Source organism: Triturus cristatus, chromosome 2_2 (genome assembly GCF_964204655.1).
Source record: "Triturus cristatus chromosome 2_2, aTriCri1.1, whole genome shotgun sequence".
NCBI lineage: Eukaryota > Metazoa > Chordata > Amphibia > Caudata > Salamandridae > Triturus > Triturus cristatus.
The window spans coordinates 1,244,337,098-1,244,481,276 of record NC_140582.1 but is presented as its reverse complement, the minus strand read 5'-3'; the positions used below and the strand labels follow the sequence as shown (position 1 = coordinate 1,244,481,276).

The 144,179-nt window shown below is 50.7% G+C and overlaps 2 protein-coding genes across 2 annotated transcripts; both read left to right on the top strand.

Annotated features, from left to right (window-relative positions):
- Nucleotides 1-34,657: 34,657 nt before the first annotated feature.
- On the top strand, nucleotides 34,658-100,596 carry LOC146863501 (uncharacterized). Its single transcript, XM_085642933.1, has 4 exons — nucleotides 34,658-35,011; nucleotides 79,776-79,885; nucleotides 81,870-82,618; nucleotides 100,332-100,596. The coding sequence occupies exons 2-3, from the start codon at nucleotides 79,813-79,815 to the stop codon at nucleotides 82,589-82,591; spliced, it is 795 nt and encodes a 264-aa protein (XP_085499059.1). The 5' UTR covers nucleotides 34,658-35,011; nucleotides 79,776-79,812; the 3' UTR covers nucleotides 82,592-82,618; nucleotides 100,332-100,596.
- On the top strand, nucleotides 41,594-46,626 carry LOC146863502 (uncharacterized). The gene is made up of 4 exons (XM_085643181.1): nucleotides 41,594-41,957; nucleotides 42,814-42,900; nucleotides 44,343-44,465; nucleotides 46,250-46,626. Exons 1-4 carry the CDS (start codon nucleotides 41,594-41,596, stop codon nucleotides 46,624-46,626), a joined length of 951 nt encoding a protein of 316 aa, XP_085499307.1.
- Nucleotides 100,597-144,179: the final 43,583 nt, after the last annotated feature.

Below are 144,179 nucleotides of genomic sequence, written 5' to 3'. Positions count from 1 at the left end.
CCAGCAAAGCTGAGACCCGTTGCTGTCGTGGGTAACGTGGAACTGGAACCCCTGGACGCCGTTCACATTTGTAAGTGCATCACCTTCCGGACGACTCTCGAAGCTGTGCTTTGGGTTACTTGTAGCCCAGACCTCGAGCAGAAAATCCACCGAAGATTGCTGGCCTACCCACTTCGAGTGACCCGTGGGCCACCATTTTGTGATACAGCTCGAGGTACCTTCGCGATCCCTTGTCCTTCAACTTGTGGGTCCCCAAGAAGGCAACTCTGATTTTCCTTGGGCTTTCCTGGTTGCTCCAGATGTGCCCTCACTTGCCCTCGTTGGGTGAGTTCCTCGGACCTTGCTGGTCCTCACCGAAGCCATTGTTCTCTTTCTGCGTGGGCTGCTGTTGCCGAGCCTTGGTGTGTCCAATCTGGACCCCGACACTGCAGCACTCGACATCCTTTGTGGGACATCTCAAATCCAGCTCCTGGTTGTCCTCAACGCCTCCTGGTTCTCGTGGCTGAAGAGTCAAGCTTCCCATCAACTCACCTGAAGCACCTGACATCGGTGGGCATTCGACTATCGTGCCCCTGGTCACTGGCAAGTGACCCAGACTCTGTCCCCACTGCTTTCAGGTTCTTCTCATCTTTGACCCAGGCTTGGGTCACTTCGGACACTGCGCATCTTCCTGGCAGCAGCACTTCTTCGCCAGCTTCCATTGAAAACGACGACGCGACCCGACACCATTTGACACCTATGCACCCGGCTCCCCTGGGTTAGGTAACTCAAGTACTCCGGTGCTCCCATGGGTGTTGGCCCTAGACACCTCTAAGTCCAAAAGGGTTTGCTTCTAGTCATCTCCTAAGTGTCCTTAAACTTTAAAATTCCAACCGTGACTTTCCCCATAGAAGCTAACGGCGCTCGCGGCTGTCTTCCCACACTGCACGCGTCCCCGTGGGTCCCCTGTGTCACTTTCTTGGTTGGTTCTGAAGGGGCCCAGCGATTCTACAGGCTCTAGACCTTGTATCTAGTCAAGTCGTGGTTCTTACACCACTATTTTAGTATATGGTTTGGTACGCCCCTAGGGCTAACTATATATTGTGCTAGTTACTGTTGATATTTGTAACTTGTGTAGATCGACTTCTAGCCTCATAAAGAGACTAGAGGGGTGTGTTTTAGAATAAATACATAGATTTTATATATACCTGGTGTGGTTCTCCTTTCATTTGGTCATTCAAGAGATTATAGACTGGTAAAAAAAGCTGCTTTACATTTCTTCGAGACTCAGCCTGAAGGCTGCTCTCCATAGCTACCACTAGGATACCTTTCAATAAAGGTTGTCTTTAACCTATCATCAATAAGGAGTTGTTTGGACTGGTACAAGGTGCCAACTAGAACTAGTGGACAGCATATACCAGGCCAACTTCTCACAGATGCTCAGAATAAAGAGCTGTCAGTGGCGGGTGCTGCTCAATGTCTCATGGTGTTGGCAAATTACGCCAGGCCAAAATCAGCACACTTTTTTGTAATTACCTGTGCCCTGATGAAGGTGTAGCCCCCTGTGGGCCCAACACCGAAACGTGCGTTGGCTTGCATTATCTCGTGCCTATCTGGAGACCTTGTCTATTCTATACGACCGGGAGAGCACGAGTCCACTGGAACTGATTATCCTCTGGAATGGATTTTCCCAAATATTGTTGGTTTTAACCCCTGTATGAATTGATTTGTCCTTGAATTATGTGTTTGTTGAATAAATGAGTATGTTGTGGGAATGAATGTGTGTATGATTGACTACTGTGGAACCTATATAATTCTGTCTATGTTAATTGTTATTTATTCTGTTTTATATTGATAAATATCCTGATCATTTATATTTAAATAAATTAATTCTGAAAATTATTTTTTTTTAAATCCCTGTTCCCTGTGTCAGTCGCGGTAATTGGTTGCTTACTTTATCAAAGACCCAAAATTGGGCTTAGTTATATCCTTTTGTAAACAGGCAGTAGGTAACTTCTTATTGTATTTTGGTTTCATTTTCCCCTGCTCCTTCTGCCTACCTATCGTTTTTTCCAGGGGTCCCCCTTATTTTGGACAAAATCAGCATTACCTCATGGAGGGCACCCTGGATCCTGGACCATGCTTAATAACAGCCCCGGGATCTGGCAGGGGCACCCTCATGTTCTGCACTGTACTGAGCACATGTATTACCCCACATGAGGTCATTCTCAATATACTGTAAAGGTGTGTGGTAAATCACCCGTTTTAAAGTGCACCAATCTCTGAAGGGCGTGGGTTTACCTCAAATAAATAACGCTCACAAGCAAGTGGTAAATGCTTTCCACCCTCTATTAACAATGTGTGCCAGGACAGGTTGCCCAACAAATACGCAATTACACAAACAGTTACATTAGTTCGGTCTGGTTCTTATGCCGAGGGTGTAAGAGGAAACAGCACCTTACAGGCCTAATTCTGAGGTGGGTGGAGAGAACAAAGGCAAATGGTTATATTTTTTGTTCTTACTCCTGTTATGAGCTGATCGTACATGCCGTTTGCTCCTGTGTTCGCTCATGCAATTGTTAAAGGGTCCTACCTGGAGGATGTTTGATGTACAAATCTATACGCTAGGAGTAATAACATTCAAAACTTGCCACAGGAAACGTTTACTCATGTTATTCCTTATTTCAGGGCACATATAATTGGGTGCAAATACACACCCCATTGCTGGCACCCAAAACATAATGCTTTATCAGGTGCAAATGAGAGTTTGTGCCTGAATTGTTATCGCCAGCAAAGCTGCCATCGGAGACTAAACTACCAACAAACACATTCACAGATTTTAGCACCAAGAGTGTAAGTCAGGCGCGCAATGCACCTTTGCGCTTTAAGGGCTTCAGCAGCCCCTGTCCCCCCCCCCCCCCCCCCCCCCCCCCCAACGTGTGTGTCAGCCCGGGCTGAGACAGCTTCCCGGGCACACACACAGCCTCACGCGAGCACTTCACACAAGTCTTTAAAAGACCATTTACTTGTTAATGAGGCTTTGTTGTGTTTTCACGCCTTCTTAAAGCCCCTGCATCTCCACTCTGCATATGGCTGGATGAATTAGCCCCCCTCCACCTCCCCGAAATGTGACTCTAGTTGCGCCTCTGTTTAAAGTCGAGGTAGGAGAGAGATGAGTTGGCGTGAGGTCTAAAAGAGGGGTGAACGAGGGATTGAAGACGCCGCCTGGTGATGGTCATGGGCATCTGCAGGGAGGGCAAGGAGGGGCGCTTCAGGGGGGGCAAGCACCCCTCCTTGCCTCCCCCCCGCCCCTGCGGACGCCCATGACCACAAACATGCACATTAACGGAAGTGGACAATCCCACACCAACGAGTGTCCTTAGACATGTTAGGACTGGGGTTCGACCAGTAGATTCAACCTGCGCTTTGTACAGAGCGGCAAACAAGTAGTTAAGTGGTTTTCACAACAACGCTCACAGGTGGGTTCTGACAGCCATATATCAAGGGTGCACTGACCTCAACGTAGTTCAATTATTTTGTACTGAGGGGCATTCATTGTGTTGCCGAGGGCTCGGGGGCGGGGCCGGATCTCAACCAGGAACTCCGGGAGAGCCAGTGTTGCAAGGCCGGCTGGGAACAGACTCCCTGGCGCCTAGAAACCTTTCTTCTGTCTGCCTAGGAGCAGGGAATCCGTGGTCTGCATCTAAGGTAATCAGGAGAGAACACAGGCCGTGCGACTACAAGCAGTCAATGTAGGGTAACCCACGGCTGCTCCTCGGCCAACCAATGCACCTCAATCCAGACTCAAGCACGCCTTCTATTCCAGTATTGAGAGCTTCCTATAGGATCTGCCGATGCACCTCGATCCAGACTCAAACACGCCTTCTATTCCAGTATTGAGAGCTTCCTATAGGATCTGCCGATGCACCTCGATCCAGACTCAAGCACGCCTTCTATTCCAGTATTGAGACCTTTCTATAGGATCTGCCGATGCACCTCGATCCAGACTCAAGCACGCCTTCTATTCCAGTATTGAGACCTCCCTATAGGATCTGCTGATGCACCTCGATCCAGACTCAAGCACGCCTTCTATTCCAGTATTGAGACCTCCCTATAGGATCTGCCGATGCACCTCGATCCAGACTCAAGCATGCCTTCTATTCCAGTATTGAGACCTCCCTATAGGATCTGCCGATGCACCTCGATCCAGACTCAAGCATGCCTTCTATTCCAGTATTGAGACCTCCCTATAGGATCTGCCGATGCACCTCGATCCAGACTCAAGCACGCCTTCTATTCCAGGATTGAGACCCCCCTATAGTATCTGCTGATGCACCTCGATCCACACTCCAGCACACCCTCTATTCCAGTATTGAGACCTCCCTATAGTATCTGCCGAAGCACCTCGATCCAGACTAAAGCACGCCTTCTATTCCAGTATTGAAACCTCCCTATAGGATCTGCAGATGCACCTCGATCCAGACTCAAGCACGCCTTCTATTCCAGTATTGAGACCTCCCTATAGGATCTGCCGATGCACCTCGATCCAGACTCAAGCACGCCTTCTATTCCAGTATTGAGACCGCCCTATAGGATCTGCCGATGCACCTCGATCCAGACTCAAGCATGCCTTCTATTCCAGTATTGAGACCTCCCTATAGGATCTGCCGATGCACCTCGATCCAGACTCAAGCATGCCTTCTATTCCAGTATTGAGACCTCCCTATAGGATCTGCTGATACACCTCGATCCAGACTCAAGCATGCCTTCTATTCCAGTATTGAAACCTCCCTATAGGATCTGCCGATGCACCTCGATCCAGACTCAAGCACGCCTTCTATTCCAGTATTGAGAGCTTCCTATAGGATCTGCCGATGCACCTCGATCCAGACTCAAGCACGCCTTCTATTCCAGTATTGAGACCTCCCTATAGGATCTGCCGATGCACCTCGATCCAGACTCAAGCACGCCTTCTATTCCAGTATTGAGACCGCCCTATAGGATCTGCCGATGCACCTCGATCCAGACTCAAGCATGCCTTCTATTCCAGTATTGAGACCTCCCTATAGGATCTGCCGATGCACCTCGATCCAGACTCAAGCATGCCTTCTATTCCAGTATTGAGACCTCCCTATAGGATCTGCCGATGCACCTCGATCCAGACTCAAGCACGCCTTCTATTCCAGGATTGAGACCCCCCTATAGTATCTGCTGATGCACCTCGATCCACACTCCAGCACACCCTCTATTCCAGTATTGAGACCTCCCTATAGTATCTGCCGAAGCACCTCGATCCAGACTAAAGCACGCCTTCTATTCCAGTATTGAAACCTCCCTATAGGATCTGCCGATGCACCTCGATCCAGACTCAAGCACGCCTTCTATTCCAGTATTGAGACCTTTCTATAGGATCTGCCGATGCACCTCGATCCAGACTCAAGCACGCCTTCTATTCCAGTATTGAGACCGCCCTATAGGATCTGCCGATGCACCTCGATCCAGACTCAAGCATGCCTTCTATTCCAGTATTGAGACCTCCCTATAGGATCTGCCGATGCACCTCGATCCAGACTCAAGCATGCCTTCTATTCCAGTATTGAGACCTCCCTATAGGATCTGCTGATACACCTCGATCCAGACTCAAGCATGCCTTCTATTCCAGTATTGAAACCTCCCTATAGGATCTGCCGATGCACCTCGATCCAGACTCAAGCACGCCTTCTATTCCAGTATTGAGAGCTTCCTATAGGATCTGCCGATGCACCTCGATCCAGACTCAAGCACGCCTTCTATTCCAGTATTGAGACCTCCCTATAGGATCTGCCGATGCACCTCGATCCAGACTCAAGCACGCCTTCTATTCCAGTATTGAGACCGCCCTATAGGATCTGCCGATGCACCTCGATCCAGACTCAAGCATGCCTTCTATTCCAGTATTGAGACCTCCCTATAGGATCTGCCGATGCACCTCGATCCAGACTCAAGCATGCCTTCTATTCCAGTATTGAGACCTCCCTATAGGATCTGCTGATACACCTCGATCCAGACTCAAGCATGCCTTCTATTCCAGTATTGAGAGCTTTCTATAGGATCTGCTGATGTACTTCGATCCAGACTCAAGCACGCCTTCTATTCCAGTATTGAGAGCTTCCTATAGGATCTGCCGATGCACCTCGATCCAGACTCAAGCACGCCTTCTATTCCAGTATTGAGACCTCCCTATAGGATCTGCTGATGCACCTCGATCCAGACTGAAGAACGCCTTCTATTCCTGTATTGAGACCTCCTTATAGTATCTACCGATGCACCTCGATCCAGACTCAAGCACACCTTCTATTCCAGTATTGAGACCTCCCTATAGGATCTGCCAATGCACCTCAATCCAGACTCAAGCATGCCTTCTACTCCAGTATTGAGACCTCCCTATAGGATCTCCTGATGCACCTCGATCTATACTCAAGAGCACACCTTGCTACTCCAGTATTGAGACCTCCCTGTAGTATCTGCAGATGCACCTCGATCCAGACTCAAGCCCGCCTTCAATTCCAATATTGTGACCTCCCTATAGGATCTGTCGAAACACCTCGATCCAGACTCAAGCACACCTTCTATTCCAGTATTTTGACCTCCCTATAGTACGGTGAGTTGGTTGAGGATTGCTAGTCCGAGGTTCTTTGAGTGAGTTCCCTGGAGTCTGAGTTCAGCAGCCCACCAGGCGGGGCCCAAGAGTAAGGGGTCTTTGCCAAATATTATTACTTCCATCTTGTCTGTTCTGAGGCTGAGGCAGTTGGTTTTCATCTATCGGACGACTTTGGTCATGTGAGAAGAGAAGTTTGACCAGTGTTTGGTGTCTTCAAGGAGAGGAAGAGGAGGAGCTGGGTGTCACGAGCGTAGGATATGATGTTGATTCTGAGGGCTGGGATGATGCTGGCAGGTGGGGTCATGTATGCATTGAACAAAGTGGGGCAGAGTGAAGATCCTTATGGAACTCGGCAGATGAGGTTGACTATGTCTGAGGTGACAGGGGCCAGACTGAGTGTGGCCTGTGAGGAAGGGAACACCCAGCGAAATGCAAATGCTTCATGTAGACATTGGATAAGGATCAGGTGGACGACCGTGTCAAGGGCTGTGGAAAGGCCCAGTCGGATGAGGTGTCACCTCTGTCCATGATCCTCTGGATGTCATCTGTGGCAGCGTTGATGATGGTCTCTGCGCCATGGCTGTGCTTGATTCAGATTGTGTGGTGATAAGGGGTGGTTGTCATTGGGGTATGTGTCTATCATCTGTTCCATGACTTTTGAAAGGTAGGGTAGCAGGGAGATCGGTTATGATAGTACTGAAATTGAGCTGGAAGGCATACCAACAGAGAAGGTTGGGGGCCACCACTCAGTGCTTGTATGCCTTCCCTTCTGGAACCCAGTGCCAAGGCTGGGGGTGTCTCCCTTTGTCAAAGGAAGTAAGCCAAAAAAAGCGAACAATGAAACAAACTGTTGGCTTCTCTGGAACAAAGCTGCCCTCTGTGTCGCCAAACCATCAGGGAAGTGTATAGGGCCTCTTACTGGCAATCTGACACTGGTCTATTTCCGGTGGGATCCAGACCCCTCCTGAAACGGATCACTCAAGGCTGACCTAAAAATGTCATATTCCAGGGTGAACTCCAGATTGGATGTTCTGAGTTCCTCGCTGACTCCGTGGTCTGATTAGGGAACAGCGGCCCTAGGACGCTTCTTACTCATTGCAAATAGAAGTGTGTAATCTGGCATGACAGTTGTGGTCAAAGTGTTGCTGTCGCTGCCTCAATTCAGGAAGGACCTCAAGACCTGGCTCTTCGACTGAACCACAAATACCACCCCCCACCACTCCAGCGCCTTGAGACCCTGACGGGTGAGTAGGCCCTATTTACAAGAAACTTGATTGAATGTGTAGATCGCTTTCGCACCTGTCCTTGTAATTGCTGCTTTCTCGCAATTGATGGCTGTGTTTCCTCAGCGTTGTAAATGTCACAAGATGTACTCTGTGAAGTAGATGGATCTGTTGAAAGCGGTGTATCACCAGGGCGCTGTGGAAATGCATCATAAAATCTGTGCAACACCACAGCAGGGTTACTGAATGCTTAACTGCACTTCTTCGCACCGCCCTCGTGCTAATGTAACAGAGACGCAGTGTTACTCCACCTACTGGTGTAGGTACGGTATTACAACACTACTCTCCACATAACACCAGACTCCGACGCCTACAACATGCTGCACGGTGTAGGCCTACAACCAGGGCTGGGCAAGGCATGGGCAGTGTGGGCAGGTGTCCAGTGCCTCGTGCTCAGCTACAGGGGCCCGCCACACTCTCACAGTTAGCCCACCTGCCCCTCCAGGGCCCCCTGCCCCACACAAGCACATTACAAATGTGAGATGTCTTGACCTTGCTGGTCAGGGCGTGGTGGCATTCCTGGGGGTGCAGGGGTGGGGGGAAGGGACACACAGAATGGGGTTGGCTCACAGTGTCAGGGGTGGGGCAGCGCCTCTGTTAAGTACCGGCCATACCAGGCGCCCTTTCTGAATTTTGTTTCTTGGCGACAGAAGGCCCCATTGTTTCCAGGACCAGCCAGACACAGGTAAGAAGAGGTGGGTGAGGGGAGGAGGGAGCAGCCAGATCAACTGTCTATTGTTAACCTTTGCATCACCCATAACAAAGTTTTTTGTTATGTGAATGTGCATTTAAAATGTATGTAGAAGTGTTTTGCTAAATGCCTCCTTAGTGCTTCGAGGCCCAGGGGAGGGGGCCCCTTCCCTGGGCCTCGAAGCACTGGATCAAGCTGCAGGGTCCAGGTGAAGGGGGCCCCTTCCCTGGCCCTTGTAGCCATTGCCCCCTCTTTCCTCTCCTTTCGTTTATTTGTTCCTCCGTGAAATGGATCTAAAAAAAAACACTTTTGCGGGTATTGTCTTTTTTGAAACTTTTTCTTTTCCAAAGTGCATCCTCGGGACAGAGACAAATAAAAGGTTCAAAATGTGAAAAATAACTAAATAAAGCAAGACAGAGTGGGTCGCAAAGTGGCCAGATTGGTTTTATTCACACCCAAAACACATTAGCGCCACTTTACAGAGTTTGCCAGTGAAGCGCTACTTTTGTTTTCTCGTCTTTCTCTGAACAACATTGTTTTCCCCGGGTGGGAAAGTGCACCATTCCTGGAGGTACCGCAATACCTGGTTGATGTATGGATTGGAAAATAAAATGTGTACCGCGGCTCTGTGTTCATGACGTGGTCTTTTTAAATCGTACTGCTTACGTCTTGTAAGGATATAAGTAATGGACATTAAAACGAGTCCCTTCAAGTACTTAACTTTTCAGGTGAAAGCACTCACTAATTTCTTAATAATAAGTGTAAAAGCGTTAAGGTACCATGTTGTTCCTGCTTACATTTCACCTGCGTTACTTCATCTTGCATTCCCTTGAGTGTCTGCTTTTTCCGGAACTTTGTTACTTTTTTTTTTCAGGCAGCATATTACACTTGTCTAGAGCGTAATTTGAACTGAGCCACATTAAGGGGTTTATAGCGGGCACAATTGGGTTGTAGTTGAAGGCAGTGCGAGTTTCTCTCAGTAGGATGTGGCACTATCGTCAGAGCTGACGAATTTGGGACTGGGGAGCCAGGTTCAGCCTTCATGACCAGTCCACCAGACCACTGTCCTAAGGGGGCACATTCCTGTGCTAGACCTTAGAAGCCCTGGTGTCTTGGCACCAGCAGGTGAACCCTAGTGGTGGCAAGTGTGGGTTAACCTTGAAGGCCTGTCCACCACAATCCATACCATACTGAAGTTCACCTCCAGTCTTGCGGGCAGACCTATGAAGCAGCAGACCCTAGAGTGAGGTCTCAGGACCCTTGAGCAGGGCGGCTCTAGGGCGGTGCGATCGCACTGGGCGCTGACTTCGGGTGGGAGCGTCACGTTTGCAAGTATGTTATGTTTTTAAAAGCACTTGCTGCCTCCTTCCTGGCCTCCAGCAATTTTCGGAAACAATAAAAATGCCACGATAACTCCGGTGATTAATGTTCTCCCTAGAGAGAGATAGAGTTTTGTCAAGTGAAAGTTTTGACTCGTGAAAAGGTACCAGATGGTTAATGTGCCTGCTGCAAAGAACACATACCATGCAGGTCACAAAGTGCACATTCTGTAAATAGATCGGTGAGTTACTGCTTTTGTCAGTGGATCCTTTTGTTACTTGCAGTTTATAAATCAAAATCCCAAACTACAACAGTGAGCGATTAACTGTCATTCTAGAGCTGATGCGAACTGCAAGATATAAATTACAGCGTTATGGTTTTTTCCCCAGTCTCCGATTATCCTAATGTTGCACAAAGGGTTCATTTGGACATAAATCAATTCTGGTTATTAAAGAGAACCCCCTACCGTGGTATTACGCTCTAATTTCTAAATTTGTGTTTCTCTAGACCAATCACTCTTAAACTATATTGCCTACCATTATCGATGATATGTCACTCCTACACATTGTAGTCCTTTGTCTTATGTAACATTTCCTATACGCTGAGTTACACACATATTGATTGTCTCTGTGTAATCTGTGTGATATAAAGTGCTCTGACACCCTACACTGGTATCAGTGGCGCTTTTAAATCAAATTAAATGCATTTGAGCCGGGGGGCACTGTTAAAGGGTGGTAGTGAGGGAGTCCGTGGCAGAGGGAGTCATTGTGGGGCACCAAAAAACATTGTTGCACAGGGCGCCACCAGCGCTAAATCCAGCCAAACCACTTCCTACAGTTCTAACACCAAATCAAAAACGTTGATTTGAAAACCCCTTGAATCTGCAGCATCCCTTCAAGTCAATGTATGATTTAGCAGTGGTCTAAGTCTTTTTTTAATTAAGTAAAATCTTTATTTGTTTGCAATGGTGTCTTGTATTTTTGTATTATATGTTTTGTATTTTTGTACTTAACATAATTCTGGCGAGTAAAGAGCTGGTGCGAGGATTTACGTTAAAACAAATTACTAGGTATTAATTTCATTCTAAGATGGCACAATAATGGCACGGAAAGATAAGGGAGCCTTTTGAAATTTGCGGTTATATCAATGGTGTGAGGGGGTCTCTCTTGTTTAATTTTATATTTTGAATGATCCCGCCCCTCATTACCTCAACAGGATCTCCCCCCTGTATGAGACAACTGGAATCTTTATCCTGCACTCAACTGGAAACAATCAGTTAACATGGAGTAAAACATATGCATCTTTGTGAGACCTGCACCCAGATTTTCCATCCAATGCGACCAATGTAGTCCATTTAATACAGTTTTAAAATATATGGACTTATTTCATTTGTATAGTCATCTTTTTGTCCCTGTTACTGATATCCACGTTAGGTCTCTTCAGTGATGCCAAATAAGATCAACAGCCCTTGATGTCACTTTCTGTGATGTCACTTCTTGTGATGTTACATGCAAATTAGAGGGGCCTCACAGCTTCCCATTCGTCTGGGGCCCCAGAATTCTAGGATCGGCCCTCCCTGCAACATGGGAGTCTGCATCTTGTGTAGCGCACACTGCGGTGCTTTAAATGGGCCGGTACTGAGTACCGGCACTTATTTCCATTATAGGCACAAGACCCCACCCACACCACAACAGAGTATGCATGCATAAATAAATACACAGCACAACTTTTGTTTGGAGAAAATATTGCTGCAGGTTTATTCCATACAAAAGTATGCAAATATGGTGGGTTATCTTACAGGCGATCCAAGGGCGGGCAGCGGTAACTGACCTATGCTGCCCCGCCCGCCTGATGAGCCACGCACTGTGGAAACCCCAATCAGCGCTACCCTTATAGAGGTGATCCCCTTACTGGATCACGTGACACATTGGTCCCTTATTACTCACGCCCCTTTCAGGGCGGAGCGTAGCAAGGCACGCCCCCGGTTGTTCAGGCCCACAACCGCCCGATGGACTAATGGGGCGCCGACGTTATTGTTCCAGGACCCTCCCATGAGGCTCCTGGGATTTGGCTCTGGCACCCCTGTTGGGCTCTTGCAGAGGTATCCTTCTGTACCCAAGCTGCTTCCAGATTGCCCTGTAACTCCGCCACAGCTCTGGAGGTGGCCCCTGTCGCCTAAAGAGCCCCCCACCAACACAGCTGTATTCTCACTTGCCACCTGCAATTTCCTGGGCCTCATTCATGTCCAGTAAGAAAAGATTCATGCCCACCTGTGCCAGGTGCCAGGTGCACCCCAACTTTGTCAAATAACCTTTGGTGTTCGCCCAGCATAGTCTATGCCTGCTGAAGCCAAAGCCCCTTGCTCAGCGAACTTGCGCATGGAGCGGGTTATCCTTCCCTGGGAATGTACCAGTGCCTCACATGACCTGCAAGACGGTGATGGCTTCCCAGGAGGGAGCTCTCTCTTAAACACCGCTATATTACCCTGCAAGCTGATGTGGCTCCCACCGCCTGCAACCTGTAGTTGCAGCCCTGATAGCATTTTGTGCTCCCTAACGCATGTTTCCCCAATTTATGGAACAGCAGCGCACTTGCAAAGAAGACCGCTTCCACAACCAGCCTATACACTCTGGCTATGCAGACGAGGCATGTCGTGCATCACTGAAGCAGCCCGTAACCTGCCCTGGGAGCAGAGGGCACCTACTTTGTTGGGGTTGACCAGACATGTGCACAAACCTTTGCGCTTAATAAACCATGGCGAGCAAGACTGTTCGCATAGCGCACACTATAGCAGTCACAGCAACCATATGGAGTGACAACTTATGCCAACTACCAGGCTTGCTTAACTAAAGCTCGATCACAGATACCCACATACCTGCTAACCAGCTGTGACCCTTAATGCTCTATAGGTCTTGCCCCCACTCTACCTTTACCCTTCTGCCCCTGTATGGGCGGGAAAATACCTGTAACATTGCAAATCCCACTGCACTCACATTCTCAGGCAGTCTAGTGGGGGAGGAGGGGTCCTTAGCATTGGTTCTGCTACATTGCCTGGCCTCCTAGCCCGCAAGCACCCTCGTCTGACAGCAGACTATCTGCTGTGTCGCCCGTGCATTGACCGCAGCCTGGCGCAAGACGTCCCGTTCTACACCTCTGCTAACAGACTACCTTCCGTGAGGCTGGAGTGAAGGGTTGTATGTTGTGCATCCGACCCTGAGAATTCCCAGTGTCAATTGGTGAGTATCCCGCCGTGGAATATGTGACTCAAGCAAGGGAGTCTTTGTGCACTTGCCATTATCCCCCCTGTCGTACGGTAAATTTGCCTTTACAGTTTAATCTGAGGTATTCGCCCTCAGACCTCCCAGGCTGCGTACTGCTGGTCACGTGCGCAGTTGCTGCCATAATAAGGGAAACTCCTGTTGCAACTTGCAATAAAACAACGCCAGCTTGAATGTGCTATGTTATATGCAATTAAGTGCCTAACATATATCTTTCCCTCGAAAAGATACCACAAACCGCACTGTTCACTAGAACCTTAAGCAGCTCACAATTTTCCCTGGGCATACCTCTAACTGAGAATGGCTCTACACCGCCGTAAGTCCAGAAACACCCATCTTTTACGTATTTTCTGGGTTTGCCACTTGGCACCCTTCTGGTTGGTGATACTGAACCTCCTACCCAGCATACGCTGACATCCTCCTGTGCAATAGTCATACTGCTAAGTGGGCACTCGATTCAACATCCCTCCTTTCCTGCCAAGCTGTTGCCTGTTCAGTTTAATCTGTGGTGACGGCACCCAGACCTCCCGGGCAGCTTCATTGCTGACAACGTGACCAGTTGCTGAACTTGAGGGAATCTCACGCTTACCACTTGCAACTAAAGCGATTATTTAAATTAATATGATATGGTGTATCTGTGAGAACTATGCACAGGTAACTGAGTCTCCCACGTGCAGTTGCTGTGAAACCTTTTGGACTAGTCCATGAAATTCAGCCAGCCACCCCCCTAGGTGGAGTTTTGCACTCCCAAGCTTCTGCTAGTGTAAACCACGGTCACACCTCTTGTTCAGTTGAATTTAGTAATTCACGACGTTGACAAACCCAGGGGCCTAATACTGGGCTGTGTATCATGAGGCCCAAGCTGACCTTAAAGAATCTGCTTGGAGTGGCTGGGTGTTAACATTGCCTGGCTGAAGTGCAATACCTTTGACTCCTGACAAGATGTGCCAATGCAGGGAGGAGTATAAATCATCCAGCCGCCTTACTTCCTTCCCCAGCTATCTGTGCTTGTTGGAGCATGACGCTTGTGTATGTTTGAAGTGCAAGTGTTCCCGCAGGCATGTTGCCGCTGGATCAGAGATCTTTCTTACGCCGCTACTGATATTCATTTTAACAACCACAGAAGGAAGGAAGGTTGATTGAAACCCGAAAGTGGCCAATGGGATGACACCCCAGCGGGACCTGGCAGTCGTATTAAACTTTATATCCTTATGGCATGGCAACACTCACCACTGCAAGATGCCTTGGCGCGTGAACGCACTACTCAATCAGTGATTATTTAAATTAATAATACTGTGCATATGAATAAAACTATGCACAGGCAGCTGAAAACTTTCACACGTTAGTAAATGTGAAACATTTGGATTTGTCCATTGAATTTAACCAGTCACCCCCCTAGTGAAGTCTTGCCCTCCAAAACTTCGTCTCGTACACCAGGGAGCAGACAAGACAGTGGGTACAGGAGGGGAACAACATGTATCGATACCTGCCCTTTCTTGAATACTGGGAATGCCAAATGTTCTTCAATACATTGTGGCCTATTTGTGTCTTAACTGATTGCTTCCACACAGTTTGACCACAAAACATTGGAACTACTTTAGTAGCAACATGCCCTTAATGGTGACAGACTACAAGCACTGCGCAGACATCCCCCTTTGACCTGCTCGAACCTTTGGCCATTCTGCTGAAAGCCCTGTGGGCCTGGGGGAGGGGAGTGCTACTAACCCTCAAGTCCTAGGAAATCAGGACACATCCCTCCTGCTGCAGGTGCCCCAAAGCATTTATTATAAAAACATTTAATAGGCAACAACCTGGTTTGTGCCCACCTGTGCCAGGCTGTGAGCAATGAAATACCCCACATATCTCTTCCCTACGAAGAGATGAAACAAACCGGCCAAAGCACGATGCACAGGCCGTGAGTGTGCCCAATGAGACACCACCAGCTCTGTGTGATACAAACCCTAACGCACCGTGTGCCAGTTTGTGCATATCCTTTTGTGGTGACCAAACCCTATTGTGCCCCCTTACCTGGATGATCCCCAGTACGAGGGTACAGACTCATGACCAAGTGCTGCGCCAGTCACTAAAATGTAGACATGGAGTGAATTTACGCTATCTCATGCCCTACAAGGCCGCTCGGTGGCCACCTCACCTAAACCAGACAAGGTTGGATCACCATGTCCATATTGCCTGCAAACCCCTCCCTCATCTTCATGAAGTTGCTGTGTCGCCATGCTAGCGTCCCTTGCCCAGCATATGTGTTAGAAAGGATAGACGGACCGGGAGGGTCGGCCGGGGTCAGGAGGAGAGGTCTCCGGGGAGAGCCGTCTCCAGCGATCGTACAGACAAGTAACTTCCCCCCCACAGACAGATACCACACACGGATAAGGTTCAGTGTTCTTTATAAGCACTTCTTAAGGTACGGTTGAATGGTACAAGGAGGTCTGGACTCAGGGGTCCCCTCGATTCAAGTCTCTCAAAGCAGGGTAAGGGGTAGCGGGACAGTCTGTCTACCAGTCAGGTAGGTTGGATGAGATGATGATTAGCTCACAATCCTCGAGCTTAGTTGGTACGGGCCGCGGCAGCGCCAGCAGGTCCCGGAAAGATGGTCGATGTACGGTCCGCGGCAGCGCCAGCAGGTCCTGGTGAGGATGGTTGTTACAATGGGCCGCGGCAGCGCCAGCAGGTCCCGACGAGGATGGAGGTTGTAGAGGGCCGCGGCAGCGCCAGCAGGCAGGACGATGGTTCACAAGAGCGGGCTACGGCAGCGCCAGTAGTCCGTCAAGGCTGAGTTCTCTCGGTGTCTCTCGACTCCAGGATACAACTGCCTTCCTGCTCCGGAGTTGCCCCAGTTATAGGGCAGACGCCCTTTGATGTCCGGACCCTCGCACTTGGAGGTCGGAGGGCCCGGGATGAAGGTGTCCAGACACCCAGCAGGGGGTGGAGCCAGCGCCTGGGGGGGGCTGGAGGCGATCGGCACCTGGCGGGGGAAGAGCTCTTGACACTTCGTCCTCCTATTGACCTGCCAAGTGGTCCGCTCACCTCCCGGGTGGATGGTGGTGCCGGGATGTCGGGGCCGGCCAGGCCCGGGGTTAGGGTCGGGGCGAGGCCACGCGGCCTCGTGGTGCAGGGCCCAAGATGGCGGCTTGAACCGGCCGGGGGAGCCGGTGGGGCTGGGCCCCGTGATGAGTAGAGGTCCGAGGGCAGAAGATCCGTCGGGAGACGGGGTACAGGTGCTTCTCGTGGATTATGCCTGGTGGACCGGAGCTCGGGCCCTGTCGTGTGGGGAGGGAGCAAGCCCTTCGTGTGGCCTGTCCAACATGCGTCCCCCCCAGCTGAAGGCGGGGAGAGTCACCCATCTCCTTGGGGACTCTCTTCGTCGAGGCGGAAAAAGCGGGACAGGCCATCCGCGTTGGCGTGGTCTTGGCCTGGTCGGTGCTCTACAGTGAAGTCCATTCCCTGCAGGGAAATGGACCAGCGCAAGAGTTTTGGGTTCTCCCCCCGCATCTGCATCAGCCACTGCAGGGGTCGATGGTCGGTCTGTACCCGGAAGTGGGTGCCGAAGAGATAGGGCCGGAGCTTTTTGAGGGCCCACACCACTGCGAAGGCCTCCCTCTCGATGGTGCTCCAGCGCTGTTCTCGGGCCAGGAGACGTCGACTGATGAAGGCCACCGGCTGGTCATGACCTTCGGGGTTTAACTGAGAAAGGACGGCTCCGATGCCGTGGTCGGAGGCATCGGTCTGTACCACGAATTCCCGACCATAATCGGGGGCCTGGAGCACAGGGGCGGTGCACAGGGCGGCCTTCAGCTTCTCGAAGGCCGCTTGACAATCGGGGGTCCAGTTAATCCGCTTCGGTTGGTTCTTGGACGTGAGACCCGTGAGGGGCCCCACGATGCTGCCGTAGTCCTTCACGAACCGCCGGTAGTAGCCGGTGAGCCCCAAGAAGGCTCGGACCTCGGTCTGGGTGACGGGGGGCTGCCAGGACTGGATGGCAGCAATCTTAAGTTGTAGCAGGGCCACCAGCCCGCTTCCCACTTGGTGTCCCAGGTAGGTCACAGACCCTTGGCCAATTTGGCACTTGCCGGCCTTAATTGTGAGGCCGGCCCGCTGGAGGGCCTGCAGGACCTCTTGGAGGTGACGGAGGTGGTCGGGCCAGTGGCGGCTGTATACAGCGATATCGTCCAGGTAGGCAGCGCTGAACTCTTCGAGCCCCGCCAAGACCTGGTTCACGAGGCGTTGAAACGTGGCGGGGGCATTCTTCATGCCGAAGGGCATGACCTTGAATTGGTAGTGGCCATCGGGGGTAGAGAAGGCTGACCGTTCCTGAGCCCTGGGTGTGAGGCCGATCTGCCAGTAGCCCGCTGTTAGGTCGAAGATACTGAGGTAGCGGGCGGCCCCCAGCCGGTCGATCAGCTCGTCTGCTCGGGGGATCGGATGAGCGTCGGTCCGGGTGACAGCGTTCAAGCCCCGGTAGTCGACGCAGAATCTTAGTTCAGGTGCGGTGCCGGGGGCAGCGGCTTTGGGGACCAATACAACCGGACTGGCCCAGGGACTGTCCGAGGGCTCGATGACCCCGATTGTGAGCATCTTGGCCACCTCCTCCTGTATGCAGGCCCGTACCCGATCTGGTACGCGGTAGGCCCGGTGTCGGACAGGGGGACTGTCCCCGGTGTCCACGTCGTGCACACACCAAGGGGTGACCCCGGGGGTGAGGGAGAACAGGGTAGCGAACTGCAGCAGGAGGTTCCGGCAGCCCTGGCGTTGCTCCGAAGTGAGGGCGTCAGAGAGCCGGACCCCGTCCACGGAGCCGTCAATCTCCCGAGTCTTCAGAAGATCCGGGAGGGGTTCGGAGTCTTCCTCTGCCCCACTGTCCGTAGCCATCAGGAGGCTGAGTTCTGAGCGCACAAAGTGTGGTTTGAGTCGGTTGGTGTGGAGGACCCGAAGGGGGTTCCGGGAGGTCCCCAGGTCGATGAGGTAAGTGACGGGGCTTTTGCGCTCGACCACTTTGAAGGGCCCCGTCCACTTATCTTGCAAGGCACATGGTTCGGTGGGGGACATCACCCATACTTGTTGTCCAGGCTCGAACTCAACGGAGGAGGCATTGTGATCATACCACTTCTTCATGTCCTCCTGGCTGGCCTCGAGGTTCGCCTTGGCCATCTCTCTGAAGCGCCGGGTCTGATTGCGTAGGGCCAGGAGGTATTTGAAGACGTCTGGAGGGGTCTTTAGGGGGGCCATCTCCCAACCTTCTTTTACTAGGCTGAGGGGCCCTCGCACAGGGTGCCCGTACAGGAGTTCGAAAGGGCTAAAACCGAGGGACTTCTGGGGAACTTCGCGGTAGGCGAAGAGGAGGCACGGGAGTAGTACATCCCACTGGCGACGGAGGGGCTCTTCCAATCCCCCAATCATCCCCTTGAGGGTGCGGTTAAAACGCTCCACTAGTCCGTTCCCTTGGGGGTGATAGGGGGTCGTGAATCTGTAGGTGACCCCGCATTGTTGCCAGAGGGACTTCATGTATTTGGATATAAAGTTTGTGCCTCGGTCGCTGACGACTTCTCGGGGGAAGCCTACCCGGGAGAAGATCCCCATTAGGGCCCGGCCAACCACCGGAGCTGTCACGGTCCGTAGGGGCACCGCCTCGGGGTAGCGGGTGGCATGGTCCACCAGTACTAAGATGAACCTGTGTCCTTGTGCCGTGCGGGGGTCCAGAGGCCCCACGATGTCTATCCCCACCCTCTCGAACGGGGTGGTGACCACCGGGAAGGGTTGCAGAGGGGCTTTCAGCTTCCGACCACTCTTCCCGCTGGCTTGGCATGTGGGGCACGATCGGCAGTGGTTCAGGACGTCGTTCCTCATCTTCGGCCAGAAAAAGTGGGTCACTAGGCGGCTGTACGTTTTATCTTGGCCCAGGTGTCCAGCCAGGGGGACATCGTGGGCCAGGTTGAGCAGAAAGTCTCTGAAGCGGAGAGGTACCACCAGTACTCGACCGGCCCCCAGCTCGGCGATTCTTTGCTCGCTGTATAGCAGGTCGTTATCCCAGTAGACCCAGTGAGTTCCGGTGGAGTCCCCTGCGTTCTGGGCGCTGGCTTGTTGGCGGAGTCCCTCGAGGGAGGGACAGGTCTTTTGTTCCTGGCGGAACTGTGCTTGGGTGGGCCCCCCCTCTTGACGCCACTGAGCCAGGTCCGGAAGGTCCTGGGGTTGCGCGTCCCCTTCGGCCGTCGGGTCTGGGAGGCTGGCCTCGTCGTTGTCGTCTACTGGGGCGACTGGGGGCGGAGGTGCTGGCCACTCTGGTTCTTCTGATCGAGGGACGGCACGGGCGGCCATGGACCGGGTGGTTATGCAGGCCCAGTCCGGGAGGCCCAGCATCCCCAGGTGCTCTCTTCTCTCAACGGTGGCCCACGGGGAACTCTCGAGGTCATTCCCCAGGAGGCAGTCCACGGGGGCATCGTCCCGGACCGTCACCTTCAACAGGCCGGAGACCCCTCCCCATTCGAATGGAACGCAGGCCATTTGACACATACTTTCAGAGTTGTCTGCCGAGCGGACGGGGCAGAGAATGTTCGGCAGGATCTGCTCGGGCTTCACCAGGTGACAGCGGACGGCCGTCACACTGGCGCCTGTGTCACGCAAGGCCTCGGCTCGCTGTCCATTAATGGTCACCCACTGACCGTATTTCCTGGTGTTAGCGGGTAGGGGAGCCCGCGGAACCATGTCTCTTCCCCCTAAGCACGCCAGGACCATGGCGGCCGGTTCCCACTCTTGCTGGGCCGGCTCATACTCCTCTGGTTCCTCCAATGATCGCTCTTCCCCCAGGGCGGCGGCAGCTACCTGGCGGGGCTTGGGTGTTTGGTTCTGCGGGCAGCCCGGGTCATTGGCGTAGTGGCCGACTCGTTGGCATCGGTGGCACGTGACGTTGGCTCGGACCCGCGGACGCCACGGGGGGTTGCCCCGACCGGCCGGAGCCGGGGTGCTGGCCACGGGTGTTGCGGGCAAGGCGTCTCTCCCTCGCCCCTGGCCCCCTCCTCCTCCCCGAGGACGGTGCTGGCCTTGGTTGTTTCTGTTCTGTTCGTGTGGCCCCCTCCGGCCCACTCGGGTGCTTTCCCATCGGTCAGCTTCGGCGGCGAGCTGCCGGGGGTCAGTCAGCTTACTGTCGAGGAGGTGCTGCCTGAGCTCGACGAAGCAGTTATTCGACAGGTGCTCCCATACCATCAGGTTAAAGAGTTGTTCGTAGGTGGTGACCTGGCTCCCCTTTATCCACCCCTCGAAGGCACGGCTGAAATAGTTCACGTATTCTACCCAAGTTGTACCTGGGATCCGGGTGCAATCTCTGAACCTCTGGCGGTACATCTCGGGTGTGAGGCCGTAGCGGGTGAGGAGGGCAGCCTTCATGTGGTCGTAGGACGACATTTGGTGATCTGGGAGCTGCAGTAGGGCATCGCGCCCCTCGTTGATAAACCTCCCCCAGAGTCCGGCTCCCCAATCACTCCGGTCGATCCGGTGGGAGGTCATGGCGATCTCGTAGGCTTTAAACCACTGTTGTATGTCGTCTTCTCGGACATACTCGCGGACAACATCCTTGGGGATGTGGACTTTTTTCTCGATCGGCCCCGGGGTGTGTGGTCGCTCGGGCACCCCCAGTTCTTTATTCTGTTTCCGAAGTTCTATTTCCGCCAGTTTGCGCTCGTGCTCGAGCGTTATTTTTTTTTCCTCCAGCTCTCTCTGTCTCTGCTTCTCTTCTCGTTCATCTCGGAGCCGCATGTGCTCGAGGTTGAGTTTCTGTTCAGCTAACTTGAGTTCCCCATCCATCTTGAGTCGTGCCATTTCCAACTCGTGCAATCTGGTTCTTTCTCTTTCTCGGATCTCCTCCTGCGAGAGGCCCGTTCCCCGCTCCTCGGGAGCCGTGGCGTTCCCCTCTGGTGTGATGCTGCTTTGGTCGGAGGGTCCGGCGACCCCAGTTTCTGTCCACGACTCTAGGGCGTGCGTTAGATCCTCTTTGGTACTCAGGCCGGTGGTAGCAATGCCAAGTTCTATGCAGAATTGTCTCAGTTCGCGGTGGTTGTATTCTTCTAATTTATCCATTTGGAATTTCTCGGTGGAGTTGCTATCTTTGGCTGACATCGTGTTGTTGTCGTGGGGTGAGCTACTTTCTGTACGATTACGCGTTGATTCGGATCGCGCCGCTGGCCACCAATGTTAGAAAGGATAGACGGACCGGGAGGGTCGGCCGGGGTCAGGAGGAGAGGTCTCCGGGGAGAGCCGTCTCCAGCGATCGTACAGACAAGTAACTTCCCCCCCACAGACAGATACCACACACGGATAAGGTTCAGTGTTCTTTATAAGCACTTCTTAAGGTACGGTTGAATGGTACAAGGAGGTCTGGACTCAGGGGTCCCCTCGATTCAAGTCTCTCAAAGCAGGGTAAGGGGTAGCGGGACAGTCTGTCTACCAGTCAGGTAGGTTGGATGAGATGATGATTAGCTCACAATCCTCGAGCTTAGTTGGTACGGGCCGCGGCAGCGCCAGCAGGTCCCAGAAAGATGGTCTATGTACGGTCCGCGGCAGCGCCAGCAGGTCCCGGTGAGGATGGTCGTTACAACGGGCCGCGGCAGCGCCAGCAGGTCCCGACGAGGATGGAGGTTGTAGAGGGCCGCGGCAGCGCCAGCAGGCAGGACGATGGTTCACAAGAGCGGGCTACGGCAGCGCCAGTAGTCCGTCAAGGCTGAGTTCTCTCGGTGTCTCTCGACTCCAGGATACAACTGCCTTCCTGCTCCGGAGTTGCCCCAGTTATAGGGCAGACGCCCTTTGATGTCCGGACCCTCGCACTTGGAGGTCGGAGGGCCCGGGATGAAGGTGTCCAGACACCCAGCAGGGGGTGGAGCCAGCGCCTGGGGGGGGCTGGAGGCGATCGGCACCTGGCGGGGGAAGAGCTCTTGACACTTCGTCCTCCTATTGACCTGCCAAGTGGTCCGCTCACCTCCCGGGTGGATGGTGGTGCCGGGATGTCGGGGCCGGCCAGGCCCGGGGTTAGGGTCGGGGCGAGGCCACGCGGCCTCGTGGTGCAGGGCCCAAGATGGCGGCTTGAACCGGCCGGGGGAGCCGGTGGGGCTGGGCCCCGTGATGAGTAGAGGTCCGAGGGCAGAAGATCCGTCGGGAGACGGGGTACAGGTGCTTCTCGTGGATTATGCCTGGTGGACCGGAGCTCGGGCCCTGTCGTGCGGGGAGGGAGCAAGCCCTTCGTGTGGCCTGTCCAACAATATGTATCCCATGACAACTTTTGCTAAGGTATCCCAGCGTGCTAAAATGTTAGCCAATGTATTTGCATATGAGGACAGGGAGTAAAACATAAGCAACGATACCTGCCCCTTCTGAAATAAAATGCCACTGTCCGGGTAATTGTCGGCAATTGTGCTCCGACCACATCTTCCCAGACTGCGGAAAGACGGCACCCTTCCATAAAGCTCCTGGGATGGTGAGAACAAAACCTTTCAACTTTCCATTTCGGACTAATTGTGAATACCTTCACCCCATGGTATCTTGGCGCTGAATAACATGGTTATTGTTACCACTCACTGGTACTTGTTTTATCGACTTCTGAAGGATGAAATGCTAAGCGGACCTACCAGGCTCTGAACCTGTGACCAGATGGTTGAACACCAGCCCATTTACGTTCTTCCGCTCCCCAGACCTGTGAAATTGTATCCAAGTGCTGACGTCTGGCACTTGAACCCTTACTTGGACAGGCCCGAGCTAGAAATCTTCATCTAGACGGCCTGCCGGCTGTCCGACCACTTCCCACACCAGAGTGTCACTCAGCCACCCCTTAGCCTGGATATTCAACCAGGTATCGCCACTAATTCCGCTGCATGTCCTAGTCTGTTAAAACCAGGAGCAGGGTAGCCTGCAAAGCTAAGCCCCTGAAGAAACCGCACGCCCCTGCGAGCAAGCCCAGCATCCCCGGCCGATGAAACTTACATGCCACATATAGCAGCTAGGCCCTTGCCCCACTCTGCTTGAACTGGACATGGCCCAATCTCCAATCACAGAATAGTCGGCAATGGCATGATCGCACTGGGCCCTTCCTAATAAGAGATTCAATATCGTATCCTTAAATTAAATTGCGGGAAGCTCTAATTCCAGTGCCAGGATGCAACTGAGGATCGCTGTGGACCCCATCTCCGGACATAAGGCCGTTTTCTTCCAGAAATCCCGGTCATAGTTACATCACCCAATTGTTATGCGGGCACCACCTGACAAACTTGTTTAGCTTAATATCTGACCTTTTAAGAGCATTTTAAGCCGGGTTATGCAGGGATAGTTTGATTGCATTGCTAGGAGCGTTCTATCACTAATGCAAACACATCTGACCGGGGAGGGCACTATGGTTTGCGGTGCTTGGGTAAGGGCCCTGACTGATTTACCATGTCAATTCTCTAGACCCAATCGCCCAAGCAAGGCTCGACAAGGAGGGATCCTTGTCCCGCCATTCTCCTTGCAGTACCGCCCCTGTGTCACCAGCCCGCAAGCTGCGAGTGTGTGTGTGCGTACCTAAGCTCTCCCTCACTGAGCGCACGTGTCCACGATCCGAGATGGAGTCCTGCTCATGTTTTGAGCTCTCACCTCCGGGAGTCCAGCCTCAACCAGTCCCCTTGCCTAACTGCTGGCCTTCGACAAGCCACTACTATGGGTTTGTTGTAAAATGCTGAAAACGCTTCCATTCCTGAGATGATAGGGTTGTGCCTGATCTATGATGAGTCCCTTTGACGTTAGATAACAGTTCCAACCCTCCCACTTTCACGCCCCCCAAGGGGCCGGCTCCCTAGCTTGCATTGGAGACCAGCAGCGGCAGGGGATACCCCACTAGGGAAGTCTGACCTGGGCATCCACATAACATGATCACCCCAATGCGCTTTTGCATCTGTGCGCTGTAGGATGCGACAATGAGGCGTTCCCCATGCACCGTTACAATTGGACGATGCTTCAGAAGCATTTTAAAGAGATCTTTCTTGATGTCCGCGCAAGAGAGCCTTTTAACCTGGAGTTATGTATCGATAGCATGATTTATATTACCTGCTATTTTAAATGATACACATGAACATTTGTAAATGTTCCACTAGCACCCGCGCTGAAGGATAAACCCTCTTGCTTGCTGCATCTTTGCCGCTGACCGCGGCCCCCGCAGGGGGCCACTCGGCGGTCGGCGCCTTAGTGGCCCCGGGGCCCCGGTCACCCCTCCCCACTCCCTCCTTCGGGGGGGGGGCAGGGACACAGACTGGTGCCCCCCTCCCCCTCCGTGTCAGGGCCGGAAGTGACGCGCAATGCGCGTCACTTCCGGGCCCAGGTGTGAGGGGGAGGCTATTTAGCCTTCCCCCACCCTCACTGGCGACCTCTTTTGTCGCCCACCTCGCCTTTTCCTTACCTCGTATCGGTCCGTCGTCCGCGCCGTCCACGTGCTCCTCCGGCTCCCACGGCACCTGAACTTCGTCTTTAGCACGCTTTGTTCTGGTAAGTCTTGCAGCACCAACTCCGCCCCGGCCCTGTCCCTGGGCAGTACCAGGTCGACGGGGCCCTGTGGCGAGGATCGCCACGGGCGGAGGGGAGGCAAGATGGGGGCTTGGGGGTTTTGGGGAGGTGGGGTTTCTTTGGGCCTAAGAGCGCGCGGTTGGTTTTCGCCGTCGGTGGATGTGGCTAATTATCTGTGCACTCGCGTTCGGCCTGGGAGACCAGGTTTCGAACATCGGCGCAGGCGGGAAAAAACAAATATTAAATTGAATTGGCTGAAGTAGGTCAATAGGGAGAGCGTTGGCCTAACGAACTTAAGTCCCTTGTTCGATCCCCGGTTTCGGACCAACTTGAAAAACAAAATACATATTTATCAATGTTCATTTTGCATAATGGTTGTGCGGTATTTTGCGGGCGAGTAGAACGCTGTGGTCCAGCGCTCCACATGGCGCATTCTTATTAACTGTGTCGGGGGCGAGGTCGCAAGTGTGCGGGCTCAGTTGCCGGGTTTGTCGTAGATGGTACAACCCCCCCCACCCCCCCCCCCCGTCAACCTAACCACGACCAGTAGCGAAAGTGGGCGGTTGCGATGCGTTTGAGGTTATCCGCTCTGCCTCTTTCACAAAAGCACCTTTTTGCAGCGTCATATCGGACACAGCGCGTAGACGCACTGCGACCACGGTACAAGGCCACTGTCTTAACATTTGCCCCAAGTGCCCTGGAATCAATTAATTGTGAAGCTAACGTCGGGGAGTATTGTCGGCCTTGGTTTTCAATCGCAATGTACACGCGGTGCCTATGTAAAGCGCTCCAATGCCTCGATGTGGGGGGGGGGAGCATGGTGCTCAAGATGTGGGACATTCAAGAGGGTAAGTGGCTACTGAGCTCCCCGTGCCGGGCGTAATACTAATACGGGCTCATGTAGCGCGCCCGAGGTCGGTTGCGCGATATAGTACCCGGAGCAAGCCAATTAATCTTTCTGTGCCCTGAAAGGGGTTTTAGAACTAACTTTCAGCCGTGCAAACACTTTCCTGCGACATAAAACAACATGTCACAGGATGCAAGGTGTTAGCGGCTTAAAAAGAATGACGCGCATGGTGCATAGCGACGGCAACCGGCAGCTATGCCGCTGACCGCGGCCCCCGTAGGGGCCCACTCGGCGGGGTGAATCATGTGACGGGGTGAATCGTGTAGTTGGGTTACGGGCTCAGGCGGTCATTATAGAATGGGGGGACCCGGTTGCAAGCGTCGGCAATGGCGCTGTACAACCCAGTGATCCTGGGCAAATTACTTAATCTCCCTGTGCCGGATATAAAAGGAATGGTGTCCGCAACTGGGCTCCGCCTCGCTATGATACCCGATGTTCCTCCAAGCGCCTGAGCATATAGGTACAATCGGGGCTCATGCACAGTGCCCTAATACCTTCGGGTGAGTTCGTGCGGTGTTTCGGGCAAAGCACTTTGCTTCCCCGCGCCCGGAATTAAGGTTTTAACGGTAACGGGCTGCGGGCCGAGGCCGGAACATATACGTAGATACTGTGCCCAGGCCCGGGCCAAAGTACTTTTCGGGCGAGATCGCGCTGGGATCCTGGGGTTGAAGAGTTGCATCTTACTGCGGCTTGAGGTGTATTAAAACAGGGGCACGCGTAGCGGCCGATTAGTTTCGGGTCGCACCACGCAGCGACGCCGAGAAGCACTCACGCCCCGTGCCTGGACAGTTACGTCAAGACGGTGCAATGTAGTCGAAGAGCGCGGTGTCTAAGGGCATACAAGTTAACCCCAAGTTCGCAATGTGTCCCTGCGCACGTCACAAATCTGCAATGAAGGGATAAGGCACCCGACGTGCGTGTAAAGCGCCGCCATAAATTAATAAAATCATAGCAACGCTTAGAGCAGCGCTCGCGGCAAGCGCTCCCATTACTTTTGGGTTAGCCCAACGCTACTTAGGGAGGCGCCTCTACGGCGGGGGCAGCATGTTAGATGTGTAAATTTAGACGGTGATTATGACATTCGAGCACCTGTGTGGCCCTGTGATCAAAGGCATATCATTTGGTTTGAATTACGCGCCTAGTGCCTGGTTGTGTAATGTAATTAGGGCACTCAGGTAAAGCGCTCAAATACCTTCGGGGCGATGGCGCGCTGCATAAATATGCAACAGGTTGCTCCTGACACTCGCTCACGCAAGATGGTACTTGGGAGCGAAGCGCCCAGTGCTTAGATTTAGAAGTTTAAATACGGCACTCATGTGAAGCGCAGCACCACCTTCGGTCGAGCGCGCGCATCGAGATTGGTGACGGGGCGGCCGGGGTCCAACAGGAATTGGGGGCAGCCTAGAGTGCATAATCACAGAGTTTTGGTCTTGTCATGTAAGCGCTCCAATACACTTTGTGCTATGCAGCCGGCGCTCTTGCAAGCGCTTCGATGCGTTCGTGTGGAGCTCGCGTGATCTGGGGCATTAAAGCATGTTAATATTGTACTGCGAGACTTGAATAAGGTGCCACAATACCTCGTGTCGATTTTGCGTTCGAACGCGATTGAGGTACTGAGTTACCAGTGAATGAATGGGGGTTCGGCGGCAAAGAAGCCGCACACCCTGTGCCGGGGGAGCCTTTTACGAGATTAGCGTCGGTTCACGGCCCTGATACACCAGCACTGCAAGGCTGGGAGCTGCCTGGGTCCCCGCTGATCGCGGGCGGTGCAACACCTGTGGCGCTCCCTGGTTAAGGTTATCTCCCCCCCCTCTCGCTGCAGTTGGGGGTGGGGGGGGCATGCAGTGGGCTGCGGCAGGCGCAATGGACCTGGCGCGGGGATCGTTTAGTATGGTACGAATCTTGTAAGCTCCCCGTCCTTGAATGTGTAATGTAATAAGGTTCTCAGGTTAAGCGCTCCAACACCTTCAGGCCGCGTTCGCGCTATATAATTATGCAACATGTATTGCTGGCTTCCTATGAGGCAGATAAATGATACAAGTGCATGCATTGTTCACATACGCGATTTCGGGCATTATTAAACCCCCCGCACTTCAATGGATAATCTGGTGCGGTACTCGCATGATCTGGTTCGGGGAGCTGGTAATATGGTATGAATGTCTTAAGCACCCCCTGCGTGAAGATGTGATGTAAATACGGTGTTCATGTTAAGTGCTCCAATGCCTTCCGGTCGAGTTCGCGCTATATAAATATTCATCATGTAATTGCAGGCTTCCTATAAGGCAGATACATGATACCAGTACAGGCACTGTCCACATCACGCGATTACGGGTATTACGAATCCCCCCCCCCCCCACCTCAAGGGTTAATCTGGTGCGGTGCTCGCGTGACCTGCCACGGGGGTCGTGCTATGGGTACTAATCTCCTTCGCTCCCCGTGCCGGTTTGTGTAATGTAGATACGGTGCTCATATAAAGCGCTCCAATACCTTTGGCGTCGATTTCGCGCTATACAAATATGCAACATGTATGTGCTGGCTTCCTATAAGGCAGATACTTGATACAAGTGCAGGCATTGTTCACAAGATTTTGCTCCAATACCTTCCGGTCGAGTTCACGCTAGATAAATATGCAACATGTAGTGGCTGGCTTCCTATAATGCAGACACATGTTTCAAGTGCATGTATTACTCACAAGAATTTGCTCGTGCCCACATTCGCGCGCATTAGGTGATTCCGGGCATTATGACGACTCCTGCACATGAATGGTATTTGGTCGGTGCTTGTGTCCAGCGCTCTAATAATTTTGCGCGCATTACGGTTTGAGCTAATCACTAATCGCTAATCGACCGTGCCCTAATAGGTATGTAAATACGGGGCTCATGCATGTGGCGGTCCGCGTGGTCCTGGGCAATGGATGCGCTGCCACCGAATGCGTGAATATTTGTTAATATAAACACTGTATCGATCGTGTGTCCGTCGGCCTTTCGCCCACGGGGTATACTTCTCAATGGCGGCGGCCCTCACGAGCAAAGCAAATGAATGGGGGTGTGACGGCAAAGAAGCTGCACACCCTACGCCGGGGGAGCCGTTAGGAGATTAGCGTCGGTTCACGGCCCCAATACACCAGCACTGCAAGGCTGGGAGCGGCCGGGGTCCCCGCGGATCGCGGGCGGTGCAACCCCCGTGGCGCTCCCTGGATGAGGTTATCGCCCCCCCTCCCGTCGGCTATGCTGCCGTTGAGGGCAGGGAGGGGGCATGCAGTGGGCTGCGTGCGGTAGGCGTGTTGTCCTACAGATGTGGGGTGGTCCGACGACTGCGAGCTGGACACTGGTTTAGGGAAGTGAGGTTCCGCCCCTTGAGGTCGCGTCCGCATTATGCGTTTGCGGGCATTACTGAACCCCGCACATCAGTGGATAATTGGTACGAATCTTGTAAGCTCCCCGTGCTTAAATGTGTAATGTAAATAAGGTGCTCATGTAAAGCGCTCCAATACCTTCGGGTCGAGTTCGCGCCATATATTTATGCAACATGTATTGCTGGCTTCCTATAAGGCGGATACATGATAGAAGTGCATGCATTGTTCACATTACGCGATTGCGGGCATTACTAAACCCCCGCACCTCAATGGATAATCTGGTGCGGTGCTCGCGTGATCCAGTACGGGGAGCGTGTAATATGGTACGATTCTCTTAAGCACCCCCTGCTTGAAGGTGTAATGTAATTACGGTGCTCAGTTAAAGGCATCCAATACCTTCGGGTCGAGTTCGCGCATATAAAGTGCTATTCACAGCTAGGGTCGCGCTGTCCAATCCTGACCACACGTGACCACGTGTCCCTCGTCTCCAACCTTTTGCTGAAGGGGGGCTTGGTTCGGGTGTCGTTGTTGTCAGCAACAGAGAAAGTATCAGCGTGTGGGTAACAGGCTTCTGCTCTCCAGCAGCTCCGTGCCCTGGGAGCCCGCGCGTTGCCCCAAATTCTGAGGCCTACCCATAAAGGGGCCGAGTAGCAAAACAAGTAAATAGGCTCCTTAGGCGGGCCTCTGGCCTTACAGCTGGGTGAAACCACCATCATTTGGAGATAGGCCCAGGTAAAATTAGGGCCTTTTCTGGATGTCTAGAGAACCATTGCGGTTGGAGGGTATCCCCCACCGGACTCACTGGTCGCGTACTGCAGCTGTGGGAGACTGGGATCGGGGGTTACGGCCACGTTTACTGCGTTAGGGGCGCTGCCAGCCATACATAGGGTGCTGCTGTCCCAATAACTGGGGTGCCAGCGGGGCAAACACAAGGGGACATTATGTCAATAGTACATTTGTCACGCCCAGGGTGCACTAAATCTCTACTTCAATGGAGCAGGAATTTGGTTCCGCTGGGGATGCTCTGGGTTGGTGGGGGGGGTACCCCCGCCACCCTCCTACTGGGAAGCATGTTGGGAGGGGCGTAGTAGGACTTACTCAATCCTCAAGGCTTGAACTTTACCGACAGCGCGCAATGCTTAAAGCCAGACAGATTCCCGTAGCTGGTATACCTAAGGGGTTTCATCACTGAGGGATCTGTAGAGGCATAATTCCCATAAGGAATAAGGGATGGTGGGCAAGGGCAAGAGTCGCCCCTTGCCCATGGTCACGCGCTGGCAGCCAGGAGCACTCCTGTGCTCCAGGTTGAGCAATCAGAGGGGACTGGCCAAAGGTTAAGTAAAACCCTCCCCGCCTTCATAGCCAAAGAGGGCAGGCCCAGAATTGTGAAGAGGGTAACCTGCCCGCATGGGGCGCGTATAGTTCTTGACGCACCTCCCCAGGCCCACCGGGTCCCTCTTGCAGCGGACCCTATCCGGTTAGGATAGCGACTGGGGCCTTGGGGACCTAGATGGGGCCATCTACAACACCAGGAGCTATAGCTCACTGGTAAGTCTTGGGCCTGTGGACATAAGGGATCCCACAGGGTTTGAGTCCCGCTAGCGCTGTCACTCTGTCTATGAGGTGGCAGAATTTCAAACTCTTCTTTCTGCTAGGATGGTTCCCTTCCAGCTAGTTGCAGGAAGCAAAAAAAAAACAACAAAAAAAAAACAATAAGTCTTGTGCCTACGGTTGTAATGGTCTCACAGGACAAGGGTTTGAGTCCTGCGAGCACTGTCAAACTGTCATGAGGTGGCAGAATGTCAAACTCTTCTGTCTGCAGGGATGGTTCCCTTCCAGCTAGTTGCAGGAAGCCCTAGATAGGAGAGGTGCAGGTAAGACTATAGCGGGTTGGTGGGGGGCCCTGGCTGCGACGGTTAGCCGCCTCCAGGGCTGTGGCGGAGTTACAGGGCGATCTGGAAGCAGGCCGGTACAAAGGGTACCTCTGCGCGGCACCACGTGGTGCCTGAGCCAAAACGAGGAGCCTCCAGAGAGGTCCCGGAAGCCGGTCGGCGCCCCGCTAGGCCTGCGGGCGGTTGTGGGCCTGAACAACCGGGGGCTTGCTATGCGACGCTCCGCCCCGAGAGGGGGGGTGTGAGTAGAATTTCAACGGCACGTGATCGTAAAAAAGAATCACTTGGGGGGCAGCACTTGCGGGTCGTTCCCGTGCTGCCCGGCTCATCAGGCGGGCAGGTGAAGTAGATGGCCGCCTGCCCTTGGATCGCCCGTAAGATAACCCACCTATTACATATACTGGAATTATGTAATAAACCTGCAGCATTTGTTACCCACTTACAACTGTTTCTTGTGTTTTCATTGGGTAACCTAATTTGGGGGAGGGGGGAAAGCGGGGTGCCCCTGGGGGTACTATGCCGCTGACCGCGGCCCCCGCAGGGGGCCACTCGGCGGTCGGCGCCTTAGTGGCCCCGGGGCCCCGGTCACCCCTCCCCACTCCCTCCTTCGGGGGGGGCAGGGACACAGACTGGTGCCCCCCTCCCCCTCCGTGTCAGGGCCGGAAGTGACGCGCAATGCGCGTCACTTCCGGGCCCAGGTGTGAGGGGGAGGCTATTTAGCCTTCCCCCACCCTCACTGGCGACCTCTTTTGTCGCCCACCTCGCCTTTTCCCTCCCTACCGCTTACCCGGCGTAGGTGTGGTTGGGGGGGGGTTTTCTGAGCGTTGTAATGTTTTCCTTTTCGTTGCAGGCGGAGTTACAGGGCGATCTGGAAGCAGGCCGGTACAAAGGGTACCTCTGCGCGGCACCACGTGGTGCCTGAGCCAAAACGAGGAGCCTCCAGAGAGGTCCCGGAAGCCGGTCGGCGCCCCGCTAGGCCTGCGGGCGGTTGTGGGCCTGAACAACCGGGGGCTTGCTATGCGACGCTCCGCCCCGAGAGGGGGGGTGTGAGTAGAATTTCAACGGCATGTGATCGTAAAAAAGAATCACTTGGGGGGCAGCACTTGCGGGTCGTTCCCGTGCTGCCCGGCTCATCAGGCGGGCAGGTGAAGTAGATGGCCGCCTGCCCTTGGATCGCCCGTAAGATAACCCACCTATTACATATACTGGAATTATGTAATAAACCTGCAGCATTTGTTACCCACTTACAACTGTTTCTTGTGTTTTCATTGGGTAACCTAATTTGGGGGAGGGGGGAAAGCGGGGTGCCCCTGGGGGTACTATACCTTCTGCATGGGGACCCTTGGGCACTGTTAGTCCAATGCGCACCCTGATTATACATTTATACATTTTTTATTCTTTTTTAAATATAAAGTGCATATTTTATTGTCCACCCGACCGAGCTTAAACACGTTCTTGCCATGCCCAAAGCACACACGCCGCGATGTGCCCTCTAGGAGAGCGCGCAATGAAGGTCAAACCCGGAAACAAGTCCATGGTTACCCCACGGGAGTCCCCACCGTCCTCACATTCAATAAACTATTGTGGAACATGTAGTGCCTGGCAAAACACTTTGAACCAAAACCAGAAAGCCTCACTCCATGCCGCGTTTGGGCCCCGAGAGACAGACTCATATATTGGTTGACCCCGATCCTGGGTAGTCAGGACCGCCAAGTCTGGGGTGCCTCTGTTCCTCGAGTATTCTATAAAACACCTGGCAAGACGGGACACGGGGTTCAGAATGATCAGGTGTGATGCGTTGCAACCCTGTTGAGGTCCTAGGGGGACCGCACCTGGCCCTATGCCCCCTTAGGCCCACCTGCATGTCGAGAGCACTGCCTTCCCCTCCCAGAGGACAGGGGTTCCGAATCCGCCCCTCTCGAGCGCAGGACACCGACCAGTTAAACTGAGGCACAACCTATAGTGCATAGCCCCCCACCAAAACAGGCTGCACCCATCGCTCCCCCCTTGATGGTGCCGGGCCGCGAAACCTTGCATTCTAGATAAAACCAAGTGTTTCTGGGCTCTAACCTGTGACCGTATTTTGCATCCTGCCAATCCAAAATAAAATGTATATACCCTCCCTTCGACAAGTACAAGCATGGTACTAAGGGCGAGGCACTTCCAATACTCTAGCTAGGAAGGAGAAACTACAACAGCGGGACAGTGCCACCCAATGGCATACACACCTCATTACACTCTGGAAATACATGAACAAACCACTGGTCCCTGCGCCTCCCGATGTTCCCTGATCGTTCAAGGGCTGTGAGGTTCAGTTAGTAAACCCTGTAATGGTCACCTTTTCGTGCCTGCCTTTTGTTTTAAACAGTCGCCAGTTATGCCATCCAGCACAAACAACGTTTACCATAGGCATGGCACAATCAAATGCAAGGAAAACCTTTAAGGCACGGGCCCTCGCCCAAGACAGCATCTGGGGGCCACATGGGAGGAGTCTGGCGAAGGTACCTCACATGGTGGGACAGGAGGGGCCATCTTGTCGGAGTGAGACATGATCTTGGTGCCCTCGTCCCGCTCAGACCGAGCTTCACTACCATCAGCTGCTGTATCCCGCCTGATGCGCATGACCTCCCGGAGGGGTAAATTACCCTATCACATGCTTCACAAAGCTGAGCGATCAAGTTTGTGTGTCAGCCTAGATGCTTTATTTACACGGTGATCACACATAACCTCACCTTTTGGTACCTCTGTGTAAGCGACAGTTGCTTGAGGTTAGGGGAACGATGTAGCATGAGGGTTTTTGGAGCCTGCCGAGTCAGGGGTGGGAATACCGGCGGGATCCCGACACTCCTGTTAGGCCGCCGCTCTCTGACTGAGACCGCAACTCTGGCCGTCAGGCCACAATCTCTCCAACGAGCCCATATCCCCCGGACAGTGCAATCGTCTGGCGACTATAGCCACCGGCATGGCACCAACTCCGTGTGTCGCCCGCGGCACAACCCACGCTGCAAACACACCGACCCCACTCACAGAGCACCCCGGACAGCCTCAGGCTCCCAGACCGGCAACGATTGGCAGCGCAGCCCCAATGCCCACCTAAGGACACTGGGCACCGTAGGGTCAAGGCAGCCATGGCTCAAACCTCCACCTCGCTGTGCACCCCCCAATGCCCACCTAAGGACACTGGGCACTGTAGGGTCAAGGCACCCATGGCTCAAACCTCCACCTCGCTGTGCACCCCCTATGCCCACCTAAGGACACTGGGCACCATAGGGGCAAGGCACCCATGGCTCAAACCTCCACCTCGCTGTGCACCCCCTATGCCCACCTAAGGACACTGGGCACCGTAGGGTCAAGGCACCCATGGCTCAAACCTCCACCTCGCTGTGCACCCCCTATGCCCACCTAAGGACACTAGGCACCATAGGGGCAAGGCACCCATGGCTCAAACCTCGATCCTCGCTGTGCACCCCCAATGCCCACCTAAGGACACTGGGCACCGTAAAATCACCACCACAGCTCCCTGACAAACGGCGCGGCAAGGCACAGCGAGGGGGGGCACCCATGGCTGCAAAGAGAACCCAAAATGGAGGGGGGAAGCCTAAGTACCCTCCCCAACCCACAGCGTGCCGGACATGACTTGTCTGGTGCGCCCTGAGTCCCGCAGTAGTGAGTGGGGGTGAAGAGGTGTCCAAATGGATCTAGGGGGGACGCCCTCTGAGGTGGCCCCCTGCGGGGGCAGTGGGCAGCTGCATTTCCGTTACCAATGAGAGTTCTAGCAGTACTCCTTCCATCAGGTCTACGAACCCGCTCTTGCGAGCATGCGTCACATTTTTAGACTGTGCCACGGACACGTGCTCACATGATGGCGATTTCACACCGGATTCACACTGGGGGTGAGGAGGCACAGCCGAGCAACGTCTGACGTCACCCCAAGTAGCTGCTCGGACGTCTGACGTCGCCCCCAGGTAGCTGCTCGGACGTCTGACGTCACCCCAGGTAGCTGCGGGGCGGTAAAGGACAGAAGCCCTTTAAAAGGGCCCCTTTGGACTGGTTTCTCCATCTTTTTTCCCAGCTCAGAAGGATCACGAGGGTGAAGCACAGAAGGGCACTGTCGCCAGAGAGGGGCCTTCTGCATCAACTCAGGTATGTGCCCTGCGCCCCCCCCCCCCCAATCCACCCATGCTGGAAACAAATGAGTGTGCTTGGGTCACGCAGGGGCGGCGGCAGCGCTTCACCCCGGTGCCCTGCTTGGCATCTCTCCAAGAGGCTCTCACCCCTCCTGGGTCCCTGCAGAGGCGGGAACACGACGAAAGGAGTCCACTGAATACAATCCGTTCCTGCTCTCCCGGCCTCAGCGGCTGCGTTTCCCTCTGGTGCTCGCTGCTGGCCCGGCTCCTGTCCCCAGGGGCGCATCTTCAGGGGGGATCGTATAGGGTTTTCCTTTTTGAAGGCCCCTGGAGTGTTCTACACTTTTTGGCGGAGATCAGTCTTTAGTATTTGCAGTTTTGAGGGTCTTCTGTGTAGTTTATGCAACTCTCAAATTTACACCAGAAGGGTTTCGATTTTTGTGGACTCAATTGTGCTTTGTGTGCTCTACCCCCCCCCCCCCCCCCCTTTTATCGCGAGGCGCGCGCGCTGTTTTTCAAGTGCTGGCGTTTCTGGTAGGAGGCTTAATTTGTGGCCGTCCGAGGCGGGTTTCTTTCCTTTGTCTGCCTTGTTTGGTGGCCGCTGCTGTGATCTGATCAGGGCGTCTATTGTTTGCACAAGGCGGCCCCCCCGGCTCTTTGGGGGAGATTGGTCGAGTGGGTGCAAGTATGAGGATTCAAGTTCTGGCCTGGTTTTGGTATCTACTTTGGGGGGGGGGGGCGGAGGGGGGACCCTTAAGCATGGCGAGTGGTCTTGCTAGTTTACTTTTCAGTCTGCGGCTCCCTCGCCAGTCTGGGTGGAAGCAGCGCGACCGACCTGACTCTCGCGGCGGCGGCAGCTTCGTAACTCTTCATGGCTTTGCTTTATTTGTAAGAGTGGAGCCGGGACGCTTTGCATTTGCTGCGGAGGAATGTTTTATGTGCATCACAGCACACTCCTGCAGCGGGCACCGGGCTCATTCCTGGTGGGCCGGAAGGGCAGGGGTCGGTTTTGTTACTGGGGGCCAACGGTGCTGCAATATGGGCCCCGGGCCCCTGTACCAAAGCGGCAGCGGCGCTTGACACTAGTATTCATTCCTCCCATCCTTCACGGCCGCAGCTTCCCAGTATCCATCCCGGGGGTCTCTTCCCAGTATCCGTCCCGGGGGACTCTTCCCAGTATCCATCTCGGGGGTCTCTTCCCAGTATCCATCTCGGGGGTCTCTTCCCAGTATCCGTCCCGGGGGTCTCTTCCCAGTATCCATCTCGGGGCGGTCTCTTCCCAGTATCCATCCCTGGGCGGTCTCTTCCCAGTCCGGTGGGAGTGTTTCTATAGCGCCCTTATGGTATTGTATAGGTTGTCGGGGCCTTTTCTAGTGTTGTAAAAAAAGATACATATATCTATAGATATCTCTGTCCTCGTTGTGTAGTCTTAAGTTTGCGTAAATCCGTTTTAAACCGCAGGGTGTTTTTCATTCCTTGCCCGCAGTTCGTTGCTCCTGTATTTCATTGGCTCCGCTTCCTGCACTTCTTACATTGCTGCCTTTTAAATGCGGTGTGAGCAGTGTCTCTGGTTGTGTTTGCAGTTATGGAACCGTGTTTTCCTGTCTTAACATCTTCATACAAGATGCCAACACAACTTCATTATACCCCCCGAAAATGTTACCTGTCTCCAACCACCAGGTGTTTTTTGGGGGCACCTGATTTTATTCTCTCCACCCCCTTTCCTATAAAATGCCACCCCTGACGAAACGAGGCCCCGTTTCTTTTTCTCCCCTCCAACGGGCTGTAGAAAGCCAGAGCGGCGCGTGCATGTCCAGAGTCCCTGGAAACCTCTGAGTGCTCTGAGAGTTTTCACAAACACCACATCTTTTACGCCAAGATGGATCCCGCCTGAGGGGTGGGAGAGAGGGTCAGCTTCACTGACCAAAAGGCTGGCCTTTGGAGCCGGGGTCTGTTGTGTCTGTGAAACGTGGGCGACAATTTCCGTTCCGCTCGCGGAAATTGCGAACTTTCGGCATTTTCGCGGTCTGCGCGGAACGCGAGAATGTCGAAACTTTCGCGATCCACGGCGGGACGGAAATATGCAGGGCAGGATTCATTCTGGCACCATGCTCCTGTCATTAAACCAGAAATGCTTACAGATATAAATAAAGCAGGTGCCCGAGTTGAGGCTCAAATTCAGTAACGCATTAATCAGCACAAAAGATTCGTGAGCACGGTGGAGGCTAGGCAGGTGTGCTTTCTCCCCATATCTACCGTCAACAATTTGCTGTAGTCCTTGATGGAGCTCTGTGCATCCATGAGTTTCTCGAGCGCAATCCCCGTGTAGTTCCTGACACTAGGAGGTTCTGTCTCCTCATCTGCTGCTCTGATTGGTCTCTGGCCCTTTATAAACAGGAGGCATGTGCCCCGCCCGTTTGACCCCAGCCCACACATCAGCGGTGTGCAACGTCTTCCCGCCCTTTCTCCCACTTTGATGGACAGCTCACTCGAGGGACCCCGACGCCCGTCGGCGTGGTGGCAACGTTACAGACACATAAGGTCACGGGAGACAACTCTTCTGGCCCTTTACGCAGCTGTAGTGTAGGAAAAGCACTTTACATTTACCCACCGAGGTAGCACTTACTGATTAGCCAGTAGAAAGTACTCCATTTGTAGAGATATTGCACAAAACGGTGGCATCTTCTTGGATAAATATGCAGGGCAGGAGTCATTCTGGCACGATGCTCCTGTCATTAAACCAGAAGCACTTACAGATATAAATAAAGCAGGTGCACGAGTTGAAGGTCAAATTCAGTAACGCATTAATCAGCCCAAAATCTCCGCGAGCACGCGAAAGTTCGCGTGTTCGCGGAGATTTTTGCCGTTTCGCGATATTTTGCGAAAGGCAATTTCGCAAATTCCGCCCACCCTTTGTCGGCATTGGCACCTTTGAAGAAGGGGAGGAATTGGTATGTTTAAGGAAGGGATTGCCCCACCTCCTCCCCCTTCTCGTGCCTGTTCATGCTGGAATGTCTGCTGGGCACCAACCCGGTCTGTGGAAGAGTTTTGAGAACAGTGTCGTCGATGGCTCTTGGCTGGGAGAAGGGAATATTTACTTTTTGGGCTACCTCGGAATTCAAATACTGTCACTCCGCTTGTGTGATTCTGATGAGAAGTGATTCACAACTTTATCGTCTGCTTTCCACAAATGTAAGCACTTGCTGCCATGTTTGACGAGAGTAGCCTGAACTTGGCGCATATGTCCATTACATCCTTGTGATCCGAGGCAGCAAACTCTCTGTAATTTAAATTATACTACCGGGATCTGGAGTTATTGAAAGACGGCGGTATAATTATTCAGTGTTTTTGCCTTTTACCTTACAATACATTAAGACCGAAATCAGTACTCAAACACACGCACCTTAAATGCAATAACAGGCTGATAAGGCAACCAGCAGTATATAGCACATGCGTGTATGTGCCGGAAAAAGAGCCCCTGTACAACCGATGGGATGGTAAGCACTTTGGCACAGCTCTTGCCATCGTCCGGAAAAACCTAACTTGAAACTGGCAAACACGGACTTCTTCCTGCCACAAAACGGAGTCGCGCTCTGCAGTGGCGTAACAACTCGGGGGCGCTGTAAAGTGCCTGGAGGGGGGCTCCCCGTCCTGGCCACCCTCTTTGCTGAGGGGGTGCCCTTGAAGCTCGCCCCCCGGGGCTTAGGTTACGTCACTGGGGCCCCGGTCTGCGTTGGAGACGTGTACTGCACCACCACAAGACCCACGCGGCTGTAACCTACTAATTAATGAAACTGCACAAACGTACTAACCAAGAACAAATGTTCCACAATTAACACATATTTCTTAGTCTCTCGGAGGCAGTAGAAGACGGGAGAAGGTGGAGGAGACAGCAGTGTAGGGGTGTGTAGGAGGTGTGTGCAAGAGTATATTTTGGCTTGCTGCCATACCCTTTTGCATTGGGTTTGTTTCTTCTTGTGGTGAGCCCTTGTACCCCTATGAATTTCTTTCTTGGTGTCAGTTACCCATTGTTTTGAAAAGCACTTCATTTGAGTTCCCTTTACCAACTTTCAATCAAATGTTATTTGTAGAGCGCCACTGATCACCCGGGAGGCATCCAGGCGCTGTGCTGAGTGGTCATTCAAAGACCCAGGTGTTGAGGTGTGTTATGTTTTTGTTTTAGCACTTGCTCGTCACCTCCTTGGTGTCTCAGAGCAGCATCTCTCCTCAACCAGTCACGTGCAAGTGCACATTTGACACTGCTGCGGACTGGGTTACATAGCCATTACAGGGGCGTAACACAGCCCCCGCAGCCCCTCCAGTGCGGGGGCCCCCTCGGCACTGCACTCTGACCAGAGCACTCCTGATTGAGCCTGGAGGGAGCCCCTCTTCATACCGTGCAGGGAGGCCCCCTCACTTTTCGTTCCGCCAGTGAGCCTTTAAGGTGTTTTTACGAGTGTTTCTTCACCTGTAGAGCAATTTCTCAAGGCTTTGGGTCGGGCGCGTTCTTGTGGTGGGTGAATCAGAAGGGTATTTTGAGCCAAACACTGATTTACTGTTGTTGTGTAGGGGTGAAATTCAGTTGGTAGGGAATTGTGGTATGGAGTCTGGTGTCTGCTCCGTATCAATGCTTAATTTGTAAAAAAAAAAAAAAAAAAGAAATCTCATGGCAGTCCTCATGCCCTAGGTACTCGGGAACCATTTTGGGGAAGTTTTAGGGAAAGAACACTAGTACTGGGAACGTGGACAACAGGGACACAGTACTCTACAGTGAAAATTGCAGAAAAAAATCCAGGCAAGGAGTGTGTGTGGGGGGGGGGGGTGAGGGGGTGTCCTGCAACAGAACGCCATTTTAGCACCCCTGTCACTTACAATTGGCTGCCTCCCACTCACTCAAGGTTTCCTTACGGGCCAACGCTTCCTCCTCGCTTTCACTTTCCTCCTGGGCTTCAAGTCTTTTTCCTGCTGTAGAGTCTGGACCAAGTACTGCTTCCGGCAGGGACGTGGCACAGGCCCCTGCGGTGTGGGGGCCGCCAAGCTCCAGGAGGCCCCCTCAGCACAGCACTCCTGTGCAGAGCTCCTGATCGAGCCTGGAGGGGGCCCCTCCACATGCCTTGCAGGGAGGCCCCCTCCGGTTTCGTTACACCAGTGGCTTCCGGTGGCCAGTGTCCTTCTACTGCATGTTCCTGCAGGAACTTTTGAACAAGCACTGGCATAGCCAATAGGTCTCGCCTTTGGGACCTTATAAGTGTTTAGCCATGCAACAGTTGGTGTTGTTGCACCAAGGATATTGTGCTGCATAACTAAACACTTATAAGGTCCCAAAGGCGAGACCTATTGGCTATGTCAATGCTTCTTTAATTTGTAAGATACTTTATTTAATCTTTACACTTTTGCTGCAAGATGTGTATAAAAATGGGAGTTTAGCCATGCAACAGTTGATGTTGTTGCACCAAGGATATTGTGCTGGATAACTAAACACTTATAAGGTCCCACCTCTCCTTTTTAGACGGATGCTCAATGACGCTTATTGGGAAATCTCAGGCTCACACCCCCCTAATATTATTCACTAAGCTGCTCTCCTGCCCCTCCCCATCCATCCAGCACAGGATAGCCGTTTCCTATCAGCTCAGCGAGACAGCTGTCTGTAGGGGGATTCAACTGACTGAGCAGGTTAATCAATCAATCAATCACAGAATTTGTAAAGCACACTACTTACCCGTGAGGGTCTCAAGGCGCTGGGGAAGAAGAAGGGGGTGAGCGGCGCTACTGGTCGAACAGCCAGGTCTTGAGTTTCCTCCTGAAGGTCAGCAGGTCTTGGGCCTGTCGTAGGCTGAGTGGGCGGGTGTTCCAGGTTTTGGCAGCGAGGTGGGAGAAGGATCTGCCGCTGGTGGTAGTTCTTCGGATGCATGGGACGGTGGCCAGGGAGAGGTCGGCAGAGCGGAGCTGGCGGTTGGTAGCATAGAAGGAGTCGTCTGTTGAGATAGGCTGGTCTAGTCTTGTGGAGTGCCTTGTGTGCGTGGATGAGGAGTTTGAAGGAGATTCTCCTGTCGATTGGGGAGCCAGTGCAGGCTTCTCAGGTGGGGGGGTGATGTGGCTGTGCCGTGGTTAACCCTGGGAGTAGTTCGCGTAGCCGCGCTTCGCGAAGCTTCGCGAAGATGTACTTGCACTACGCGACCATCGCGCAGCTTCGCGAGCTTGCGTAGTTGCTTGGTGCGCCCATTCGCGATGGCTTTTTCTTGTTTGGGAGCACGGTGAGCGTGTTCGGGGAGCTGTGTGCATGCTCGGGGGATATATCTCGCGAACTTACCCACGCGGTCGCGAATGGGCGCAGCCATCTTGTTTTTCACTCTGCTATGGTTCTGGGCCTACTTTTGTATCCTCCCTTTATCTTTGCAATCCTTTGTCTTTAAAGCGTTTTTTCTGACTTTTTTTTAGTTATTATCTATCTCTCTCTTTGCCTAAGTTTATATTTTGCATTTTATTTCTACTTTTACTGTGTTTTTGTTACTTTTATAAAGTTCTTTCTATCTTCTTCCCCCTAACTTTTTTTTCCCCTTCTAACTTTTCTTTTCCTTCTCCCACCCACCCCAGAACCATGGCCAAGGGCACACCGAGTGTCAAGGGCAAGGGACCTGCAGGAGCAGAGAAGGGCCGCCTGCCTTGCGGCAGAATGCGTCCTGCAGGGGTACAGGCCCGGCAACTGTTTGGGGAGGAGGAGGTGGCCGCCCTTGTTTTCTTTATCCAGCGCCACCTCCCCTTGACCTTGGCAGCAGGCGGCAGGCCCGGCTCCGGGTACGCTACCCAGGAGCGGCACCGTCGGTGGGCGAAGGTGCGCCGGGCCATGTTCCGGTGCTCTGGGGTCCGGCGCTCCCACTATCAGCTAGCCCACCGGTGGTCTGACATCTTGGACCGGGAGCAGGACCTGTTGGACCTGCTAGGTGTCGAGGTCGTCGGGCTTGGTGAGTAACTTATTGTGTATATTAAATTTGATGAACAACAAGATTACTGCTGCGTGCCAAGCGTTGCTGGTAAATTACATTCCAAAAAGCAAAATGTTCTTTGATTTAAGGACCCAGGTGCCCGGTGGTACTCTTACTTGTTTGCAACTTAGTTTGCGCTAGCTTGTGCTGATGCTGATTATGTAAGAGTTTAGTTTACAGAACTGAAGTTATGTAATGCGATTTGCTAGAGAGACTCTAGTCCTTCCATTGTCCTACTGTGAAATAGTGGTGGATGGATATTGGATACTAGGTTTAGTTTGTTAGTATTAGTTAATAATTGTTTTATGCGGTCTGCGTGATGCGCGCCTCCTCTGTCACTGAGTGCTGCTTACCCCAGTCCTCCGTCGAACCTTTTGTACTTTGTTTAGTGAGTGGTAGGCTTAGCATGGTCAGTCGGTAGCAGAACTAGATCAGAATCATGCAACCAACCCACAATTTGTTGTATGTATGCACAAATGTATGCATGTGTCCTCCATCTCATCTATGCATTTGATGGCTGAAAAAAATGGAAATGCAGACTTAGTCAACAATTGGCCCGTCTGGAATAGGTGGTGTAGGTCAGGTGGTACTTCCTAGGCTTCGTATTGTCATCAGAATGATTATGGAACACTGGAGTGTTCATAAATAAGTAGACGATCCGTGAATGCAGGAAGAAGCCAGTAGTCGATCCATCTGATTAGATAGGTCAATTTTATTGCAATTGTTGTTCCTAAAATGTTGTTTGACTTATTTTTCCAAATGATTTATTATTATTTGTTTCACAGCACTCCTTAATGTTTGTCTCTTTCTTTATTATATTTTACATGATCATCAGCACCACCCAGGGGCAAGAAGACGGGGTCGGAGTCGGCGGGGGAACCACAGGACCGCTCCTCTACCGAGGCTCCTGCTGCTGGCCCCAGTAAGTCCTCCAGTGGTTATATTGACATTTATATTTCCCTAACTTTTACTGCATCTTTTTTTTCCGAACTATAAATTATGGTTCCACTTTCTAATTCTATTTTTTACAAAAGCTTACTTCTTTGAACTTGACTATCTGTTTCCAAATTCTGTTTATCCCTGCCTCTAACTAAGTTGCTTCTAACTGCCTCTGCTATGACTCTCTGTACTACTACTACTACTACTATTACTATTATTACTCTGTGTGTAGCGAAGCTTGCACAGTTGCCCACTCTTTATAGAAGGTTTTCTTTGGAATAATAAAACTCTGATTGACCAATAGCTCTAGCCACTGTGTCCTGTCCTTTGGGTTGTCCTCTTCAAGTCTTCTCAATGTTGAGGCTTTGACAATTACCACAAACAAAATGGCCAACCAGATATTTGACTAGTATTTTTGATCGGATAGTACATGATACTACTATTGTCTAGTGAGTCTGCAGAGCCACATACAGAACTATGCACAACAAAATAGGATGTTGCTGATGGGAGGTTGGACCTTACTGATCACACCTCAGTCTGAAGAACCCAGGATCCCCTGACCGACTAGCTATAGTGTCTCACATTAGGGTCCCACTCCCGAACCCCCCCCCTCCACGAAGAAGATACACAATGTTGATGATGACTGAGACAGACAACCCAGAACATAATAACACCATTTTGCTCACTCACTTGTGTAAGTCCACCCCACCACACCAAATACCACAGAGTCTATGTGTAAGCTCAAAAGGTTTATTTGAAACAAGTATCAAACTCTGTACATCGTTAATATGAAATTTAATTTACTACAGCCATAGTCAATAAGCCAGCAAAAAGCCTAAGATTAAAACAGTAAACATTTACAAGTGCATGACAACAAGAACAAGAGCCAAGATCTTTAGAATTCTGGAAGACCCCTCACCGTAGAACGTAGAAATACTGGTTACATCATCTTGCATCATAATATGTTCTGTAAATCTCTGGTTTGTAGAAGGGAGTCTTCCGCCTATTATATGAGAAAAATGCTGCGAGTTAGCCGTTAGATAGTATACTGGTGAATGCAAGCATTTTGCAGTCATGACAAAAAGTGTAACATGTATGTGATGGCTAAGCAATATGAACTAAACAAACTCAATAAGTGTTTTTTTTTTCGGCCTCTTCACTTGTACTGCACATGTCAATAAGCTGGCAGGTATAATTAAATATGCGAATCTAAAAGGGTTACACATGGCTCAGGCTAACTTTCAAAAGAGGAGAGTAGGACTAGATGACCCTAGGAACCATATCACTACTAGTGTCTGTCTACTGACTGTACTTACTGTCTAGTGCTGATGTATGTTGCATTAACTTTTTTTTCAATGTTGCAAGTGAACACTTAACATGGGGGAGGTTTCCAGGCATCTAAAAATTTGTGATGTTTTTTTCTAGGCACACTACCATCCACCAGTGCCGGCGGGGCCTGCGGCGATGAGGCCATTCCGGAGGGGGCAGGCAAACTGGCGGCACCTGCAGGAGAGACAGGGGGGGATCCAGCAGCAGTGGCTGGCGGCGGTAAGTTATATTCATTACTTCTTGACATTACAGCTAGAGGGAAGTGTGTTCACTATTTCACTGTACTGTGCGACTTATTATTATACAACGGTTGAAGAAGACACCCTTTACTTAGCATTAGCAGCGTGAGTAGAGTAACCAATGGCCTCTTCTATTTGACTCCAAAATCAGCTGTGAAGGTTTTATGGAGAAGACAAACTCAGATCAGATGACCTTGATGGATGTGTTGAACAAAGAGGGAAAGAAGGGTGGAAGGACGGGCGAAATAAATAATATGACTGACTGGCAGAGAAGGATATGTTGTTGGAAGCATGCATAGGTGGCTGATAGTAATCAGATCAGATGCATGGGTTGTTGAAGGATGGGTGGAAGATGAAAGAATGCCTGCCTGGGTGGGCGACACAGTATGGGTGGATAGTGCTAGATAGCAAGAATCAGCGGTGTTTGGTTCAAATTCAAACTCAAAGCGAAGGCAAGCAAGGAAGTACGGAAGCATGGGTGGTTGTTGGTGAAACCAACTAAGTATGAGAGATATAAAAAAGAAGGATAAACGTTTACTTTAATGGATGTATGCCTGGATGTACTATCATCAATAGACAGTATAGGTGGAAAGTGTCACTGCAGATTCTTACTTTGAAGAAAATGTAAAAGAAACTGCGCGACAGTAGCAAAGCCTAGGGGAATATAGGTAGTATTATCAGAATACAGTACACTTGCAGTAGTTTGCAAGCACGTCATATATATTTATATATATCTATATTATCAAGCAGAAGCCCCTTCCTCCCACTCTGGGGACCACTCCCTACCTATTATTATTAATGTATTTTCGATTGGGGCAGCCAGCCTGCAAAGGGTGGGCTATCTGTTGTTTATGGTTATTGGTTACACAATCAATGAAAGCAAAGTACCCTCTGCAGTAGCGGTTGGTGGTGGGAGTGTTGGCGGGCGGTGACATGGGGAGGGGACGGGTGGGTGGCACTGGTGAGTAAACTGTGTATTACGGCCAAATACAGGTGATCAACATAAAAATAAATAAAATTATTTTCAATGTGCGCACTGCACCGCCGAATGCGATGCAGTGCGTGCAACAATTTTTTTTATGTATTGTTTAATTACCTGTGATTGTCCTTAATCCATAGTTTACTATCCCCACCCTGCACCTTCCCACGTCACCGACTCACCGCCCGGCAGCACTCCCACCACCGACTGCTACCGACCTGATGTCGTATCGTATTAGCATCTATAATATGAATATAAGCAATGATCATTGGGTCAGATAAATAATCAGCCTTTTTGTAGTACCCATGGCAGGGTGTAAGTGAAATTGTGCATTCCATTTGCCCTCATGTAACAGAGTATGACCAGTGTCAACGGCCGTAAGGCGTCATACAAAAATATGAGCTTCCCCACCTGCAGACAGTAGTAGTAAATAAAACTAACGTGAGTCTGCATTATGTGGCTCATATCTGTTTCTCTTGGGTGCAAGCTTAGCTGACGGAGCTGGCATGCCGGCTACAACAAGGTTATGTAATTGGGTTAAACTACAGATAAGAACAGCACGACTGGTGTACCGGAGTACATAGTACGATTATATTTATAATGTCGGAACCTCCCACAAATGTTAGAGTCCGAGGAAGTTGGATTAGAGATACTTACCACCAAATCACAAATGTTATGAACTGTGCTTGCTAGTGATACTGTGACACTATGTGTTGAATGATTTTAGTGTTTCTGTTCTGCTAAGAGTATTGGCTACAACATGTTCTTTTTCTTTCTTGATATAGATACTCCTTCCACATCCACTAAACCATCAAGGAAGGAGTTGGCCGCTAGGGCCCGGCGCCGGAAACTGGAGGCCATCTGCGAACATTATCGCCGGCTGGTGGCTCAGGCGGAGGAGGAGGAGGAGGAGGCGGCTGCAGCTGCAGCCTCCTCCAATGCCCCGGACCCCAGTCAGGCCCTGCCTCCACTTTCACGGCGCCGTGGTCCGGCATCCACCCGCCGCCTCGCCTCGATTTCAAGCACTGCTGCCCCCCACCCTGCATGTAACTGCAGGGCATTTCGCCGCCAGCTGCTCCGCTGGATGGCCCGCTTAGAGGAGAACCTGGAGGAGCGGGTAAAGATAATGGTGGACAAACACCTTAAGGCCCGCCGACAATAGAGGACCTCGTCTTTTGCCCCTTTTTTAATTACTTTTGTTGGTTGGTGGGTGGGTTTTTGGGTGTTGGGAATTCTTTCGGACATTGGGACTCTTCAACTTTCGTTTTGGACATTGGTTGGGGTTAGGTAGGGGGGTGGGTTAGGTCAGAGTGGGATAGTTTATTTTTGTTAGGGGATATTAAATTATATACTATTTACTATTTACTTATACGAAGTTAATGTTTTGTGGTGGGTTACAGTTTTCCGAATTAAATCTAAGTTACATGGTTTGTTACTTTGTTTCCGTGCTGCTGCATGCCCACAGCCAGTGTTTGATTTAAAAGTTCTGCCGATTTTGTAACACACAAACCGATAGATGCAGTACCCCTCACTGAGTTATTTTTAATTGTCATAATAGTACTGTCTGTCTCTCCTCCTAGTCCATACCTCCCACCAAACTTATCTTACCTGTGATTGATGATGAAGTTCGGCACACTGATGGCAACATGGTTGGTTTCCCAAATTAACGGACAAGATGCCATTATTGTGGTGGTAGTAGTAGACATTGGCAATAGCATTTGAAAAAAGAAATAGAAAGTCACTTGACTGAGAGACTGTGGGAGTAGTAGTAGAACAGAGTAAACTACAGCATGGGTGGGCAAGCAGAAGAAGATCCTTGCCCTGCCTTAGTTGAAATTCAATTAGTGTTGCTTTCACCACATCTGCCCCAGCAAGCGTGTGATCAATTGGTGTACATTTAATGTAGTCATCACATCACACCTCAATATAAATCACACAGCCCGGGGGAAGAGGGTTAGGGATTGATGAATGGATGGGAAGTGGGGTTTTGGGAAAGGTTTGAGAAAGAAAAACAGACAGTATGCATGGACACAACAAAAGTAAAACACAATCTTGTAAGACAACCATGATCCATCATCCATTATCAAAGAAATCAAAGTATAAAGTGAGAAAAAGCAAATGCATGCATGCTGAGGAAGAGAACTTGATGGTTAATGATAATGAGTTATACTTACAATAACTACTATTACTCAATGAGCCAGTACAGTCAGGGAAGAAATTGAAATTTGCCTTGCCTGTCTGCCGCCCTCAGAGCTCAGACCGAACACAATTACATGCTGTACCGGGCTTTCTTTTATTTTCCAAGCTAGCAAAGGAAATTAAAAAATAGTTGTAGGGATCAATTACCAAACAAACCACAACACACAGTCGTAATAATTGAAGAGAAAAAAGCAATCAAATAAATTTAAAGACGAATGATGAATGATACTAAAGTTACTGGGCCCGATTCACAGAACTAACTTAAGACAAAATCCTAAACTTTCTACCATTTTCGTATTCACAGAAGGCACTTACTCATTTTGGTATTCACAGAAGACACTTACTCACTTCGGTATTCACAGAAGTTAGGAGTCCTAACTTTAGGACTCCTAAATGCCTTCTGTGAATAGCGAAAGTCTTAAAATTAGGATTTTTCTCAGTTTAGGAGTCCTAAAATTAGGACTCCTAACTTTACTACTACTAAACTGAGAAAAATCCTAATTTTAAGGCTTTCAGTATTCACAGAAGGCATTTAGGTGTCCTAAAGTTAGGAGTCCTAACTATACTACTACTAAACTGAGAAAAATCCTAATTTTAAGACTTTCGGTATTCACAGAAGGCATTTAGGAGTCCTAAAGTTAGGACTCCTAACTTCTGTGAATACCGTAATGAGTAAGTGTCTTCTGTGAATATCAAAATGAGTAAGTGCCTTCTGTGAATACCAAAATGGTAGTAACTTTAGGATTTTGTCTTAAGTTAGTTCTGTGAATCGGGCCCACTGTATTTTCCTGGTCCAAATGTGGAGTTGCATCATTCTCGTCATTCCTCTTGGTCCTCCATTCCATGGACACTCCGCACATCAATCTTGGGTACCACTGCCTGCCTGATGCGGATTGGTAAGGTAAGTGTGAGTCGTTTCTCCCACTATGGCACAGGTTAAAGGCCGGCCTGTAAGTGTAGATGGAAAAACAAACGGGGTATTGAAAAATTACTGCATTTAAAACAATAAACTCAATTACAGTGGAGTGCAAGACGAGAAGACAACACTCTGGAGAGAACACTTTCAGACTGAGGCAGCTTGGATAGGATACATAGTGTCTACTCTACAGCATTAAGGTACAACAACAACGGGACAGGACTCAGGAGCCAGCACAGCCACAGAACCGGAGAACCGCGGCACAGGCCAGGCACCCTACCCCTTACTTACATTTTGACCGAGCCAGAGAAATGTCATATGCACTGCATCAACCTAGCATTTTCCAAATGAAGTGACTAAATCAATGCGCCACTGTCCCTCATACCACTACACTCTACTCCAGTCCACACCACTACACGGACATCTAGCCTAGGTCTGCTGTGGTTCTTGTTCAAACTGTTTACCTTTTAAGTCAGCCCATGAAACGCAGTTATTCCATCAATTTTCTCCGATCCAACTGACTGTGCAAAGATAGTATGCTCAGCAGCATCATGATGATGACCGTGTGGTACGTATTCTCCAACACCAACTCAGTCTGTAGTGACTGATTAAGTTTATAATATATTCCATAATACAAAATTGCAACGGATATTGGCCGGCACCTGCAGTGGTAGGAGTACAATGTGGTTATTATTAAACAACAAGGAAACATTAGCTGTCACCACACCTGAGTCACTTTTACTGTGTCGATAAACTAGTATAGTTCTACTTCATGCACAATTATTCGTAGTCAGCCAGCATCCAATGCAATGCATGCCACCATCATTCACTATAATCACTCATTACCTGTCTTGGTGTTCTCTTTGGCTGTCTGATCTGATGCCTGCCTAGCCTTCTGGCAGTCAGTGATGAGTTTCTTTTGGCTTGGAAACAAAATGGAATATAGCTGGAGTCACGTTTCACTTCTTATGGAGGGACTGTTAGAGGCAACATGTATTGTACTATTCTCCATCTCCATCCAATGTCTGGCTTGCTTGAAATGTACTTAGGGAGAGTAAGGAAGATGGAGCAGGACCCTGAGGAGTGGAGTGGACAGTTATGCACAGACGTGCAACTCCAATAGGGAAATAAAAAGAGGAGACTGTTGATGGATGTGTTGTGATTAGATTTTGAACCAGAAAAACATACACAGTCACACACAAATAAAGGAAGGGAGAACAATTTGAAAGCCTAGTTGTCAGGGAAGAGGAGCTCGTCCTCAAACTCTGGTGGTTCGGACAGAAGTACGTCTAACAACCCACTACTTATGTCATCGAAGTCGCTCTCCTCTTCCTGCTGTGATTCACGTATTTTGTACTGCGGTGGTATAAAGTGTTGATTCATCTTGATCATGGTTAACCTCTCAACGCTTTTGGGTGAGATACTGGTCCTTTTGACAGTAACAATGGCACCAGCAGCACTGAAAACACGCTCTGAAGAGACACTTGCAACAGGGCAAGCCACATACTTTATCGCCAGCCTGCTGAGCATTGGCCATTGGCTTCTTTTCCCATACCAATACACCAATGGGCTTTGCTCCACGAAGACCTCTGTTATGTCATCTAGATAGGCCTGAACCATCCGCTCAATGTTCAGGGGTGCTCCGATTTCCTGGGCCTCTTTGCATCAGTCATGGACGTACAAAACCCTTTCCGTAGAAACCAATCACCTGCCATTTTTTTAAATGTGCCTGATGATCCTGTTGGTGCTGTTGATGTTAATGCTGGCAGTGTTGTTGACTGCTGGGAGGCAAACGCACTGCTCTCGGCCTCTAAAGTAGAACTTGACTTTGGGTGCCCTGCAGTACTTTTTCTGCCCTGGGGGGGCGGGCCTCTAATTAAGATCCTTTCGTTTTCAAAGTCAGTGGCTTCCTCAGCTATCAAAGTTTTGTACAGGGCAACATCCACTTCTGAAAAAGGAATTACTTCATTACTGCGCAGCAATAATTTGTAACGTGGATCCAAAATTGAGGCAGTAATGTAATGTGGATGTGACACAATGTTATTTTGAATCCTTGTATTGTCAGATAAGCGAGCGACTAAGGTGTCTGCCAAATAATATGCGTCTACTTTGTCATCCACACCTGTGTACATTTCTGACACCTCCTTCAGCTCTTGCTCTAGCATGTACAACAATGGGATAGCTTGGCCCATAGTACAGTCCTCCCTGCTCACTTCACGTGTGAAGACCTCAAAAGGAAGTAGCATCTCTGTCAGGAACTTGACGAGGTCCCATTGGGCCATCTCAACTCTCATGCCTTTCACAGTAGGATCCCCTGACCTTTTCATGACATAAGCATTAAGTGGTATGTACGGCTCAAACAGACGCTCAAGCATGTAATACGTTGAGTTCCAACGTGTTGGCACCTCCTGGATGAGTGCTTTGACTGGCATTTTATGCTCACGTTGAATAACCCTCAGCTGCTTCCGGGCTTTAAAAGAATGGTTGAAATGTGTGCATATTCTTCTGCAGGTGGTCAGTAAGCTGCTGACTTTGCTTTAATTTTTCAGAAAGTCTTGAACAACAATGTTAATGCAGTGTGCCAAACATGGGACCCTGAAATAGCCACCATCTTTCATGGCCCTAACTACATTACTGCCATTGTCCGTGGCAACAAAACCAATGGTAAGCCCTCTTGGTCGCAGCCACTCAAACACCTTGCTGTTAAACTCATCCAAAATGTTTGCAGCAGTGTGAGATTTCTCCATGGCAAACATGGCTACAGTTGCATGTTTGCGAGTGTCTTTAAAAATCTCAGCGGTGTCAACAAGACCGTCAGCTATCTTATCTTTAACACCCAAAAAAGAGACCCAGTGTGCAGTGATGCACATGTAAATCAGTGGCTTGGCAACTGGTCCACATGTCTGTTGTCAGGTGTATACTCTGAACAGCACACTTTTCCAAGCAATTCCAGCATGTCGTGATGTAGTGCTGGAACAGCAACTCTTGCGAAATAGTAGCGGCTGGGAACTTTCCATTTTGGGCAGATGGTGGTCACAAATTCAAGAAAACCCACCCCTTCAACAAAAGAAAAAGGGAGAAGGTCCAGTGCTAACATTTTAGCCAGCTTCGCATTGTACAAACGTGCTATTGGGTGGTTGCGTTCGTACTGCCCCTCCGGCCTACTAAACATGCTAAGAATGGTAGGCTGCATGGTATTCCTTCCTGTGGTCAACATCGCACTTTTTGGGCCAGCAGTACTCCTTGGTGTCTCAGGCTGACTCTTACTCTTGTGCCAATGAGATGTGGCTGAGGATGTGGGCGTTACCACTACAGTGCTGGGGACAGGGCTACTCTGTGTACCACTAGCACAGAGAATGTCTCCCTCTTCTTCCTGTTCCACCGTGAGCGGACTTTCTACTCGTTTATACCCAACAGCAATGGTTCCAGTCTTTTTCATGCGACTAAGGTGCTCCTCCCACTGGATTGCGTGGTGTTTTTTCAGATGGGTCTTTTGGCCTCCGGTACCATAGTTTGTACCAAGCTTACCACGACTAACAGAGGTGTGACAAACGGAGCATATAGCAATGTTCTCCTCCTTTCCGCTAACCGTAAAGAAGTCCCACACTGGGGAGCTTAACTTTTGTCTCCTGCTGGAGGTGCCACTCCCACTTCCAATGCCGGATGAACTGGAGGGTGTGTGTTGAATTTGACTCTGTGCAGTACCACTACCTACTTCTGCTGAGGTGGTGCTTGTGCTGGATGTAGGACGCTGCTGGCCCTTTGCTAATGTAAATATGGAAGCTGGAGGTCGTGTTGGTGTTACTAGGCCTGGGCGAAAATATCATTCCGTTTGCGGAAATTGCGATAATTTGACATTTTCGCGTTCCGCGGAGAGCGCTAAAATGTCAAAATTTCCGCATTCCGCAGCTTGGCGATAATTTGTTTCTTGCTCGAGCTGTAAAATAATACATTCTTGCGCGCGCGCGATCGCCTTACCTGAATCCCTGCGTTCGCCGACAAGTTTTCTTGATCCGGTCGCGTTCTCCATGAGATGTTGTATTGTTTTTAGCCATTTGCGCTGTCTCGCGACAGTTCGCGCCCGCAGTGACGTCATGCGTCATGCGATCACGTCTTTCTTCTCGCGATCATGCACCGCGAGACAACTGAAAACAAGATGGCCGCGCCCGCGAGCAACCACATGGGTAAGTTGGCGAGCCGCAACCATGCAGAAAATCTCGCGAACATGCGGGGAAAAAAACGTTTGCATCTTCGCGATATTTCCGCGTGTTTGCGATAATTTTTAAAATTTTTGCGATAATTTGCGAAAGTGGATTTCGCAAATTCCGCCCACCCCTAGGTGTTACCTGTGTTGGAGGTATGCGTGCTACATCCCTCGCAGCCATTTTGGATAGTGTAAAAATGTTGGTCTCCATCTCCTCAGGCCTGGGAGTGATGTTCGTGATGACTGGCTCATCATCATCATCCTCCTGCTCTTCTACATCAACCTCCATAAGTGTAAGGCTTTCTGGAACCTTCCTTTTCCCATGCCTGCTCTTGTGACGTGTTTCCCTCTCAGACTCAATTTGTGGCTTCCAAGTGGCATCTAGATCATCAGAAGGGGGGCTTGGTGAAGAACTTGATGTACTAACCCTCCTTTTCCTTGCTGGTGATTTGGAAGCCAATGGAACTTCTCAAGGAGTGGCTTCCTCTTCTTCCTCTGCATGAGGCTCAATTTCCTGAACTGCCCCTACTTCGGGAGGAACTACAGGTACTATTGCAGGCAGTGGTTGCGGCTGTTGACCACTTATCTGCTGTGTCCCCTCCTGCTTTGATTGTGTACTACTTTGAGATAGCGATAAATTTAGTTCAGGCTCAACATCACTGCTTTCCACCATAAGGCTGGCTACCTCTCCCACACTCATCTGCTTGGGCCTGGGTTGGTGGGTTGGGCCCACTGATGTGGAGGTGCTGCCCCCAGCTTGGCCACCCGACACCGCTGCTGCAGGCGTCATTTTCGGTGTTCCAAAAAAGGTTTTGGGAGGCACACCAGACTTAAGTAACACTTCCTTCTTCTTCTGTTCCTTCTTCTCCATGGCAACTTTCTTGGTACCGGAGGACCTGCTACCTGCTTTCTTTGGGGGCATCTTCTTCAGATGTCAAAACAGCACTCAGTTGCACAAGTTGCAGAGATGCCTGGTCAGGTCACTCACACGTCATGTCGTGTGACTCGTGTACAGCAGCAGGACGTCGGTCTGGCACCACAACGATCGGTGATGATGACACACCTCCTCTGTCTTTTGTGCACCTAAAAGCAAAAAAGCCAGAAGAACATCAGTCAAAAGATCAATAATATAATATATAACTTCTTAGGGGCAGATTTATGAGCCCCTTGCGCCACTTATGCGTCACTTTTCCCATGTTAAATGTGACGCAAAAGTGGTGCAAGGGGCTCATAAATCTGCCCCTTAGTGTCTGGTGGGTGGTCACAATTAGTAAATTTTATGAAGTCAGTGAACAACAACAGTATAGCCAGCCATTAAAGAGACTGACAAGGCCAGGGATCCTGGTGTATTTGTACTGTGTACACTCAGGAAGAAGAATAGCAAAGAACAAAAACATAAATGTAGTCTAGCCTGTTTGCCCTAAATAAAAATGTGTGCATCTTATGGGATGGATGCAGCATCAGGGAGCAACGACAACGAACATATACACATAAAAACTAAAGGCATTTATTTACAACAAGTGAAATCTACCCCCGAAAAAAAGTAAAGGCCACATTTTACAATTCCATCCAAAGCCATACATGATGTTGAAATTTGACGCACAACACAAAAACAGTTGTTTAAATTCCATGCACCCATGATTGATAGTACCCCTGGGCACTAGGCCACAAGCTTGGAGGCCTATGGAAAAAGCACAGTGGCTGGTACCACAAAATGGCCGCCACCACATGGCCAGGCCACTCACAAAAACAAGAAAAGGTCAGGAATACAAGACAGACAATGCAGGCCTATTGCAAAAGCACAATGCCTGCTTCCACAAAATGGCCGCCACACATGCTCAGGCCACCCACCACAATAATAACCAAAAAGTGATTACAAAGGACAGGAACAGGAAGTTGTAGTGTCAGTGGAACTTACTCTCATAAAAAATATTTAAAAAAAAATAAAAGCTTCTCCGTGCTCCAAAACTACAGCTGAATGACAACCTGAGGAGTTTTTTTAGCAAAATGCACAAAATCAGTGTTTTCGAGAGGGATTTATGTTGCTCGTGAGATATTGTTTGCCAGATTGCAAATGCTGCGTGTTCGAGATCGCGAACTGTACAAAAATGCTTTATCGCGTGCGTGAACACGCATATTGAGAGCGCGAAAATGCCGAAAACTGTAAGTCCGCGTTGTCGCGCTGTGCAGAGTTACAGAAAGTACGCGAGCTGAATCCCTAGGGTTACCTACTGGCTGACAAGCCCTATTTATTTAACACACACCCAAAAACTGCTATCCCACCCCAAAAAAAACCTTTTGCAATGAAACCCAAAGCCATACACGGTGTAAAAAAATAATTCAACACACAACACAAAATGTAAGTTGAAATAATGCACCAAAGATTTGAGGAGGACTACCTCTGGGCGTACTGGCAGACTAGGCCACCAGCTTGGAACTGAATGGCAAAAGCAAGCACTCTGCTTGGATGGCTCCACAAAATGGCCGCCACACACCCACAACAACAAGAAATGGAAGACAGTCAATGTACGCCTATGGCAAAAGCACAATGCCTGCCTTCCTAAAATGGCCGCCACACACATGCTCAGGCCACCCACCACAATAATAACCAAGAAGTGATTACAAAGGACAGGAACAGGAAGTTGTAGTGTCAGTGGAACTTACTTACTCTCATAAAAAATATTTTTAAAAAAATAAAAGCTTCTCCGTGCTCCAAAACTACAGCTCAATGACAACCTGAGGAGTTTTTTTAGCAAAATGCACAAAATCAGCGTTTTCGAGATGGATTTATGTTGCTCGCGAGATATTGTTTGCCAGATTGCAAATGCTGCGTGTTCGGGATCGCGAACTGTACAAAAATGCTTTATCGCGTGCGCGAACACGCATATTGAGAGCGCGAAAATGCCGAAAACTGTAAGTCCGCGCTGTGCAGAGTTATCGAAAGTACGCGAGCTGAAGCCCTAGGGTTACCTACTGGCTGAAAAGCTCTATTTATTTAACACACACCCAAAAACTGCTATCCCACCCCAAAAAACACCTTTTGCAATAAAATCCAAAGCCATCCATGGTGTAAAAAAAAATCAACAGACAACACAAACTGTAAATTTAAATAACGAACCAAAGATTTGAGGCTGACTAACTCTGGGCCTACTGGCAGACTAGGCCACAAGCTTGGAACAGTCAATGTAAGCCTATGGCAAAAGCACAATGCCTGCCTTCACAAAATGGCCGCCACACACATGGCCAGGAGGACACAACAACAACAAGCATAAGCCAAGGGGAACAAAGAAAAGAAATGCAGGCCTTTATGGAAAAAGAAGCACACACTACTAAACTACCACCACAAAATTGCCACAAGCCACATGGGCACTCACAGTCACAACAGGCCATGGACAAAAATGAACTGAAGCAGGCCTATAATAGATGACAGGACAAAGGAGGCCTGCTAAACAACACAGCTTTGATCCAAAAATGAAAATCAACAGGGCTACGAAAGGATTGGAAAGAAGTTACACATCAAGCACACACATCCAACAAAGGTATTTCGCACACACACACACACACACACCAACAGTGAAATACACCACAGCCACATTTAGCATTTCAATCCTATGCCATCCATGCCCTACATGATGTTGAAAATTCTACAGACACCATGAAACATGGACCCATGGGAACCCTACTGGCAGAAATTGCAGAGAAAAACAACTATGCCCCTATTGAAAGTACAGGCCACCCGCCACAACAATAATTTTAAAAAACAATGAATATCCCAGAAAAATGTAGGTACACAAACAAGCCCCAATGAAACAAACACACCAATTCTCCAACTTACTTGTAGTAAATTAAATCTCAAATCAAAAAGTCCTCAAATAAATCCAATCCAATGGTATGATGCAGCAGACAGACACAAAAAGTGAACCTTCCAGCTCCAAATCCAAATAAAAGTGAACAGCACATGCACAAAGCACTGGGAGGAGCCTGCTGGATAGGAACAGGAAGTTGTAGACTCAGGGGCACTTCCTTTCTCTTGAAAAAAAGAGTTTAAAAAAGTAAAGGACTCCTCCTTACACAAAAGACTACAGCAAAATCACAATCTGAGGAGTTTTTCTGAGCAAAAGGATCATTTTAGAGAAGATTTTATGAAGCTCGCGAGATATTCTTCACCAGATTGTAGTTTTTGCATTTTCGGGATCGCAATCTAACCAAGACAGCCGCCGGAAGCCAGCTCGCGCGCCCGAATGACGTGTTCGCGATCGCACACTCTTGCGGGCTTGGGCAGCCATATTACAAATCTCGTGGCGCTCGCGAACGGACAGAAAAGCAAGTTGGCGATCGCAGAATCACAGTAAAACGTTACCGCACGCGAGAATGAATATTGAGCGCGCGAGGAAGCAAAACTACTACGCTACGCGCTAGATTGCGTAGCAATCTGCAACTTCGCGCTCTACGCGAATCCGAAGTTACCTAAACTACGCAAGCTCCGCGAACGGAGCATAGTTCAACCCCCAGGCTTAGCTGTGGTAAGTCGAGGATGAGGCGTTTGATGAGCTCGGTAAGGGGCTCCCACGTAGAGGGTGTTTCCGTAGTAGAGTCTGCTGCTGACGAGGGCCTGGGTGACTGTTCTTCTTGTATCTGTCGGGATCCATCTGTAGATCATGCAGAGGGTGTTGAAGCAGGAGGAGTAGACGGCGTTGACTTGCTTGGTCATAGAGAGTCAAGGATGATTCCCAGGTTGCGTGCGTGGTCGGTGGGTGTCGGGGCTGCCCCCAGTGCCGTCGGCCAACAGGAGTCGTCCCAGGCTAAAGGGTTGGAGCCGAGGATGAGGACCTCCGTCTTGTCCGACTTCAGCTTCAGTCGGCTGATCTTCATCCAGTCGGCGACGGCCTTCATTCCTTCGTAGAGGTTGGATTTGGCGGTGAGGGGGTCCTTGGTGAGGGAGAGGATCAGTTGAATGTCGTCGGCGTAGAAGATTATGTTGAGGTTGTGCTGTCGGGCGATGCGTGCGAGTGGGGCCATGTCTATGTTGAACAGTGTCGGGCTGAGGGAGGTTTCTGATCGGAATGGTGGGAGGCGGACGCTCTGGGTTCTGCCGGATAGGAAGGAGGTGGTCCATTCCAGGCCTTTCTCTCGGATCCCTGCGTTGTGGAGGCGTGCACGTAGTGTGCGGTGGCAGGCCGTGTCGAAGGTGGTGGAGAGGTCCAGGAGGATGAGGGCCGTGGTTAGACTGCTCCAGGAATCTACACCAGATGGAGAGACAGAAAAGAGGGGAGGAACAGCGTTTACTAAATTATGTGTACTGAAGAACCAGGGCCTTATCTGCTGCTCTGATTGGTCTCTGGCCCTTTATAAACAAGAGGCATGTGCCCCGCCCGTTAGACCGCAGCCCACACACCAGCGGTGTGCAACGTCTTCCCGCCCTTTCTCCCACTATGATGGACAGCTCACTAGAGGGACCCCGACGCTCGTCGGCGCGGTGGCAACGTTACAGACACATATGGTCACGGGAGACAACTCTTCTGGCCCTTTACGCAGCTGTAGTGTAGGAAAAGCACTTTACGTTTACCCACCGAGGTAGCACTTACTGATTAGCCAGTAGAAAGTACTCCAGTTGTAGAGGTATTGCACAAAACGGTGGCATCTTCTTGGATAAATATGCAGGGCAGGAGTCATTCTGGCACGATGCTCCTGTCATTATACCAGAAGCACTTACAGATATAAATAAAGCAGGTGCACGAGTTGAAGGTCAAATTCAGTAACGTATTAATCAGCTCAAAATCTCCGCGAGCACGCAAAAGTTCGCGTGTTCGCAGAGATTTTTGCATTTCGCGAGATTTTGCGAAAGGCAATTTCGCAAATTCCGCCCACCCTTTGTCGGCATTGGCACCTTTGAAGAAGGGGAGGAATTGGTATGTTTAAGGAAGGGATTGCCCCACCTCCTCCCTCTTCTCGTGCCTGTTCATGCTGGAATGTCTGCTGGGCACCAACCCGGTCTGTGGAAGAGTTTTGAGAACAGTGTCGTCGAGGGCTCTTGGCTGGGAGAAGGGAATATTTACTTTTTGGGCTACCTCGGAATTCAAATACTGTCACTCCGCTTGTGTGATTCTGATGAGAAGTGATTCACAAGTTTATCGTCTGCTTTCCACAAATGTAAGCACTTGCTGCCATGTTTGACGAGAGTAGCCTGAACTTGGCGCACATGTCCATTACATCCTTGTGATCCAAGGCAGCAAACTCTCTAATTTAAATTATACTACCGGGATCTGGAGTTATTGAAAGACGGCGGTATAATTATTCAGGGGCTCATTTATGAGCCCCTGCGTCACTTTTGCGCCACCGGTGCGTCACTTTTTGTGACGCACCAGTGGGTAAAACATGCGCCATGATGCGCCAAATTTACAAAGTGACGCATCTACCTAGATGCGTCACTTTGTAAACCCCTGCGCTAGATTATACCTGCGTCAGGTATAATGTATGCAGGGTGGGCGTTCCCACGTAAGTAAGCATCGTAAAAGTGACGCAGTGAAATCTACGAGATTTCACTGCGCCACTTCTAGGGTGCAAATGCGTCAATATCTTGCGCCTGCCTCACAGCAGGCGTAGGACTGACGCAGGCCCTTTCACATGGGGCTTGCCCCATGTGAAAGGACACATTGCTGGAGTTGCGTCACTTTTGTGACACACTCCAGCAATGCGTCACTTTTGCGCCTACAGATACGTCAGAAATACTGACGTATCTGTGACTCCTTGCGACATGATGCGTCATACTGTAAATATGACGCATCATTGGAGTCGCAGGGAGGGCGCAGTGAAAAGTGACGCATCACTGTTTTCACGCAGTGATGCGTCACTTTTCATAAATGAGGCCCTCAGTATTTTTGCCTTTTACCTTACAATACATTAAGACCGAAATCGGTACTCAAACACACGCAACTTAAATGCAATAACAGGCTGTTAAGGCAACCAGCAGTATATAGCACATGCGTGTATGTGCCGGAAAAAGAGCCCCTGTACAACCGATGGGATGGTAAGCACTTTGGCACAGCTCTTGCCATCGTCCTGAAAAACCTAACTTGAAACTGGCAAACACGGACTTCTTCCTGCCACAAAACGGAGTCGCGCTCCGCAGTGGCGTAACAACTCGGGGGCGCTGTAAAGTGCCTGGAGTGGGGCTCCCCATCCTGGCCACCCTCTTTGCTGAGGGGGTGCCCTTGAAGCTCGCCCCCCGGGGCTTAGGTTACGTCACTGGGGCCCCGGTCTGCGTTGGAGACGTGTACTGCACCACCACAAGACCCACGCGGCTGTAACCTACTAATTAATGAAACTGCACAAACGTACTAACCAAGAACAAATGTTCCACAATTAACACATATTTCTTAGTCTCTCGGAGGCAGTAGAAGACGGGAGAAGGTGGAGGAGACAGCAGTGTAGGGGTGTGTAGGAGGTGTGTGCAAGAGTATATTTTGGCTTGCTGCCATACCCTTTTGCATTGGGTTTGTTTCTTCTTGTGGTGAGCCCTTGTACCCCTATGAATTTCTTTCTTGGTGTCAGTTACCCATTGTTTTGAAAAGCGCTTCATTTGAGTTCCCTTTACCAACTTTCAATCAAACGTTATTTGTAGAGCGCCACTGATCACCGGGAGGCATCCAGGCGCTGTGCTGAGGGGTCATTCAAAGACCCAGGTGTTGAGGTGTGTTATGTTTTTGTTTTAGCACTTGCTCGTCACCTCCTTGGTGTCTCAGAGCAACATCTCTCCTCAACCAGTCACGTGCAAGTGCACATTTGACACTGCTGCGGACTGGGTTACATAGCCATTACAGGGGCGTAACACAGCCCCCGCAGCCCCTCCAGTGCGGGGGCCCCCTCGGCACTGCACTCTGACCAGAGCACTCCTGATTGAGCCTGAAGGGAGCCCCTCTTCATACCGTGCAGGGAGGCCCCCTCACTTTTCGTTCCGCCAGTGAGCCTTTAAGGTGTTTTTACGAGTGTTTCTTCACCTGTAGAGCAATTTCTCAAGGCTTTGGGTCGGGCGCGTTCTTGTGGTGGGTGAATCAGAAGGGTATTTTGAGCCAAACACTGATTTACTGTTGTTGTGTAGGGGGTGAAATTCAGTTGGTAGGGAATTGTGGTGTGGAGTCTGGTGTCTGCTCCTTATCAATGCTTAATTTGTAAAAAAAAAAAAAAACAAAGAACCCAGAAATCTCATGGCAGTCCTCATGCCCTAGGTACTCAGGAACCATTTTGGGGAAGTTTTAGGGAAAGAACACTAGTACTGGGAACGTGGACAACAGGGACACAGTACTCTACAGTTAAAATTGCATAAAAAATCCAGGCAAGGAGTGTGTGTGGGGGGGGGTGAGGGGGGGTCCTGCAACAGAACGCCATTTTAGCTCCCCTGTCACTTTACTTACAATTGGCTGCCTCCCACACACTCAAGGTTTCCTTACTGGCCAACGCTTCCTCCTCGCTTTCGCTTTCCTCCTGGGCTTCAAGTCTTTTTCCTGCTGTAGAGTCTGGACCAAGTACTGCTTCCGGCAGGGACGTGGCACAGGCCCCTGCAGTGCGGGAGCCCTCAAGCTCCAGGAGGCCCCCTCAGCACAGCACTCTGGCTGCAGAGTTCCTGATCGAGCCTGGAGGGGGCCCCTCTACATGCCTTGCAGGGAGGCCCCCTCAGGTTTTCCGGTGGCCAGTGTCCTTCTACTGCATGTTCCTGCAGGAACTTTTTAACAAGCTGTTAACATAGCCAATAGGTTTTCGCCTTTGGAACCTTATAAGTGTTTAGCCATGCAACAGTTGATGTTGTTGCACCAAGGATATTATGCTGGATAAGTAGGCCTGGGCGAAAACTTCGTTCCGTTTGCGGAAATTGCGATAATTTGACATTTTCGCATTCCGCGGAGAGCGCGAAAATGTCAAAAATTCCGGTTTCCGCAGCTTGGCGATAATTTGTTTCTTGCTCGCGCTGTAAAATAATACATTCTCGCGCGCGCGCGATCGCCTTACCTGAATCCCTGCGTTCGCCGACAAGTTTTCTTGATCCGGTCGCGTTCTCCATGAGATGTTGTATTGTTTTTAGCCATTTGCGCTGTCTCGCGACAGTTCGCACCCGCAGTGACGTCATGCGTCGCGTGATCACGTCTTTCTTCTCGCGATCATGCACCGCGAGACAACTCAAAACAAGATGGCCGCGCCTGCAAGCAACCACATGGGTAAGTTGGCGACCCGCAACCATGCAGAAAATCTCACGAACATGCGGGAAAAAAACTTCCGCATCTTTGCGATATTTCCGCTTGCTTGCGATAATTTTAAACATTTTCGCGATAATTTGCGAAAGTTAATTTCGCAAATTCCGCCCACCCCTATGGATAACTAAACACTTATAAGGTCCAAAAGGCGAGACCTATTGGCTATGCCAACAATGCTTGTTTAATTTGCAAGAGACTTTATTTAATGTTTACACTTTTGCTGCAAGATGTGTTTAAAAATGAGAGTTGGTAAAGTTAAGAGGTGCAGGACACCCTAGTTACTCTCTCTCTTTAACCCCATCCACGCGGGAGATCAACCGCGCGTGGGCAGGCCGCGACGGTTTTGATGAGCCCAGCTTAACCTTTAAATAAATGCGTGCATGTTTATTTAACATCTTTTTGATGTCCGTTCTTAGTTGAGTAGGGTGCAGCCCAGTGCTGCTGCTGATGAGAGACCGCACCTAAAGGCCAGTGCTGTATACTATTCTGTTAGTCCATAACCAGAAAGATAAAGCATACTAAAGACAGTGATCCTGGTGGCCCTTGTTGTGGGTCAGTCGTGTGCCGTAGACTCTTGCCTCTCCCTCACACTGCCAGAGCTGTGCACGCAGCAGACTCTTTTCACAGTCGTGCTTCTCGTGTCGGGACTCAGGAAAGACACTGATGCGGGCAGAGATAGGGTCAAACCAGTTAGGCTGGATGTGTTCCACAGCTGCACTGATTCTCCTCTACCCGCCCTCACCACCCGAATGGGCACCTGCTAGCAGCAAGGCACAGCAATGAACGCAGGCCTGCCCGGATTTAGCTGGTACACGCTAGATGTTCAAGAAGTATGGTGGGGGTTGGTGTTGCGTATACTCAGTGGCCTAATGCATCAAAGGATGTGTGTTTGACCTCTTGGTCTCCGCTTTAAATCTCAGGAGGTTCACTCAGCCTTTCATCCTTCTGAGGTCGATAAAGTAACATTGACTTGGGTAATAATATACATCTTTCAGAAAGCACCAAAATACCTCAAGGGATAAATGTACACTTTACTAATAAGTTCTCTTCCAACATTTCCTCCTGTTGTGTGTGTGTGTGTGCGTGCGTGTGTGCGCGTGGTTCTACTGCCAGTTGCCACTGATCTTATTGGAACCCCTTTCTTTAATTTAGAGCACCTCCACTTGCTTTGCTACTATGTAAGGGTCCCTTTACTATAGTGCAAGCAATGGGGTTTCTTGGTTTGGGGTCTTCCACCATTTCGCCTCGCCCCGCCCTTGTTTCATCAGTATCCCTTTACATCAATGCCTTTGTCCACCACCTCTCCTTTTTAGACGGATGCTCAATGGCGCTTGTTGGGAAATCTCAGGCTCACACCCCCCTAATATTATTCACTAAGCTGCTCTCCTGCCCCTCCCCATCCATCCAGCACAGGATAGCCGTTTCCTATCAGCTCAGCGAGACAGCTGTATGTAGGGGGATTCAACTGACTGAGCAGGTTAATCAATCAATCAATCACAGAATTTGTAAAGCACACTACTTACCCGTGAGGGTCTCAAGGCGCTGGGGAAGAAGAAGGGGGGGAGTGCCGCTACTGGTCGAACAGCCAGGTCTTGAGTAGCCCCCTGAAGGTCAGCAGGTCTTGGGTCTGTCGTAGGCTGAGTGGAAGGGTGTTCCAGGTTTTGGCAGCGAGGTGGGAGAAGGATCTGCCGCTTGTGGTAGTTCTTCGGATGCACTGGCGGTGGCCAGGGAGAGGTCGGCAGAGCGGAGCTGGCAGTTGGTAGCGTAGAAGGAGAGTCGTCTGTTGAGATAGGCTGGTCCGGTCTGGTGGAATGCCTTGTGTGCGTGGATGAGGAGTTTGAAGGAGATTCTCCTGTCGACGGGGAGCCAGTGCAGGCTTCTCAGGTGGGGGGGTGATGTGGCTGTGCTGTGGTAAGTCGCCGATGAGGCGTTTGATGAGCTCGGTTGGGGCTCCCGCGTAGAGGGTGTTTCCGTAGTAGAGTCTGCTGCTGACAAGGGCCTGGGTGACTGTTCTTCTTGTATCTGTCGGGATCCATCTGTAGATCATGCAGAGGGTGTTGAGGCAGGAGGAGCAGATGGCGTTGACTTGCTTGGTCATAGAGAGGCAAGGATGATTCCCAGGTTGCGTGGGTGGTCGGTGGGTGTCGGGGCTGCCCCCAGTGCCGTCGGCCACCAGGAGTCATCCCAGGCTGAAGGGTTGGAGCCGAGGATGAGGACCTCCATTTTGTCTGTGTTCAGCTTCAGTCGGCTGATCTTCATCCAGTCGGCGACGGCCTTCATTCCTTCGTAGAGGTTGGATTTGGCGGTGAGGGGGTCCTTGGTGAGGGAGAGGATCAGTTGAATGTCGTCGGCGTAGAAGATTATGTTGAGGTTGTGCTGTCGGGCGATGCATGCGAGCGGGGCCATGTCTATGTTGAACAGTGTCGGGCTGAGGGAGGATCCCTGGGGTACGCCACAGATGATCTTGGAGGCTTCTGATCGGAATGGCGGGAGGCGGACGCTCTGGGTTCTGCCGGATAGGAAGGAGGTGGTCCATTCCAGGCCTTTCTCTCGGATCCCTGCGTTGTGGAGGCGTGCGCATAGTGTGCGGTGGCAGGCCGCGTCGAAGGTGGTGGAGAGGTCCAGGAGGATGAGGGCCGCGGTTAGACTGCTCCAGAAATCTACACCAGATGGAGAGACAGAAAAGAGGGGAGGAACAGCGTTTACTAAATTATGTGTACCCAGGGCAGTCGGGATGTGTAATTTAATCATTACAGCAATATTACGCCAAAGGCACATTGATTAAACACCTAAAGGTAGCTCTGTAACCTCCGCCTCATCCAGTCAGAAACCCTCTTTAGAAAGTCCCTTAAAACCTGGATTTTCACCTATTCGGATGCCCGACGCAGAGCCTTGACCTAACTCGTTCAATCCTGTTCTCAGTAGCTGTTGCACTATACCTCCAACTCCGTCATCTATAGCGCCATGATGCTCCTCGGAGCCACAGCTGCGCTCTATAAATTCCACATAACATAACAGAGATTTGCCCAATGACCTTGAATAATGGTTTAACCAGATCGTTTGAATTAGCATTTTCGTTGAATTTACTTTTAATGTGGGTAAAGTGTGAGAGTTTAATACAGACATTTTGCAGAGAAATTTTGTGTTTGTTTCATGGAACATCCATTAAAGTTTCTTTCAGATCAAAATAGGACCTCGCTTGTGAGAAATGGGGGGTGTCATAGATTATTTGCAGACATTGGTGAGCTGCCGCTACAATATTTAAAACATGTCACTTTCCATTAATATTAGATGTAAAAACATTTAGGGCCCGATTCACAGAAGAAATTTAAGACTAAATCCTAAACTTAGTACCATTCTGGTATTCACAGAATGCACCTAGTACTTCTGGTATTCACAGAATGAACTTACTACTTTTGCTATTCACAGAATGAACTTAGTACTTTTGCTATTCACAGAATGCATTTACGACTACTAAACTTACGTCCGCACTCGGGCCGGAAACTCCGGCCCGGAGGCGGGGCTTCCGGGCCGGAGGCGGAGCTTCCGGCCGATTTAGCTATGGCCGAAATCTCCACCTCCGGGCCAGAAGCTCCGCCTCCGGGCCGGAAGCCCCGCCTCCGGGCCGGAAGCTCCGCCTCCGGGCCGGAAGCTCCGCCCCCGGGCCGGAATTTCCGGCCCGAGTGCGGACGTAAGTTTAGTAGTCGTAAATCCATTCTGTGAATAGCAAAAGTACTAAGTTCATTCTGTGAATAGCAAAAGTAGTAAGTTCATTCTGTGAATACCAGAAGTACTAGGTGCATTCTGTGAATACCAGAATGGTACTAAGTTTAGGATTTAGTCTTAAGTTTATTCTGTGAATCGGGCCCACAGGATTTAGACGAGTGCACCTGTGCACTTTGAGCGACCTGTCCAAAGAGGGCAGCAAAGAGCTGACATTGGATCAGAAATTCAATGCGGTTTCAGACAGGGGCCCACAAAATACATTGGGCCCAGGACCCCCTAAATACATTTCACCCAGGGCCACAAAAATCCTTCCAATCTCTCTATCCTACACACACAGCGTGTTTAGGGCAAGCAGCCTTCTGGCCCCGGTTTGTAAAGCGGCTCACTTGTGAGTTGTAGTAATGAATGTCATATGTCCTTAAACCACACAGGTGATGTCACTGCACTGTGCAGTGTTATTCAATGAGGGTACAGAGGGTAGACTGGCACAGGAACCAGAGGGTGCAGAGGTAACAGGCGGTAGTGCTGCAGTACACTGAGGGTACAGAGGGGGATTTACCAGTGCCTTGAGACGCTCACAGGTGAGCAGCCACGCTTATCACGCACTGATTGATTGATTGACCAGAGGGTAGAGATGCAGTGTACCGCCGGGACAAAGATATCAGAGTGCAGAGATGCAGTGCCCTGAGGGTGCAGAGACAGATGTTACAGTGTAGAGATGCAGTGCCCTGAGGGTACAAAGACAGCGATATTACAGTGTAGAGATGCAGTGCCCTGAGGGTGTGGAGACAGAGATGTTACAGTGTAGAGATGCAGTGCCCTGAGGGTGCGGAGGCAGAGGGCAGAGAAGCAGTGCCCTGAGGGTGCAGAGACAGACGTTACATTGTAGAGATGCAGTGCCCTTAGGGGGGAAGAGACAGATGTTACAGTGTAGAGTTGCAGTGCCCTGAGGGTGCGGAGGCAGAGATGTTACAGTGTACAGATGCAGTGCCCTGACGGTGTGGAGGCAGATGTTACAGTGTAGAGATGCAGTGCCCTGAGAGTGTGGAGTGTTGGACAGGCCTCACAGACGGCTTGCTCCCTCCCCGCTCGACAGGGCCCGAACTCCGGCCCACCTGGCATATCCCCACGACAAGCACCTGTACTCCGTCTCCCGACGGACCCTCTGCCCTCGGACCCCTACTCATCACGGGGTCCAGCCCCACCGGCTTCCCCGGCCGGGTCAAGCCGCCATCGGGGGCCCTGCACCACGCGGCCGCATGGCCTCCCCTCGACCCTAACCCCGGGCCTGGCCGGCCCCGACATCCCGGCACCACCATCCACCCAGGAGGTGAGCGGACCACTTGGCAAGTCAATGGGAGAACGAACTGTCAAGGGCTCTCCCCCGCCAGGTGCCGATCGCCCCCAGCTCCCCCAGGCACTGGCTCCACCCCCTGCTGGGTGTCTGGGCACCTTCATCCCGGACCCTCCGACCTCCAAGTGCGAGGGTCCGGACATCAAAGGGCACCAGCCCTATAACTGAGGCAGCTCCGGAGCAGGAAGGCAGTTGTATCCTGGAGTCGAGAGACACCGAGTGAACTCAACCTTGACGGTCTACTGGCGCTGCCGTAGCCCGCTCTTGTGAACCATCGTCCTGCCTGCTGGCGCTGCCGCGGCCTTCTGCAACAGTCATCTTCCTGGGACCTGCTGGCGCTGCCGCGGCCCGTTGTAACGACCATCCTCACCGGGACCTGCTGGCGCTGCCGCGGACCGTATATCTCCCGGGGACCTGCTGGCGCTGCCGCGGCCCGTTGTAACGACCATCCTCACCGGGACCTGCTGGCGCTGCCGCGGACCGTATATCTTCCGGGGACCTGCTGGCGCTGCCGCGGCCCGTTGTATCGACCATCCACACCGGGACCTGCTGGCGCTGCCGCGGCCCGTACCACCTAACCACCAAGCTCGAGGATTGTGAGCTCATCATCATCTCATCAGAACTACCTGATTGGTAAATAGACTGCCCCGCTACCCCCTTCCCTACCTTGCGAGACTCTAATCGAGGGGACCCCTGAGTCCAGACCTCCTTGTACCATTCAACCGTACCTTAAATAAGTGCTTATAAAGAACGCTGAACCTTATCCGTGTGTGATATCTGTCTGTGGGGGGGGAAGTTACTTGTCTGTACGATCGCTGGAGACGGCTCTCCCCGGAGACCTCTCCTCCTGACCCCGGCCGACCCTCCCGGTCCGTCTACCTTTTCTAACATTGGTGGCCAGCGGCGCGATCCGAATCAACGCGTAATCGTACAGAGAGTAGCTCACCCCACGACAAAACACGATGTCGACCAAAGATAGCAGCTCCACCGAGAAGTTCCAAATGGAGAAATTAGAAGAATACAACCACCGCGAACTGAGACAATTTTGCATAGAACTTGGCATTGCTACCACCGGCCTGAGTACCAAGGATGATCTAAAGCGCGCTCTTGAGTCATGGACAGAAACTGGGGTCGCAGGACCCTCCGACCAAAGCAGCGTCACACCAGACCAAAACAGCATCACACCAGAGGGGAACGCCACGGCTCCCGAGGAACGGGGAACGGGCCTCTCGCAGGAGGAGATACGAGAAAGAGACAGAGTCAGATTACACGAATTAGAGATGGCACGACTCAAGATGGATGGGGAACTCAAGTTAGCTGAACAGAAACTCAACCTCGAGCATATGCGGCTTCGAGAGGAACGAGAAGAAAAGCAGAGACAGAGAGAGCTGGAAGAGAAAAAAATAACGCTCGAGCATGAGCGCCGACTGGCGGAAATAGAACTGCGCAAACAGAATAAGGAACTGGGGGTGCCTGAGCGACCACACACCCCGGGGCCAATTGAGAAAAAAGTTCACATCCCCAAGGATGTGGTCCGCGAGTATGTCCGAGAAGACGACATACAACAGTGGTTTAAAGCCTATGAGATCGCAATGACCTCCCACCGGATCGACCGGAGTGATTGGGGAGCCGGACATTGGGGGAGATTTATCAACGAGGGTCGCGATGCCCTACTACAGCTCCCCGATCACCAAATGTCGTCCTACGACCACATTAAGGCTGCCCTCCTCGCCCGCTACGGCCTCACGCCCGAGATGTACCGCCAGAGGTTCCGAGACTGCACCCGGATCCCAGGTACAACTTGGGTAGAATACGTGAACTATTTCAGCCGGGCCTTCGAGGGTTGGATCAAGGGAAGTCAGGTCACCACCTACGAACAACTCTTCAACCTTATGGTATGGGAGCACCTGTCAAACAACTGTTTCGTCGAGCTCAGGCAGCACCTACTCGACAGTAAGCTGACTGACCCCCGGCAGCTCGCCGCCGAAGCTGACCGATGGGAAAGCACCCGAGTGGGCCGGAGAGGGCCACACGAGCAGAATCGAAGCAACCAAAGCCAGCACCGTCCTCGGGGTGGAGGAGGAGGCCAGGGGCGAGGGAGAGACGCCTTGCCGGCAACCCCCGTGGCCAGCACCCCGCCTCCGGCCGGCCGGAGCAACCCCCCGTTGCGTCCTGGGTTCCGGGCCAACGTCACGTGCCACCGATGCCAGCGAGTCGGCCACTACGCCAATGACCCGAGCTGCCCGCACAACCAAACACCCAAGCCCCGCCAGGTAGCTGCCGCTGCCCTCGGGGAAGAGCAATCATCGGAGGGACCCGAAGAGTATGAGCCGGCCCAGCAAGGGTGGGAACCGGCCGCCATGGTCCTGGCATGCTTAGGGGGAAGAGACATGGTTCCGCGGGCTCCCCTACCCGCCAACACCAGAAAATACGGTCAGTGGGTGACCATTAATGGACAGAGAGCCGAGGCCTTGCGTGACACCGGCGCCAGCGTGACGGCCGTCCGCTGTCACCTGGTAAAGCCCGAGCAGATCCTGCCAAACATTCTCTGCCCCGTCCGCTCGGCGGATAACTCTGAGAGCATGTGTAAGATGGCCTGCGTCCCGTTTGAATGGGGAGGGGTCTCCGGCCTACTGAAGGTGACGGTCCGGGACGATGCCCCCGTGGACTGCCTCCTGGGGAATGACCTCGAGAGTTCCCCGTGGGCCACCGTCGAGAAAAGAGAGCACTTGGGGATGCTGGGCCTCCCGTACTGGGCCTGCGTAACCACCCGATCCATGGCCGCCCGTGCCGCCCCCCGATCAGAAGAAACCGAATGGCCAGCACCTCCGCCCCCGGTTGCCCCCGTAGAGGACAACGGCGAGTCCGACCTCCCGGACCCGACTACCGAAGAAGACGCGCAACACCAGGACCTCCCGGATCTGGCTCAGTGGCGGCAAGAAGGTGGGCCCACCCAAGAACAGTTCCGCCAGGAACAAAAGACCTGTCCCTCCCTCGAGGGACTCCGCCAACAAACCAGCACCCAAAACGCCGGGGACACCACCGGAACCCACTGGGTCTACTGGGATAACGACCTGCTCTACAGCGAGCAAAGAATCGCCGAGCTGGGGGCCGGTCGAGTTCTGGTGGTACCGCTCCGCTTCCGAGACTTTCTGCTCAACCTGGCCCACGACGTCCCCCTGGCTGGACACCTGGGCCAGGACAAAACGTACAGTCGCCTGGTGACCCACTTTTTCTGGCCGAAAATGAGGAATGACGTCCTGAACCACTGCCGATCTTGCCCCACGTGCCAAGCCAGCGGGAAGAGTGGTCGGAAGCTGAAAGCCCCTCTGCAACCCTTCCCTGTGGTCACCACCCCGTTCGAGAGGGTGGGGATAGACATTGTGGGACCTCTGGACCCCCGCACGGCGCAAGGACACAGGTTCATCTTGGTACTAGTGGACCATGCCACCCGCTACCCCGAGGCGGTGCCCCTACGGACAGTGACCGCTCCGGTGGTTGGCCGGGCCCTGATGGGGATCTTCTCCCGGGTAGGCTTCCCCCGAGAAGTCGTCAGCGACCGAGGTACGAATTTCATATCCAAATACATGAAGTCCCTCTGGCAACAATGCGGGGTCACCTACAGATTCACGACCCCCTATCACCCCCAAGGGAACGGACTAGTGGAGCGTTTTAACCGCACTCTCAAAGGGATGATTGGGGGATTGGAAGAGCCTCTCCGTCGCCAGTGGGATGTACTGCTCCCGTGCCTCCTCTTCGCCTACCGAGAAGTTCCCCAGAAGTCCCTCGGTTTTAGCCCCTTTGAACTCCTCTACGGGCACCCTGTGCGAGGGCCCCTCAGCCTAGTCAAGGAAGGTTGGGAGATGGCCCCCCTCACGACCCCTCCAGACGTCTTCAAATACATCCTGGCCTTACGAAACCAGACCCGGCGCTTCAGGGAGATGGCCAAGGCGAACCTCGAGGCCAGCCAGGAGGACATGAAGAGGTGGTATGATCACAATGCCTCCTCCGTTGAATTCGAGCCTGGGCAGCAAGTATGGGTGATGTCCCCCACCGAACCATGTGCCTTGCAGGATAAGTGGACGGGGCCCTTCAAAGTGGTCGAGCGCAAAAGCCCCGTCACTTACCTCATCGACATGGGGTCTTCCCGGAACCCCCTTCGGGTCCTCCACACCAACCGGCTCAAACCACACTTTGTGCGATCCGAACTAAGCCTCTTGATGGCTACAGACAGTGGCACGGAAGAAGACTCCGAGCCCCTCCCGGATCTCCTGAAGACTCAGGAGAAGGACGGCTCCGTGGACGGGGTCCGGCTCTCTGACGCCCTCACTTCGGAGCAACGCCAGGACTGCCGGGACCTCCTGCTGCAGTTCGCTGCCCTGTTCTCCCTCACCCCCGGGGTCACCCCCTGGTGTCTGCACGACGTAGACACCGGGGACAGTCCCCCTGTCCGGCACCGGGCCTACCGCGTACCAGATCGGGTACGGGCCTGCATACAGGAGGAAGTGGCCAAGATGCTCACGATCGGGGTCATCAAGCCCTCGGACAGTCCCTGGGCCAGTCCGGTCGTATTAGTTCCCAAGGCCGCTGCCCCCGGCTCCGTCCCTGAACTGAGATTCTGCGTCGACTACCGGGGCTTGAACGCTGTCACCCGGACCGACGCTCATCCCATCCCCCGAGCAGACGAGCTGATCGACCGGCTGGGTGCCGCCCGCTACCTTAGTATCTTCGACCTAACGGCGGGCTACTGGCAGATCGGCCTCACACCCAGGGCCCAGGAACGGTCAGCCTTCTCTACCCCCGATGGCCACTATCAATTTAAGGTCATGCCCTTTGGCATGAAGAATGCCCCCGCCACGTTCCAACGCCTTGTGAACCAGGTCTTGGCGGGACTTGAAGAATTCAGCGCTGCCTACCTGGACGATATCGCTGTATACAGCCGCCACTGGTCCGACCACCTCCGTCACCTCCAGGAGGTCCTACACGCCCTCCAGCGGGCCGGCCTCACCATTAAGGCCGGCAAGTGCCAGATTGGCCAAGGGTCTGTGACCTACCTTGGGCACCAAGTGGGGAGCGGGCTGGTGGCCCCACTACAACTTAAGATTGCTGCCATCCAGTCCTGGCAGCCCCCCGTTACCCAGACCGAAGTCCGAGCCTTCCTGGGGCTCACCGGCTACTACCGGCGGTTCGTGAAGGACTACGGCAGCATCGTGGGGCCCCTCACGGGTCTCACATCCAAGAACCAACCGAAGCGGGTCAACTGGACTCCTGATTGTCAAGCGGCCTTCGAGGAGCTGAAGGCCGCCCTGTGCACCGCCCCGGTGCTCCAGGCCCCCGATTACAGTCGGGAATTTGTGGTGCAGACCGACGCCTCCGACCACGGCATCGGAGCCGTCCTCTCTCAGTTGAACCCCGAAGGTCATGACCAGCCGGTGGCCTTCATCAGTCGACGTCTCCTGGCCCGAGAACAGCGTTGGAGCACCATCGAGAGGGAGGCATTTGCAGTAGTGTGGGCCCTCAAAAAGCTCCGACCCTATCTCTTCGGTACCCACTTCCGGGTACAAACCGACCATCGACCCCTGCAATGGCTGATGCAGATGCGGGGGGAAAACCCAAAACTCTTGCGCTGGTCCATTTCCCTGCAGGGAATGGACTTCACCGTGGAGCACCGACCAGGCCAAGACCACGCCAACGCGGATGGCCTGTCCCGCTTTTTCCGCCTCGACGAAGAGAGTCCCCAAGGAGATGGGTGACTCTCCCCGCCTTCAGCTGGGGGGGACGCATGTTGGACAGGCCTCACAGACGGCTTGCTCCCTCCCCGCTCGACAGGGCCCGAACTCCGGCCCACCTGGCATATCCCCACGACAAGCACCTGTACTCCGTCTCCCGACGGACCCTCTGCCCTCGGACCCCTACTCATCACGGGGTCCAGCCCCACCGGCTTCCCCGGCCGGGTCAAGCCGCCATCGGGGGCCCTGCACCACGCGGCCGCATGGCCTCCCCTCGACCCTAACCCCGGGCCTGGCCAGCCCCGACATCCCGGCACCACCATCCACCCAGGAGGTGAGCGGACCACTTGGCAAGTCAATGGGAGAACGAACTGTCAAGGGCTCTCCCCCGCCAGGTGCCGATCGCCCCCAGCTCCCCCAGGCACTGGCTCCACCCCCTGCTGGGTGTCTGGGCACCTTCATCCCGGACCCTCCGACCTCCAAGTGCGAGGGTCCGGACATCAAAGGGCACCAGCCCTATAACTGAGGCAGCTCCGGAGCAGGAAGGCAGTTGTATCCTGGAGTCGAGAGACACCGAGTGAACTCAACCTTGACGGTCTACTGGCGCTGCCGTAGCCCGCTCTTGTGAACCATCGTCCTGCCTGCTGGCGCTGCCGCGGCCTTCTGCAACAGTCATCTTCCTGGGACCTGCTGGCGCTGCCGCGGCCCGTTGTAACGACCATCCTCACCGGGACCTGCTGGCGCTGCCGCGGACCGTATATCTCCCGGGGACCTGCTGGCGCTGCCGCGGCCCGTTGTAACGACCATCCTCACCGGGACCTGCTGGCGCTGCCGCGGACCGTATATCTTCCGGGGACCTGCTGGCGCTGCCGCGGCCCGTTGTATCGACCATCCACACCGGGACCTGCTGGCGCTGCCGCGGCCCGTACCACCTAACCACCAAGCTCGAGGATTGTGAGCTCATCATCATCTCATCAGAACTACCTGATTGGTAAATAGACTGCCCCGCTACCCCCTTCCCTACCTTGCGAGACTCTAATCGAGGGGACCCCTGAGTCCAGACCTCCTTGTACCATTCAACCGTACCTTAAATAAGTGCTTATAAAGAACGCTGAACCTTATCCGTGTGTGATATCTGTCTGTGGGGGGGGGAAGTTACTTGTCTGTACGATCGCTGGAGACGGCTCTCCCCGGAGACCTCTCCTCCTGACCCCGGCCGACCCTCCCGGTCCGTCTACCTTTTCTAACATGGAGGAAGAGGACCGAGATGCAGTTCCCTGAGGGTGCAGAGACAGATGTTACAGTGTAGAGATGTAGAGCATTAAGTGTGCAGAGGCAGCTGTTACAGTGTAGAGATGCAGTGCCCTGAGGGTGCAGAGACAGATGTTACAGTGTAGAGATGCAGTGCCCTGAGGGTGCGGAGGCAGAGATGTTACAGTGTAGAGATGCAGTGGTCTGAGGGTGTGGAGGCAGACATGTTACAGTGTAGAGATGCAGTACCCTGAGAGTGGAGAGATGGATGTTACAGTGTAGAGATGCAGTGCATTGAGGGTACAGAGATAGATGTTACATTGTAGAGATGTAGTGCCTTGAGGGTGCAGAGACAGATGTTAGTGTAGAGATGCCGTGCCCTGAGGATGTGGAGGCAGAGATGTTACAGTGTAGAGATGCAGTGCCCTGAGGGTGCAGAGGCAGAGATGCAGTGCCCTGAGGGTGCATAGACAGATGTTAGTGTAGAGACGCAGTGCCCTGAGGGTGCAGAGACAGATGTTACTGTAGAGATGCAGTGCCCTAGGGTGCTGAGACAGATGTTACAATGTAGAGATTCAGTGCCCTGAGGGTGCGGAGGCAGAGGGCAGAGATGCAGTGCCCTGAGTTGCTGAGGCAGAGATGTTACAGTGTAGAGATGCAGTGCCCTGAGGGTGTGGAGGAAGAGGGCAGAGATGCAGAGCCCTGAGGGTGTGGAGGCAGATATGTTAGTGTAGAAATGCAGTGCCCTGAAGGTGTGGAGGCAGAGAGAGATGCTGTGCCCTGGGGGCGGGGGGGGTCGGAGGAGGAGGGCAGAGATGCTGTACCCTGAGGGTGCACAGACATATCTTACAGTGTAGAGATGCAGTGCATTGAGGGTGCAGACGCAGCTGTTACAGTGTAGAGATCCAGTCAATTGAGGGTGCAAACGCAGATGTTGCAGTGTGAGATGCAGTGCATTGAGGGTGCAGAGATAGATGTTATAGTGTCGAGATGCAGTGCATTGAGGGTGCAGAGACAGATGTGACAGTGTAGAAATGCAGTGCCCTGACGGTGCGGAGGCAGAGGGCAGGGATGCAGTGCCCTGAGGGTGCAGAGACAGATGTTACAGTGTGGAGATGCAGAGATCCGAGATGCAGTGCATTGAGGATGCAGAGGCAGATGTTACAATTTAGAGATGCAGTGCATTGAGGGTGTAGAGACAGATAAGACAGTGTAGAAATGCAGTGCCCTGAGGGTGCGGAGGCAGAGTGCAGAGATGCAGTACCCTGAGGGAGCAGAGACAGATGTTACAGTGCCCTGAGGGTGTGGAGGCAGAGATGTTACAGTCTAGAGATGCTTTGCCCTGAGGGTGCAGAGATAGATGTTACAGTGTAGAGATGCAGTGCATTGAGGGTGCAGAGGCAGAGGGCAGAGATGCAGTGCATTGAGGGTGCAGAGACAGATGTTACAGTGTAGAGATGCAGTGCCCTGAGGGTGTGGAGGCATAGATGTTACAGTGTAGAGATGCAGTGCCCTGAGGGTGTGGAGGCAGAGATGTTACAGTGTAGAGATGCAGTGCCCTGAGGGTGCGGAGGCAGAGGGCAGAGATGCAGTGCATTGAGGGTGCAGAGACAGATGTTACAGTGTAGAGATGCAGTGCCCTGAGGGTGTGGAGGCATAGATGTTACAGTGTAGAGATGCAGTGCCCTGAGGGTGTGGAGGCAGAGATGTTACAGTCTAAAGATGCAGTGCCCTGAGGGTGCGGAGGCAGAGGGCAGAGAAGCAGTGCCCTGAGGGTGCAGAGACAGATGTTACATTGTAGAGATGCTGTGCATTGAGGGCGCAGAGACATGTTACATTGTAGAGATGCAGTGCCCTTAGGGGGGAAGAGACAGATGTTACAGTGTAGAGTTGCAGTGCCCTGAGGGTGCGGAGGCAGAGATGTTACAGTGTACAGATGCAGTGCCCTGATGGTGTGGAGGCAGATGTTACAGTGTAGAGATGCAGTGCCCTGAGAGTGTGGAGGAAGAGGACAGAGATGCAGTTCCCTGAGGGTGCAGAGACAGATGTTACAGTGTAGAGATGCAGAGCATTAAGTGTGCAGAGGCAGCTGTTACAGTGTAGAGATGCAGTGCCCCGAGGGTGCAGAGACAGATGTTACAGTGTAGAGATGCAGTGCCCTGAGGGTGGGGAGGCAGAGATGTTACAGTGTAGAGATGCAGTGGTCTGAGGGTGTGGAGGAAGACATGTTACAGTGTAGAGATGCAGTACCCTGAGAGTGGAGAGATGGATGTTACAGTGTAGAGATGCAGTGCATTGAGGGTGCAGAGATAGATGTTACATTGTAGACATGTAGTGCCTTGAGGGTACAGAGACAGATGTTAGTGTAGAGATGCCGTGCCCTGAGGGTGTGGAGGCAGAGATGTTACAGTGTAGAGATGCAGTGCCCTGAGGGTGCAGAGGCAGAGATACAGTGCCCTGAGGGTGCATAGACAGATGTTAGTGTAGAGACGCAGTGCCCTGAGGGTGCAGAGACAGATGTTACTGTAGAGATGCAGTGCCCTAGGGTGCAGAGACAGATGTTACAATGTAGAGATTCAGTGCCCTGAGGGTGTGGAGGAAGAGGGCAGAGATGCAGTGCCCTGAGGGTGTGGAGGCAGATATGTTAGTGTAGAAATTCAGTGCCCTGAAGGTGTGGAGGCAGAGAGAGATGCTGTGCCCTGGGAGGGGGGGGGGCTCGGAGGAGGAGGGCAGAGATGCAGTACCCTGAGGGTGCAGAGACATATCTTACAGTGTAGAGATGCAGTGCATTGAGGGTGCAGAGGCAGCTGTTACAGTGTAGAGATCCAGTCAATTGAGGGTGCAAACGCAGATGTTGCAGTGTGAGATGCAGTGCATTGAGGGTGCAGAGACAGATGTTATAGTGTCGAGATGCAGTGCATTGAGGGTGCAGAGACAGATGTGACAGTGTAGAAATGCAGTGCCCTGATGGTGCGGAGGCAGAGGGCAGTGATGCAGTGCCCTGAGGGTGCAGAGACAGATGTTACAGTGTGGAGATGCAGAGGGCAGAGATGCAGTGCATTGAGGGTGCAGAGGCAGATGTTACAATTTAGAGATGCAGTGCATTGAGGGTGCAGAGACAGATAAGACAGTGTAGAAATGCAGTGCCCTGAGGGTGCGGAGGCAGAGTGCAGAGATGCAGTACCCTGAGGGAGCAGAGACAGATGTTACAGTGTGGAGATACAGTGCCCTGAGGGTGTGGAGGCAGAGATGTTACAGTCTAGAGATGCTTTGCCCTGAGGGTCCAGAGACAGATGTTACAGTGTAGAGATGCAGTGCATTGAGGGTGCAGAGGCAGATGTTACAGTGTAGAGATGCAGTGGCCTGAGGGTGCAGAGACAGATGTTACAGTGTAGGGATGCAGTACCCTGAGGGTCTAGAGACAGATGTTACACTGTAGAGATGCAGTGCCCTGAGGGTGTGGAGGCAGATGTTGCAGTGTAGAGATGCAGTGCCCTGAGGATGTGGAGGCAGCGATGAAGTGCCCTGAGGGTGAAGAGACAGTTGTTACAGTGTAGAGATGCAGTGCATTGAGGGTGCAGAGGCAGATGTTAGTGTAGAGATGCAGTGCCCTGAGGATGTGGAGGCAGCAATCTGAGGGTGCAGAGACATATGTTACAGTATAGAGATGCAGTGCCCTGAGGGTGTGGAGGAAGAGATGTTGCAGTGCCCTGAGGGTGCGGAGGCAGAGGGCAGAGATGCAGTGCATTGAGGGCGCAGAGACAGATGTTACATTGTAGAGATGCAGTGCCCTGCGGGTGCAGAGGCAGTGATGTTACAATGTACAGATGCAGTGCCCTGAGGGTGTGGAGGCAGAGATGTTACAGTGTAGAGATGCAGTGCCCTGAGGGTGTGGAGGCAGAGGGCAGAGATGCAGTGCATTGAGGGTGCAGAGACAGATGTTACAGTGTAGAGATGCAGTGCCCTGAGGGTGTGGAGGCAGAGATGTTACAGTGTAGAGATGCAGTGCCCTGAGGGTGTGGAGGCAGAGATGTTACAGTGTAGAGATGCAGTGCCCTGAGGGTGTGGAGGCAGAGGGCAGAGATGCAGTGCATTGAGGGTGCAGAGACAGATGTTACAGTGTAGAGATGCAGTGCCCTGAGGGTGTGGAGGCAGAGATGTTACAGTGTAGAGATGCAGTGCCCTGAGGGTGTGGAGGCAGAGATGTTACAGTGTAGAGATGCAGTGCCCTGAGGGTGTGGAGGCAGAGGGCAGAGATGCAGTGCATTTAGGGTGCAGAGACAGATGTTACAGTGTAGAGATGCAGTGCCCTGACGGTGTGGAGGCAGAGATGTTACAGTGTAGAGATGCAGTGCCCTGAGGGTGCGGAGGCAAAGGGCAGAGATGCAGTGCATTAAGGGTGCAGAGGCGTTGTGTTGTTGTTGTGCAAGAGGGAGGCGGTCCATGAGTGGAGCATGGGTGTTCCCATGGATTTTAACGCACTCTCATATTTACCGGAAGCGATAGACCTGGGAATGGGCCAATACTGCTACACCTCCCCGGGTGAGGTGTAGCAAGCAGAAATATATTTCTCCTCAATTTTTCCTCTTTCTATGTGTGCTGAATTCTGTGGCACAAATGGAAAGAGGAAAAGGCCTCGGAGGATTGTTTTTGTGCAGGAAGGATCCCCCTTCCTGCACAAAGACAATCCTGCTTACAACGCAGGCCCTTTTGCACCAAGGTGCAAGGGTGCCTGCATTGGTGCGAGGCGGCCCATTGTGCGCCAGTGCTAGGAAAAGAGGGAAAATGCACTTTATATTGTTAAATACGGTGCATTCCTGCCCTGTGATGCAGCGCAGCAAAGTGATTGCTGCACAGCACTGCATGACTTTTTGATTAAAAGGCCCCTAAAAGTCTGGTTGCTTTGATCACACCCTCCTTTTAGGTCTGGCCTTTGAGACCCACTTGCAGCTTGTTTATGGTGCAATGGGTCAGCGCACTTTACCCACTGGTTGCTTTACCCCCCCTCCCCCGCTAACTTGTTGAGTGCACCCCAAATGTGCGGCTTATACGCTACCGTCAAGGACTGTTCTGCGCGTACCGACACCATGACATGTAGGGGTGAAACTGTGGCTTTCACGAGAACTCTCACGACAACCCCTGTTTGGTCAAGAATCGGAAATCTGAGCAGGGGGTGTTTACCGGATCCTGTAATTACCGGGTGCATTAAATATCTCAGCCTTTGTAAAACCTGCCAGAATTTAACAGGGAGAAGTGTATGATATTTGCCAGACCATGTGGGATTTGAGCATTAAACACCAAAATCTGCATATTATTCCCCCAAAACTAGTGATAGGCGCTACTTATCACAGCGGGTGAATATTATATGCGAGGGTGTCACTACTTATCTGATGCGATAAAATCACTGGACTCTGAGAAGCTTGAATCGCAGGATTAGAAAGTTTGATCTGTAATTTCTGCGCCTTGTCTCACTTCACATGTCCATGTCACAGTTTTTAAAAATCAACAAACATGGACCCGTTTCCTCTTATGCTAATGTTCTTATGTAGTGTCTTCACACTAGGCCTGGGTGTAGTTCGCAGGGTTTCGCTACGCAGAACTCCGCGAAGTGACAAAAAAACACTGGAGTTCGGTTAACGGCGAAGTGCAGTCAGTGAGTGACAGACATTTTTCTCTTTTCCCCACAGGAAGAAGACGCCGGTAGCGGAGCACCCCGAGACCATCATGGGGTTCAGAGCACTCCTTCTCACCCTTGGGTTCATGTTTGCCATCTTGGTAAATGCCAGTTCCGGCTTCAGTAAGTGACCTGATACAGAGGCCGATGGTGGGGGGTACTGATCAGCACATTTCTAATGTAGTGTCACTGTGACGAGCAGTAGGAGACCCTTCATAACAGGAGAAGCACTGGATGGAGTAAAGGGACATATCTCAGTGAAATGCCTCTATTGAATGCAATCATGACAAGATATGGACCAAGCACCCTTCATGCCCCAGAGGACGCTGACCTGAAATTATTGCTTATGTAGGATTTACCGGTTCATGGATTGAACATCCTGTGGTCGCAGCCAGTATTAACAGTGAAGGGGGTCCAAGCGGGCACAGTTGCCACCGCTGGTAAGATAAGGAATGCCGTAACATGATGCACAAAGTTTTACAGGCTTTTATCCAGCGCCACCAGGGAGTGGCAGTCAATGGCTCCTGCAAACCTATAGGAGAGAGTATAGACATCTGGTAAGAACAAAGAAGAGAACAGCACAGGATGTAGGGTGACCAACCGTCCATAAATTTCACGAGCAGTCTGTGATTTGGACCTCGTGTCCATTGTCCTTGATGACCCCTTTTACGGGTGCCTTTTGTCAGTAATTTGGGCATTGCAGGGAGCGGCGCTGATCCCCTGCGAGAAGCCTCGGCTTCCTGATGGGGGCGCCTCGCACTCCTCCTCGGAGGACAAGAGCAGCCGCACCCGCCCATTGTCATCCTGTGTGGGCTGATGATTGTCATCCTGTATGGGCTGATGATTGTCATCCTGTATGGGCTGATGATTGTCCTCCTGTATGGGCTGATGATTGTCCTCCTGTATGGGCTGATGATTGTCATCCTTTATGGGCTGATGATTGTCATCCTGTATGGGCTGATGATTGTCATCCTGTATGGGCTGATGATTGTCATCCTGTATGGGCTGATGGTTGTCATTCTGTATGGGCTGATGGTTGTCATCCTGTATGGGCTGATGATTGTCATTCTGTGTGGGCTGATGATTGTCATCCTGTATGGGCTGATGATTGTCATCCTGTATGGGCTGATGATTGTCATCCTGTATGGGCTGATGAATGTCATCCTGTATGGGCTGATGATTGTCATCCTGTATGGGCTGATGATTGTCCTCCTGTGTGGGCTGATGATTGTCATCCTGTAGGGCTGATGATTGTCATCCTGTATGGGCTGATTATTGTCATCCTGTATGGGCTGATGATTGTCCTCCTGTATGGGCTGATGATTGTCCTCCTGTATGGGCTGATGATTGTCATCCTGTATGGGCTGATGATTGTCATCCTGTGTGGGCTGATGATTGTCATCCTGTGTGGGCTGATGATTGTCATCCTGTGTGGGCTGATGAATGTCATCCTGTATGGGCTGATGATTGTCATCCTGTGTGGGCTGATGATTGTCCTCCTGTATGGGCTGATGATTGTCATCCTGTGCAGTATTTCTCTCTGCTCTTCTTTTAAGATATCTCTTGTATTTCCTTTGTCCATTTTCTCACCCTCTCCATTGCCTACCTCTGTTTTGTCTCTTCCTCTTTTATACCCCACCCTCTCTTCCTTATCACATTTCCAGTTGACCTGGTCCTTATAGCACCTTGTGACTTCTTTCCTACATACTTTCTCACTGTGCCCCTCGATTAGCGCTTCCAGTGCTTTCTCATCTATCACTATGCTCTCCATCAATCCTGTGCGGACCTGCTCCACGGGTGAAAGGCCTCCCGGATTCACAGCTGTATTGTAGACTACGAATGACATGGAGTCTGGATCTCCCGTCTTGAGCTCTTACCCACCAAAAGCACTTGTTTTGGACCATGTATCATCACCTTGTTCAATCATCCCTGACAAAGCTGTGGACCCTAATGCAAACATGGCTGCTTGGCACTTAGTGTAGTTTTCCTAATGTAATTGACAATTTAATAACAAATGTGTTCAGTATTATGTGGTGCCCTTATGAATGTGTTCATGTTTGCTGAGAACAGATATCAGGTGCAAATAACTCTCTCTGTTGCTTCTCAGGTGTGACCTTTTTCACTGTGGACAATCAGGGCGTCTGCAGGGAGGGACCGCCTCCCCCAAATAATGGCTATGATTACACTTCCAACGCTCGTGTTGTGGGGAGGCTGAGCGGTGTAAACCATGTGCTCTTCGGCCGATATAAATTTCTGTATGTCGTGAGAGGTTCTGAGCTGTATGGCGGTCCCATGCCGTCAGATCCATCCAGGGACTGGTTCAAAGGTCCTGGAAGGCGCGTAGGGAAAGCAGGCTGGGATCTATTCAGGCGCCTTTTCTTCAACCCAATTACAAGAGATCTTTATGCCGTCACTCATGGAGGTGAGCTCTACGCAGGCCCACCGCCGACCAATGAAGACCAGGTTTGGAAGGACACACTAGGTAAAAAAGTTGGTTATGGCGGATGGGATAGATTTGTCGCCCTCTTCTTCGACCCCCAAGGGATCCTGCATGGAGTGACTGCTGAGGATAGATTTGTAAAAGGAAGTCCTCCAACGGGTGTAAATGACAACTGGATTGCAAGAAGCCAGGCCATCGGAGCAGGTGGATGGATCAATTTAAGCCGATTTATGTCCTTTACTCCTGACGGCAACCTTTGGGGTGTCTCCATTTCAAACGGGAAGATCTACACGGCCTCTCCGCCAACCTGGGGCGACAACTGGATTGGAAGAGCCCAAAATCGGGGTGATAGTAACTTGTTTAAATTCATGGACTTCACAGCTCAGTGACGAGAACACCCCACCACCCTTGTCTATGTAAGTATGACGTCATGTCCTCGCCCGTCTCTAACACTTTCCACAAAAGCTCTTATTTCAGCTTTGCCTTTGAGTTATTCACTCAACTTTCCTACAGGTAGTTTTCGAAATGCACAGATGCTAATGTCAGTGTAGCCAACACACTCCATCCATCCTCTGTTCTCAAACATCATCGTTTCCTCCTAATGAGTAACAAGGCTCCCTTTTTACAAGCACCCCTTTGCACCATTATTGGCAGCTTATTGATAAAAGGTTGAGATGTTGGCAGGGGTGCCAGACCTTGGGTGACAGTTTCTCTTACAAGGCAGGAGCAGTATGTAATTAAAACAGCACTTGCCACAGTCTTTATTTTTTGATTTTCACAAATAAAACACCAAAGCGGGGTTTACTTTTGAAACACTAGACATAGATGTCCTGGAAGAGTTGTGGGTATCCTGTTTGTGACCACTAAGTCTTGCATTACAGACATTAAACTACCAATCAAGGGTGGGAGCCCCTCCCTAAGTGACTGATGCAACAAGAACGATTGGTGGACAGAATGTTGAACAATGTCAGCATCCTGGGACCAGTTTTGGGGTTTCACCCCTCAACAGCCAGGCTAGCTTGACTCCAGTGGCATGGAGAGCACGGGACTCACGTCTGAGCATACCCGTCCCACTCGGAGTGACAAATGCAAAAAGAACAATTGATTGACAGATGTTAGAATCCGGGTTCTCTGGTTGGCACAGGTAGGTACTTGTGTCAAGCAGGGAACCTTTCCTCTAGTCAGGGTAGGGGGATACACTCCAATAATAACCCCTGCTCACCCTCTAGGTAGCTTGGCGCGAGCAGACAAGGCGTTATCTCAGGGCGTTTAGGTTAAGCATTTGTGAACACACACACAGTAACACAGTGACCCTCCACAAATGGACTCCTCACAGGATATATATCAAAAATACTTTATATAGAATAATCAGGCTTAGCACAAAACCAAATAACGTTTCAGCAGGCCACAATACTTATTTTCAAAGAGTTCTTAAGTTTAGCGTACTTTTACAGTTCTGTGCGCATCGTCCCTTTTCGTACGCGTCGCACACGGTAGACAAAGGCTTTGTGACGGGTCGTACACGCGCTGCAGGTGCTTCAGGTGAAGCGTATGCCCTACGGTGCGAACGGGCACAGTACCTTGATGCTTGGTGAGTTTGTCACGGACACTTCCTTGACAGCAGGCGTACAGTACGGTGCGAAGTCCTCCGGGCGGCGCGTACTACGGTACGGGAGACCTTGGCCGTGCGCGGCTCAGGGGACGGGGCGAAAGTACGGTCCGTACTGCCAGACGTTCGGGTACGCGACGTACCGGATCGCTGATCTTCACTTGGACTGCTCAGACAGGCGAACAGTACGCTCCGGACGGGAGACATACGCGACCACCACACGTACTATGGCCTTTCCCAAAGCAGGGGAGAGGTGCGTACAGTGATAGTACGGTCCGTAGGGGGGTGCGAGCTGGTACGGTGATGTCCTTCAATTACGGTGCGAGTTACGGCTCGTAGGGGCAATAACTCATGTTGCTTGGGCTGGTAGTACCTTCCTTCGCGGTGCGAGCTACGGCTCGTAGAGGGGCCAAAGACGCATTGTTCGTGCCGGATAGCGGGATATCAGCTCACAGGGAGTACGCCGCGATCAGCGCGGGGCGTACACAGCAGTTCGACGCGAAGATGTGAGGAAAACGGTCCGTTTTCCACGGCGATTCCACGGCGGTGAAGTCCACTGTTCCTGGGACTTCGTTCAGAGGGCAAGCTCACTCACAAGCCCTTGGAGATCTTCAGCACAAGTCAGATAAAAGTCTCTTTAGTCTTTGTTCCTCTTCTTCAGCAGCAAGGCAACCACTGCAGGCCAATCCCCCAGGTCAGGGACAGTACTCCTCCATGCAGCTTTTCCAGTTCCTTCAGGTCGGACAGAGGTTTCTTCTTGGCAGGACAGGATCTGATTTCTTGGGAGCAGGGCTCCTACATTTATACAGCAATTCTTTTGTTCTGCCAGGCCAGGGGGGCCATTGCCTAGTCCAGTCCGGTTTCTGAGCACTTTGTTTTTGCGATGCAGGCTGTTTCTTTCAGGGTGCAGGGCAGAGCCATCAGACACTCCACAGGGGGTGGAGCCAGCATTGTGGTGGCAGAGCACAGCCCTATTCAGAGTCCAGGTGTACTCCTCCCACCCATCTATCTGCCAATCTTCCTATTCACCACCAGGCTACCTAGCCCTGCCCATCTGGGTTTCCCCAGCCCTGTCACTCACACAAGCCAGACAGCAGATACACATCACGCAGAGGCGGGCTGAAATGGTTAGGCAAGCAAAGGCCAACTTTCTAAAAGTGGCATTTGCAAACGCAGAATATTAAAATAACCTTACTAAAAGACGTACCTTATTATTCTGAGTTCAGGCATACTAAACTCGATTTTCTACCATGTTCCCTGGACATGTTAGGATCATAGGATGTAACAATCTTAACAGCCCATTCTGGCCTATGAGAACAGGTAGCCTCACAATAGTGAAAAACGAGAATGGCTGTAATTCACTATTAGGACATGCCACACACATCAGGGCTTGTCCTACCTTATGCTTACAATGCACCCTGCCCTTGGGCCTACCATAGGGGTGACTAATATGAAGTTAAGGGAAGGTTTAGGGACTGGCAAGTGTGTGCACTTGCGCAGTCAGCATGACAGTACCAGACTGCACGCAGGTTCTGCAATGGAAGACCTTAGACATATTTTACCAGGCCGCTTCTGGGGGTGGCACAACCAGTGCTGCAAGCCCACCAGCGGCATTTGTATTTACACGCCCTGGTACTCCTGGTGCACTTTACTGGGGTCTGATAGTAAACCAAATAATCCAATCATGGAATCCAACCAACATATACATTTTACATAGGGAGAGCATATGCACTTTAGCACTGAATAGCAGTGTTAAAGTGCCCAGAGTCATAAAACAGCCAACAACAGGTCAGAAAAAATGCAGGAGGAAGGCAAAAAGTTTAGGGATGACCCTGCAAAAAGGGCCAAGTCCAACAACAGAATGCAGAACAATGTCATACATTCACCCCAGGACAGAGATCTGGGCCTAAAACCATTGTTTCTTTGCTCCCCATACCTCCCAAGGTTAGACCCAGCCATATGTAAATCAGTCTTGACCCTGTTCCCCATGGGTACAGTGCAGCCCGAATGGGCAGGCCAGGTCCTTCTTGGACCAGAAACAAGCATCTTTGGACCGATTTCGGGGTTTCACCCCTCACCAGCCAAGCTAGCTAGACTCCAGTGACATGGAGAGCACGGAACCCACATCTAGGCATACCCGTCCCCGTCGGGTTGACAAATGTAAAAAGAACATATGGTGGTCAAAATGTTAAACAATGTCAAATATTCCCCCCAGTTACAGGGATCTGGGCTTAAATTCAACGTTTTTTTGCTCCACACTATTCCATTTTAAAACCAGCCATATGCAAGTCAGTCTTGACCCTGCTTCCTATGGGAACAGTCCAGCCCGAAATGCCAGACCAGGACCTCCCTGGACCAGAAACAAGCATCCTAGGACCGGTTTTGGGGTTTCACCCCACATCAGTCAGTCAGGCTAGTAGACTCCAGTGGCATGGAATCACGGGACCCACGTCTGGGCTTCCCTGTCCAACTTTGGATGACAGATGCAAAAAGAACAATTGATGGACAGAATGTTTAACAATATCAAACATTCACCCCAGTACAGAGATCTGGGCTTAAATCCATTGTGGAGGTGCTTTCCATGCCTTTCCAGTTTAAACCCAGCCATGTGTAAATAAGTCTTAACCCTGTTGCCCATGGGTACAGTCCAGCCCGAACTGCCAAGCCAGGTCTTCCCTGCAGTGGAAACAAGCATGCTGGTGTTTCATCCCTCATTAGCCAGGCTAGCTGGAGTCCAGTGGCATGGAGAGCACGGAACCCACGTCTCAGCATACCCATCCCAATTGGGGTGACAAATGCAAAAAGAACATTTGATGGACAGAATATTGAACACTGTCAAACATTCACCCCCATTCAGAGATGAAGGTTTGCATTGTTAAGCGTTCCATCCATCATTTGTTCCTTTTGCTTTTGTCGCCCTAAGTGGGAAGGGTATGTACAGACGTGGGTCCCGTGCTAACTGTGCCACTTGATTCAAGCTAGCCTAGCTGATGCCCCAAAACAAGTCCCAGGATGCTTGTTTCCAGTCCAGGGAGGACCTGGCTTCGCAGTTCGGGCTGGACTGTTCCCATGAGGCACAAGGTCAAGACTGATTTGCATATGGCTGGGTTCAAACTGGAATGGCATGGTGTGCAAAAAAACGATGGATTTAGGCCCAGATCTCTGTACTGGGGTGAATGTATGACATTGTTCTGCATTCTATCCATCAACTGTTGTTTTTGCATTTGTCACCCCGAATGGGACGGGTATGCTCAGACGTGAGTCCCGTGCTCTCCATGCCACTGGAATCAAGCTATCCTGGCTGACGAGGGCTGAAAGCCCGAAAACGGTCCTAGGATGCTTGTTTCCAGTCCAGGGACGACCTGGCTTGGCAGTTCGGGCTGGACTGTTCCCATGGGGCACAGGGTCAAGACTGATTTGCATATGGCTGGGTTCAAACTGGAATGGCATGGTGAGCAAAAAAACGATGGATTTAGCTTGATTACAGTGGCATGGAGAGCACGAGACTCACGTCTGAGTATACCCGTCCCACTCGGGGTGACAAATGCAAAAACAACAGTTGATGGATAGAATGCAGAACAATGTCATACATTCACCCCAGTACATAGATCTGGGCCTAAATCCATCGTTTTTTTGCACACCATGCCATTCCAGTTTGAACCCAGCCATATGCAAATCAGTCTTGACCCTGTGCCCCATGGGAACAGTCCAGCCCGAACTGCCAAGCTAGGTCCTCCCTGGACTGGAAACAAGCATCCTATGACCGGTTTCGGGCTTTCAGCCCTCGTCAGCCAGGATAGCTTGATTCCAGTGGCATGGAGAGCACGGGACTCACGTCTGAGTATACCCGTCCCACTCGGGGTGACAAATGCAAAAACAACAGTTGATGGATAGAATGCAGAACAATGTCATACATTCACCCCAGTACAGAGATCTGGGCCTAAATACATCGTTTTTTTGCTCACCATGCCATTCCAGTTTGAACCCAGCCATATGCAAATCAGTCTTGACCCTGTGCCCCATGGGAACAGTCCAGCCCGAACAGCCAAGCCAGGTCCTCCCTGGACTGGAAACAAGCATCCTAGGACCGGTTTCGGGCTTTCAGCCCTCGTCAGCCAGGATAGCTTGATTACAGTGGCATGGAGAGCACGGGACTCACGTCTGAGTATACCCGTCCCACTCGGGGTGACAAATGCAAAAACAACAGTTGATGGATAGAATGCAGAACAATGTCATACATTCACCCCAGTACAGAGATCTGGGCCTAAATCCATCGTTTTTTTGCTCACCATGCCATTCCAGTTTGAACCCAGCCATATGCAAATCAGTCTTGACCCTGTGCCCCATGGGAACAGTCCAGCCCGAACTGCCAAGCCAGGTCCTCCCTGGACTGGAAACAAGCATCCTATGACCGGTTTCGGGGTTTCACCTCTCTTCAGCCAGGATAGCTTGACTCCAGTGGCATGGAGAGCACGGGACTCGCGTCTGAGCATACCTGGCTCACTCAGGGTGACAAATGCAAAAACAATTGATGGACAGAATGCAGAACAAGGTCATACATTCACCTCAGTACAGAGATCTGGGACTAAATCCATAGTTTTTGCTCACCATGCCATTCCAGTCTGAACCCAGCCACATGCAAATCAGTCTTGACCCAGTTCTGCATGGGAACAGTCCAGCCCGAACTGCCAAGCCAGGTCCTCCCTGCAGTGGATACAAATATCCTGGGACTGTTTTTGAGGTTTCATCCCTCATTAGCCAGGCTAGCTGGAGTCCAGTGGCATGGAGACCACAGAATCCACGTCTCGGCATACCCATCCCACTTGGGGTGGCAAATGCAAAAAGAACATGTCAAACATTCACCCCCGTACAGAGATGAATGTTTGCATTGTTAAGCATTCCATCCATCATTTGTTCCTTTTGCTTTTGTCGCCCTAAGTGGGAAGGGTATGTACAGACGTGGGTCCCGTGCCAACTGTGCCACTTGATTCAAGCTAGCCTAGCTGATGCCCCAAAACAAGTCCCGGATGCTTGTTTCCAGTCAAGGGTGGACCTTGCTTCGCAGGTTGGGCTGGACTGTTCCCATGAGGCACAGGGTGAAGACTGATTTGCATATGGCTAGGTTCAAACTGGAATGGCATGGTGAGCAAAAGAACGATGGATTAAACCCAGATCCTTGTGACTGGGGGTGGTTGTTGGCATTGCTCAGGATTCCGTCCATCATTTGTTCCTTTTGCTTTTGTCTCCCTAAGTGAGGCGGCCTGTCCCATGCTGTGGAGGAGCCGGTCTTCCAGGCGCTAGAAAACTAGCACATGATTTCCAACAACTGAGCCACCTGAGGCTGCGCTGCCAGAAACTGAGCAACCTTCAAGGTGAAGAAACCATGAGTGGGGCTTTCCGTTACCACCCCCCTGCAAATAAAGCCCTTTGTATTGAGTGGAACCACCTATCCCCGAATGAAAATATCCAGTGAAAGTGCTCTCCATAAACAATGCTGCAGTCAGCCAAACACAGGGGCATATTTAACAAATAATTATGCAGTGCAATGCAGTGCAGCGCAGCGCAGCAAGTCACCCTCTCAGCTAGAAACAATAGCTTCTTTCACCCCACTTTTTGCAGAGCAGCTGCTCAGCTTGATCACGTCTAAAAAATTAGGCCCTCCTTTGGACCCATGTCCTCCGCAAATACAGCTGGGGCCAGATGTCCAACGCACTTTACTGGTCTCAAACTGCCCATCGGGCCATTTGCGACTGGTAAAATGCATTTTCCTATGTACCAACCATATTTTATGAGCCGGTAATCAATCACGTACTCGGAAAATAGGGTTTGCACGTCGCTTTTAGGAAGGGGTGTGTAAATGGTGTCCCTTCCAAATAACGAGTCTCACTGGGATGTCTGAATGTTTTGCAAACGAGAATGTGGGACAAAACATTCACAGATTACCATCAATTTAAAACTGGTGTTATTGTATTCACAAATGGAATGGGGTCCCCAAGGAACCCCTTCCCCTTTGTGAATGGGGACGCCAACTTTTTTTCAGAGCATGCAGTGTTCCCACGGACTGACCCTACCCTTACAGACTCTAGCACCTATCGGCCCATATCACACCTGCCTTTCCCTTCCAAGATAGTTGAAAAAGCCATGCATCAGGAGCTGGCCTTCTCAGTTCAGGTTTAGGAGCAAGCATAGCACCAAATCCACCCTGATTGTGGCATAGTTGGCTGGTGCCCTGTTCTCTTAGAGGTTTCAGGGATATCAAAGATCCCATACGAGGGGCCCACACAATTTACCAGTGACATCTGGAGAGCTGTGCCCTCTAGGTGCGCATATCGCCTGCTGAAAGCTGGAGAGTGCGGTGTGAGCTTGGAAATACAGAATCATGCCTGGAGTCTGAAGTGCCGAGTGCGGAGCTCATGAAGTTGCCTACAATTGCTATGAAGTGGCTCCTGTAGTGCAGGGACCTCTGCACGCATAAGTGTCTTGTTGGTGGTGAGCGGAGTCATGGTTGTGGGATCCAAAGTGGTCCGCTTCATTGACTGCTGTATTTCTCTCGTGCACCAATCCGACTGCATGCTCATTGAGTGCGGTGTCCGATTCTCAAGTTGTGCACCTCAGATGTGGTGGGTGCACCCATTGCAGAATCTCATTATACCTTGTGGAACTTGCGCCTGTGTGTGTGACCAGAATCATCTAGTGCAACCAACATCAAGGTGTGTCAGACGTAGTACTTGATTTCCAGGGAGGAACGGAATTACAACTCTACTTTGTGTCTGTGCGACTGATCTCGCTGTGTGGACATTAGATCTACCCTCATTTGACAAGTTTCACTCATGATCTCTATTAACCGTCTCCACTCCAAGGGAATCCAGGGAGCGACACTCGCTCTCTTAAAATTATTGCTGTCGGAACAGGAACAATTTGTCGCAGTTGGAACTGGAACTGTCTGGATGGCAGAATGGATGACCTAGCCAGGCAGAAGGCACCGCGCCCGCAAAGGGCAGGCGATTATACACACTGTACAACCTGTGCTTGCCCTTGGGTAGCTTGACACTGAGCTGTCACGTGTCCTTCAGAAACAATGTGTAAATCAAGAGCACTGTACGCGCTCACAATAAATGCTCCGCACAACACAAAAGAGGGACTTCACACTTGACGTCGAGAAATGCTGTTTATTTTCAACACACACACACCAACAATTCAACATGAATATCATGGAATCTGGCGCATAAATAACACGTAGCAATATTACAAGCAGTACCCGGCCCAATCCGTATTGATCAGATCTCAATAGTGTGCACACATGAGAAAAGTCCTTTTCGAATCCCCACACAGCACCCTTATGCCGTGTGACACGTTGTCAGCCTCTGGCCCACCCTTATATTCCTAATAATGCAATTTCACACAGCTATAGGTTGCACCCTGGGCTACCACGATATCAGTAATATGTGCATCCACGAATTATAACACTTTTAGCAGTACTACGGGACGAGGCCACACGCGTAAAACACTGTTGAGAGGTAACGTGCTTTTGGCACTAGAACCACATATAAATCAACACAGCCGACCAGTGTCATGTAGCACAGGCAGTCCACAGATGGTCACTCCTGCACAGTTAGGCTCACTTTCCACCACTACTCGAAGTCACAGGTCAGCCTGGTCTGTATGGGCACTTTCACACTCATACGCACCCGACACCCTAGTGTGGTGCCACTGATACCAAGCAGGTCAATAGATAGTACCCTGCAGACCCATGGCTTCAAGTCTCCTGCCACCTTCCAGTTCACCCCCAATGTCCCCGACACCCACATGGAAGTTCACCAGCCCATCCCTCCTTCGGACACCAGGCCACTCGTGGCTGAGGTCACACCTCATCTGGGTCCCTGGAAAGCAGGTAGGGATAGGGAGTAAGCATAAACAAGAGGTAGATGCAAACATAGGGGGTCTTGGCACCACTCAGGAAGCTCACCAACAAGTTGTGAACCAGAAACCTGCCACAAGCAACAATTCATTACACATAGGGGTCCACCAGAGCCTTCTGGCAAAAGCCCAGTTCAAGCGAAGCACAGGGAGGTCATGCAGTCTCTTGACCTGCTCCCGAATCTTCTCAGAAGTGTCTATCTGGCCTATTCAATTCCTTTCTCTCCTACCCTGTGCCACAAAGTCTTTGGAAAGGCCAGATGGGGAGAGGGCAGTTGGTCCACCATGATGGGGCCAGTGAGGGCCCACGCAGTGAATGGAAAGCAACACACAGGGAAGCCTATCAGCTTGAGGAGGCATCCCATCAGTTACACTTTGATTCGGGCTATGCCCTGGCAATCTGGGCACAGGATCTGGCACACAACGAGATGAGTTGCACAGACACCTTAGGGCACACAAAGTACAGTTGCAATTCCGTTCCTCCCTGGAAATCATGCACTACGTCTGACACACCTGGTGATTCTGGTCACATACACAGGCGCAAGTTCCGCAAAGCCTCACAAGGTATAATGAGATTCTGCAATGGGTACATCCGCCACATCCTAGAGTCGCCATTTGAGAATTGGACACCGCACGCAATGACCATGTAGTCGGTGTGGCACATGAGAAATTCAGCACAGTTAATGAAGCGGACCACTTTGGATCCCACAACCATGATTTAGCTCACCACCAACAAGACAATTATGCGTGCAGAGGTCCCAGGAACCACTTCATAGAAAATGTAGGCAACTTCTTGAGCTCCATGGTCGGCACTTCAGACTCCAGGCATGATTCTGTAGTTCCAAGCTCACAACGTGCCAGCTTTCAGCAGGTGATGCGGGCTCTTAAAGGGCACCACTCTCCAGATGTCACCGGTAGATGGTGTGGGCCCCTCGTATGAGATCTGATATCCCTGAAAACCTCTATGAGAACAGGACAAGCCAACTGGTCCTTGTGAGCCCACTTCAGGTTGCCACACATCAACAGGTTGTCGGCCCAGACCAACCACTATTCAGGAAGGCACGTGGTCCTTTCCACAAGCAGTTTTCCTCCATGTGCACAACAGAGTCCTTTGGCAATGTGCACCACGCAGACCAGATTCTCCGGTCCTGCGTCCCCACAAGTGGATCTCTCCTCTTGGTGAGGTGGCACTGAGTAGCAGCTATAAACGGGAGATTAAAGAGGCATTTTCTTTAACCATCAAAGAGGCATTAGAGGACGAGCTTGACCAACCTGCCTCCCCCCTAACCACTGACACATAAGGAGAGCAGTATATATGTATATATATATATATATATATATATATATATATATATATATATATATATATATATATATAGTACTAAGGGATACAGATGAGCTATAGTGAACATCAGTCGGTTGGGATGGTTCTGCACATACTAGATGACAGAATAATAGCGGTGCACAATCCTGGCGCACAGACTATAGCAACCTTTAAGAAGCGACTTGATAGCCAAAGCGTGGAAGTTGCTGGGAGTCACACTAGCACAGGGCACTGAGGTAAAAGTATCTTCACTGCACCTAGTGCAGCTGCGCCTCACAGTGTCAACCTGTAGACCCACTACTCTGAGCCCAGACCCTACACTTGAGGGGCCACGAAGCACCCCCTCTGTGGGAGACACTCCAGATACTCCACTGCAGTCGCCACTAGTGTCCCCATCAACGCCATGTGCTGCTAGAGACTCCTCCACGGAATTAACCCAGCTGGGGAGCCCTGATCTCGCTCACCAACTACTACTTACACCATTCCCTCTATTCACACCGTCTCCTCCAGGCACCAGCCGCCTGGAACAACAGGAAGGTTCACAAATCACTAGCGACGCATTAGGCTGTGAACAGCACGCGCTACTGCTGCAGGCACTCAACGACCCCAACTTGCCCCTGGTTTGTGAGCATCACTCCCAGCAGCTACATGAGCAGCTGCAGCAGCAGCCCTCATTAAGTATCGTAGAGCAGTTACAAGGACACCTTTCTTTAACGCACTACCCATTGTTGTGGGGATACTTACAAAACCGCCTGTTACTAAGAGAATAACATTGTTAATTTGCTGTCATAAATAAGCCAACCCACACAAAATACCCTAGGTTATAAATAACTTTGATACCGAGCACAGAGCACTCGGGTAGCGTGGGGGCTACTAGTTTGGAGCAGGAGGCCTCGCAGAAAGAGGAACTGAATATGAGTTGGGTCAGACCTGCCATCAGCCTGTAATACACTAAAACGGCAGAGCTATGGTCAATTTAACAAAGGCCTATATTTCGAATAAAAGGGCCTACACAGCACGGTCAAGTAGGAGGGATGTCTTAGGACAATTATATGGGACAATCAAATTGGGCCTTTGAAGCTGGGGGAAGGATCAAAGGGTATTCCTTTGGACCACAGATGTGTCCCCTAAATTCCCGTCCTGTCTGCCATGAGGTTACAGAATGCAGATCTCTATCTTTATGGGGCTGTCCTCTGGCCCCAGAGGCCGGGTGTTACAATCTCTGCCCTCCCATATATTCCGTCAGACCCACAAATGGCAGAGGTCGGCTATCTCAATTGCATGCCCAATGCTTTATGACTGTCACTGGGGAATGTCCAGATGTGTTTCCCCGGACTCCAGTGCTAATCAGCGCCAACTACCGTGGCACACAAAGAGTTTGATGCATAGAAATGTCTAATTTGCATAAGTGGTATTTCCACGCAATAAATGCCAAGCCCACTCTTACCATTGGAACGGGTTTGGCCTAGCGAAGCCATTGATAGTAAGCCTCACGAGGCTGCGTCACTACAATCCATTATTGCAGCTTAAAATCCAGGCGACCCCTTTCCCATGCTCGTTTAAGGGAAAAGAAAGACTCCTCGGTAGGGGAACCCTCGTGGGTCTTTTTAATTACCTGGGTCGTGAATACCCATAGGTGCCTGCCCAGCCCCTCACCTTCCATCCTAGTAGAGGCCAAAGCCTCTTCTGGATGAACCGTGCCAAGCAGCTTCTAAACTCAATAAAAATCCCTTTGTTCATCTCTAACCACAATGGACACTATACCCGCAGCATTAACCCTAAACTTATCATACCCTACCCACATCTCCCACCTTGAAACTGACCCTAGCCCTTAAAGGTTCCTTCCGGTGGAGACAAAATGTGGTTCTCTCATAGAGAATTTCCATTTATAGTCATAAGCACTGAATAGTACCGCCCACGTGCGGGGACCTCAGAGCACTTTTTCACAATACATCTTAAGTGTAGATGTTCGCCTTTCTTCCGGAAGGACAGCAGAATCACTTAAATGACAAATTATGCAGCCTGTAGGGGTAGGCACCAATGGCCCAGTTCTTAAGAAAGGGGCCAGGAGAAGAATTAAATATGCATTTAATTTCATGATTATTTAATATAACAGCATAAATCTCTTTCTTAAACCCTTTTTTGATAGAGCATAGAAATGAAGGAGAGCAGGACAGTGTAGCCCCGTAGGCTGTCATAATATGAGTTAAAAATAGATGCTGTGCCTTTAAGAACTCAGAGACCACCAGTATCCCATCATGCTCAGCAGTCACTCCAAGACCCAGATCTCGTTCCAGGTCTCGCTATCATTCTTGATGCCATCGTCATTGCCCACGGCACACTTCTACCTCTTCCAGGTGCTTCCGCCATCTTCATCATCATTCACGATCTCGGTCACATCATACGGACATGTCCTCCACTTCTACTGGACGATACTCCCCAACGCTTTGTTAGAAAATATTCTCCCATAAATTAGGCATCTCTACTACTAAAGACAGGGTTCATTTTCTTACGCAGGGGAATTTCAGAAAAAATCCCATCTAAGTTAGAATAATAATATTGTAACTTTCCAGTTGTATAAAATAAACTAGCTAAGATACTACATGAAATACCGTATATCAGGGGTAAATGATGATATGTCACTCCTTCCGCTACTGATGTCGCTAATTTCATACATACAGAACAATCACTAACTTCAATAGTTTCTACATAGTGTACTAACAGGTTAGCAAACATTCAGATCTGCCCCATTCCTATTCGTACTGTGGTGTAATTCTATCTCATCTGGTGCTTCTAATTCTACTCTGCCTTGTTTAAGGTTAGCTACCTTTCCACGTGTACTAGTGTCATTCTGTTTCTTTGCAGACATTAAATAGGGTACGTCTATTGTCAGTCCTTAACATGCTATAAGCGCTATCAAAATACTACATATGCATATTCCACAACATGTCTTTATACTGTTTTGTTTCGATTTTTCAGCCGCTCTATTATCAGCCATTTCTGACTATTGGAGATTTAATCCCCTCTTTGTGACCTTTACACAGAATATAAAGTGTGATATTATTTCTCAAGTTGGTCTCACTTCTTAGTCAATTTGATCAGCACTCAATTCTTCATCACTGTCTCCACTTAATTCCAAATTCTCGAAATCCTCAAGAATTACATATGTCCATTCAGGACCCTTGAATTTATTATTCAGTCTTTTTAAACGTGGACTTCTCCTTCTTGGGTTACTTGTCGAGGGTCCAGATTGACTGGTTACTTCGTCTACTTGTTCTGGTTCCTCACTTATTGTTTTGAGGCGATATTTCAGTCTTTTGATAAAACTCGGCCAAGTATCATCCTTTCTGAGCCTTTTAGCTGGCACTGTGCTTTCGCCTTCTCCAATTGTTCTTTTATTTTCGTTGACTGGTGACACACTTTGATTATTTTCGTCGTCAGGATTCCTCTCTATCTGACCTTGTCCAGGGCTTATTACCTTTGCCGTTTCTGCCTGGATGCGTTCTTCTACCCTATTCTGACCCTGCTCAGGAGTTTGTTTATTTTGGCCTTGTTCTTTCTCTTCTTCCTGAACTTGACCTAACTGGTCCTGCTCAGGTCTTATCATTTCTTGATTGTCTTCTGCCTGTGCGTTATCTCGAATGCCTATCTGTCGGTCCTCAGACCCAGCAGCGCTGTTTTGGGTTGCTTCTGCCTGAGCTTATTGCTCTTTCCTTATCAGGTCCTCCTCAGATTGGTTAGGCGCTTTGTTTTCTGTAATCTGAGTGTGTTCTTCTATTCCTGTCTCATCCTCATTATCACTCTGTCTGTCTAAATAAGTTTGGCTTCTTGTTCTCACGGTTACTTCAGGTATGTCTGCTACTGGAATCCAATCATCCTGACTGGTGCTAGGTCGGTCTTCATCCGCTACTTCAGGATCTATTTCTTGTGATCCTTCAGCTGTACAGCCTTCAGCCTCTGCTTCGTCGGGTTCTGTTACCCTTTTGGTATGGCTGGCATGAATCCAGTTAGGCAAACCTGCACACTTCACAGCTGTGGTGGTAACCAGTATTGCTTGATGTGGTTTCCCCACCTTGGTGCTAGGCCCGATTCTCGGGTGTGATCTTTTATCACTACCCAATCACTTGGATCCAGATCATGTGCTTTAGTCGACTGTCTGGTCGCAGCGTCTTCCCCAACCTGGTGAGAGATAGAACGCACTTGATCAGCCGTCTCTTTGCAATACTCCAATGCTAAATCATCAGATATATTGAACAGCTTGTGTCCAGGTACACATGCTTGCCTCATTGCCCTTCCCATGAGTATCTCATGGGGACTCAAGCCGGTATTTTTATCTAGTATGCTTCTGAGTCCCATCAGGGCAAGAGGTGAAGCATCAGGCCACTTCAGTGGGGTGGATTCACACACCTTTCCCAGTCTTGCTTTTATTGTACCATTCAGTTGTTCTACCACTCCAGAAGCCTCTGGGCCGTGTGCACAGTGCCGCTTTTGCTCAATTTTGAATGCTTCACGAATTAATAAAATTATTTCATTAGAAAAATGAGACCCTCGGTCTGATTAAATCGTTACTGGAAACCCGAACCAGGAATGAATTCTCTCAACAGGAGTTTGGCCACAGTTAAAGTGTCATTCCTTCTGGTGGGGTAGGCCTCCACCCACTTGGAAAATAAACAAACGATGACAAGGACATATTTTAATCCCCGACAAACAGGTAACTGAATTAAATCAATTTGGAGTCTTAAGAATGGGCCTTCAGCTTTTCCAATCTATCCAGGACAAACTATAGTTTTCCTGCCTCAGTTAATTTGTTGACAAATTAAGCATCTCTGGCAAAAACTCTCTGCTACGCTCCTGAACCTTGCGTTAAACCAATCCTGTCTAAACAGTCTTATCGCATCTCTGCCTATGCGTCTATCTCCATGATACATGCTAGCCATGGGTGCAAGCCTACAATCAGATAACACGGGTCTCCCATCTAGGTAAATTATTACACCATCGTCAGCTCTTCTTTGACACCCTATTTTCTCCCATTCTGCCTTTTCTTTTATTTCCGCTTCATTCTGTAACTCTCTCACTTCCTCCCAGGTTCCTACACCCCCAAGCAGCATAAGTTGGCAGCTTATTCCAAATGCATCAATTTGCTTGTTTACTGCCATTTTGTATTTGGCACAATGTTGGGCAACTTGGTCGGCATAATGATTACCAGCTGTCACTTTGTCGTTTCCAGATTGGTGAGCAGCACACTTGACCACGCCACTTCTTTTGGTAATTGAATTGCTTCAAGTAACTCTTTTACAAAATGTCCATTTTTAATAGGGGTTCCTGAAGAAGTCAAGATATCCCTTTGCATCCAGAGTTGGCCAAAGTCATGCACAACCCCGAAACCATACTGACTGTCTGTGTATATGGTCACTTTCCAATTTTTCACAATTTTGCATTCTTTAATTAAAGCTATCAATTCTGCTACTTGTGCAGACTTGACTCCTGGTAAATAGGATGCTTCGACTACTCCACCCAATGTGCACACAGCGTAAGCAGCCCTGAAACCTCCTTCCTCAGGACACATACACGAACGTTAGCGAGATCTAAGTGCTTTGTTCTCACAAACCATATACAGTCTTCCACTCATGTTAATCAAAGAATCTCCTTGCCAACATTCTTTCAGAACCTCTCTACTCCAGCTGAAAGATCTCTTCATCCTCTGAATATGAGGAGAGTTTTGAAATTCTATCTCGATAAGGCAAGGGACATTTGCAGAAAGTACCAATTATTTATCAACTAAGGTCCGGTCCGTACGGGTTTAGTCACTTCCACACAATCCATCTCCCGATGGATAATTTCCTGCATCCTTTTGTGCTACCAAAAAGCTGACAAGACGCTAGCAGCTAAACCTAAAGCGCACTCCACTAGAGCTTATGCGGCTACCGCTGCTTTCTTGAGGAATATCCCTATTCCGGATATTTGCAAAGCAGCAACGTGGAGATCTGTCCATACATTTACCAAACTTTACTGCCTAGAGTTGGAGGCTAGAGCAGACGCTCAAGTAGAACAGACCTCTCTCAGAATTCTAGTTCCTTAAATGGCTACCTTAGTTCACTCTGTCTTCTCCACCGCGTTCTGTGGAGATGGGCTTGCTACTCTATTCAGTGCTCATGACTATAAAATGAAATCCCCCACCAGAGAAGGAATCGTTTCTTACCTGTAACTCCAGTTCTCTATTAAGGGAACTTCCGTTCTAGTCTTAAGCAACCCTCCCTCCTCCCTGCTGGAGTAACCATGGGACCTCAATATCATCACTCATCACTTTTAAAAGGAACTGAAGCAACTGCCAAAAGCTGAGCATGATGGGATACTGGTGCTCTCTGGGTTCTTAAAGGTGCAGTTCATATAATGACAGCCTATGGGGCTACTCTGCCCTGTTTCCCTTACTCTTTATCTCTATCAAAACAGAGTTTGTGAAAGAGATTTATGCTGTTGTATTAAAACATCATGAAGTTATACGCATATATTATTCTCCTGGCCCCTTTTTTAAGGACAAGATGAAGAATTGGGCCATTGTACCCAGTCCTGTAGCCTCGTCTTAATATTGGTCATTCCTAAGTGACTCTCTGGCCTTCCTGAAGAAACGTGAACATCTACACTTAGGAAGATATATCGTGAAAAAGTGCACCTGGGTCCCCGCATGTGGGTGGGACTGTTCTGTGGTTATGACTATAAATGGAAATTCCCTACGAGAGAACTGGAGTTACAGGTAAGAAACTATTCCTTCTAGACTGTCCCTTTGTATGATGATGTCATTTAGGGTTTTGAGGTGCTTTGTGACATCGTTCTCTGGGTCACCCCTTTTATTTATTTAGGCGTCTCAGGATTCGTGTTATGGATTAAACTTTGTTGAGGGTTAGAGTTTGCATTGTTTGAAGGAGTCTATCCTGTGAATACAGGTCAACCCAAAATCCCAGGTGATGTCATCAAACAAACATTCATCCATGTCTCTTCTTGGTGATTGTTAGAGGTGGGGGGCTGAGGAAAGTGAACCCTTTTCTTCCTCTTCACTGGATGATTCTTTTAATAACAACAAAATGACTTTATATGATGTTTCTTTATTATTATTCCATGTAAGACGTCTTCACGATCAGAGAGCTCTGCTCAGGGGGAGCAGCTGAAGGTCAATGAAATATATAAACGTGTGTTTGTGTTGTGGTTTGTTGTATCTGCTGCCTGACTGGGGGCGTAAAGTTAGTTTACAGCTGACACCTGTTTCTTTTATTCATTTTACTAGAATGCCACAACAATAGGACAGATGTTTAAAGGGTCTGGATGAAAGCCACGCCTCAGGAAGTTCAACGCTGGACACCACTCTATCCGGAAATGTTACAGACCCTCTAAGACACCCAGTTCCTGGTTGGAGGACTGATTTTTACAAACCGACTGAGACCCTCTGGGAGAAAGCTCCTGTTCTGCTGCTCGCTGTATATGCACGAATACTCTGCAGCTGTACAACCTATCCATAATCCGTTTCAAATAAAGGGTGCTTGAAGTGTCAACATTTGTCCTGGTAACAGACATCCTGTGCTATGTGCGAGCCTATAACTTTAAAATGGCTTTGAATTACAGTGGGCCCTGTATCCAGCGTCTAATATTGGTGAAATATTCGCAGGTAAAACAGATTTTCGCGCTGCTTGTCCTCTCCCTATCCTCGAAGCGCCAGCCCGTTCCCTCTCTGATAGACAAAAGGGAGAGCGCTTTGAAAGGCTGTGCGTCATCACTGCAAGGCGCGCTACATTTTGTGTGAAATGGCCGGACACACCGGCGAGTGACCCATAAAAACGGAAATACATTTCTTTGAAATCCTTCTCGGTAACAGACCTTCCTCCGGTTATTTGGGTTGCGTGTCATTATTGTTTCCTCTGAAGTAAAGATATGGCGTAGGAGCATGATACAGAAACATTAATCGTCACCTTTGCTTCACCTCCTCACGCGCTGTTTTTGCTTAACCGACCATTTCTTTATTAGCTCCTAATGGCGAGGTCTGTGGGGTTACAACACCTGAGAGAAGCCTGCGAGACAGCCCTACTCTTTAATCCCTGAGATGGCTCAGATGACCGGCTATTTGAGTGCACTGAGGAACAAATAGTCGATTGCACCATAGTGTATGTATATTACTATGCAGAAAATAGTAAATAAACGCATTGATAGAATAGTGGGGTATGGCCTCTCCTTCGATGTGTCTGTAAAACTCATCTTTTGTCCTGAGTTTTTGTCCTGAATTTTGACCCTTTGTCCTGAAGTCTTGTCCTGAATTTTGACCCTTTGTCCTGAACTTTTTACAGCCATGTCCAGAATTTGCCTCCATGTCAGTTGGTCACCCTACTGGTGAGGTGACAGGAGGCCATAAACAGAAGCAGCTTGCCATGCCATGGGCTCTGGAGGGAGGAGGCCCAGCCAATGCTGTCACTGCGCAGAGAGGCCCATTATCATTCGGTATGTGATAATGAGGCCGACATACAGCATGATGATGGGCGGATAGCAGCCTGTGCCAGGTGGGGGAGGGGCAGCTGCAGGGCACTGATCACAGCAGGAGCACGAGCTGCCCCCGCAGGGAGAGTTACAGGACTCTCAGACTGCTTGAAGTGGACAGCGCCCCAATGTCCAGATGATAATGGGCTGATAGCAGCCTGTGCCAGGTGGGGGAGGGGCAGCTGCAGGGCACTGATCACAGCAGGAGCGCGAGCTGCCCCCGCAGGGAGAGTTACAGGACTCTCAGACTGCTTGAAGTGGACAGCGCCCCAATAGCAGCCTGTGGGTGGAGGCTGCTCATGTTTGACACCCACAGTAAACGTGATCGCTGCACCTCCTCTACCTCTCACCGCTGCATCCCTGTTGGACTTGGCCCTTCTGGCCGGTTCACCCCAAGACTTTTTGCTTTTCATTGATGACTTGGTTTAGTGATTTTATTGACTTCTGCGCACTTTGCCGCTGTGTCCCAGGGTAAAGTGCGTGCGTGTGTGTTGAGGTTGGCCTGCCCTCCCATAGGAATGCATGGGGGAATGTATGTGTCCTGGTAGTTCCTGATGCGTGGGGAGTGCAGGCCCGAGTTTGGTATGTGCGGACTCGTGTGAGTGAATGCTGCGCGATGATGTGTGCGGCGTGCATGTACCTAGTGTGGAAGTGCCACTTCTAGAAGTGGGCACTTCAGTGTGCAGTATGAAATGTGTGGCTTGTCTGGCGATTGGCTGGTGGAGGTCATGTGACGGGCTAGGGATTCCCCAGAGTCAGGAGGAGTCACCCAGTGGTGAATGAGAGTTTAGCATACTGATGGCTGGGGAGGAGTACACCTGGGTCCTGAATAGGACAGGGCTTTCCCCACACACTGCTGGCTCCGGCCCCTGTGGTGCGTTTGATGACCCTGGCCTGCCAGTGAATAGGGAGAGGGGCTGAGCAAAAGAAAGCGCTCAGGAACCTGTTGGAACTGGTTCGCCCCATCCCTGCACCTTCAGACAAAGACTTTTTACTGTATAAAAAGGGGCTGTGTTCCCTTACAATTTGTTCTCTTGCAGGATCCACTTGAGGGGGGGCCTGCTGCTGCTGGGCGCCAGGAGAGACCGCCACTGGGGACTGCCTCCCTGCTGGAGGGCCCTGTGAGCTGGCTCTGGGCCCAGTCTTTGCCCCCCTGCTCTTTGAAAGACCTTTTGGCTGGACTTGGTATCTCTAAGCACCTGGGAGCGCTTGTATTTACTTGTAGCGCCTGGGAGCGCTTTTTGGGCTTTATAGCGCTGGGAGCGCTGTGCGTCGCTTTGTAGCGCTGTGAGCACTTTGATTCTGCTTACGGGTGCCCACCCCGCTTATTTGAGTACTCTTACGGCGGGTGCCCACCCCGCCGTACATCGCACCTATCGAGGGAGCTCACCCCTCGTATCGCCGGGAAGATCACCGCCACGGCCCCGGCAAAACAGGAAGTCAGGCGGCCGAGGGCGGGCCTCCGGGACAGCCGGAACTCAGAGAAGGAGGGCGGGAGCCTACCCCGCCTCCTACCGAGCGCCGCGGCTGCAGCCTGTTCGGAGAAGTCAAGATCCAGGCGGGAGCCCACCCCGCGCTGGACCGTGAGGAGGAGGGTGGCCAGAACTTGTGCGGAGGGGGCGCGAGGCACATTGTCGGTGCCTGCCCCTCCGCGAGGAAGCCTCGGAGTCCTTCACGCCCCCCCCCCCCCGAGAACGGAGAGAGGGAAGACGACGCGGGAGTTCCCCGAGCAGCCCGGTGAATGTTTAGAAGGGCTGGGGGACTCCGCGCATGTGTTGGGGGTGCGGGGGCAGTGTCAGAGCCCCGTGAAGGCTCCAACGTGGGGGACATGGTAAAGTTCTGAGCGCGTGGCGCTCCAACAACAGGGGCAGTATTTTGTAGAGTCCAGAGGGACTCCCACGAGTCACAGTGTGTATAGAGCCCCGTGGCTCCAACGTGGTGGCAGTGTCCACGAGCCTGTGAGGCTCCAACGAGGTGCATTCTGGTGATCAGAGCCCCGAGGCTCCAACGTTGGGGGCGCATTGGTTGTGCAGAGCCGGTTGAGGCTCTAGGGGACATTCTTTTGGCAAGAGCCCAGAGAGGCTCCCCACGAGAGCGACAGATTTGTGTTTGAAAGGGCACAGTGGTGCCCACGCTCCTTCCTACAGCTGCCCAGCACTTAGTGGGCAGCTGCAACGTTTAGGTTGGGGATAATTACGTTTTGCTTTGCGTAGCTGGCGCAGCCTGACTTGAACACAGGGCGTCCTAGCCCCTACAAGGCCAGTTGGCCTAGGGACTGCCACAGGTGGTGGCATATGAGTTCGTGCGCAACTGTTCCTTTCCTTACACCTCTGAATGTGTTTTTATGCGTCATGTGCCATTGCTTTACACCTCTGAATGTGTTTTTATGCATCATGTGTTTTCCTTCCCTACACCTCTGAATGTGATGCATCATGTGTAACGTCCTATTACCCCTACAGGTATTGTGACACTTAGGTGGTTGTTTGCTTTCTCCTAGTACAGGTGGTGCTAGTGAGGTTCTAGTTCCCTGCGTGACAGTTTCCTAAGGTAGTTAGGGTCGCGTAGGTGGTACTTACCTGATACCAGTAAGTACTGGTTGTGTGCTATACATATTATTTTTGTGCTACAGTAATTTTATATATTTTATAGAATACCTTGTGTGGAGTTTCCTTTGTGGTGGGCCTTGGGTGTTGTTGCTGGGTGCGCGCGCAAACGCTTTACACATCGCCTCAGAGATAAGCCTGACTGCTCGTGCCAAGCTACCAAGGGGGTGAGCAGGGGTTATCTTTGGCGTGTAACTCCCCAGCCCTGACTAGAGTGGTGGTTTCTGCCTGACTTTGGCACAAGCCCTAGCCAACCAGAAATCCCATTTCTAACAATCCCACACGGTGCTCATGTTTGACACCAACAGTAAACGTGATCACTGCACCTCCTCTACCTCTCACCGCTCCATCCCATACGGTGCTCGTGTTTGACACCCATAGTAAACGTGATCACTGCACTTCCTCTACCTCTCACCGCTCCATCCCACACGGTGCTCATGTTTGACACCCATAGTAAACGTGATCGCTGCACCTCCTCTGCTCTCATCGCTCCATCCCACACGGTGCTCATGTTTGACACCCACAGTAAATGTGATCACTGCACCTCCTCTACCTCTCACTACTCCATCCAACGCGGTGCTCATGTTTGACACTCATAGTAAACGTGATCACTGCACCTCCTCTACCTCTCACCGCTCCATCCCACACGGTGCTCGTGTTTGACACCCATAGTAAACGTGATCACTGCACTTCCTCTACCTCTCACCGCTCCATCCCACACGGTGCTCATGTTTGACACCCATAGAAAACGTGATCGCTGCACCTCCTCTGCTCTCATCGCTCCATCCCACACGGTGCTCATGTTTGACACCCACAGTAAACGTGATCACTGCACCTCCTCTACCTCTCACTGCTCCATCCCGCACGGCGCTCATGTTTGACGCCCATAGTAAACGTGATCGCTGCACCTCCTCTGCCTCCCACCGCTTCATCCCACACGGTGGCCATGTTTGACACCCATAGTAAACGTGATCGCTGCACCTCCTCTGCCTCTCATCGCTCCATCCCACACGGTGGTCATGTTTGACACCCATAGTAAACGTGATCGCTGCACCTCCTCTACCTCTCACCGCTCCATCCCACACGGTGCTCATGTTTGACACCCATAGTAAACGGGATCGCTGCACCTCGTCTGCCTCTCACCGCTCCATCCCGCACGGTGCTCGTGTTTGACACCCATAGTAAACATGATCGCTGCACCTCCTCTACCTCACACCGCTCCATCCCACACGACGCTCATGTTTGACACCCATAGTAAACGTGATCACTGCACCCCCTCTACCCGCTCCATCCCACACGGTGCTCATGTTTGACACCCATAGTAAACGTGATCGCTGCACCTCCTCTACCTCTCACCGCTCCATCCCACACGGCGCTTGTGTTTGACACCCATAGTAAACGTGATCACTGCACCTCCTCTACCCCTCACCCCTCCATCCCACACAACGCTCATGTTTGACACCCATAGTAAACGTGATCACTGCACCCCCTCTACCCGCTCCATCCCACACGGTGCTCATGTTTGACACCCATAGTAAACTTGATCACTGCACCTCCTCTACCTCTCACCGCTCCATCCCACACGGTGCTCATGTTTGACACCCATAGTAAACGGGATCGCTGCACCTCCTCTACCTCTCACCGCTCCATCCCACATGGTGCTCATGTGTGACACCCATAGTACACGTAATCGCTGCACCTCCTCTACCTCTCACGCTCCATCCCACACGGTGCTCATGTTTGACACCCATAGTAAATGTGATCGCTGCAGTTCCTCCACCTCTCACCGCTCCATCCCACACGGTGCTCCTGCTTGACACCCATAGTAAACGTGATCACTGCACCTCCACTACCTCTCACCGCTCCATCCCACGCGGTGCTCATGTTTGACACCCATAGTAAACGTGATCACTGCACCTCCTCTACCTCTCGACGCTCCATCCCACACGGTGCTCATGTTTGACACTCATGGGTGATCACTGCACCTCCTCTACCTCTCACCGCTCCATCCCACGCGGTGCTCATGTTCGACACCCACGGTAAACGTGATCACTGCACCTCCTCTACCTCTCACCGCTCCATCCCACGCGGTGCTCATGTTTGACACCCACAGTAAACGTGATCACTGCACCTCCTCTACCTCTCACCGCTCCATCCCACACGGTGCTCATGTTTGACACCCATGGTAAACGTGATCACTGCACCTCCTCTACCTCTCACCGCTCCATCCCACGCGGTGCTCATGTTTGACACCCATGGTAAACGTGATCGCTGCACCTCCTCTACCTCTCACTGCTTCATCCCGCACGGTGCTCATGTTTGACACCCATAGTAAACGTGATCGCTGCACCTCCTCTACCTCTCACCGCTCCATCCCGCACGGTGCTCATGTTTGACGCCCGTAGTAAACGTGATCGCTGCACCTCGTCTGCCTCTCAGCGCTCCATCCCGCACGGTGCTCGTCTTTGACACCCATAGTAAACGTGATCGCTGCACCTCCTCTACCTCTCACCGCTCCATCCCACACAACGCTCATGTTTGACACCCATAGTAAACATGATCACTGCACCCCCTCTACCCGCTCCATCCCACACGGTGCTCATGTTTGACACCCATAGTAAACGTGATCGCTGCACCTCCTCTACCTCTCACCGCTCCATCCCACACGGCGCTCGTGTTTGACACCCATAGTAAACGTGATCACTGCACCTCCTCTACCTCTCACCGCTCCATCCCACACAACGCTCACGTTTGACACCCATAGTAAACGTGATCACTGCACCCCCTCTACCCGCTCCATCCCACACGGTGCTCATGTTTGACACCCATAGTAAACGTGATCGCTGCACCTCCTCTACCTCTCACCGCTCCATCCCACACGGCATTCGTGTTTGCCACCCATAGTAAACGTGATCACTGCACCTCCTCTACCTCTCACCGCTCCATCCCACACGGTGCTCATGTTTGACACCCATAGTAAACGTGATCGCTGCACCTCCTCTACCTCTCACCGCTCCATCCCACACGGCGTTCGTGTTTGACACCCATAGTAAACGTGATCACTGCACCTCCTCTACCTCTTACCGCTCCATCCCACGCGGTGCTCATGTTTGACACCCATAGTACTGCAATGTTGCTGGTGATAAGTCACCAGTATACCGAGTGCACTGCGGAGAAAAGTAACAATTGCAATAATCTTTAACAACTTGAACAAAGTTATCAGAAGATGTAAATGTGTTTGAACTGCGACTTAATGAACAATCAACACTTAATTTGTTTCTATTTCATTGTATTGAAAAAATGAGAAACACAGTGACTGTACTATTTACAAACAGTAAAGTAATTGAAACAAAGTGATACAGTCAACGATGAACTGCTCTGAGGCAGTGAATTGTATCGTCAATTCTGAAGACAATCAAAAACGAGCCCAATGCATTTCGGGATGATTCACATCCCTTCTTCAGGGGCGGCTAGAAAACATGAAAACAAGGAAAAAACAACATTGAAAAACATTGCTATGCAAATACGTAATTATTTTGTAATCCTACATATACATGATGCAGCGTGTCAAGGCACAAAGGGTTCTGGACTGGCCTGAATCAAACTCTAGCAATTCAATGTAAACATAAATTATTGTGGAGGAGAGGGAAGAGACTGGTCAATCTGATTTGTGAATGAAGCTGAATAGGTTATGCAAAAGTACCCAAAGATCACCAATGTTGGAATCGTTTATAATAGAAGACACCCGTGAAACAAAGCTGAAGGAAACGAGCGATGCTCTGGTTCTTACTGATTAGCGAATTGACGATGACTTTCAATACGGGGCTAACCGGAAGCGCCGAAGGCTGCAGGACACTGGGATAAACAACGGATGTGATTTAAGACCAACACATGGTGAAGTGAAAAATGTGGCATTGACAAGACCGCTAAGCGACTTACTTTTATGCAGTGTTTGAGAAATGCTGTATGAATGTAGCTCAGTCGATAGCTGGGTTCACAATTGTGAAGCTGCTCAGGCTGGCTGTGGGATGAACGAAAAAAAGGACTAATGTAGCGGAAAACCGTAAATGGCAAGAGTTCAGGATCAGAACAAAAAAAGGGGAGGGAAGGAACAAGGGCTTACCCATGAGCCGTGTTAAACACTGTGAAGAAGTATAGAGTCCTGGACTGCTGTGTTGAGGCGAAAATCAATACGGCCGACGGGCTGCTAACTGTGTAAACCTCCGGGAAGAACGGCGGTCAGAAAACTGACTAGCCAAATGTTTAAATGAAGCTGTGTGCGTGAGAACGCCCACTCGGACGTAATGAAGCTCGAAAGTGGACTAAACACTGGACCTCTATCTGAAGTGTGACTGTTGCTAATGTGATGTGGAATAAAGTTAACACAAAAGAGAAAAGGGAGAAAAAAAGAAAAAGTGAAACGATGTCCGTACGGTGGTGTGAATAACGTGAATGCGCTTGTCGTGGAACACGAAAAACGCTAAGATGTTAAAAAAGTAATTGAAAAGCCTGACAAGTGTGGGGCTTGCCGAAATGTGGGTGGAAGCAGAGCGTGGGTATGTGGTAAATGAAGAATCACTGCTGGAGAAGGGTAATTTAAGTCCCGGAAATACCTGAGCTGAAAGAATGCCTGGTGTGGGCTGGTTGCAAAATAGGGAAAGAAATGTGATGATATTCAATGAGACCATTGAAACGAGAGGAAAGCTGTAAAGGAAGACTTATGTGTGAAGTACTAAACATGATGAAGTGCCTGAACAAAAATAACAACGTGAGATAGTAAAATATATTGAATTGCTTGGTCTGAAACAAACGTACAATCTAATGATAATGCTGAATACATAATGCTCGTCAACAATAAAACTGGGGCAATAATGAGTCAAGATGGACACAGTATAAATTTTAGAAGAAGAAGGTGTAACTTTATAAAAAACATTGCATCTCTAATCTGTCATTGAGCCCAGACGGTGTTAAGGTCTGTAAATACTTGATCCACCAAACTTCTCTCTGTGAGAGTCGTTTTTCTGTGTTGATTTGAGTGTTGCGGGGCATCATCTCTAGTATGGTGAATCTAAGTTGTGCGATAGTGTGGTGATGTTCTGACCAATGTGAAAACAAAGGGGATTTGAGGTTTTTGGTGCGGATGGAACTTTTGTGTTCTGAAATTCTGGTTTTAATTTTTCGGGAAGTTTTGCCAACATACATTGAACCGCAGGGACATTTGATGATGTAGATGACGTTTGTGCTGTCACAGGTGCCAGTATATCGGAGTTTAATGGCTTTGCCTGAACGTGGATGATGAATGACGCTGCCAGTGATTACGTTGTGGCAATTGACACAGTTGTGGCATTTTTGCATGCCCTTGAATTCTTCTTGCTCAGTTGTAGATGGTGTTGATAGAATGTCTTTAATGTTTTTACTGCGGGTGAAGGCAAAGATGGGTTCAATTGAATAAAGATCTTTAAAATCTGGTTCCTGTTTTAACACCTCCCATCTTTTCCTAATGATCTGGCGAATGCGCCTGGAGCTCGTGGAGAATGTGGAAACAAACACGTGTCGGTTGTGGGGATTTTTCTCTGTGGGAACGAGAAGTTCAGCTCGCGTTTTTGTGGAGGTTCTGGAAACGGCTGCCTCCAGAACTGATGCTGGATAACCGCGCTGTTGAAATTTCTCAACTTGTCTTTGAAGTGATGGTCCCAAAAGCTGGCTGTCAGAAATGATTCTTTTTGTTCTGATCAACTGTGAATACGGAAGATTGCGAATCAATGACGGAGGATGGAAACTGGAGTGGAGAAGAAGATTGTTCCTGTCTGTGGGTTTGGAGTAAATTGTCGTGACCAGAGAATTGGATTCTTTCTTGATTAGTACATCCAGGAAAGGTAGTTGTTCTTTGCTGATATTGTATGTGAACTGAATTCGCGGATTCTTTTGGTTTAGTTGACTGATTTGTTCTGTCAATAAGTCTTCAGAATTTTTCCAAATTAAAAAGATGTCATCAATAAACCTGGCAAAGAATGCCAAGTTGTCCGTCCAAATGCTGTCAGAAAAAATGTAGTCATCTTCAAATTTGGCCATAAACGTGTTGGCGTAAGCGGGAGCGCCAGGAAAACCCATAGATGTGCCACTTATCTGCAAATAAAAATCACTCTTCCATTCGAGGTAACTATGTTGGAGACAGAAGGTAAGTAGCTCCATGATGAAGACTTTGTCTACGGCGGTTTCTTCTAGCTGAAGTAGCGCCCATTCGCTGGCTTCTAGGCCTTCCAACAGTGGTATTGATGTGTATAAGGCTGTGACATCTATTGAACAAAGAAGCCATGAATCTGAGAAGTTGTTGACTTGATTGAGAAGGGATAGAAAATGAGTGGTATCCTTGATGTAGCTTTTCCATGATTGTACAAACTTCTGTAGAAAGTGATCCACTAATTGGCCTGCTGGCATGAAGATCGAATCGCACCCAGACACGATGGGTCTGAACGGTGGATTTTGTAAATTTTTGTGTATCTTGGGTAGCATGTATAGCTTGGGTCGTCTGGGGTGTGATACTGTAAGAAAAGTACGGATTTTGTTTGTTATCCAAGACATTTCCTCAGCATGATCCAAGATCTGTGTCAAAAGTGATTGGAGTGATGATGTTGGGTCCTCTTCAAGTTTGATGTAGGTATTAGTATCTTGTAAGTGGATGAGAACATTGTTTTCGTAAAATGATCGATCCATAATCACCAAGGCGCCACCTTTATCCGCTGGCTTGATTGTCAATCTGTTATCTTTGGCTAGATTCTTGATAATGGCCAGTTCATGTTTTTTCAAATTGGTTGGAACTTGCTGTTTCAAATTCAATTTAGACAAATCGTTGCGGACAAGCGTTTCAAACGTGTCCAGAGTTTTGTGAGACATGGGTGGCATGAACGTAGATTTCGGTTTAAATTGATGTAGATCTGGGTTGCTTTCCTCAATTTGTTCCTCAGAAAAATCTTGTGAAGGTACAATATTTGAAAAAAAGTGTTTCAATCTGAGGTTCCTCATGAATTTGAACAAGGAGATTTCTACCTCTAGGGGGTTAGTGTGGTAAACAGGAACAAAAGACAAGCCTTTGTTCAAAACTTGTTCCTGACAAGGAGTTAAGGCGATGGATGAAATGTTTATGGCAAGGGTTTGCCTTTGCTCCTGAGGTTCCGGGCTTCCAAATCCTTTTCCTTTTCTTTTGCTCCTCCTGGTTTTTTTGGATCTGGTGGTCGGCTGGATGGTGGGCCCTTGGACAAAAAAGAAGAAGAGGAAGAGGAAGTGGTTGGTTGGACATTCGTGTCTTTGTCAGTGGGTAAAGCGCTCGTTGTTGGTGAATCTTCCGCTAGTGATACCGGTGTGCGAGAAGCGTCAAGTTCACGGTCTGAGACAACAGACTCTTGAGATGAAGTATTGGGTCTCTGGAATGGTCTTCTCCGGGCGTACACTTCTGCCCATGTATAAACTTCGTTGAGTTTATAATCTATAGTATCTCGACGAAATTTCCGTAGTTTGCGTTCTTGTAACTCTTTCCCGTAAGACTCAAGCTTATTGTTGATATCGTCTAAGGTGAGTTTCCAATAGTCAGCTTCACACCGAGTGGACAGTTCTGATTTGAGAGAGTCTATTTCCTCATCTAATTCACGAATTGTTCTGGCTAGTTCTTCAATTAGTAATAGAATAAGGTCCAGTGAACATTTGTTTAATACTGCTTGCCACTTGTCCATGAAAGTTTTATTGAATTGAAACTTGTAAAGTAGCGGTTTAATAGGAAGGCGTAATCCCCGTGGAATCCGTTGAACTTTGTGGTATTGTATGAGTGTTGATGCATGAATTCTCTGGCTTAATGCCCTGCGGGTGACAAATTCAAGTTGGCGTATTTGTTGTGATACTGACCCACTTTGTGCGTTGAAAGACGGTGCATCTCGGATGAGTGAGTAAATTTCATTAACTTGTGATGATGTGTATGTTAAAGTATCAGCTCGATTGTCAGTTAAATTGGAAATGCTTTCAAAAGACATAATGAAAGGGATTTTTAAAAAACAGAAAGGTGCTGCTAACTAAAGCGGGCTGACTGAATGTAATTAACAATGGATTTGAAGTTAGCGCACACAGAAAGTGAACATACGAATCATATTTTCTACGAATGAAGAAATTGTGGCGTGCTACTCAGAAACGAGGAAGCCCACCTCGCTACTATGAACTGCAATGTTGCTGGTGATAAGTCACCAGTATACCGAGTGCACTGCGGAGAAAAGTAACAATTGCAATAATCTTTAACAACTTGAACAAAGTTATCAGAAGATGTAAATGTGTTTGAACTGCGACTTAATGAACAATCAACACTTAATTTGTTTCTATTTCATTGTATTGAAAAAATGAGAAACACAGTGACTGTACTATTTACAAACAGTAAAGTAATTGAAACAAAGTGATACAGTCAACGATGAACTGCTCTGAGGCAGTGAATTGTATCGTCAATTCTGAAGACAATCAAAAACGAGCCCAATGCATTTCGGGATGATTCACATCCCTTCTTCAGGGGCGGCTAGAAAACATGAAAACAAGGAAAAAACAACATTGAAAAACATTGCTATGCAAATACGTAATTATTTTGTAATCCTACATATACATGATGCAGCGTGTCAAGGCACAAAGGGTTCTGGACTGGCCTGAATCAAACTCTAGCAATTCAATGTAAACATAAATTATTGTGGAGGAGAGGGAAGAGACTGGTCAATCTGATTTGTGAATGAAGCTGAATAGGTTATGCAAAAGTACCCAAAGATCACCAATGTTGGAATCGTTTATAATAGAAGACACCCGTGAAACAAAGCTGAAGGAAACGAGCGATGCTCTGGTTCTTACTGATTAGCGAATTGACGATGACTTTCAATACGGGGCTAACCGGAAGCGCCGAAGGCTGCAGGACACTGGGATAAACAACGGATGTGATTTAAGACCAACACATGGTGAAGTGAAAAATGTGGCATTGACAAGACCGCTAAGCGACTTACTTTTATGCAGTGTTTGAGAAATGCTGTATGAATGTAGCTCAGTCGATAGCTGGGTTCACAATTGTGAAGCTGCTCAGGCTGGCTGTGGGATGAACGAAAAAAAGGACTAATGTAGCGGAAAACCGTAAATGGCAAGAGTTCAGGATCAGAACAAAAAAAGGGGAGGGAAGGAACAAGGGCTTACCCATGAGCCGTGTTAAACACTGTGAAGAAGTATAGAGTCCTGGACTGCTGTGTTGAGGCGAAAATCAATACGGCCGACGGGCTGCTAACTGTGTAAACCTCCGGGAAGAACGGCGGTCAGAAAACTGACTAGCCAAATGTTTAAATGAAGCTGTGTGCGTGAGAACGCCCACTCGGACGTAATGAAGCTCGAAAGTGGACTAAACACTGGACCTCTATCTGAAGTGTGACTGTTGCTAATGTGATGTGGAATAAAGTTAACACAAAAGAGAAAAGGGAGAAAAAAAGAAAAAGTGAAACGATGTCCGTACGGTGGTGTGAATAACGTGAATGCGCTTGTCGTGGAACACGAGAAAAACGCTAAGATGTTAAAAAAGTAATTGAAAAGCCTGACAAGTGTGGGGCTTGCCGAAATGTGGGTGGAAACAGAGCGTGGGTATGTGGTAAATGAAGAATCACTGCTGGAGAAGGGTAATTTAAGTCCCGGAAATACCTGAGCTGAAAGAATGCCTGGTGTGGGCTGGTTGCAAAATAGGGAAAGAAATGTGATGATATTCAATGAGACCATTGAAACGAGAGGAAAGCTGTAAAGGAAGACTTATGTGTGAAGTACTAAACATGATGAAGTGCCTGAACAAAAATAACAACGTGAGATAGTAAAATATATTGAATTGCTTGGTCTGAAACAAACGTACAATCTAATGATAATGCTGAATACATAATGCTCGTCAACATGTATCATGTGAATCATCCCGAAATGCATTGGGCTCGTTTTTGATTGTCTTCAGAATTGACGATACAATTCACTGCCTCAGAGCAGTTCATCGTTGACTGTATCACTTTGTTTCAATTACTTTACTGTTTGTAAATAGTACAGTCACTGTGTTTCTCATTTTTTCAATACAATGAAATAGAAACAAATTAAGTGTTGATTGTTCATTAAGTCGTAGTTCAAACACATTTACATCTTCTGATAACTTTGTTCAAGTTGTTAAAGATTATTGCAATTGTTACTTTTCTCCGCAGTGCACTCGGTATACTGGTGACTTATCACCAGCAACATTGCAGTTCATAGTAGCGAGGTGGGCTTCCTCGTTTCTGAGTAGCACGCCACAATTTCTTCATTCGTAGAAAATATGATTCGTATGTTCACTTTCTGTGTGCGCTAACTTCAAATCCATTGTTAATTACATTCAGTCAGCCCGCTTTAGTTAGCAGCACCTTTCTGTTTTTTAAAAATCCCTTTCATTATGTCTTTTGAAAGCATTTCCAATTTAACTGACAATCGAGCTGATACTTTAACATACACATCATCACAAGTTAATGAAATTTACTCACTCATCCGAGATGCACCGTCTTTCAACGCACAAAGTGGGTCAGTATCACAACAAATACGCCAACTTGAATTTGTCACCCGCAGGGCATTAAGCCAGAGACTTCATGCATCAACACTCATACAATACCACAAAGTTCAACGGATTCCACGGGGATTACGCCTTCCTATTAAACCGCTACTTTACAAGTTTCAATTCAATAAAACTTTCATGGACAAGTGGCAAGCAGTATTAAACAAATGTTCACTGGACCTTATTCTATTACTAATTGAAGAACTAGCCAGAACAATTCGTGAATTAGATGAGGAAATAGACTCTCTCAAATCAGAACTGTCCACTCGGTGTGAAGCTGACTATTGGAAACTCACCTTAGACGATATCAACAATAAGCTCGAGTCTTACGGGAAAGAGTTACAAGAACGCAAACTACGGAAATTTCGTCGAGATACTATAGATTATAAACTCAACGAAGTTTATACATGGGCAGAAGTGTACGCCCGGAGAAGACCATTCCAGAGACCCAATACTTCATCTCAAGAGTCTGTTGTCTCAGACCGTGAACTTGACGCTTCTCGCACACCGGTATCACTAGCGGAAGATTCACCAACAACGAGCGCTTTACCCACTGACAAAGACACGAATGTCCAACCAACCACTTCCTCTTCCTCTTCTTCTTTTTTGTCCAAGGGCCCACCATCCAGCCGACCACCAGATCCAAAAAAACCAGGAGGAGCAAAAGAAAAGGAAAAGGATTTGGAAGCCCGGAACCTCAGGAGCAAAGGCAAACCCTTGCCATAAACATTTCATCCATCGCCTTAACTCCTTGTCAGGAACAAGTTTTGAACAAAGGCTTGTCTTTTGTTCCTGTTTACCACACTAACCCCCTAGAGGTAGAAATCTCCTTGTTCAAATTCATGAGGAACCTCAGATTGAAACACTTTTTTTCAAATATTGTACCTTCACAAGATTTTTCTGAGGAACAAATTGAGGAAAGCAACCCAGATCTACATCAATTTAAACCGAAATCTACGTTCATGCCACCCATGTCTCACAAAACTCTGGACACGTTTGAAACGCTTGTCCGCAACGATTTGTCTAAATTGAATTTGAAACAGCAAGTTCCAACCAATTTGAAAAAACATGAACTGGCCATTATCAAGAATCTAGCCAAAGATAACAGATTGACAATCAAGCCAGCGGATAAAGGTGGCGCCTTGGTGATTATGGATCGATCATTTTACGAAAACAATGTTCTCATCCACTTACAAGATACTAATACCTACATCAAACTTGAAGAGGACCCAACATCATCACTCCAATCACTTTTGACACAGATCTTGGATCATGCTGAGGAAATGTCTTGGATAACAAACAAAATCCGTACTTTTCTTACAGTATCACACCCCAGACGACCCAAGCTATACATGCTACCCAAGATACACAAAAATTTACAAAATCCACCGTTCAGACCCATCGTGTCTGGGTGCGATTCGATCTTCATGCCAGCAGGCCAATTAGTGGATCACTTTCTACAGAAGTTTGTACAATCATGGAAAAGCTACATCAAGGATACCACTCATTTTCTATCCCTTCTCAATCAAGTCAACAACTTCTCAGATTCATGGCTTCTTTGTTCAATAGATGTCACAGCCTTATACACATCAATACCACTGTTGGAAGGCCTAGAAGCCAGCGAATGGGCGCTACTTCAGCTAGAAGAAACCGCCGTAGACAAAGTCTTCATCATGGAGCTACTTACCTTCTGTCTCCAACATAGTTACCTCGAATGGAAGAGTGATTTTTATTTGCAGATAAGTGGCACATCTATGGGTTTTCCTGGCGCTCCCGCTTACGCCAACACGTTTATGGCCAAATTTGAAGATGACTACATTTTTTCTGACAGCATTTGGACGGACAACTTGGCATTCTTTGCCAGGTTTATTGATGACATCTTTTTAATTTGGAAAAATTCTGAAGACTTATTGACAGAACAAATCAGTCAACTAAACCAAAAGAATCCGCGAATTCAGTTCACATACAATATCAGCAAAGAACAACTACCTTTCCTGGATGTACTAATCAAGAAAGAATCCAATTCTCTGGTCACGACAATTTACTCCAAACCCACAGACAGGAACAATCTTCTTCTCCACTCCAGTTTCCATCCTCCGTCATTGATTCGCAATCTTCCGTATTCACAGTTGATCAGAACAAAAAGAATCATTTCTGACAGCCAGCTTTTGGGACCATCACTTCAAAGACAAGTTGAGAAATTTCAACAGCGCGGTTATCCAGCATCAGTTCTGGAGGCAGCCGTTTCCAGAACCTCCACAAAAACGCGAGCTGAACTTCTCGTTCCCACAGAGAAAAATCCCCACAACCGACACGTGTTTGTTTCCACATTCTCCACGAGCTCCAGGCGCATTCGCCAGATCATTAGGAAAAGATGGGAGGTGTTAAAACAGGAACCAGATTTTAAAGATCTTTATTCAATTGAACCCATCTTTGCCTTCACCCGCAGTAAAAACATTAAAGACATTCTATCAACACCATCTACAACTGAGCAAGAAGAATTCAAGGGCATGCAAAAATGCCACAACTGTGTCAATTGCCACAACGTAATCACTGGCAGCGTCATTCATCATCCACGTTCAGGCAAAGCCATTAAACTCCGATATACTGGCACCTGTGACAGCACAAACGTCATCTACATCATCAAATGTCCCTGCGGTTCAATGTATGTTGGCAAAACTTCCCGAAAAATTAAAACCAGAATTTCAGAACACAAAAGTTCCATCCGCACCAAAAACCTCAAATCCCCTTTGTTTTCACATTGGTCAGAACATCACCACACTATCGCACAACTTAGATTCACCATACTAGAGATGATGCCCCGCAACACTCAAATCAACACAGAAAAACGACTCTCACAGAGAGAAGTTTGGTGGATCAAGTATTTACAGACCTTAACACCGTCTGGGCTCAATGACAGATTAGAGATGCAATGTTTTTTATAAAGTTACACCTTCTTCTTCTAAAATTTATACTGTGTCCATCTTGACTCATTATTGCCCCAGTTTTATTGTTGACGAGCATTATGTATTCAGCATTATCATTAGATTGTACGTTTGTTTCAGACCAAGCAATTCAATATATTTTACTATCTCACGTTGTTATTTTTGTTCAGGCACTTCATCATGTTTAGTACTTCACACATAAGTCTTCCTTTACAGCTTTCCTCTCGTTTCAATGGTCTCATTGAATATCATCACATTTCTTTCCCTATTTTGCAACCAGCCCACACCAGGCATTCTTTCAGCTCAGGTATTTCCGGGACTTAAATTACCCTTCTCCAGCAGTGATTCTTCATTTACCACATACCCACGCTCTGTTTCCACCCACATTTCGGCAAGCCCCACACTTGTCAGGCTTTTCAATTACTTTTTTAACATCTTAGCGTTTTTCTCGTGTTCCACGACAAGCGCATTCACGTTATTCACACCACCGTACGGACATCGTTTCACTTTTTCTTTTTTTCTCCCTTTTCTCTTTTGTGTTAACTTTATTCCACATCACATTAGCAACAGTCACACTTCAGATAGAGGTCCAGTGTTTAGTCCACTTTCGAGCTTCATTACGTCCGAGTGGGCGTTCTCACGCACACAGCTTCATTTAAACATTTGGCTAGTCAGTTTTCTGACCGCCGTTCTTCCCGGAGGTTTACACAGTTAGCAGCCCGTCGGCCGTATTGATTTTCGCCTCAACACAGCAGTCCAGGACTCTATACTTCTTCACAGTGTTTAACACGGCTCATGGGTAAGCCCTTGTTCCTTCCCTCCCCTTTTTTTGTTCTGATCCTGAACTCTTGCCATTTACGGTTTTCCGCTACATTAGTCCTTTTTTTCGTTCATCCCACAGCCAGCCTGAGCAGCTTCACAATTGTGAACCCAGCTATCGACTGAGCTACATTCATACAGCATTTCTCAAACACTGCATAAAAGTAAGTCGCTTAGCGGTCTTGTCAATGCCACATTTTTCACTTCACCATGTGTTGGTCTTAAATCACATCCGTTGTTTATCCCAGTGTCCTGCAGCCTTCGGCGCTTCCGGTTAGCCCCGTATTGAAAGTCATCGTCAATTCGCTAATCAGTAAGAACCAGAGCATCGCTCGTTTCCTTCAGCTTTGTTTCACGGGTGTCTTCTATTATAAACGATTCCAACATTGGTGATCTTTGGGTACTTTTGCATAACCTATTCAGCTTCATTCACAAATCAGATTGACCAGTCTCTTCCCTCTCCTCCACAATAATTTATGTTTACATTGAATTGCTAGAGTTTGATTCAGGCCAGTCCAGAACCCTTTGTGCCTTGACACGCTGCATCATGTATATGTAGGATTACAAAATAATTACGTATTTGCATAGCAATGTTTTTCAATGTTGTTTTTTCCTTGTTTTCATGTTTTCTAGCCGCCCCTGAAGAAGGGATGTGAATCATCCCGAAATGCATTGGGCTCGTTTTTGATTGTCTTCAGAATTGACGATACAATTCACTGCCTCAGAGCAGTTCATCGTTGACTGTATCACTTTGTTTCAATTACTTTACTGTTTGTAAATAGTACAGTCACTGTGTTTCTCATTTTTTCAATACAATGAAATAGAAACAAATTAAGTGTTGATTGTTCATTAAGTCGCAGTTCAAACACATTTACATCTTCTGATAACTTTGTTCAAGTTGTTAAAGATTATTGCAATTGTTACTTTTCTCCGCAGTGCACTCGGTATACTGGTGACTTATCACCAGCAACATTGCAGTTCATAGTAGCGAGGTGGGCTTCCTCGTTTCTGAGTAGCACGCCACAATTTCTTCATTCGTAGAAAATATGATTCGTATGTTCACTTTCTGTGTGCGCTAACTTCAAATCCATTGTTAATGACACCCATAGTAAATGTGATCACTGCGCCTCCTCTACCTCTCGACGCTCCATCCCACACGGTGCTCATGTTTGACACTCATGGGTGATCACTGCACCTCCTCTACCTCTCACCGCTCCATCCCACGCGGTGCTCGTGTTTGACACCCATAGTAAACGTGATCGCTGCACCTCCTCTACCTCTCACCGCTCCATCCCACACGGCACTCGTGTTTGACACCCATAGTAAACGTGATTACTGCACCTCCTCTACCTCTCACCGCTCCATCCCACACACTGCTCGTGTTTGACACCCATAGCTATGGGTGTCAAACATGAGCACCGTGTGGGATGGAGCGGTGAGAGGTAGAGGAGGTGCAGTGATCACGTTTACTATGGGTGTCAAACACGAGCACCACGTGGGATGGAGCGGTGAGAGGTAGAGGAGGTGCAGTGATCACGTTTACTATGGACGTCAAACATGAGCACCATGTGGGATGGAGCGGTGAGAGGTAGAGGGGGTGCAGCGATCACGGTTACTATGGGTGTCAAACATGAGCACCGTGTGGGATGGAGCGGTGAGAGGGAGAGGAGGTGCAGTGATCACGTTTACTATGGGTGTCAAACACAAGCACCGCAAGGGATGGAGCGGTGAGAGGTAGAGGAGGTGCAGTGATCACCTGATCGCTGCACCCCCTCTACCTCTCACCGCTTGTTAGAAATGGCGATTTCTGGTTGGCTAGGGCTTGCGCCAAGTACCACCTACGCAACCCTAACCACCTTAGGAAAATATTGCGCAGGGAATCAGGACCTCACTAGCACCACCTGTACTAGGGAGAAAAACAACCACCTAAGCATCACAATACCTGTAGGGGTCTAAGCACATAAACACATGATGCATAACATTCAGAGGTGTAAAACAAAGCACATGACGCATAAAAATACATTCAGAGGTGCAGTTTAGGAACAATAGCGCAAAACTCATAAGCCACCACCTGTGGCAGTCCCTAGGCCAACTGGCCTGGAAGGGGCCAGGACGCCCTGTGTCCAGCAGAGTCAGGGCGCGCCTGCACAGGCTGCGCAAACCAGGGTGCACACAGCACAACCTACACGTAGCAGTTGCCCACTAAGTGCTGGGCGACTGGAGAGATGCTGGGGCACCACTGTGCCTTCCTAAACAAATATGGCGGGGGTTGGAGCCTCTCCTGGACTCTAAATATGCACTTGTGGCCCCCTGAGCCTCGCAGGCTCTAAACAACTCTGTGGGGCAAGGTGGGAGTGGCCCGCTGCCATCTGGGGCCACTCAATCACAAAAGAAATGCCCCCGTATGCGTGGGAGCGGCCCGCTGCCTTCCGGGGCCGCTCTGAGTGCCAAAGAAATGCCCCCGACGTTGGAGTCCCTACGGACTCTGAATCAAGCAGTGTCTCAAGTTGGAGCGCCTCGCGCTCTAAACACTCATGCCAGCAATGTTCCAAGTTGGAGCGCCTCGCGCTCTCAAAGAAGAATGTCCCCAAACGCTGGAGAGCTGAGCGAGGCTCTCTGTAAGGCAGGGGCCGCTTGAAGAATCAGCCGGTCTGGGACCGGCACCCACAGTACCCGTACGGAGTCCCCCAGCCCTTCCTACTTACCGGGCTATCCTCGGGGGGACTCCCGCGTCGTCTCCGCTTCGGGACCAGTGGCCGCTAGCCCTCCTGCAGGGCAGCAGCGACGCTGCTGCGTAGAGACTCGCGGAATCTTCCTCCTTCCGGGGAAGCGCGGGGTGGGCTCCCATCAGCTTCCCTTCCTCACGACGCGGCTTCTTCCTGGAGGCCCCGATCACGTGGGCCACACTCCCTCCCGCTGGACCAATCCCAGCGCGGCAGGGGGATGACGCGGCCGGGACTCCGGGCTGCGGCGGTGATTTGCGATGCCGGTTTTCTCCGAAGCGCGGGGTGAGCTCCCGCCTTCGGATTTCAGTCTTAGGTGGCGGAAACAAGCGGCAAGGTCCCTGGTGGGGTGGGCACCCGCTAGGGGTATTGATTTTCCAATAAAGCGGGGTAGGCTCCCGCTCGAGTTCCACAATGCGGGGTGGGCACCCGCTTTACTACTAGGCGGACTAGCAGGGAATCCCTACGTCGGGGTTCCCTCGCTAACAATTGCACCTCAGCGCTGCTGGCCACGCATAAAGCGCTCCTCGCGCTATAAGTAAATGGCAAGCGCTTCCAGGCGCTTAGGGGTGCCAGTAAACACAAAAGTCCAGCAAAGTCCTTAGGAAGGTGGGCAGGGGGCAAGGCTGGGCCAGGGGCCAGCTCAATGGGCCCTCCAGGCAGGAAGGCAGTCCTAAGTGGCGGTTCCTCCTGGGCTCCAGCAGCAGCAGCCCCCCCTCAGATAGGATCCTGGAAGAGAACAGTTTCTGTGGGGACACAGCCCCATTTTTATACAGTAAAACCCTTTGTTCTGGGTTCAGGGTGAAGGGGAAAACCAGTCGCAGCTGGTTGGGGAGCACCCTTGATGTGCTCAGCCCCTCACTCTATTCACTGGCAGGGCTAGGGTCGTCAGTCGCACCACAGGGGGCGGAGCCAGCATTGTGTGGGGAAAACACCTGCCCTATTCAGGTCCAAGGTGCACTCCTCCCCAGCCATCAGCATTCTAATCTCACACTCACCACTGGGGCAGACCCAACCAGACTCCTGGAGCCAGATTCACCAGCCAGCTCCAGCCAATCACACGCCAGACACACTGCACACAGAAGTGCCCACTTCTAGAAGTGGCACTTCCACACTAGGTACATGCACGCCGCACACATCATCGTGCAGCATTCAATCACACGAGTCCGCACATACCAAACTCGGGCCTGCACACCCCACGCATCAGGAACTACTAGGGACACATACATTCCCCATGCATTCCTATGGGAGGGCAGGCCTATCTCACCACATGCACTCAGAGCACGCACGCACTTTACCCTGGGACACAGGGAAAGAGCGCAGAAACCAAAAACCACTATCACCAAGTCACCAGTAAAAAGCAAAAAGTTCAGGGGTGAACCTGCCAGAAGGGCCAAGTCCAACACCGCTCCATCCCACACGGTGCTCATGTTTGACACCCATATGATCACTGCACCTCCTTTACCTCTCACCGCTCCATCCCACGCGGTGCTCGTGTTTGACACCCATAGTAAACGTGATCACTGCACCTCCTCTACCTCTCACCGCTCCATCCCACACGATGCTCATGTTTGACACCCATAGTAAACGTGATCACTGCACCTCCTCTACCTCTCACCGCTCCATCCCACACGGTGCTCATGTTTGACACCCATGGTAAACGTGATCGCTGCACCTCCTCTACCTCTCACCGCTCCATCCCACACAGTGCTCGTGTTTGACACCCATAGTAAAGGTGATCACTGCACCTCCTCTACCTCTCGCCGCTCCATCGCACACGGTGCTCATGTTTGACACCCATGGTAAACGTGATCGCTGCACCTCCTCTACCTCTCACCGCTCCATCCCACACAGTGCTCGTGTTTGACACCCATAGTAAAGGTGATCACTGCACCTCCTCTACCTCTCACTGCTCCATCCCACGCGGTGCTCGTGTTTGACACCCATAGTAAACGTGATCACTGCACCTCCTCTACCTCTCACCGCTCCATCCCACACGGTTCTTCTGTTTGACACCCATAGTAAACGTGATCGCTGCACCTCCTCTACCTCTCACAGCTCCGTCCCACACGGTGCTCATGTTTGACACCCATAGCAAATGTGATCACTGCACCTCCTCTACCTCTCGCCGCTCCATCCCACACGGTGCTCATGTTTGACACCCATGGTAAACGTGATCGCTGCACCTCCTCTACCTCTCACCGCTCCGTCCCACACAGTGCTCATGTTTGACACCCATAGCAAACGTGATCACTGCACCCCCTCTACCTCTCGCCGCTCCATCGCACACGGTGCTCATGTTTGACACCCATAGTAAACGTGATCGCTGCACCTCCTCTACCTCTCACCGCTCCATCCCACACGGTGCTCGTGTTTGACACCCATAGTAACGGTGATCACTGCACCTCCTCTACCTCTCACCGCTCCATCCCACGCGATGCTCGTGTTTGACACCCATAGTAAACGTGATCACTGCACTTCCTCTACCTCTCACCTTTCCATCCCACACGATGCTCATGTTTGACACCCATAGTAAACGTGATCACTGCACCTCCTCTAGCTCTCACCACTCTATCCCACACGGTGCTTATGTTTGACACCCATAGTAAACGTGATCGCTGCACCTCCTCTACCTCTCGCCGCTCCGTCCCACACGGTGCTCATGTTTGACACCCATAGCAAACGTGATCGCTGCACCTCCTCTACCTCTCGCCGCTCCATCCCACACGGTGCTCATGTTTGACACCCATAGTAAACGTGATCGCTGCACCTCCTCTACCTCTTACCGCTCCATCCCACACAGTGCTCGTGTTTGACACCCATAGTAAACGTGATCGCTGCACCTCCTCTACCTCTCACCGCTCCATCCCACACGGCGCTCATGTTTGGCGCCCATAGTAAACGTGATCGCTGCACCTCCTCTGCCTCCCGGTGCTCCATCCCACACGGCGGTCATGTTTGACACCCATAGTAAACGTGATCGCTGCTCCTCCTCTACCTCTCACCGATCCATCCCACACGGTGCTCATGTGTGACACCCATAGTACACGTGATCGCTGCACCTCCTCTAGCTCTCACCGCTCCATCCCACACGGTGCTCATGTTTGACACCCATAGTAAACGTGATCGCTGCAGCTCCTCCACCTCTCACCGCTCCATCCCACGCGGTTCTCCTGCTTGACACCCATAGTAAACGTGATCACTGTGCCTCCACTACCTCTCACCGCTCCATCCCACGCGGTACTCATGTTTGACACCCATAGTAAACGTGATCACTGCGCCTCCTCTACCTCTCGCCGCTCCATCCCACACGGTGCTCATGTTTGACACTCATGGTAAACGTGATCACTGCACCTCCTCTACCTCTCACCGCTCCATCCCACGCGGTGCTCATGTTTGACACCCACGGTAAACGTGATCACTGCACCTCCTCTACCTCTCACCGCTCCATCCCACGCGGTGCTCATGTTTGACACCCACAGTAAACGTGATCACTGCACCTCCTCTACCTCTCACCACTCCATCCCACACGGTGCTCATGTTTGACACCCATGGTAAACGTGATCACTGCACCTCCTCTACCTCTCACCACTCCATCCCACGCGGTGCTCATGTTTGACACCCACAGTAAATGTGATCGCTGCACCTCCTCTACCTCTCACCGCTCCATCCCACACAGTGCTCCTGTTTGACACCCATAGTAAACGTGATCACTGCACCTCTTCGACATCTTACCGCTCCATCCCACACAGTGCTCATGTTTGACACCCATAGTAAACGTGATCACTGCACCTCCTCTACCTCTCACCGCTCCATCCCACACGGTGCTCCTGTTTGACACCCACAGTAAACGTGATCACTGCACCCCCTCTACCTCTCACCGCTCCATCCCACGCGGTGCTCATGTTTGACACCCACAGTAAACGTGATCACTGCACTTCCTCTACCTTTCACCGCTCCATCCCACGCGGTGCTCATGATTGACACCCACAGTAAATGGGATCGCTGCACCTCCTCTACCTCTCACCGCTCCATCCCACAAGGTGCTCCTGTTTGACACCCACAGTAAACGTGATCACTAGGGGTGGGCGGAATTTGCGAAATCCACTTTCGCAAATTATCGCAAAAATGTTTAAAATTATCGCAAACAAGCGGAAATATCGCGAAGATGCGGAATTTTTTTTCCCGCATGTTCGCGAGATTTTCTGCATGGTTGCGGGTCGCCAACTTACCCATTTGGTTGCTGGCGGGCACGGCCATCTTGTTTTGAGTTGTCTCGCGGTGCATGATCGCGAGAAGAAAGACGTGATCGCGCGACGCATGACGTCACTGCGGGCGTGAACTGTCGCGAGACAGCGCAAATGGCTAAAAACAATCCAACATCACATGGAAGACGCGACCGGATCAATAAAACTTGTCGGCGAACGCAGGGATTCAGGTAAGGCGATCGCGCGCGCGAGAATGTATTATTTTACAGTGCGAGCAAGAAACAAATTATCGCCAAGCTGCGGAAAACGCAAATTTTGACATTTTCGCGCTCTCCGCGGAACGCGAAAATGTCAAATTCTCGCAATTTCCGCGAACGGAACAGAAATTTAGCCCAGGCCTAGTGATCACTGCACCTCCTCTACCTCTCACCGCTCCATCCCACGTGGTGCTCATGTATGACACCCATAGTAAACGTGATCACTGCACCTCCTCTACCTCTCACCGCTCCATCCCACGCGGTGCTCGTGTTTGACACCCATAGTAAACGTGATCACTGCACCTCCTCTACCTCTCACTGCCCCATCCCACACAGTGCTCGTGTTTGACACCCTTAGTAAAGGTGATCACTGCTCCTCCTCTACCTCTCACCGCTCCATCCCACGCGGTGCTCGTGTTTGACACCCATAGTAAACGTGATCACTGCACCTCCTCTATCTCTCACCGCTCCATCCCACACGATGCTCATGTTTGACAGCCATAGTAAACGTGATCACTGCACCTCCTCTACCTCTCACCGCTCCATCCCACACGGTGCTCATGTTTGACACCCATAGTAAACGTGATCGCTGCACCTCCTCTACCTCTCACCGCTCCGTCCCACACGGTGCTCATGTTTGACACCCATAGCAAACGTGATCACTGCACCTCCTCTACCTCTCGCTGCTCCATCGCACACGGTGCTCATGTTTGACACCCATAGTAAACGTGATCGTTGCACCTCCTCTACCTCTCACCGCTCCATCCCACACAGTGCTCGTGTTTGACACCCATAGTAAACGTGATCGCTGCACCTCCTCTACCTCTCACCGCTCCGTCCCACACGGTGCTCATGTTTGACACCCATAGCAAACGTGATCACTGCACCTCCTCTACCTCTCACCGCTCCATCCCACACGATGCTCATGCTTGACACCCATAGTAAACGTGATCACTGCACCTCCTCTACCTCTCACCGCTCCATCCCACACGGTGCTCATGTTTGACACCCATAGTAAACGTGATCGCTGCACCTCCTCTACCTCTCACCGCTCCATCCCACACGGTGCTCGTGTTTGACACCCATAGTAAACGTGATCACTGCACCTCCTCTACCTCTCACCGCTCCATCTCTCACGATGCTCATGTTTGACACCCATAGTAAACGTGATCACTGCAACTCCTCTACCTCTCACCGCTCCATCCCACACGGTGCTTATGTTTGACACCCATAGTAAACGTGATCGCTGCACCTCCTCTACCTCTTACCGCTCCATCCCACACGGTGCTTATGTTTGACACCCATAGTAAACGTGATCGCTGCACCTCTTCTACCTCTCGCCGCTCCGTCCCACACGGTGCTCATGTTTGACACCCATAGCAAACGTGATCGCTGCACCTCCTCTACCTCTCGCAGCTCCATCCCACACGGTGCTCATGTTTGACACCCATAGTAAACGTGATCGCTGCACCTCCTCTACCTCTTACCGCTCCATCCCACACGGTGCTCGTGTTTGACACCCATAGTAAACGTGATCGCTGCACCTCCTCTACCTCTCACCGCTCCATCCCACACGGCGCTCATGTTTGACGCCCATAGTAAACGTGATCGCTGCACCTCCTCTGCCTCCCACCGCTCCATCCCACACGGCGGTCATGTTTGACACCCATAGTAAACGTGATCGCTGCACCTCCTCTGCCTCTCACCGCTCCATCCCACACGGTGGTCATGTTTGACACCCATAGTAAACGTGATTGCTGCACCTCCTCTGCCTCTCACAGCTCCATCTCACAAGGTGCTCATGTTTGACACCCATAGTAAACGTGATCGCTGCACCTCCTCTACCTCTCACCGCTCCATCCCACACGGTGCTCACGTTTGACACCCATACGTGATCGCTGCACCTCTTCTACCTCTCGCCGCTCCGTCCCACACGGTGCTCATGTTTGACACCCATAGCAAACGTGATCGCTGCACCTCCTCTACCTCTCGCAGCTCCATCCCACACGGTGCTCATGTTTGACACCCATAGTAAACGTGATCGCTGCACCTCCTCTACCTCTTACCGCTCCATCCCACACGGTGCTCGTGTTTGACACCCATAGTAAACGTGATCGCTGCACCTCCTCTACCTCTCACCGCTCCATCCCACACGGCGCTCATGTTTGACGCCCATAGTAAACGTGATCGCTGCACCTCCTCTGCCTCCCACCGCTCCATCCCACACGGCGGTCATGTTTGACACCCATAGTAAACGTGATCGCTGCACCTCCTCTGCCTCTCACCGCTCCATCCCACACGGTGGTCATGTTTGACACCCATAGTAAACGTGATTGCTGCACCTCCTCTGCATCTCACAGCTCCATCTCACAAGGTGCTCATGTTTGACACCCATAGTAAACGTGATCGCTGCACCTCCTCTACCTCTCACAGCTCCGTCCCACACGGTGCTCATGTTTGACACCCATGGTAAACGTGATCGCTGCACCTCCTCTACCTCTCACCGCTCCGTCCCACACGGTGCTCATGTTTGACACCCATAGCAAACGTGATCACTGCACCTCCTCTACCTCTCACTGCTCCATCCCACGCGGTGCTCGTGTTTGACACCCATAGTAAACGTGATCACTGCACCTCCTCTACCTCTCACCGCTCCATCCCACACGGTTCTTCTGTTTGACACCCATAGCAAATGTGATCACTGCACCTCCTCTACCTCTCGCCGCTCCATCCCACACGGTGCTCATGTTTGACACCCATGGTAAACGTGATTGCTGCACCTCCTCTACCTCTCACCGCTCCGTCCCACACGGTGCTCATGTTTGACACCCATAGCAAACGTGATCACTGCACCTCCTCTACCTCTCGCCGCTCCATCGCACACGGTGCTCATGTTTGACACCCATAGTAAACGTGATCGCTGCACCTCCTCTACCTCTCACCGCTCCATCCCACACGGTGCTCGTGTTTAACACCCATAGTAAAGGTGATCACTGCACCTCCTCTACCTCTCAGCGCTCCATCCCACGCGATGCTCGTGTTTGACACCCATAGTAAACGTGATCACTGCACTTCCTCTACCTCTCACCTTTCCATCCCACACGATGCTCATGTTTGACACCCATAGTAAACGTGATCACTGCACCTCCTCTACCTCTCACCACTCCATCCCACACGGTGCTTATGTTTGACACCCATAGTAAACGTGATCGCTGCACCTCCTCTACCTCTCGCCGCTCCGTCCCACACGGTGCTCATGTTTGACACCCATAGCAAACGTGATCGCTGCACCTCCTCTACCTCTCGCCGCTCCATCCCACACGGTGCTCATGTTTGACACCCATAGTAAACGTGATCGCTGCACCTCCTCTACCTCTTACCGCTCCATCCCACACAGTGCTCGTGTTTGACACCCATAGTAAACGTGATCGCTGCACCTCCTCTACCTCTCACCGCTCCATCCCACACGGCGCTCATGTTTGGCGCCCATAGTTAACGTGATCGCTGCACCTCCTCTGCCTCCCACCGCTCCATCCCACACGGCGGTCATGTTTGACACCCATAGTAAACGTGATCGCTGCTCCTCCTCTACCTCTCACCGATCCATCCCACACGGTGCTCATGTGTGACACCCATAGTAAATGTGATCGCTGCAGCTCCTCCACCTCTCACCGCTCCATCCCACGCGGTGCTCCTGCTTGACATCCATAGTAAACGTGATCACTGTGCCTCCACTACCTCTCACCGCTCCATCCCACGCGGTACTCATGTTTGACACCCATAGTAAACATGATCACTGCGCCTCCTCTACCTCTCGCCGCTCCATCCCACACGGTGCTCATGTTTGACACTCATGGTAAACGTGATCACTGCACCTCCTCTACCTCTCACCGCTCCATCCCACGCGGTGCTCATGTTTGACACCCACGGTAAACGTGATCACTGCACCTCCTCTACCTCTCACCGCTCCATCCCACGCGGTGCTCATGTTTGACACCCACAGTAAACGTGATCACTGCACCTCCTCTACCTTTCACCGCTCCATCCCACACGGTGCTCATGTTTGACACCCATGGTAAACGTGATCACTGCACCTCCTCTTCCTCTCACCACTCCATCCCACGCGGTGCTCATGTTTGACACCCACAGTAAATGTGATCGCTGCACCTCCTCTACCTCTCACCGCTCCATCCCACACAGTGCTCCTGTTTGACACCCATAGTAAACGTGATCACTGCACCTCTTCGACATCTTACCGCTCCATCCCACACAGTGCTCATGTTTGACACCCATAGTAAACGTGATCACTGCACCTCCTCTACCTCTCACCGCTCCATCCCACACGGTGCTCCTGTTTGACACCCACAGTAAACGTGATCACTGCACCCCCTCTACCTCTCACCGCTCCATCCCACGCGGTGCTCATGTTTGACACCCACAGTAAACGTATCACTGCACTTCCTCTACCTTTCACCGCTCCATCCCACGCGGTGCTCATGATTGACACCCACAGTAAATGTGATCACTGCACCTCCTCTACCTCTCAGCGCTCCATCCCACGCGATGCTCGTGTTTGACACCCATAGTAAACGTGATCACTGCACCTCCTCTACCTCTCACCACTCCATCCCACACGGTGCTTATGTTTGACACCCATAGTAAACGTGATCGCTGCACCTCCTCTACCTCTCGCCGCTCCGTCCCACACGGTGCTCGTGTTTGACACCCATAGTAAACGTGATCGCTGCACCTCCTCTACCTCTCACCGCTCCATCCCACACGGTGCTCATGTTTGACACCCATAGTAAACGTGATCGCTGCACCTCCTCTACCTCTTACCGCTCCATCCCACACAGTGCTCGTGTTTGACACCCATAGTAAACGTGATCGCTGCACCTCCTCTACCTCTCACCGCTCCATCCCACACGGCGCTCATGTTTGGCGCCCATAGTTAACGTGATCGCTGCACCTCCTCTGCCTCCCACCGCTCCATCCCACACGGCGGTCATGTTTGACACCCATAGTAAACGTGATCGCTGCTCCTCCTCTACCTCTCACCGATCCATCCCACACGGTGCTCATGTGTGACACCCATAGTAAATGTGATCGCTGCAGCTCCTCCACCTCTCACCGCTCCATCCCACGCGGTGCTCCTGCTTGACATCCATAGTAAACGTGATCACTGTGCCTCCACTACCTCTCACCGCTCCATCCCACGCGGTACTCATGTTTGACACCCATAGTAAACATGATCACTGCGCCTCCTCTACCTCTCGCCGCTCCATCCCACACGGTGCTCATGTTTGACACTCATGGTAAACGTGATCACTGCACCTCCTCTACCTCTCACCGCTCCATCCCACGCGGTGCTCATGTTTGACACCCACGGTAAACGTGATCACTGCACCTCCTCTACCTCTCACCGCTCCATCCCACGCGGTGCTCATGTTTGACACCCACAGTAAACGTGATCACTGCACCTCCTCTACCTTTCACCGCTCCATCCCACACGGTGCTCATGTTTGACACCCATGGTAAACGTGATCACTGCACCTCCTCTTCCTCTCACCACTCCATCCCACGCGGTGCTCATGTTTGACACCCACAGTAAATGTGATCGCTGCACCTCCTCTACCTCTCACCGCTCCATCCCACACAGTGCTCCTGTTTGACACCCATAGTAAACGTGATCACTGCACCTCTTCGACATCTTACCGCTCCATCCCACACAGTGCTCATGTTTGACACCCATAGTAAACGTGATCACTGCACCTCCTCTACCTCTCACCGCTCCATCCCACACGGTGCTCCTGTTTGACACCCACAGTAAACGTGATCACTGCACCCCCTCTACCTCTCACCGCTCCATCCCACGCGGTGCTCATGTTTGACACCCACAGTAAACGTATCACTGCACTTCCTCTACCTTTCACCGCTCCATCCCACGCGGTGCTCATGATTGACACCCACAGTAAATGTGATCGCTGCACCTCCTCTACCTCTCACCGCTCCATCCCACAAGGTGCTCCTGTTTGACACCCACAGTAAACGTGATCACTAGGGGTGGGCGGAATTTGCGAAATCCACTTTCGCAAATTATCGCAAAAATGTTTAAAATTATCGCAAACAAGCGGAAATATCGCGAAGATGCGGAATTTTTTTTCCCGCATGTTCGCGAGATTTTCGGCATGGTTGCGGGTCGCCAACTTACCCATTTGGTTGCTGGCGGGCACGGCCATCTTGTTTTGAGTTGTCTCGCGGTGCATGATCGCGAGAAGAAAGACGTGATCGCGCAACGCATGACGTCACTGCGGGCGTGAACTGTCGCGAGACAGCGCAAATGGCTAAAAACAATCCAACATCACATGGAGAACGCGACCGGATCAATAAAACTTGTCGGCGAACGCAGGGATTCAGGTAAGGCGATCGCGCGCGCGAGAATGTATTATTTTACAGCGCGAGCAAGAAACAAATTATCGCCAAGCTGCGGAAAACGCAAATTTTGACATTTTCGCGCTCTCCGCGGAACGCGAAAATGTCAAATTCTCGCAATTTCCGCGAACGGAACAGAAATTTAGCCCAGGCCTAGTGATCACTGCACCTCCTCTACCTCTCACCGCTCCATCCCACGTGGTGCTCATGTATGACACCCATAGTAAACGTGATCACTGCACCTCCTCTATCTCTCACCGCTCCATCCCACACGATGCTCATGTTTGACACCCATAGTAAACGTGATCACTGCACCTCCTCTACCTCTCACCGCTCCATCCCACACGATGCTCATGTTTGACACCCATAGTAAACGTGATCGCTGCACCTCCTCTACCTCTCACCGCTCCGTCCCACACGGTGCTCATGTTTGACACCCATAGCAAACGTGATCACTGCACCTCCTCTACCTCTCGCTGCTCCATCGCACACGGTGCTCATGTTTGACACCCATAGTAAACGTGATCGTTGCACCTCCTCTACCTCTCACCGCTCCATCCCACACAGTGCTCGTGTTTGACACCCATAGTAAACGTGATCGCTGCACCTCCTCTACCTCTTACCGCTCCGTCCCACACGGTGCTCATGTTTGACACCCATAGCAAACGTGATCACTGCACCTCCTCTACCTCTCACCGCTCCATCCCACACGATGCTCATGCTTGACACCCATAGTAAACGTGATCACTGCACCTCCTCTACCTCTCACCGCTCCATCCCACACGGTGCTTCTGTTTGACACCCATAGTAAACGTGATCGCTGCACCTCCTCTACCTCTCACCACTCCCTCCCACACGGTGCTAATGTTTGACACCCATACGTGATCACTGCACCTCCTCTACCTCTCACCGCTCCATCCCACACGGTGCTCATGTTTGACACCCATGGAAACGTGATCGCTGCACCTCCTCTACCTCTCGCCGCTCCATCGCACACGGTGCTCATGTTTGACACCCATAGTCCCATAGTAAACGTGATCGCTGCACCTCCTCTACCTCTCACCGCTCCATCCCACACGGTGCTTATGTTTGACACCCATAGTAAACGTGATCGCTGCACCTCCTCTACCTCTTACCGCTCCATCCCACACGGTGCTTATGTTTGACACCCATAGTAAACGTGATCGCTGCACCTCTTCTACCTCTCGCCGCTCCGTCCCACACGGTGCTCATGTTTGACACCCATAGCAAACGTGATCGCTGCACCTCCTCTACCTCTCGCAGCTCCATCCCACACGGTGCTCACGTTTGACACCCATAGTAAACGTGATCGCTGCACCTCCTCTGCCTCCCACCGCTCCATCCCACACGGCGGTCATGTTTGACACCCATAGTAAACGTGATCGCTGCACCTCCTCTGCCTCTCACCGCTCCATCCCACACGGTGGTCATGTTTGACACCCATAGTAAACGTGATTGCTGCACCTCCTCTGCCTCTCACAGCTCCATCTCACAAGGTGCTCATGTTTGACACCCATAGTAAATGTGATCGCTGCACCTCCTCTACCTCTCACCGCTCCATCCCACACGGTGCTCACGTTTGACACCCATAGTAAACATGATCGCTGCACCTCCTCTACCTCTCACCGCTCCATCCCACACGGTGCTCATGTTTGACACCCATAGTAAACGTGATCACTGCACCTCCTCATGACCTCTTACTCACTAATGAGAAGTCGTAAAACAACACTTCAACTAAAGCACAAGAAGAAGTTTATCATAATGGGGTAGGATATATGGCCCTTGTGGCGACCCAATTTGTTAATCTGCTACCAAGCCTTCGAACGGAGACAGCCTTTTACCATCAACCTTGCTGCGACTGTGCTTCTCAGCCAAGGTGGTTTCCAATCGGCAATCTTTCTCTTACCACTTTTTGCCATCCAGTGATACTCCTGCAATGATATACTGGGATGGTAAAACAGAGTAAGATCCAGAGAATGCATTGTATTGTAATTGCATTTATATAGCGCTAACTATCCTTGATAAGGCGTCGAAGTGCTTTTCCGGTGAGTAGCACGCTGCTCCAGAACCCAAAAGGATTAGTGTTGAATTAGTATAGTGAAGTATGAAATTAATTTGAGTGGTGCACATGTTAGTCTGTTCTTGGGATTGAGGAGGATAGTGGAGGGATAGAAGAGGGAAAGGTTTGCATTTATATAGCGCTTGCTACCCCTGATGAAGTGTTGAAGCGCTTTTCGGCAAGTAGCGTGCTACTCCATACCCAAAAAAGGATTTGTGGTAAATTAGTCTATGGAAATATGAGACTAATTTGTTTGCTAACGGCCAGAACTAGTCCAGCTCTGCAGCCTACATACACCGAGCACGTGACAGACTTATGAGAGACTTTAGGTGTCCTTGGATTCCAGCAATTATCGCCAGGTCCTACACACCGCCAGCAACGGTTTAAATGCAATTTTCACAGACCTAGTAATGTAAATCCAGCTTGCGGGGCCACTCTGTGATCACCTTTTAATTCACAACTATCTTACAAGGCCCCCCTCTTGGAAATTCATTCCTATCAGGTCCCACCCTAATCAGGCAAAGCAAAATAGATTAAAAGCCACGGATAGGATAAAGCCAGCAGTGATGTCGGAAGCTGTGGTGGACGAGGAGGTGTAAAGAAAGAAAAAAGTAAACGACGAAGCAAACCAGAAATAAACAGAAAAATGCAAGCGTTCATACAGAAAGAAAATAATCAAGTAAAAAAAAAGAAGAGGCGAGGAAAGAGAAAGGAGTAATGGATGCTTGGAAGATGAGATGGAAGGAGGGAAGTGTGATAAGAAAAAAGAAAGAGCAACACCAGGAGGGCGGAGCCACAGAGGCCCCAAAAGGGTGAAAATAGGAGGGAGGATGTTTGAACCCGGCGATGGCCCTTCCGGCCCGACTCAAAACTGAAGTTGAACCCGATAACGATACCGGCGGGACTGGGCAGCGTGCCCACTGGGGCACTGTCCGACGCAACTCAACGCCTGACGACCCAGCCACTGGAAAGTGTAACCAACCAGCGTTCTGCCCGTGACTTGGCAATTGGGTGTTTTATGTCGACGTTTTGGGGTATGGAGACAGACCCAAACTGTTCCTATTTACCCCTACCCTTGCCCTTTCAAGGGTCGGTGGCACGATAAAGTCATATGGCGCCTCCCCCATTGTGTACATGGCCAGGCATAGGGGACCACGCGAAGTACCACGACCGGCTCGTCAGCCTTAAAGGCAGCAACTCAAGGCCCCACATGCTAATTGCCCCCCCTCATGCGGAACCGCACTCTCGCTTCCACCTGAAAACGAACCCCCTTAACCACACTGCCTGGACCTCCACCGGACAGTGCTCCTTTACGTCTTGGACTGCAGCTCATAAAGGCCAATGCGCCCATCATTTAAATCCGCTTGCCTTCAGTATATAACGTAAGCGGTGAAGGGGGGCCGTACATTCACCAATGTCTTCCATGGGCGTAGGAAGTGTGGGGGACGCGGGGGATATATCCCCCCCAGATTTTTGAGTGGGGGGACACGGGGGACAAGGGTGGGGGGGACGAGGGGACAAAGGAATTTCCCCTCTCCCTTCTGTTATCGCAGGACCATTAGCACGCGAAAGCGCTCCCTAATGGCCCTGCACTTGACCTGCCTGCAGTCAGAGGCCACCCGCCCTCTGCCTTAGTGCCAATATCGGCAACAGTTATCACAAAGCACATAAGTACATAAGTACATAAATAAAACACACAACACTGTAATGTAAGTGGCGAAATATTGCTGCAGGTTTATTAGCATAACCAATATGCAAACATGGTGGGTTATGTTACGGGCGATCCCAGGGCAGGCCAGCCCCTATGCCGCCTGCCCGTCTGATAAGCCTAGAGTCACCATGGCAACGCCGAATGGTGTATACCAACTATTGGGAGGGTCCACCCCTCCCATCCGTGGACCACCAGTCCACTTGCTTCACACGCCCCCCCGTGATGGGTGGGCGGAGCATACATGGCAGCCCCCGGTTGCTCAGACCCACAACCGCCTGTCGGCTAACGGGGCGCCGTCGTTCTTCCAGGGGACACGCTAAAACATCCCTGGGTATCCTGGCTTAGCACCCCGCGGTGCTGCTGCATGTTGTACCCCTTGGTATGTGCAGACCCTGGATCGCCCTGTAACTCCTCCACAGCCTTGGGAGTGGCCACCGTCACTACCAGGGCCCCCCACCAAGGTAGACCTGTTTACTTACAACCTGCTGCAGCCAAAGCTTCCCCTAGGTCCAGTAGGAAAATGTCCATGCCTAAACTAGAGAGGTGCACCCCATCTCCCTCCAGGCACCCTGTGGACTCGGCGTGTGTAAGACCATGCCTGATGAAGCCAAGACCTCTTTGGTCTGCGCAACTGCGCATGGCTCCAGGTAGGCCTTTTTACCTACAGCATGCTGATACCGGGCTTCTCCCAGGTCCAGCTAAAACAAGTCTACGCCCAACCGGACCGGCAGCCAGCATGCACCATCAGGACAGGTGCCCCCATCCTTTCTAAACTCCCGACGATTTTTGACTGAAATGACCTTAAACCTAAAACTAGGCGTTGGTCCAATGTTGCCTTTGCATGGCTGAAGAACAATCCCTTTGACAAGACACTCCTGCCTGGCGGTGCCAATGCGGGAGGAGGTAAGAGTTGACAAGCCCACCTTACTACCTCTTTCACTCCGTTGGAGTACACCCATCGTATTCCATCAGTCACCACCAAATGTAAAGCCTAGCCCTCCCAAAATTCTGCTAGTATACCAGGGAGAGACAGGACAGAGTCACCACAGAGGAGAACAACGTGTAAAATTCTTCTCTATTTAAATACTGGGAAAGCCAATTGTTCTCCGCTGATTTATAGCCCAAAAAGTGTTACCCAGGTGTTTCCCTTAATCATATGGACCATAAGCCCCCGTTGGAAGGCCACTTCCACAACCTGCATAGCTGCCAGCCAGTGCTGGAGGGCGGGGGAAGTTACCCGGTACCGATACCCGCATCAAAGGTACCTGTTTCGTCGAACTCAAGGGCGGGCTACTAAGTGAGCAACCAGGCTCCGCCCTAGTATTCAGAGGTCAAACCCAAGCCCCTCCAAGTTCTGCTGCTTCCCCTGCCTGTTACAGGAATCCCAGGGCAGACCACCGGCCTATAACCCATGCTTGGCCATGCCTGAGCTAAAATACCTCTGAACAGCATGACAACAGGCTAACCACCAGCATTGCGTTCTGAATGTTTCTGACACTGCCAAGAAACATGCGCATAACTAAAGCAACTGGCACCATGCCGTAAAAGTAACAATTCAGCCTTCTATGAAACAAGACGTGCCCTTGTGGCGATCAGAGTAGTGCTCCCTCCAAGCCAGAAGCCCTACCCAGGCAACCCGCACCCTCTTGGCACTGGCACGCCCCCGACCCAGCTGCCCTCGAGTGCCTGGTCGTGTGTGGCCACAACCTACGTTTCATCACTGCGTCATACCGGGGTATGATGACATCTAACTCTACTGCTGAGTGCCCGTTGCACCATCGCAAGTATGCCTTTGCTTTGCCTGCTCAGAGTCTGGCTGCAAAGTTGGATGACATTGACACCCCAGCCCAGGGCGAAAATGGCAGCTTTACAGTATCTGGGGCTATAGACGGTCCCCGTACCCTGATGGAACAGAATGCAATTCCCTTGCTCCTGTTGAGCACGAACCCAGAAGCACTTGCTCACCATGGTTCAATACCTTCCTGCTACTAATCATCACCTAGCTGAATGTTGACAAATCCATGTTCTGTGAAGGCACTACTTCGCAGCCTGCACCATTCTGCCAGTGCCGAAAAGACCTTTGTCATGCTGCCTGGCCAATCAATCTTGCCCTGTTCTAGAAGCGCCCGCTTCAGCCGCAGAGCAAACAACTCGCCAGTAACCCCAAACTGGCCCTGATGTGAGACAAACCTGGCCAAGGCACAACAGTGAGTGTACTAACTAATAGCAGGTCTAACAGCATCAACAGGCATCCTCAGCTTACAATAGGCGTGATGGAGTGAGGGTTTCCAGTGAAAATCAAGATGACAACTTCCCATCTGACCGCCCGTGGTGGGAACCACTCCTGTATATTCTAGTACACCTGGTCCCAGTTCACCTGTCACTGCCTGATCGACGTGACCTAGGTACATGGTCCCCTTGCATGGCGGCATGCCATTGAGACCAACATCCAGTCCCAGAAGGTACCACTATCTGCCTACGCTACAATCTTGCCTGGTGTTCCTTCATGCCCAGATATACCACGCAATGATTGCTCTCCTCGGTCACTTGACCCGACCACACCTAGAAGAACAAACACAGCGAGAGGAAGCAGCCTGTGACCTGCCCCAAAAACCACCATCCCGCAACAAACCGACCCAATGGAAAGACAAGCGCCTAACGCTCTACATCCGCGGATGACCCAGAAAATAGCCCATCGTTTAACAATCGAGTAAATAACAACGAACATCCTTTCAGCGTCTGAAGGCCTAGCCCTTCAGAAGTAACCTGGGAGCCCAACGCCAGGCATCAAGACAGGCCTCGGCACCTGTGGCGTGTGTGATCTTTCCCCACTACCGTGTGAGCCGGGCCCCCGTTGCATTTTTTTTTTGGACACTGAAGCACACGAAAACCACCCTAGCTGTTCCTTGCCGCTAGGACATCCTACCCTCAGGAGGCCAAGAACGACCAGGTAACATTAACGCTCACTCAACACTAGGCGTAACTCTTTGCTTCGCCTAGGTGCTGGATGCAAAGTGACACCTCCCCCTGCTCCCGACCATAGTGGTGGGGAGCAGCTCCAGTTACATGACATACTGCGCCCTAGCATCGCATCTCTATATTTTCAACGCGAAGAGCACTACCTACCCAAACCCATCTATCGGCTGGTCAGTGCTTTTCGTTGCATATAGTGAAATAATTCACCATCAAGCTTTGTTGCAAGGCCCACCAAGAGCTATTCTACCTCATGTCAGCCTGCCTGCGTGTACGACAGCTGGGCCCACACCAGTAAACAGCCAATTCTTTAGGAAAGACACCAACAGCGCAAGCTACAAGTATTGGATAAGAATTAAAAACTGGTCTGCAGGGCTCCCCAACTGGCTCAGGTTTCCGAAGTAGGGAGACGCGGTAAGTCCTGCAGGCCACTTGTAGCATTAATTTACAGGTCCTCGGTACAACTAGCACATATAATCAGTACTTAATAGTAAATTAAGTGTGCGAAATAGGTGTTTGGAATTCACCAGGTTTAAGTGGGAGAGCACAAGCCTTATACTATGGTAGCAGGAGTTGAAGTGTACAGAGCCCTGTGGCCGACTGAAACAGGTTCTGTCACAGAGGCAAACATTTAGAGGATGCCAAAATACCCATACACATGTCCAACATTTCAAATGTCGCTGTGCTAAGATGCAACATCCTGATAAAGAAAAGGGGCACTGCCTTCAAATGGCACAGGGTATGAAGCCATGGATATTAGAGGTATTCCAAAGTCAATCATTAAGGGGAAATTAGGCAGGAAGCCAGGGAAATGCAGTTCAAAGAATCCTGCGATACGAATAAGAGTATGAACATAGTTCAGGTATTTTAATGATGAGATAAATCACCTCATTGAGTGACCATTCCAATCAATGCTATATGCAGTGTGCAATACATAAGATAGTCTTACCACCAGCACAATATTTTAGAATAGAGGAACCGTGGACTTAATCAGTTCCTTCATTATGGAAAGTGGTTAGGGCATAATAGTTGACGTTTAAATCCCTAGAGCATCTGGCCATCCTCCACCTGCAAGTAGAAGTAGCAGTGCATCAAGCTTGCCAAGAGGTCAGGTGATTCACTAAAGGGCCCAAAAGAGACAGTACTAGGCCATGTTTAGTAATTCATTGAGTGCAACTGTTAGCTCTCTTTGCCGCTATTGCTGCATATAAACCAGTTCCTCCCCTACTTCTTTCTCCACTCTCCCAGTAGTAAGGATTTTATGGAAGTGTGTACAAAGGTTCCCTCTCCAAATATGTTCGGTTCTCCCAGGGATCTGAACAGTGAGCTATTTAAACGAATGCCTTCCACTACAAAGCCCCTGCATATAGCTGCAGGTCACCGTTTGTGCTGAGTTGCTACTACTTCAGCACATGATTAGTGTGATGGAGCCCCTATGTCAAACCGGGTCACAGCGCGCGTGTCCGAACTGGAAAGCAGCAGCCATAATGGAGCCGGACTGGCGATGTGCACCTAGCGCTGGCGATGAAGCCGACCACCTTTTAGCCGGCTGACGCTAAGAGACCTTTCTATGCCTGGGCGACCCTGAAGCACCGCCTTCCTTACACCACAATGATCCAGACTGGCTGTGCGTTACTGCACACCATATGTATATCGCACGAACTCAACCCAAAGTTATTGGAGCGCTAAACATAGATCCATCATTAGATTACACACTCATGCACGGGGAGAAAAGGTGATTTGCCCAGACTCACGGGATGTGGACGCGAGCTCGAGGCTCGAACCCTGGTTTCCTGCACCAGGAGCGACAGCGCCGACGGACCACCTCCTCTCTCAATTACGGCCGCCTAAATTAGTCAAAACAGAGGAGCACTCGAGGCCCAAGTAATGTTCCTAGTGCTCCACAACCTGCAGTTTTAATAGAGTCAAGCAGGGCAGCGCTACCTCCCAGTGACCTACCCTAGTGCCGTGCTTGCATAGGCAAGCTGCCTGGGGCCGCCAAAATGCCCTACACCATGCGAGTTGAAATAAACATTGGCATTAGAGAACTCATTGTGCCTGTTGAGCAGCACTGCCAACCCTCCCACTCGGGATATGCAGTTGGCCAATGGTACAGCGCCAATAGCTTGTAACGTGACGCCGCATGCTCTGCCCTACCTAGTAAATAGGCAAGGCAATTACCTCCGTTCACTTACAATCGGAGTGCTAGACGACATATGATCAACTCGTCCCTCCAACCACGTGCTACGACTCATTCAAGCAGCGGTCGGCAGCATTTAACACGTGGCCCAATCTAGCGCTCAATGTATCCCAATAAGTACCTAGCCTTGAAAACCCGCTGCTCACTTCATAGCTCCCGTGAACATCAACAGAAGCACCCAATACGCCATGTACTCGGGACAGCCTTGCGACCAGCTGTCCTGAACACCGCATTATGCCTTTGCTCAGATGTGCGATACTTATGCCAATTATCGTCGCACCCCAGGCCCTTCAGGGTCGGACCACCTCGTGAACCTGGGTTCCTAAACTCTACGAGCTTGGGCTATATCACCAATGAGACAACAAAACTTCATATGGGCACAAATAACTTACCCGCCTCCCTAACTGCTCATCTATGGCGTCACAATAGCCGTTAGCGCATGAAAACAATGCAACCTACGGGCAAAGCGAATTGCCTGCCTGCCAGCAGATCATATATGCAGGCACAATAGCCTGGGCACCCAGCACGCAAATCTAATTGTTCTCAGCCCCGATGCTGACTGCGGTGATGCACGTTTCCCCCTCGTGCTGATACCAGCGCAGGTTCTACAGGAGACCTACCACGACCTGCATGCACTCACATCATGGACAGTGCAGCAAGTCCACGTTGGTGGACTGTCCCAATTATATTGCTCGTACTCGCCCCGAACGAGATGACATTTTTGACCCTTTGACCCATACGGGGATCGAACACGCGCCCGTGATGTCATTAGCCCCACGTTTTAACAAACAGCGCTAACCAGTCTCTGCTCAACATGGCGCCAGAAATGCGTCGCACCGGCATGCGGAGGTTAAGTGAGTTGCCCAGGATCACCGGCTGAAGACGCGACCTCGCGGCTCGACCCTGGTTGCCCGCACCGTGTGCGGAAGCGCAGCCGGTGGGCTCCGAGCCGGAACAGTGTTGCACCGGCATACGAAGGAAGAGATTGAAATCGACAGGCACAAGACAGAGCAAGCTCCTGATAGACGTAAGAGATTAGTCCAGGATCACCGGGTGAAGACGCGGCCTGGCATCGGTGGCGGACAATAGTGATATGCCCAGGTTCACGGGGGAAGATGCGGCCTCGCGACTCGAGCCCTCGATTCCCGCACCCTAGGCGGCAGCGCAACCTGCGGCATCGGGCCGGAACTAAGAATCACTTTTTTAATAATCACGCGGTCGGGCAAATAACGCTGGGGGGGGACGAGAACCTTGCCCGAACCCCATGGGATCCATCGCCCCCGACGTGGGCACGACAGTCCTCGCCGCCAGACCATGGGCCCCCCAATGCGTGAGGCAGGGGCCCGACTTACCGCAATACAGAAGAGGCCGGCCATCAACCACGAGACAGGCCAGCAACCTGCACGGCGCCGACGCATGACCACACAAGGCGAGACAGAGGAGTAGTGGCCATAATTTAATAAGCATCTTGGAAAATTAACTTGTATTGCCAGCAACACTGGATGTGGACCTATTTACCTCAGACGCACTCTGTAACCTACTTGACACACGTTCTTTGCAGCAGGCATATTAACCCTCTGCACAAACTTCACAGAAGTCAAAACCTCACATACAAAACCTGCTCGCTCTCCAGGAAGATAAAGGATCACACGGGAGGCCCCCGCCGCTCACGCCGGAATTCCGCCCGCACAACCATGTCTTCCCCGCCGTCCCAAGCTCCCCCTCACAACAGCCCGTGGAGGAGGCAGGCCAGCGCGCGTTGGCTGTGGTCCGGCGCGCCCCAATAGTTGGCACATGGTAACAGCCTGAGGGTCACATGATACCCAAAGGTATTGTAGCACTTTGCATAGCACCGTAATAACATTGCACATACATACACAGGGACATTAAGTGATTTGACCAAGAAACACAGAATGTGGACGCGACCCCGAGGCCCCTCCTCCCCAATGCACCGTGACCCGCAGAATAATTAAAACCCTACCGCTAAGTTTCGGCCCGTTCCGCGGGAGGAGCGGATATCTCTAGTTCCCGCTGCCACCAGCAAGGCCTGGTCTCGATACTAGGAGCTCCGGACAGGACCGTATGCTCTCTCCTGGCGCGTAGCCCGCGACGAACCAAAGGGGATGGGAGGACAGGGAGTAACCAGCCCGAGGCCTAAGATAGAAAGGTCACCATGCCTACCTCCCGAAACAGGCCCGATGCTGATCGAACGATGGGGCAAACCACCAACAACGTAGTAACGCACCCAAACCGTGTGCGACCGGGTCAAGTCTCCACCACGCAGTTCCCCTGCTGCCCCCATAACGCAGAACACAACCAGCCCTCCGCGCACGGCCCTCCCCCCCGCCCGTGGTACACCGACCACAGGGCCCCGTCTCCTGGAGCTGCCCAGGGACAGGGCCGGGGCGAGTGGAAGGTAGCCGGCAGGACTCACCGGGAGATGAAGAAGGAGGGAGCACGACTACGCGGATCCGCGACCACCGACTAGCCAAGGCGAACGAGCGGACAAGAGGACGAGGAGGGGGCGGAGACAGTATATGTACCCCTGTCTCCTCCCCGCCCTCGCCGGAAACAGCTATCTGTTGGGGTCTCCCCCGGACTAGCCCAGGGACTCGACCTCCCACCCCTGTGCCTTCCTGTGGCACTAAGGCGGCCGCCCTTCAAGGGGCGGGCCGCTGCGCAACCCCCCCCCCGGGCAGCCTTACATTTGTTATGCTGCAGGAAGGCTCAGCCGTTCTGGGAAGGGCAGAGAAGGAAAAATAAACGCTGTCTCTTTTCCTTCATGGCAAGGACCGTGTCCACTACTCCTGATCTGCCTCTGGCGGCTGCCCTCCTCTCTTTATTCCTCCATCTCTTTCTGTCTCTGTCTCGCTCCTGCTTACGTGCTGATTTCAAGAGGCAGCTCTTAAGGTACTCTCTCTTGCCTCTCCTTTTCTTTATTTGTTCCCCTGTGAAATTGATCCAAACAAGGCTGAACACTTTGGCTGTAAATGTCCTCATTTTACGACCGTTTTCTATTGAAAAGAAAAACCTCGGATTGTAGAGAAAAAATA

What these genes read in the sequence shown, in the direction of transcription:
- LOC146863502 (XM_085643181.1), top strand. Translation starts at nt 41,594, where the DNA reads ATGGCCAAGGGCACACCGAGTGTCAAGGGCAAGGGACCTGCAGGAGCA. An exon ending in TGTCGAGGTCGTCGGGCTTG is followed by an intron (nt 41,958 to 42,813) that starts GTGAGTAACTTA and finishes CATGATCATCAG; the next exon opens with CACCACCCAGGGGCAAGAAG. An exon ending in GGCTCCTGCTGCTGGCCCCA is followed by an intron (nt 42,901 to 44,342) that starts GTAAGTCCTCCA and finishes GTTTTTTTCTAG; the next exon opens with GCACACTACCATCCACCAGT.
- LOC146863501 (XM_085642933.1), top strand. Translation starts at nt 79,813, where the DNA reads ATGGGGTTCAGAGCACTCCTTCTCACCCTTGGGTTCATGTTTGCCATC. An exon ending in AAATGCCAGTTCCGGCTTCA is followed by an intron (nt 79,886 to 81,869) that starts GTAAGTGACCTG and finishes GTTGCTTCTCAG; the next exon opens with GTGTGACCTTTTTCACTGTG.